Source organism: Lithobates pipiens, unplaced genomic scaffold (genome assembly GCF_037356315.1).
Source record: "Lithobates pipiens isolate NorthernLeopardFrog02 unplaced genomic scaffold, aLitPip1_a1.2 Scaffold_8, whole genome shotgun sequence".
Classification (NCBI taxonomy): domain Eukaryota; kingdom Metazoa; phylum Chordata; class Amphibia; order Anura; family Ranidae; genus Lithobates; species Lithobates pipiens.
The window spans coordinates 458,628,372-458,772,550 of NW_027507903.1; the positions used below are offsets into that span (position 1 = coordinate 458,628,372).

General features: G+C 43.5%; 1 protein-coding gene across 1 annotated transcript; it reads right to left on the reverse strand.

Moving 5' to 3' along the window:
- Positions 1 to 27,684: 27,684 nt before the first annotated feature.
- CRY1 (cryptochrome circadian regulator 1) lies at positions 27,685 to 106,683 on the reverse strand. Its single transcript, XM_077468480.1, has 14 exons — positions 105,827 to 106,683; positions 72,489 to 72,597; positions 72,137 to 72,279; positions 70,057 to 70,241; positions 65,062 to 65,150; positions 63,451 to 63,591; positions 57,103 to 57,414; positions 49,800 to 49,951; positions 47,154 to 47,356; positions 46,915 to 47,016; positions 44,625 to 44,714; positions 37,069 to 37,137; positions 36,530 to 36,637; positions 27,685 to 32,987 (listed from the first exon to the last, which is right to left on the reverse strand). The coding sequence occupies exons 1-13, from the start codon at positions 105,982 to 105,984 to the stop codon at positions 36,534 to 36,536; spliced, it is 1,857 nt and encodes a 618-aa protein (XP_077324606.1). The 5' UTR covers positions 105,985 to 106,683; the 3' UTR covers positions 27,685 to 32,987; positions 36,530 to 36,533.
- Between the last annotated feature and the right edge of the window lie 37,496 nt (positions 106,684 to 144,179).

Below are 144,179 nucleotides of genomic sequence, written 5' to 3' on the forward strand. Positions count from 1 at the left end.
AGGGGGGTGGAGGTGTGTGGGGGATCAGGTGGGTGCTCACAGCGCTTCGGCGTCACATACTGGTCCTTCATGTGATGTCATTGGTGAGCGTGAACCCTCAATCTTAGCCGGTGTTCTGTTAAAAACTGTCCGGCCATAGGATAGTGTCCGCCCCGTACTGCGCAGGCGCATCGCTTGCGCAGTACGGAGGAGATGGAGACTCCAAAAGTCTCAGAAGAAGAATGGTGCCTGCGCACTGGGGCCAGGTGCAAGCCCCACCATCCAAGTGGACATACAGTAGCACATAGTAACAGGGCCTCTCGTGGGCTCGCTTCTCTCAGCTATTTTTTATTCTATTTTTTATTCTAAAGGCCCATACACACGATCAGACTTTTTGACAACAAACATGCAAATTAGCTGTTTTGGAGCAACGTCCGACCGTGTGTACGCTCCATCGGACAAACTTTTTTGGTTTTCATCTGAAGCCTCATACACACGATAGGACTTTGTACAAACTTTCCCTTGGATTTTTGTACAAAGGGCGTCGGCCCTGAACTTGTATTGCATACACACAGCAGGACTTTTTCAGCCAACTTTCACCAAATCATGTGGTTTTTCTGCTCTTTACCGCCACCTTTGGTCAACTTCTATATTGTTGTCTGATCTTTTGCATTGGTTCTGAGCATGCCTGTTTGTACTTTGTACAAAAGTCCTATGATTTTCTGTACACACGATCAGACTTTGCTCCATCGGACTTTTGTTGCCAGAAAGTTTGTCCGTTCGCACAGCCAACAAAAGTCCAATGAAAACCAAAAAAGTTTGTCCGATGGAGCGTACACACAGTCGGATGTTGCTCCAAAACAGCTAATTTGCATGTTTGTTGTCAAAAAGTCTGACCGTGTGTACGGGCCTTATGTCCACTTGGATGGTGTGGCTTGAACCTGGAGCGCAGTACAGGGCAGACACTATCCGATGGGGGACAGTATTTAACACTACACCGGCTCAGCTGGATTGTGTGGCGTCAGTTCTGGGTCTGTATACAGCCCAGGCTGGGGCCCCGCCCCACCCCACCCTTTGCCGGAAAGCGTGACATTGGTGGTGGTCTCCTGCACATGCGGGATGCCTATAAGACGTCTCCCCAGACACGGTGCTTGTTGCCATACATGTGCAGACGCCATAGCTCTGAGAAGCTCTTGCCTTCAAGCACACTATCAAGGTAACACTTTGTGATTTTAGCAATGAGTTTTTCATTACTCTATTCCCATTTCTATTAATTTTGGGTAAATCTTCAATGGACTTACCTATCCATCATAGATGTTCACCTATAACCCTGATCAACCATTTTTGGTTACATTATGGAAATGGCAGCTTGTGTTCTGGGGATGATGCCTGTGGGTGCCTGCCCCGTGCTGGATTCCAAACCCCCTCAGCTCACGGAACGGACACCTTTTTTGGCTCACCTTCCACGCACCCCACAGCTCAGTATATTTTGTAAGTACCCAGAACTGACACATTGTGGTTTATTTACTAAAGGCAAATCCACTTTGCACTGCAAGTGCACTTGCAAGTAAAGTCACTGTAGATCCGAGGGGGATATAAAAGGAAAATAAAAAAACAGCATTTGAGCTTGCACATGATTGGATGATAAAATCAGCAGAGCTTCCACTCATTTCAGATCTACCTCTTAGCCCTTGTCGGAAATTCAGACGGAAACGGTCCGATCGGATTATATTGTCGGAAAATCTGATCGTGTGTGGGCTCTATCGGACTTTTCAAAATTTTCCGACAACAAAATCCGATCAGACTTTTTCCGATAGTTTGTAGAGAATTCCGATTGGACAAAGTGCCACGCATGCTCAGATCAAAGTACGAGAGCAAAGCTATTGGATATTAGACTGAACGTAGTCCCGTCGTAACTAACAAACGTCATCACGTTCCGAATGATCGGATTTTCCGACAACTTTGTCCGACCGTGTGTATGCAACACCAGTTTTGGACAAAATCCGTTGGAAAAAATCCGACGGATTTTGTGGTCGGAATTTCCGACCATGTGTACGAAGGCTTAGATTTAGAGCGACTGCACTTCCAAGTGCACTTTCACTACAAAGTGGATTTACCTTTCGTAAATAACCCCCATTGTCTCTTCTGGCTCCACCCAGTCAAAAATAAATAAATACTTTTTTTTGTTTTGTTTTTTTACTTTATTATATTCCGTTGTTTCAGCCTATACCATCTGCCCCTGAAGAAGTATATTCAAAAAACATGTCGGGTACCAAGGATGTAGCTATATGTCTTAATAGGACTCAATTTTTATGATCCATACAACTTTATACTTATTTTACATCATGCCGTTAATGTGCTGCCCGGCCTATATATGTACTTATCCTATGTCTTTTTTCACTACAACAACCCAGTGCTATTTGTTACCAAGTTGACTACTATGTAAATGTTGGTTATGCTATGTGCGCATGTACATGCTACCTTTTATACATGTGATATATTTTTACCATATATCTATGCATTAAAAATTTGATATTTTTATCCCAACCCCAACCAGTCACCTGCTTCATTTAAAGTCCCAAATGTCCCCTTTTTTTGTTATTTAGAACCGAAGGGTATCTCATAACCCTTAGCCTTTAGGATTCATTTAAATGGGTGCAGACACCCTTCCTGTGTGCTGATCCGCAGTTTTATGTGTCTGCATGTGCCTTGGAGCTGCGCACATGCAGCAGTGTGCGTTCACAACCATGCACGCTTTCATCCTGCATACATGTAAAATTTTGACATCCATCATGTGGGTGGGGCCACTCACCCTATCCATGGGGGTACCTTTCGCCATGTACATGCTCATCAATGCCTGGCACCAGGCGGGGACCGTGGTCATGTGAGAATCAAACATTATGGCGGTTCCTCAGCTTAGAGATGAGCCATAGACGGTGTCCAGCAATAAAATTACAGAGTCCTTCTGTAAGAGTGCTGTCCCATGTCATTACATACCTTCGCTTGATGTACACTTTATTACCAAAAGTATTGGGATGCTTGCCTTTACATGCACATGAACTTTAATGGCATCCCAGTCTTAGTCCGTAGGGTTCAATATTGAGTTGGCCCATCTTTTGCAGCTATAACAGTTTCAACTCTTCTGGGAAGGCTGTCCACAAGGTTTAGGAATGTGTCTATGGGAATGTTTGACCATTCTTCCAGAAGCGCATTTGTGAGGTCAGGCACTGATGTGGACGAGAAGGCCTGGCTTGCGGTCTCCACTCTAATTCATTCTAAAGGTGTTCTATCAGGTTGAGGTCAGGACTGTGTGCAGGCCAGTCAACTTCCTCCACCCCAAAGCCACTCATCCATGTCTTTTATGGACTTTGTTTTGTGCACTTGTCCAAGTCATTTGGTGCAGGGGAGATTATGGTGTGGGGTTGTTTTTCAGGGGTTGAGCTTGGCCCCTTAGTTCCAGTGAAGGAAACTCTTGTGCATCAGCATGCCAAGACATTTTGGACAATTTCATGCTCCCAACTTTGTGGGAACAGTTTGAAGATGGCCCCTTCCTGTTCCAACATGACTGTTCACCAGTGCACAAACAAGGTCCATAAAGACATGAATGAGCGACTTTGAGATGGAGAAAATTGACTGACCTGCACAGAGTCTTGACCTCAAGCCCATAGAACACCTTTGGGATGAATATAAGCAGAGACTATGAGCCAGGCCTTGTCCACATCAGTGCCTGACCTCACAGATGCTCAAACATTCCCACAGACACACTCCTAACTAGGGATGAGCCGAACACCCCCCTGTTCGGTTCGCACCAGAACCTGCGAACAGACCTAAACTTCGTGTGAACTTTAGAACCCTATTAAAGTCTATGGGACTCGAACGTTCACAATCTAAAGTGCTCATTTTAAAGGGTAATATGCAAGTCACTGTCCTAAAAAGTGTTTGGGGACCTGGGTCCTGCCCCAGGGGACATGGATCAATGCAAAAAAGTGTAATATTCCTTTAAATTTCGTAGCTGGGGGGGGTATCTATAGTATGCCTGTGAAGGGGCGCATGTTTCTGGTGCTTAGAACTGTCCCTGCACAAAGTGTCATTTGTGCAGGAAAAAAGTCTTGTAAAATCACTTGCGGCTAAATTGTCGGCTCCCGTAATACAGAGAACACTCAATGAGTGTTCTCTGTATTAGCCGACAATTCATTCATTCATTGATAAAAAAAAAAGCGTGGGGGTTCCCCTAAATTCAATTACCAGGCCCTTCAGGTCTGACATGGATATTAAGGGGAACCCCGTGTCAAATTAAAAAAAAAATTGACGTGGGGGTCCCCCTAAATATCCATACCAGACCCTTCAGGTCTGATATGGATATTAAGGGGAACCCCGCATCAAATTTTTAAAAAAAATTGACGTGGGGGTCCCCCTAAAAATCCATACCAGACCCTTTATCCGAGCACGCAACCTGGCAGGCCGCAGGAAAAGAGGGGGGACGAGAGAGCGCCCCCCTCCCTCCTGAACCGTACCAGGCCACATACCCTCAACATTGGGAGGATGCTTTGGGGGTCTGTGACCCCTCAAAGCACCTTGTCCCCATGTTGATGAGGACAAGGGCCTCATCCTCACAACCCTGGCCGGTGGTTGTGAGGGTCTGCGGGCGGGGGCTTATCAGAATCTGAAAGCCCCCTTTAACAAGGGGACCCCCAGATCCCGCCCCCCCCTGTTTGAAATGGTAAGGGGGTACAAAAGTACCCCTACCATTTCACAAAGAAAGTGTCAAAATGGTTAAATAAGACAAACACACTTTTGAAAAATTCCTTTTATTAAAAAAAAAAAAAAAAAAAAGATTCCAGCAGTGCTAATCCACTCTTGCTATCCAGCAACGAATCTCCGGGGTCCAGCGATGGATGATCATATCCAGCGACGGGGGATCTCTCATTCCAGCGCTGTCCATACATCCTTCTTCTGTCTCCATTGCGGAGACACTGCGGAGATCCCAGCGCTGACATTTCTTATATTAGGAGGGCGGGGCCACTCGTCACCTGACCCCGCCCCCTCTGACGCTGGTGAAGGGAGCCAGGGGTTCCCCAGTGACGTGTGGGTGACCCCGCCCCCTCTGATGTAACGGAAACCTGCGTTACATCAGAGGGGGTGGGGTCACCCACACGTCACTGGGGAACCCCTGGCTTCCCTCTCCAGCGTCAGAGGGGCGGGGTCAGGCGACGGGTGGCCCCGCCCTCCTAATAAAAGAAACGTCAGCGCTGGGATCTCCGCAGTCTCCGCAGTGGAGACAGAAGAAGGATGTATGGACAGCGCTGGACTGAGAGATCCCCCGTCGCTGGATATGATCATCCATCGCTGGACCCCGGAGATCCGTCGCTGGATAGCAAGAGTGGATTAGCACCGCTGGAATCTTTTTTTTATTTTTAATAAAGGAATTTTTCAAAAGTGTGTTTGTCTTATTTAACCATTTTGACACTTTCTTTGTGAAATGGTAGGGGTACTTTTGTACCCCTTACCATTTCAAACAGGGGGGGGCGGGATCTGGGGGTCCCCTTGTTAAAGAGGGCTTCCAGATTCTGATAAGCCCCCCGCCCGCAGACCCTCACAACCACCGGCCAGGGTTGTGAGGATGAGGCCCTTGTCCTCATCAACATGGGGACAAGGTGCTTTGAGGGGTCACAGACCCCCAAAGCATCCTCCCAATGTTGAGGGTATGTGGCCTGGTACGGTTCAGGAGGGAGGGGGGCGCTCTCTCGTCCCCCCCTCTTTTCCTGTGGCCTGCCAGGTTGTGTGCTCGGATAAAGGGTCTGGTATGGATTTTTAGGGGGACCCCCACGTCAATTTTTTTTTCATTTGATGCGGGGTTCCCCTTAATATCCATATCAGACCTGAAGGGTCTGGTATGGATATTTAGGGGGACCCCCACGTCAATTTTTTTTTCATTTGACACAGGGTTCCCCTTAATATCCATGTCAGACCTGAAGGGCCTGGTAATTGAATTTAGGGGAACCCCCACGCTTTTTTTTTTTTTTTTTAATCAATGAATGAATGAATGAATTGTCGGCTAATACAGAGAACACTCATTGAGTGTTCTCTGTATTACGGGGAGCCGACAATTTAGCCGCAAGTGATTTTAAAAGACTTTTTTTCCTGCACAAATGACACTTTGTGCATGGACAGTTCTAAGCACCAGAAACATGCGCCCCTTCACAGGCATACTATAGATACCCCCCACCTACGAAATTTAAAGGAATATTACACTTTTATTGTTTCACTTTAATCATTATTAAAATCACTGCTCCTGAAAAAACGGCCGTTTTTAAAACTTTTTTTTTGCATTGATCCATGTGCCCTGGGGCAGGACCCAGGTCCCCAAACACTTTTTAGGACAGTAACCTGCATATTACCCTTTAAAATGAGCACTTTAGATTTCTCCCATAGACTTGTATAGGGTGTTCCGGCTTTTCGAATTTGCTGCAAACAGCCCAAATTGTTCACTGTTCGCGGAACAGGCGAACAGGCAATGTTCGAGTCGAACATGAGTTCGACTCGAACTCGGAGCTCATCCCTACTCCTAACCCTTGTGGACAGCCTTCCCAGAAGAGATGAAGCTGTCATTTTTTTCGGCCCCGGTCCTTTTTTCAGTCACTTGTGTTTATGTGCTTAAAACAAGATTTTGGTTTTCTTTATTCATACCAGGATAGTTACATACAGAGCGCAGGTGCCACCTGCTGTTCCCTTTCTGGTATAGATTTAACTGTTTGTATTAGTTACATATTGTGATTTCATAGAATCTGCTAATAAAGGAACCAGTGCATTTTTGGGAGCTTTCTCTAGAGTCTAGAGCAAGTGAGTCAGCTGCCATTTTAAGAATCTTCAGCAAGGCAGTAAGGCTGTTTTTTAATCTCTCACCATCACCTCCTAACGAGCTTAAAAAGTATGTTTCTGTTATCTCATCCTGTGTTATAGAGAATTGTTTCTTTATTTTATGTAATACTGTACTGATTGATGTTTGTTTTATCAATTTGTAGTTTCACCTATCTAAGATCAAAGAAATATGGTAACTGAACTTTACGAAGCAAGAATATTTAGCTGACTTCAGAAGACAGCCCAGGGCTACGCAGTGTCCATACAGTCAGGTGCCTTGGATGAAACAGGCCTTCAGCAGGTGAAGCAAGCAGCCAGGCTACACAGAGATGTGCTCTGTCACACAGCATCCCCACCAGTGGTGGCTGGTGAAGTTTTAGGATGGGGGGCGCCAGACCCCACCCTTCCTTTTTGACCCCTCCCCATTTGGTGAAAATGGGCATGGTTTCGGCGAAATAGGGGGCGTGGCTCTAAGGTGGTGTGGTTAGTGTCTGAGATGAATAAGGGACAGAGGGAGAGAGGGATTGAGGGACAGCAGGCCCAGATCCTACACAACAATAGAAATCTGTGTATTCTAGAAAGTTTAACAATCAGCGGATAAAGATATTCCAAACACCTGGTGGTAGCACTTCAATCATCCCGGCACCATGGTTGTTATGGTGTCAGGATGATTGAAGTGCATTATTTCTATTATAACATTGTAATATAAAATGAAATCATTCAACTCACCATAATGCAGAATCAGAGGGAGCCCTGAGTGTATCACTAGCCACGTTGCCTGCCACCAGATGGCATCAGGTTCCCCAGCAGAGTCCATCCTTACATCAGGTGCCCCCAGCGGTGTCCCTCCTTACATGCAGCCTGTGCCACATAAAATGCAGCCTGCATCCCACCAAATTGCAGCAGCCGTTGTCACCATAAATTGCAGCAGCACGTGTCACCACCAAATTGCAGCAGCATGTGTCACCACCAAATTGCAGCAGCATGTGTCCGAAAGTTAAATATAGCTGATAAGTAGGTAAGGGGATTTGTGCTGCCGCCAACCAAGTAAAATTTAAATACGGGAAGGCATGCGAGCTTCTGCTTACCTCTTGATGATCCAGGTTATCTGGCTCCAACCAAAGCTCCTACTCAGCAAGATACTCAGCCTTCATACAAGCAATTAACACCTGCTTTCACTCCAAGGGAGTATAAAACTGGCACAACTTGCCAACCTTATACAATCAGCCCGCCTAAAGAAGTGACTTCTACCAGGTAAGAATATACACCGCACCACGATACACCAGCAGCCTATTCCAATGCTAATCAGGCTACTCCGGACCTTGCCAAGTTCTTTGCAAAACTTAAGTTAGTTACCCAAGGACTTGTCAAATTCAGTGATCGCCCCCAGCATTACAGAGCATGGTGATCTTCTTTTCAGAGTACCATCAAAGGTCTAGATCTATCCTGCAGGGAACAAATAGACCTCCTTGTAAAGTGGCTTGGCAATGATTCTGCTAATCATGACAAGAGAATCAGAGACATTAATATAAACCACCCTGAAATAGGCCTTCCAAACATCTGGAACAGACTGGATAGATGTTATGGCTCACCAGAGGCTACAGAGAGTACACTATTTAAAAGGATAGAGGACTTGCGAAAAATACCTAACAGGGGTTACTAGTGACCTGTGTATGGAGTTACATGTTGCTAAAGCAGAAGGAGACTTAGCTAGAGGTAGGGATGAGAGGTAGGGATGAGCCGAACACCCCCCGGTTTGGTTTGTATCCAGAACATGTGAACAGGCAAGTCGGGGACACAAACATGAATAATCAAAAGTGATAGTTTTAAAGGCTTATATGCAAGTTATTGTCATAAAAAGTGTTTGGGGATTTGATACATGTTCGGGTCCTGCCCCAGGGGACATGTATCAATGCAAAAAAAGTTTTATAAACTGATGTTTTTTTGGGAGCAGTGATTTTAATAATGCTTAAAGTGAAACGATAAAAGTGTAATATTCCTTTAAATTTCGTACCTGGGGGGTGTCTATAGTATGCCTGTAAAGTGGCGCAAGTTTGCCGTGTTTAGAACAGTATTAAAGCAGAATGACATTTCTAAAGGAAAAAAAGTCATTTAAAACTACTCACGGCTATAATGAATTGTCGGTCCCAGCAATACACATAAAAGTCATTGAAAAAAAGGCATGGGATTCCCACACAGCAATGCCCTTCAGGTCTGGTAGGGATAATAAGGGGAACCCTGCACCAAAATGTAAAAAAAAAATGGCATGGGGTCCCCCCAAAAATCCATACCAAACCCTTATCTGAGCACGCAACCTGGCAGGCTGCAGGAAAAGAGGGGGGGACGAGAGAGCGCCCCCCTCCTGAATCATACCAGGCCACATGCCCTCAACATGGGGAGGGTGCTTTGGGGTAGCCCCCCCAAAGCACCTTGTCCCCATGTTGATGAGGATATAGGCCTCATCCCCACAACCCTTGCACAGTGGTGACCCTGCCCCCTCTGACGCACAGGGACTTCCCTATGGCTTTCCCCGTGGTGTCAGAGAGGGATGGGGAAGAAGAAAGACGTTAATAAAGGAACTGTCAAAAAACAGCTATTGTCTTTTTTAATATTTCTGACACTTTTTTTGTGAAATGGTAGGGGTACATTTGTACCATATTACCAATTCACACGGGGGGGGGGCGGGATCTGGGGGTCCCCGTGTTAAAGGGGGCTTTCAGATTCTGATAATTTGGGGGGCTACCCCAAAGCACCCTTCTCATGTTGAGGGCATGTGGTCTGGTACGATTCAGGAGGGGGGAGCTCTCGACCCCCCCTCTTTTCCTGTGGCCTGCCAGGTTGTGTGCTTAAATAAGGGTCTGGTATGGATTTTTGGGGGAGCCCACACCATTTAAAAAAAAAAATTGGTGCGAGGTTCCCCTTAAAATCTATACCAGACCTGAAGGGTCTGGTATGGATTTTGAGGGGGACCCCCACAACATTTTTATTTTTTTACATTTTGGTGCGGGGTTCCCCTTATCATCCATACTAGACCTGAAGGGCCTGGTATGGAATTTGGGGGACCCCCACGCATTTTTTTTTTCTTTTTGGTTCGGGGTTCCCCTGTGGGAGCATCCCATGCCTTTTATGTGTACTGCCGGGATCGACAATTCGTTATAGGCACGAGTAGTTTTAAATGACTTTTTTTCCTTTAGAAATGTCATTTTGCTCTCAGACTGTTCTAAACATGGCAAACATGTCCCACTTTACAGGCATACTATAGACACTCCCCAGGGAAGAAATTTAAAGGAATATTACATTATTAACATAAAAAAAACTGATGTTTTTAAAACTTTTTTTTGCATTGATACCTGTCCCCTGGGGCAGGACCCGGGTCTCCAAACACTTTTTATGACAAAAACTTGCATATTAACCTTTAAAATTAGCACTTTTGATTTCTCCCATAGACTTTTAAAGGATGTTCCGTGGCTTTCCAATTTGCCACGAACAACCCAAATTGGTCGCTATTTAGCCGAACAGCCAATGTTTGACCCGAGCATTAAGCCCATCCCTAGCTAGAGGTATTAACTCCTTAGCACAAAAACTTCCTTATGAGTTGCACGAAAGTTGGATCACTCCTGGCTGTAACTACAAATGAAAACACAATGTACCTATTCCCCCCTATAGAGAGTTTGTGGACTTTGTAGACATAAAAGCAGGAACCAAAGATGATCCCAGCTTCATTTTCCAGTGTCTTATGTCAATTCTTCTGGCTCTAAGCAACACAGGGCTCCATTAGCAGTGCACAAAACTAACATCTCTTTCCATAGGTCTGCAGTCTCAGCCAGAGGATCAAGACCGTGACCTGCTAAGTTCTGCCCCCTGCATTATATACCACATTCTCTTCTGAAATGCAGAACCTTCAGAGCAAAGGCCATGTGGGACCGCAAGACCTTCCTCGAAGCGAACAACATCTGTTACAAGTGCTGCTCTTTATCAATGCACTTTGCCAAGGACTGTTAAGTGTACAGAGTGTGGCAGCACATATCACAACACAGCTCTGCACCCAGGACAAGCTCCACTAACTTTCCCACCTGCCCATAGTGACAATGAGCATGGCGAGGAAGCCAAGGACTCTTGTACAAAAGCAATAGCAATCACTTCACAGTGCACTGGAGTCTGCAAAGGAATTATAAGTGGCAGATCCTGTTACAAAATCTGTCTAGTAAGAGTTTACCCAAAAGGACAAAGAGACAAAGCAGTCAAGCTCTATGTCATCGTGGATGATCAGAGTAAAAAGTCACTAGCTAGATCTGTTTTTTTTTTTACATTCTAAACATTAGGGGCCCCAGCAATCCTTACTCCCTTAGAACCTGTGCAGGTACAGTGGAGATGGCGGGGAGAAGGGCTGACGGCATACAAATAGAATTCATGGATGGTAAGACATGTCTACCCCTACCGACCATAATAGAGTATAATCAGATCCCAGACAACAGATCTGAGATACCCACACCAGATGCAGCAATTTGCCAGACTGAGTCACCCGAGTCACATAGCACATCTCATACCAGAACTAGATGATCAGGCTCAGATAATCTTGCTCCTAGGGAGAGACGTCTTGCAAGCCCACAGCAAGAAAGCAGATCAATGGCCCTCACAATGCCCCATATGACCAAAAACTGGATCTTGGGTTGGTCATTATATTTTTAGCCTGGGAGGAGCACACAAACTGACATCTGTCAATAACTTTCTCACTAGAGAATGGTCATCCTTCTCTTTTCCAGCCCCATCAAAATAACATCCTCATAAAAGAGGCTACAACACAGCAACCCAGTACTTCTTCCTTTCACAAGTTCCCTCTGTGACAGTGACCAAGATGACTTATGCCCCGTACACACGAGCGGACTTTTCGACATCCAAAGTCCGACGGGCTGAGTCCGTCAGACTATCCGATCGTGTGTGGGCTGCAACGGACTTTAGCGAAGCTAAAGTCTGACGGACTTTAGAAATGAAGCATGCTTTAAATTTTCCCGACGGAACTCCGCCGGACCCGGTCCCCTTCGAAAAATCCGCTCGTGTGTGTGCTACTCCGACGGACTAAAACCGACGCTAGGGCAGCTATTGGCTACTGTCTAGGAACTTCCTACGTCGAATCCAGTCGTACGTCATCACGTTCGACTCCGTCTGAGTTTGGTGTGATGGTGTGTGGTCAAGTCCGTTCGGTCGAAAAGTCCGCCAGAACTCCGGCGGAACTCCGCTAGAACTCCATCGGAAGTCTGTCAGACTTAATCCCTCTCGTGTGTACGGGGCATTAGGATGCACACTGTTCAGGAGAACAAAGGAGGACAATCAGGAAGCAATGCCCATTGACGATAGGCTCTTCCTGGAAGTTATGGAAAATAGCATAGTGAAGTATGTGTCTGACAGCTGGGTTGCACCTCTTCCCTTCAGGCCACAAAGACGATGTTTGCCTAACAAAAGGGAGCAAGGATATAAACACTTCACTGCACTAAGACACAATCTTCAAAGAAAGCCAGAGATGAGAAAACTCTTTTCCTTCATGGAGAAAATATTCAAGAATGGTCATGCAGAGACCCAGCCATTTACAAAAGTTCAGATGCAAAGACTGTGTGTTTTCTGATGGTTCTGTTAAGGCAACTGCTGCTGTAGCCTACCTCAAGATGATAGCCACTAAAGGGCAATGCCACATTGGGTTTGTAATGGGTAAAGCAAAACTTGCACCACTCCCTGAACACACCAGATTGGAACTTTGTGCTACAGTATTGGCTGTAGAGCTAGCTGAACTAATTGTAACAGAGACAAACATACAGACATACAGAAGCGGCGTTCTACATGGACAGTAAAAGTAGTTCTAGGTTATATCTATAATAAAACTAGACGTTTCTATGTCTATTTCAATAACAGAGAGTTGAGGATAAGGAGGTCCACCCACACAGAACAATGGCATGGTGTGCCTACAACCTACAATCCTGCAGACCTAGCAACCAGGTACGTTGCAGCTAGTCACCTTGAAAGTACGCCATGGTCCACAGGTCCCACCTTTTTGCACAGTGCAGACTGCAACACTTATAACTTTTGCCACAATTGGATCAGGAAATCCGCCCTCAGGTTTCTACCTCAGTTACAACTTTTCTCAACTAGTTTAAAACACACAGTTTTAGCAGGTTCTCTACCTGAAAATCACTTGTTCAAGCTATCTCTTGCCTAATCCACATAGCTCAGTCCTACAAAAGCGATCCACTAACTCATGACAACTGCAGAGGTTTGCACCACTGTAAAAAGGTCTAGACAGTAGCTGACCTAGAACAGTCTAAAAATAGGATAATCTCAGCTGTACAGAGAGAAGTCTTCACCATGGAAATTAACTGCATTGCCAACCTAAAAGAATGTTTTAAAGAAGCTTGATCCAGTCTGTGATGTAAATGGCCTGTTGAGTGTAGGTGGCCATTTAAAAGAAGGCAAGTTAGAGTTTTTCAGAGAAACATCCTTTAGTGATTCATGTTCATCATCATGTTGCCCACTTACTCATTCAACCCTACCATGACCAAAACGCCAAGGGCCAACTGTTTACTGAAGGAGCTTTATGAGCTGCTGGGCTGTAGATAGTTGGAGCTAGAGATGTGTGAGCAGGTTCCTTTTCAGGTGTGTTAACTGCCGTATACTTCACGGAATGTTACAGACACAAAAGATGGCCGATATATCATCTGACAGACTTAGCATGGATTCGCCTTTCACTAACGTAGGACTTGTTTTTGGTCCCTGGTCTGTCTCCACCCGGTACACCAAAGGGGGACATTCAAACAGTAAATGCTGGGCAGTCATATTCACCTGCATGTCTATCTGAGCTGTCTATTTTGAAGTGTTTAAATTTATATTATATGGTGGGGTTATCGTTTAAAAGATGCTTCTGATATGGTTCTTAATGCTTTGGACTGCCAGTTAAGTTTCATGAGCAATGGTATCCCAGCCACATGTATATTCTCTAATGTCATATACATTCACAAGCCACTTTATTAGGTACACCTGTTCCATTGCTTGATAACACAAATTGCTATTCAGCCAATCACATGGCAGCAACTCAATGCATGTAGGCATCTAGACGTGGTGAAGATGACTTCCTGATGTTCAAACTGAGCATCAGAATGGGGAAGAAAACTGAAAATTGTTTCATACTTGCCGTAACTTTCCTTTCCTGGTGCCTATCCATGGCAGCATACCAGTGATAACTCCGCCCCGGAGTCCTCTCCTCAGGATAGTTACTAACTTATAAAAAGGAAACCCATATCCCCCCCATAGCATTCTCCAATTATATCGAATACCAGGGAGGGTATGTATGCTGCCATGGATAGGCACCAGGAAAGGAAAATTACGATAAGTATGAAACAATTTTCCTGGTGCCTCCATGGCAGCATACCAGTGATTACAATGAATAGCTAAAACCAGGGTGGGTAATGCTTCAAAGGAAAACTTTATTTAAGGCAATGCCAGGGCTGACTCAATAGTCCTTCTACCAAATTCCACCGAAGTTAGTGCCCCTGGGTGAATTCTGTAGTGACGCATGAACGCATTTGGAGACGTCCATGTGGCTGCCTTGCAGATAGTCTCTAAAGATACGCATGCCCTTGCCGCCCATGAGGACGAAATAGCTTGTGGAATGAGCTCTGACCGCCGGCGGATCCAACCCTCTTGCCCTATACACCTTTTGAATTAATTTGCAGATCCAAGAGGCGATAGTCCTAGATGTAGCTTCTTTCCCTTTATTCCTACCCCATGGTATTATGAATAGCCTATTCGAGGCCCTAAAGGGACTCGTGACCTGTAAGTAGCGTGTTAAAACTTTTGAAATGTCCAGTTCTTGTACCGCCCCAGAGTGTGGGTCTGTAAAGGATGGTAGTGCCCAGGCTTCAGAGAGTGTGGCATGGGAAGAAACCTTCGGGACAAAACCATGCACTGTCCCTAGTTCTACCCTGTCTGAAAAAAGGTTATGTGCTCTTTTTCTGCCCCCAACGCTTGCAACTCTGAAGCTCTTCTTCCTGAAGTAATAGCCACCAAGAAAACCGTTTTAAGGGTTAGGTTCCAAAGTGAAGCAGAATCCAATGTGATGAACGGTTGAGCCATTAGACTTTCTAGAACCAGAGGTAGATCCCAGGCTGAAAAGGAACGTTTTAGTGGTGGGCGAATCTTCTTGACTGCCTTAAAGAACTGTACGATGAGTGCATCTTCTGACCATCTTTTCTGGGTACTCGCTGAAATAGCTGCCACTTGAACCTTTAGGGAGCTTAGGCTGAGTCCCAAGTCCAAGCCTGATTGTAAGAATTCTAAGATTACTGAGGTGGACGGCATAGCTGGGTTCAACTGTCTGTCTTCCGCAAACTATTTGAACTTATCCCATATGTAATTAGTAAGAGGGCTTCCTTGCCTTTAATAGGGTTGAAATTACACCCGCCGAACATCCTAGGGATTGGAATCTTTTCCGTTCAAGATCCAGGCATGTAAGTTCAGCTTGTGTGGGGCTGGATGAAAAAAAACTTTCCCTGTGAGAGCAGTTGCAGGAATACTGGGATCTTGACCGGAGGACGTACACTGAGGCTCATTGTCCATGAGAACCATGGCCTCTTCGGCCAATAGGGAAGAACTGTCACAACCCTGACCGGCTCCCTCGATAATCTGAGCAGAAATTTTGCAATCAATGGTCTGAGAGGAAATGCATATGCCGTCTTGCAGTGCCACGGGCTCGATAAGGTATCTACCGCCTCTGCTCCAGGGTAAGGTTGGCAGGACAGGAGCCTTGGCAACTTCGCGTTCGTTGGGGAGGCGAATAGGTCTATTTCTGGAGGTTTCTGTAACTTCGCAATCCACCTGAACATGGCCGGATGGAGCGACCATTCGTTGCTGTCTGGGAAACAGCGAGATAGGAGATCCGCCTGTTGATTCAAACGGCGATAGATTGCCTTCAAATCCACCAGATTTCTCTCTGCCCACAACGTAATAGGCTCTACCTCTCTCAACAGCATGAGGCTGTGAGTTCACCCTTGACGCTCTATATATGCTACTGCTGCTTTGTTGTCCAGACGGACCAGCACCTGTTTCTGACGTACATGTTCCTCCAAATTTATCAGTGCCAAATATACCGCTCGCAGCTCCAGGATATTGGATACTACCGTATTTTTCGGACTATAAGGCGCACGTAAAAGCCTAAATTTTCTCCCAAAAACGACCGTGCGCCTTATAATCCGGTGCGCCTTATATATGACCTGTTGACATCGCTGGAGTTCTTTGTTAACAGTATCTGTCAGATGGGCGCGCATGGAGTCACAGATCAATAGGGATGGAGATTCGTGGAAAAAGCCACCCGGTCTCTTGACGTTAACCTTCGGACTATAAGGCGCACGTAAAAGCCTAAATTTTCTCACAAAATCGACCGTGCGCCTTATAGTCCGATGCGCCTTATATATATGGAAATATCCATTTTATCAGCCGGTCGTTGCTAGTGCGCCTTATAATCCGGTGCGCCTTATAGTCCGATGCGCCTTATATATGGAAATATCCATTTTATCAGCCGGTCGTTGCTAGTGCGCCTTATAATCCGGTGCGCCTTATAGTCCGAAAAATACGGTATTCCCTCCGTGGGGATATCCCATCTCCCTTGTACCTCCAGGTGACCACAGTGTGCCCCCCACCCGTTCGCATCGGTGGTAAGGATGGTCTAAGAGGGGCCCCGTAGAAGGCGAGGCCTCGAGATGTGGTCTTCTTTTGTCCACCATAGCAGACCCCTCTTCATGGATGTTGACATCACTATCCTTTGATACAGTGACTTCCTCTTCCATTGTGTCAAAAAGCCACATTGAAAAGTCCTCAGATGCCAATGGGACCAGGGCACCATCGGTATACAAGCTGACATGGTCCCTATCAGACTTGGGCAATTTGACACCGACAGGTGAGATAGCGTTCTTATGTGGCACATTTTGAGCGATCGCTGTCACTTTCTGAAGGAAGGCGCACTGTGCTTGCCTTGGTGTCGAAGAGGGCACCTAGATAAACCATTGCTTGCGTCAGGATCAGGACCCTCTTCCCTGTGTTTATTAGCCACCCAAACTCTTTCAGAGTGGACAGAAGAATTTGCCTGTGCTCTACCAATTGGTCTGGACTGTACGCTAGCAATAGGATGTCGTCCAGAAAATGGAAAACTCGAAGTCCTAGAACTGCAATCAACACCTTCGAGAATATTCTTGGCGATGTGCACAGACCACTGAAATTGAATGCGAGTTGATCTTACTGCCACCCTCAAAAACCTTTGGAAGGCTGGCAGCACGGGCACATGGAAATACGCATCTTGCAAATCCATCGAGATCACCCAGTCTCCTGGTTAAACTGCCTGTATGATCGTCTGTAATGATTCCATCTTGAAGGATTCCCACTGAATAAATCGATTTAACCTTTTCAGATCCACTACCCGCCTCCACTCTCCACCCCTTTTGGGGGTAAGAAAGAGGATAGTAGAACCCTGTGAATCTTTCGGAGGGAGGGACAGGTATCACCGCTTGTTTCACCAGCAGGAGTTGAAGGTAACTTTGCAGAGCTTCTGCCTTTTGAGGTGAAGTTGGGATCTTTGTTTGAATGAATGAGTCTTGTGGGGGCTGTTCTTGGAACGTCCAAAAATGTCTGAACCTGACCGTAGATACCACCTAAGGGTCCCTGCATCTGTGCAGCCAGGCTTCTGCGAACTCCTTCAATCAGGCCCCTACTGGTGGGGATGGCCTCTTGTCAAAGGGACTTCGCACCCTCCTGGGTGCTGTGGAGACTTCTTTGCTTATTTGTTTTCAAGAAAGTAGCCTGAGTGCTTCTCCAAGTCCTTTTGGAGTCCCTACTTTGCTGGAAGTTGCTGGAATTTCTATTTCTAGAGCACTGATATTTAGACGACACCACTCGACCGCCTAACCCTTGTATCCTGGGGGAGCAACCCTGATTTTCCTCCAGTCACTCTCGAGATTGCCTTTTCCAGCCTCTCTCCAAAGAGGGCCTTCCCATCAAACGGGATTTTGCACCAATTTTTTTGGATGTCGCATCCCATGGCTTTAGCCACAATGCTCTTTTGGCCATGACAGCATGTAACATTGCCCTGGCTGAATATCTCATGGTGTCTATTGCAGCCTCTCCAATAAAATCTGCCGATATTTTAAGCTCATCCAAAGCTTTAATAATATCATCTTTGGGGACATCTTCTCGAATAGCCTCCTCGATATTCTTCGTCCACACTTTGACCGCATTGGAGACTGAAGCCAGGGCCACCGCTGGTCTGCAGGCTCCGCCGGCCAACTGGTAGCCTTCTTCAGGTCCGCATCTATTTGTCTATCCAATGGATCCTTAAAGGAAGCCAAATCTTCCATAGGAAGGGTAATATTCTTTGCTAGCCGCACTACCGCTGCGTCAACTACCGGAGGAGTGTCCAGGAAAGCCGCAGCCGAATCCGCCAGAGGATATAACTTCTGTAGCCTATTCAAGGAAAAACATTTGTCCGTTTTTTTCCCATTCACCCTCCACTAGATCTTTCAATTCCTCCAGGAGGGGAAAAAATAGTTTTTTCTTTAGGAAAGGAAAGAAAGTCTTTTATTTTTTTGAGGCTCTACTGCTTCTTCCCAACCGATGGCTTGTTTAACCGCCAATACAAATGGTTTCGCCAGCGAAAAAATGGAATCCACATGGATCCGATTCATCTATGGAGTCCTCCGAGTCACTTTTGTCTCCAGCTCGGGTAGGTGGGCTTGATGTGGCGCCTGCAGTGGCTGCAAAAGACGGCCCAGGAAGGGATAACTCAGGAGACTGAACCTGGCCGCCAGAGGAACCCTGCGAAGAGGGGTTCGCCTGCATTAGTTAAGGGGTCTTTGACTACTCTTTTAAGGTTGAACATATTTTTTATTTCAAGTTCAATGCAAGTCAGGAATACAAACCCTAGAATGGAGAGCGCTCGAGTAAACTTTGTCAACCCCCAGGACAGTCCCAGGGTAATGACCAGACAGCTAGTATAGATTGTCTCAGAGAAGGGGAGGGGAGGGGAGGAGAGAAAGAACCAGTAAAAAATGGGTATGTGTAGGCAACCAGGAGATCAGACACCTGAACCGTGTGGCCCTCTGGGTGGTTTCCAAAATAAACACTTAAGTTCAGTGCGGATCGCTTCCCGAGCTTAGACCATCCAGAAAGCTCAGACCACAGGGCGGTTAACTTGTCACACCTGTCATCAACCCTCGCCTGTAGTTCCTCCATGACCATCATATCATTAAGAATGTCAACCCAGCCAATTACCGATGGGGTACGATCTTTTTTCCATTAAAGGGTGATGTTATGGCGGGCAGCAGAAAGGAGGAATCTAAGGAGGCAATTTTTGTGCGATTTAATGGAGCCCGGTATGATGGTTGACTACTCTTTTAATAAGGTCTGTGACCTGCTCAACTTCGGTCCCCTGAATCGCATAACCCTGCAAGCAATTTTGGCAGATATGTTAATCTGGTAAAGGCATCGCTCCACATGCCCTACACTCTTTGATCTCTCGTCTGGATGGGCTGCTTGACCGCTGCCGTTTGGAGGATGACCTTTTAGACTGATGAGAGCTAGATGAACGGCTGTGTCTTAAACTTGGACGGGAGCGCCCACTTTGGTGGCCAGAAGTCTGGTTAGACGTGTTCTGGTGTATAGGGCTGAAATGAGAGTAACAGCCCAAGGCACTCTTTTAGTCTAATTCCTTTTATATATATATATATATATATATATATATATATATATATATATATATATATATATGTGTAAAGGCTGACCGCAGGGTAAGCCTGTATTTGTAGGAGGAGTCAGGCTGCATAAAGCCTGCCCTCCTCTGCCTCCTTCTCGTTGGACGTCGGGTCTCGTATGTCTGACATCACTTCCGGCGGCTTGCTAGAGTTTGTTTCTGGGATGGATGGTAACAGTCGGCTCTTTCTGCACCCGCTCCTCCCGGTGTTCATGCCGGGGGGAGGGGGGTGTTCGGCCGCCGATCTGCTCCTCGGACTGATCTGGCTCCATGAGGGGACTGCCCGCCCGCTCCTCCCAGTGTTCATGCCGGGGGGAGGGGGGTGTTCGGCCGCCCATCTGCTCCTCGGACTGATCCGGCTCCATGAGGGGACTGCCCGCCCGCTCCTCCCAGGGTTCATGCCAGGGGGAGGGGGGTGTTCGGCCGCCCATTTGCTCCTCGGGCTGATCCGGCTCCATGAGGGGACTGCCCGCCCGCTCCTCCCGGTGTTCATGCCGGGGGGAGGGGGGTGTTCGGCCGCCCATCTGCTCCTTGGGCTGATCCGGCTCCACGTGGGGGCTGCCCGCCCGCTCCTCCCGGTGTTTCACGCCGGGGGGAGGGGGGGTGTTCGGCCGCTGTTAGAAAGCACGGACTGTCTTGCCCATGTGAGTGCAGCTTTCTCCTGTACTTTGACTGTATATCAGCCGTTTTCTCCTGGAGCTTGATGTGCACGGATAAGCGTAGTCTGTGCTGGTCCCTGCGGAAGATCTATCTGCCGTCTTGCAGCTATTTTGGTCAGAATGGAGCTCTTGTTGGTTATTTTTAGAACATTGATCTCGGTATTATTTACATGGCTCCTCATCCTCCTGGCGCTGAACCCTCTGTAGCTATCGCCCTTTCAGCCTCTTCCTACGCTACAGGCAGGGCTAAGATTTCATCTTTGCCTCTCAGCATGTGCTTGTCGTAGCCCTCCTGTGTATGAACTCTGCCCCCCCCCCCCACATCAAGATTATAGTGCCATCTCCTGTACTCCGCCTGAGCTCCACGTGACGGGCCAACCCCCCCGCCTGAGCTCCACGTGGCGTGCCCCCCCCGCCTGAGCTCCACGTGGCGTTCCCCCCCGCCTGAGCTCCACAGGGCGTGCCCCCCCCACCTGAGCTCCACGTGGCGTGCCCCCCCCCCGCCTGAGCTCCACGTGCCGTGCTCCCCCCCGCCTGAGCTCCACGTGGCGTGCCCCCCCCGCCTGAGCTCCACGTGGCGTGCCCCCCGCCTGAGCTCCACGTGGCGTTCTGGTGCATTAATATTCTCGTGCATTAATATTCTCGTGCCATTCATGTTCTTGTGCTATTCACTGTTTTCTCATGCAGGTTTACGTTCTGGTGCATTTTATGGTTTTCCCATGCGATTCGGTCCCATGCGTTTCCGGTCTCAGGCCATTCACGTTTTCATAGCGGTCACGTTCTCAAAGCAGTTACGTTGTCATGCATTTGCGTTTTCATGCATTTGCATCTTCTTGCAGTTGCGTTTTTCATGCATTTGCGTTTTCATGCATTTGCATCTTCTTGCAGTTGCGTGTCTTGCAGTTGCGTTTTCTCAAGCAGTTGCATTTCTCAGGCAGTTGCGTTTCTCATGCAGTTGCAGCTTCTTGCAGTTGCGTTTCTCAGGCAGTTGCGTTTCTCTTGCAGTTGCGTTTCTCAAGCAGTTGCGTTTCTCAGGCAGTTGCATCTTCTTGCAGTTGCGTTTCTCAGGCAGTTGCATCTTCAGGCATTTGCGTTTCTTGCATTTGCGTTTTCATGCAGTTATGTTTTTGTTTCGTTTTACGTTTTCATGCAGTTATGTTCTCATTCGTTTACATTCTCATGCAGTTATGTTTTCGTTTCATTCTCATTCGATTTGACGTTTTCATGCGTGTTGGTTTCAAGCACGTTGCTTACGGTTCTTACGCAATTTTGTTTTTCATGCGATTTGGGTCTCTCATGTGATTTACTTTTCTTATGAAGTTGTTGTTTCTCATACAATTGATGGTTTCCATGCAATTTTACAGTTTCTTATGCAATTGCGTTTCTCGTGCGTTTTCGCAGGCAGTTGGCGGTTTTAAACGATGTACAGTTCTTACACATTTATGGTTCTCATGAATTTATGGTTCTCAGGCATGTTAAATTTCTCATGCAATTTACGTATCAGATGTAATTTACGTGTCTCTTGTGTTTCCCATGTTTCTGACGTTTCCCCATGTTTTATAGCGTTTTCTGACGTATTCCCGTGGTACAGTTGACGGTTCATGCAACTACGGTTTCTCGTGCATTTTTATGGTTTCCTTCCAGGTTTTCTCTCGCTTTCCAGGTTTTCTCTTGCGTTTCCAGCGTTATGCGTTTCATGCGTTTTGCATTTCATGTTTTGCGTTCTCATGCAGTTATGTCCTCGTTTCATTTTACGTTCTCATGCACTCATGTCCTCGTTTCGTTTTACGTTCTCATGCACTCATGTCCTCGTTTCGTTTTACGTTCTCATGCACTCATGTCCTCGTTTCGTTTTACGTTCTCATGCACTCATGTTCTCGTTTCGTTTTACGTTCTCATGCACTCATGTTCTCGTTTCGTTTTAACGTTCTCATACACTCATGTTCTCGTTTCGTTTACATTGGTGTTTCATGAAGTTACGGTTCTTACGCAATTTTGTTTTTTCATGCGATTTAGGTCTCTCATGTGATTTACATATGAAGTTGGTGTTTCTCATACATTTGATGGTTTTCCATGCAATTTTACGGTTTCTCATACATTGCGTTCTCGTGTGTTTTGCTGGCAGTTGACGGTTTTTAAACAACGTACAGTTCTTACGCTTTTATGGTTTCTCATGAATTTATGGTTATCAGGTTTTTTAAGTTTCTCATGCAATTCACGTATCGAATGTAATGTTCGTGGCTGTTATTTACGTGATGCAACTTCTTGTTTCCCTTGTTTCTGACGTTTCCCCATGTTTTTCTAGCGTTTTCTGACGTATTTCCATGGTTTTTGACGTATTCACATGTTTCCTTACGTGTTGTCCTGTGTTTCCTTCCGTATTTCCCATGTGCCGCACGTTTCATGTCTTATGCCTTTCATGTCATTACCCTTGTGTAATTTCATGATTCTCAGGCTTTTTTTTTACGTTCCTCATGCTTGTTAGTGTCGGATGTATTGTACGTGTCTGATGCTAATTACGTGTCTCATGCATCTTCTTGCGTTTCCCATGTTTCTTTTGTTTCTCGTGTTTTCTGGCCTTTTCTCGTGTTTCTTACATATTCCTATATGCCGCACGTTTCGTGTCTTATGCTTTTCTTTTCTCTTGTGTTTTTCATCGATTTGTGTTTCTTGTGCAACCTGCATTTCCTAGGCAGGTCGTGTTTTCTAGCAGCCGCGGTTCTTAAGCCGCTCACGGTGATCAGTTCACGATACTCATGTTTTCGTTCAGTCACGTTTACTTATCGCAGGTTTCGTTCTTGTCGCAGGTATTTTTTGTCTGATCACGATTCTCTCGCTAGTTGTGTTCCTGATCAGTTGGGTGCCATTCCTCACTATTTATTTTAATTTCCTAGCTGCGTCCGGCCAGGAGTTGCCCTGGGGTATGGAAAGTTTGGTTAGTCAGTTTTCACTGATCCACAGTTTCTACTGGCTTAGGGACTTTCGTGGATCACGGGGCCCGGGCCAGTATCTGTAGGCTCGGGTCTCAGAAGCAGGTTCCAGTTACGCACTTTCTTTTCAGTTCCAGTTGTGGTAGATTGGTTTCCATTTGGTTGGCACTGCAGCCTTGATCATTGGGTTTTGTTCTAAATTCCAGGAAGGCCCATGACACTGCTTGGCATGTTTCCAGGTTAGGTTTCCAGTCCTGATGGTGAAACATCTAATTCCTTTTTGCTTTTCTGTTTTTGTTTTAGTTTTCTTTTTTGCCTCCTCCAGCTTGTATCAGCCTTCAGCACTTTCTGGGCGTATCCAGTTAAGTCCCAGTATTTCATGATGAATGATCTGTCAGGTTGTTTTATTTTCTGCTTTTCCGTTTGAAGCCATCCAGGTCTCCAGCGGTGGGGACTCCCTGCTGTGCTTAGCTGACTTTTCATTGTGGGTTTCATTTTATGACGTTCACGTACTCTCAGGTTTATCTTGCGTTGGTCGCTGGGTTGGGCTCAAGGGGGTGCTATAGCTGGCCTTGTGGTTCCTGAAGCCAGGGGAGGGGCTACTGCCTTTCTTAGCGTTTCCTTCTCTGCGGCAAAGGCATAACTCATTTGCCGCCACTCCAGGTTAGACGTTATTCACTGGGTCATCTGGTTGTTGAGCTTTCTTCCTACTGTGTTATTTTTTGCCCCCTTTTAGGCATACTGACCACGTGACCTTTGGCACACTTCAGGTCTTTGTTTCCTTGTTGCTCTTTGTTCCTTTCCTCACCATCCACAGAGTGACTCTGAGTACAAGTGTAAAGGCTGACCGCAGTGTAAGCCTGTATTTGTAGGAGGAGTCAGGCTGCATAAAGCCTGCCCTCCTCTGCCTCCTTCTCGTTGGACGTCGGGTCTCGTGTCCCACCCACCCATTCCCTTTTTCTTTTAATTTCATTCTTTACATTTCATACTTGGGTATGCCCCCTTTTAGGCATACTGACCACGTGACCTTTGGCACACTTCAGGTCTTTGTTTCCTTGTTGCTCTTTGTTCCTTTCCTCACCATCCACAGAGTGACTCTGAGTACAAATATATAGATATATATATATATATATATATATATGTGACAGTACAGTTCCCTGTCCTAGTAATTGTCGCCCAGGGTTCTCAAATAGGCAGGTTGAGGGGCTCCAGGAGTATTTAATGTGGAGGAATCTGTTTTATCAGTTTCCTCCAAAGTTTGTAAAATCCACTTGGGGACCTGGAGCCCAGAGATTCCATAGCGTTATGGGTGGGATGGAATCTCCAATCCTGGGACCGGGTTTTTGGAACAGCCAGGAGTCTGGCTGGTTGATTGAGCAGGTGGGTCCTGGGCTTATAGCAGAGTCAGGATTAGGGTTCTGGGCTCCACCCAGAGAGACAGGAGGTCTCCAGGAGTCCAGAGAGTGCAGGTGTGCACTAGAGAAAGCTAGAGAAAGCTAGAGACCCAAGTCTGAGAATCAGAGCAGTGAGGGGCTGCTTTCTAGAAAGAAACTGTGTGTGTTAAAGCTGTGCGCATCTGAGACAAATGAGAGCCTGAAGTGGAAGGCCTGAGCAGCAAGGAAGCCGAAAAGAGGTACAGTAGTTGTGCGGGAACCCTGTTATAAGGCCAAGAGGGCTGAATTGTAAAGCCTAGGTGGCAGTGCTGCTGAAGAGAGCCAGATGGCTTGGCATTTTTCATGTATTGTTTTTTTGGCAGAAGAACCCCTGTGTGGGCAACCAAGTGCATGTATGAACTTTATGTTGTTTCTTTTTAATAAAAGTGGGCTACCATGCCCTTAAACAAAAGTTCCTGTTCGCTGTGAACTTACTGAAAAGGCATCTGCCACTGAGTTAAACATCCCCCAATGTTACAATATATATATATATATATATATATATATATATATATATATATATATATATATATATATATATATATATATATATATATATATATATATATATATATATATATATATATATAACGTATGTATGTGCTCTTACATAAGAAAGCGAGGGTCTTGGTCAAACGGCAGCTGGCTCATAATTGTGAAGGCAAGTAAGGGTGGAAAAGACGACTGAAATAGAAGCTAAAAGAATGGACAGGAAAGAAATAAAAAAAAAAGTCTCCTAAAAAAAAAACTAACTGCAAGCAGAAAAAGGAAATATTCCCCAAAGACCCCATATTCCCTAGAATTTTATATATATATATATGTGTATGTACAGTACAGACAAAAAGTTTGGACACACCTTCTCATTCAAAGAGTTTTCTTTATTTTCATGACTATGAAAATTGTAGATTCACACTGAAGGCATCAAAACTATGAATTAACACATGTCCAACTATATACTGAACAAAAAAGTGTGAAACAACTGAAAATTTGTCTTATATTATAAGTTCTTCAAAGTAGCCCCCCTTTGCTTTGATTACTGCTCCGCACACTCTTGGTATTCTGTTGATGAGCTTCAAGAGGTAGTCACCCGAAATGGTTTTCATTTCACAGGTATGCTCTGTCAGGTTTAATAAGTGGGATTTCAAGCCTTATAAATGGGGTTGGGACCATCAGTTGTGTTGTGCAGGAGGTGGATACAGTACACAGCTGATAGTCCTACTGAATAGACTTTGTATTATGGCAATAAAAAAGCAGCTAAGTAAAGAAAAACGAGTGGCCATCATTACTTTAAGAAATGAAGGTCAGTCAGTCCGAACAATTGGGAAAACTTTGAAAGTGTCCCCAAGTGCAGTGGCAAAAACCATCAAGCACTACAAAGAAACTGTCTCACATGACGACCGCCCCAGGAAAGGAAGACCAAGAGTCACCTCTGCTGCGGACGATAAGTTCATCCGAGTCACCAGCCTCAGAAATCGCAGGTTAACAGCAGCTCAGATTAGAGAACAGGTCAATGCCACACAGAGTTCTACTGGGGCTTACTATAACGTTACAGAATTGTGTGTAGAAGGAACAGACCCTAGAGCAGGGATGCAATTAGCGACCCTCCAGCTGTTGCAGAACTACAAGTCCCATGAGGCATAGTAAGACTCTGACAGCCACAAGCATGACACCCAGAGGCAGAAGCATAATGGGACTTGTAGTTTTGCAACAGCTGGTGGAAACTGGCCATGGACTGGTCAACCATTAACATCCACAACCTGCTGCAAAACCCACTGAGTCTGCGGCATCTGAAAAAATTCTGGGGAACACAGCAGTAGGAAGATGGATAAACATGGAGATACCGTTCCAATTGTTAGAAAAACTAGTCCCACGTGAGCAGATCAGCAGATGCACCGGCTTGTAACCTCACAGGCAAATCTGTGTCCTGGCACAGAGGTAGGAGAGCCAATAACCTAGACACAAAATCACCTGCCTTGAGGAATAATCCTCATGGCAAAGTTGAGCATGCCTTGCAGAGACCTAATTGTGCTGAAGTACGTGAAATGGCAACCCAAATGAGGGGCTGAACCGAGGCCACCAGTTTGTGGAACTACAAGACCCATCGGTTTGCCTGAGTGACGCCGGGCTTTCGGTCCCGCGCCTACCTTCTACCTGAACAAAGCGTGCAAAATCCTGTGATACTCCTGCTAGGTACCCACACCATTGGCCGAGACTAATGCTGCAACAAAGGAGAGCCAGAGGGCCCAGAGCGTCCACACTGCCCGCCACAGAATCCAGAAGTGACGTAATTGACCGTGTCACGGAAAGGAAACCACCAGAAAAACGCTAGCCGACGGGAGTGTAGGTAGGAAGGGGGAATTATAAGCCCCAGACTCCTCCTACAAACTCAGGCTAGCCAATGGCCAGCCTTCTAACTTACCTGTAGGTAAAATAAATATATCTCCTAAACCTGTATGGTTTAGGAGATATTCACTGATGGTGCATGCGCTGTGAAGGCCCGGCTGAATGTCTGCACAGGAGTGGCGTTATTGCGGCTCCGGCCACTCACGGCAGAGGGCAAAATGTCAGCTCCCTCAGTGTGGACTGGGATGCAATACGGGGACCTCGTTCTAAGGTGAGTGAGTATTTAATAATGAGCTAGTATGCAGTGCATACTAGCTCATTATGCTTTTGCCTTTTTCTGCATTTTTTTTCCCCCCCCATTTGCGGGTATACAACCGCTTTAAATGCATCAACATTTGCTCTTTTTATGTGTTATGCCATTTGTATTTTTTTTCGTTGGTAAACTTCACAGATCTTAGTGATATCAGTGAGCGGTCAGCCACCTGTTAATTTTCCATTTAATTAATCCATTGTAAGATCTGGACCGGCACCCAATGCATTGGGGTAAGTGGACCAGCCTGGAGTGGTGTAAAAAATATATAAAATGCAGTCACGACATCTGAGAACTGGCATGCCGCAATGTACTATACAAGATTCTGTTTTTGGGCTTAGATACACTTCTAAGGAAACCTGTTCAACAGTGGAAATAAAGAACATAGACAAGCTTTGTGAAACAGATTTTATATTTTTATTAGAAGGGTTTGTTTTTTTCATTTTTTTTAATCAAAAAAGGCAATGGGTGTACAAAGAAAGGACAAAAACAGGAACCTGACAGTAGTACAGCAATTAAGGAATTAGCATGCATGCAATATACACAGCAGTGAATCCGACAAGATAAATAGAAAAAAAAAAAAAAAACACAACAAAAAAAATGGGATGATTTGAGCCAGAATGACCAGAAGCACGCTACTACGTAATACAGGTCACTCTGGCCAAGGAACACAAAACCTGTCTCTACAGCCTTTGTTTCTGAAACTGTGTGTTCACAAGCCTTCCAACGATTGTACCAGAGAGAAGTGTATTCTGGGAGATGTCACTTCAATGTAGAAAGAAACTATGAAGGATATTTTCCAGCAAGTTGCTATGCACTTTTAAGAGACTATACAATAAAATATATCCCCTTCGCTGTGCCGATAAGAACTTTAAAAAAGAAATCACCAAACACAACCAATTAAAAATGTTTACATTTCTACTTTCCTGGCAATAAAACAGTTCTACCTACTGAGGTGGGCAGGGCATGGTAATGGCATTAGTGGGGCTCAACTCCTAAAATGAACATTACGTTTATATAAGATGCAGCCAGGCAGGAGGAAATGTGTTTAGGGTTAGCACTGTACTTCATTATTGTATCATTTTTAATAACGATTATAAAAAGGGACAGGTTCTCTTTAACAAAGTAACCTTTTCTATGCAAATTAATTCCCAGCACATTTTAGTGATCCGGTCTTTGGTATATTGTCTCCAGCAACAGACCCACTAGTGCAAAGAGCAGATTATCACTAGCACACAAAAAATTTGAGTAAGACCCCTTTCATACTGAGGTGCTTTTCAGGCACTCATGCAAAAAAAAAAAAAAGTGCCTGAAAAGCTCACGAAAACCTATTTCCATTAAAATCAATGAATGCTTTCACACTGGGGCAGTGCGGTGAAAAAATGCCCCCCTCCATTGAAATGAATGGAAAGCTCTTCAAAAGCGCCTGAAAAGCTCTTCAAAAGTGCTGGCAGTTTAGAAGCGCCTTAGTGTGAAAGGGGCCTTAAGGTTATTTTCCCACTGGTAACTAGCGGTGGTGTGAATGATATCAGCAGCTGCCGATTCCTGCTGTTGTTTCAGACACCTGGGAGTGGCTAGTCGCCGAGCACTGTACACTTCGATGACAGGACGGCGGTGGTCACAGCTTTTCATGCCTGTCTGCCTAACCAGCAACTACTTGCAGTATTCGCTGCTGTAAGCACATAACGTGCATCCAGCAGTGATCACCATAATTAATTGCTGGCTGGGCAGACAGTAACAGATAGGTATTCTTCAGTGTCTGAAACAGCTGCAGGAATCAGCAGATTCCTGCCATTGCCATTCACACTGGCACTAATCGCCTGTGTGTCTGTAGCTTAAGGCGTGATTTCTGCCTGAGAAAAAGGTCCTCAGTGGCCCTAAAATGTTACTGTTTTAGGTGGCAAATAAAATGTCTTTGCCTTAATGCTTGCTTTTGGTGTGCTGGTGATTATCTGCTGTTCAGACTATGCACTTGACAGCACCACCTTATTTCACCATTGCTCCTACTGATATCAACTGCTGCTTGGAGTGCGCTGGATTACATAAATGTAGGGATTGCTAGTGTGATATGGGCCTAAAAAGTGAAGTGCGCCTATTTTAAATCAACTGCCAGAAAAAGACTTCTCATTGAAAAATGAAGGTGCTCAGGTTATGTACCTATTTTAGCTGCCCAAAAGTGCTTAGCAGAGTTCTCATTTAATGCCTGTTGGAAAAGATCCAGTTGCTTCTCTCTAAATTAGACTAAAATCTGGGGAGGTAAGGGAACAGAGACATTGAAAATACAGTAAATAAACTAAACAAAACATGGCCTCTTCAGTAAAGTCAAGTTGTGAAAACAGCCCAGTTTTGTTATTTTGGTGCTGTGAAAGAGGTTGTATACAACACAGCATCCAGAATCTCTCATTTAACATAGCAGTTCCTCCTGGATCACTCACAGAGTACTACTGCACAAACATCCTGTTTTTTAGAAATATCTCCATTTTGTGTAAACAATAGTAAGCCATAAAACATACATTAGACTTTCACGTTGGGGCCAAGGTGTCTTAACCAATCATAAATGATCAATAAAACTCATCATAAATGATGGAAACACAAATTCTGGTAAACAGCAGTAACAATTTATAATATTAACATAATAAAAACTAAATAAAAGGTATTGTATTCCTTATTTGAATGGCAGATGTCCAGAAATGAAACAACATGTGCTAATAACCATTTCCTCCAATAACGCTGTCACTTTTCCTTTCTGTTACCTTCCAATGGGCCTGTTTGTTAAAATGACGATGCTTTGCTTCTCCAACAGCTGCAGCAGGTCTTCCACACTTCTGGGTGTGTAGAATACCTGCTCCCTTGCTACACACTGTGGTTCCTCCCACTGATTTGTAGATCACTACAGCACTTGCGAGAAGACAAAAGAAACCACAGCTTGCACTGGGGTAACGGGTGTTCAAAAGGTTGAATTCTTCTGGCAGTCAGGGAGAAGCAAAGCAGCAGTGCTTTTAATAAACGGGTACTGGTCCGATAGGCAACTATGGCACCCTAGGGTTTGCAGGGTGTTTAAGTAATAGTGACCCTGTGGTGACTGGGTCATTTTAAACAGCGTTTGTGAAAGGAATGATGCAAGACGTGTGGAAACACAGGCAAAAAAGGTAAAACTGATTAATCACATACCAGTGTTATTCAAATTAAGCAACAAATGTCTAGGCAGAAGCGAATTTCAGTGAAAACAGCATGTGAGAACACCGATTAGATCCTGAGAAGTTCTGTGCAAAGCTTTACTTTTTTTGCAAACGTTTAGGCTGGTCCTGCCTTCTTCATGCAGTTTTTTTTTTTCCTGCACGCTTTATTTATACATGGTACAAAGGCAAGGAAAAAAAAGAAAGGTACAGGGAAGGCTGTGAGAATGGGTAAATCAGGGAAGGCACAACACTCTGTATAGAACCCCCAGACTTTTCGTTTTGGAAATACGTGATTCGAAGCCGAACATAAGTCTGCCCTTCCACTTATTTCTGCAATGTTCTTTGGACTTCATTGTTGCATGAGGTCTTGCAGCCTGTTTTTGTAGATGCTACAAAAACAGGCTGCAACGCCTCATGCAACAATGAAGTCCAAAGAACATTGCAGAAATAAGTGGGAGGGCAGACTTATGTTCGGCTTTAAATCAAGTATTTCCAGAACGAAAAGTCTGGACGTTAGAGCATCCAAAAGTTTGTTTTTTATACAAGTTATTTTTAATGCGATGGGTGGCCTCATAGACCATGAGGAAATAGCAGAAAAAGCTTAACTGAAAAAAAAATGAAAGTTAAAATATGCATGGAACTTCATCTGCCTTATAAAACTGGATCTGCTGACTCCTTGTGACATGCTGTTTTCACTAAAGGAAACCTCATGCTCAATGTGAATAAGCCAGGTTTTTGGCAGGTTCACTTTAATTAAAAATGCAGTATATTACAGCAATGGTGCCAGAAAACAATAAGATTCAGAATAAAAGATCCTGCAATCTTTGTATACAGTACAAAAAGCCTTTTCTATTTGGTATACAAGACAAAAATGGTGTTTAGTTTAAGTAAATAGAGAACTGTGAAAACAAGTTTTTCTTGAGGTCATTTATTCCCCAATAAAAGCTCCAAGTATATTTAATATACATACACAATAGACCAGAGACTAATCTATAAAATGGGGAAATGTTGGGCCGATCTGGGTTATGCAGTGAAATACATTTAGTCCCAATTTTTGGCATTTGTTATAATTGGAAAAATGCATTAAAGTGGGGCATGTGCCCCCGAAAAACTCCATTCACAGATGAAATCCAAATAGCAGAAGTATTGTACCCACCCAAGCATTGTAACTCTGTTCAGCCATTTTTGGAATTCCCATACTCCTGTCAAACAATATAGCTAGAGGGTAAAACCACATTGAGATAAAAGCTGCAGAGGAGCTTGTTTTCGGGTTACTCGTCACTATAGAAGTCTCTACATGGATGCTCCTATGGATAGGAGTCAGACCCTTGCTGTGGATGGCCACTCCCATATCTACCTGTCTTTGCTGTGAAGAGCCACACCCATAATCCCCTGCCATTGCTTTAAATGGCAATGCCCACATCCACTTTTTTTCTATGAATGACTACCCCGCAACCTTCCTTTGCTGCGAAAAATCATTCCCAACTGGTTTTGCTCTGAATATCCAATACCACATCCTCCTGCTCATGCTGTAATTACCCTTCCCCCAACCTTTCCTGTGAATGGCCATTTCCACATCCTCCTGCTCTTTCATGTGAATGGCCACTGCCACATCATCCTGCCCCTTTCCTGTGAATGGCAACTGCCACATCATCCTGCCCCTTTCCTGTGAATGGCAACTGCCACATCATCCTGCCCCTTTCCTGTGAATGGCAACTGCCACATCTTTGTGCCCCTTTCCTGTGAATGGCTACTGCCATATCCTCCTGCCCTTTCCCGTGAATGGCCAATACCACATCCCCCTGCTCTTTCCTGTGAATGGCCACTGCCACAGCATCCTGCCCCTTTCCTGTGAATGGCCACTGCCACATCATCCTGCCCCCTTCCCGTGAATGGCCACTGCCACATCATCCTGCCCCTTTCCCTTGAATGGCCACTGCCACATCCTCCTGCCTTTTCCTGTGACTAGCCACTGCCACATCCAACTGCCCTTGCTGTGGGACTGCTCCTACTTTCACTTCCTGCAACTGGTTCCCTCAACAAAGTGGCTGCTTCAGCCGTGACCAAAAGATGAGATATTTCAAATGACTGGACTATAACCAGAAGGCCTCCCGACCAGAAAACTACTGAAAATAAAAAAAAGGGAAAAAGGAATTATAGTAAATCCAAGGTCAGACTTTTTCTTGCCATACAGAATTTGTTATCAAAAATATATTGAGCCATCTATATCTAGTTCAGATATTCATATTTACACATTGGTAAAGCAAGCATCACCAAATACTTACAGAAATATATACAAAATGGGGAATAAAACAGCTTACTGAAATATTTAAAAAAGTAAAAATAGAAATGCAGCAATAAATTAAGCTTTCACAAACTGATTCGCTTACAACAGTCCACAACAGCTCCAAGAAAAATGCTGCTCTTAAGTTTATTCTTGCTTTTTTTTGGTATTTACACAGTAAAGTCCAATACTGAAAAAGTCATCATATACAGGTTTCTTGGTGAACTCCATAACCTGCACGAGGAAAAGAAAAAAGGAAAAGACTGATGTGATAAATGCCATTAACAGGGAAAAAACCCCAAAAACACATTTTCAAACACTTTTAATGGCTGTGGCTACCAATTGTCCAAGCTGCTAACTGGTTCTTTAGGAGTTATAGAAGTAAATAGCTGAAATTTGACCTGGTGTCAGCCTCTTGCTGATGAGAGAGATGAGCTCATTATTCTGCTGCATCTCCTTCACTGTCCAACAATAAAGTAAAACAGGAGATGAGACCTAGTTTTATTGTCTCACTGCAATAAGGACAATTCAGGGCACCAGGATAGCTATGCTGGGTGGCTCAGTGTAAATATCAGGACTGGATAAGAAGAAATACAAATCATTTGACAGGTAAAACAGGCCTTCCCCTACTCTACTAAAGAAAATCATTTTTGTATTGCTATTGGAGACTGACTTTGTCTCTGGTTGAACCGCTTTGCAGGAGAGGAAGTGAGAGTAAATCTCTCTAAGGGCTCGTTTACACTTGCAAATCGGGAGGCAGTTGAGCCACTTTTTTACTGCCCCTCAAACTGTTCCCCTTTTGCTACAGAGGCAGCAGCCGGGGTTGTACACATCACAATCTGTATCCAGCTTTCTATGCACTACTCTTACAGCCGGAATCTGAAAACTGTAGTCAGCTAGTCATCATAGATAAGGATCAGACTGAGGGAGCATACACAGCAAATGTTTGTATCTTGGAGTGCAACTGTTTTCTGGCTAATAGTGCAGCATTGCCAAGGTAGTGATAGAAACTGTATCCGTCACAAGTATCTGAAGGCAGGAAAATTGATACGACAGCAAAACTTCCTTGATTTTTATCACTGTGGCATTAGGTGGTTGTTTTAGCAACTATAACAATACTGATGCCTAAACTTTAATGCAAGAAATGCATTAAGGTAAAAAATGTTTAGGCTTTAGAACAAATTTAACCACTTCCAGCCCAGGCCAATTCTGGTATTTCTCTCCTACATGTAAAAATCATATATTTTTTTTTTTTTGCTAGAAAATTACAAAGAAATCCCCCAAACATTATATATATAATTTTTTATCCATAATTTTTTTATTTTATCAAAAGAGAACATAACAATTAAGATTGTTGCAAATGGTATTATATATATAATTTTATCAGAGAACCTAGAGAATAAAATGGCAAATGGCGGTCATTGCAATTTATGTCACACAGTATTTGCACAGCAAGTTTTCAAATGCAATTTTTTTGGGAAAAAATAGCAACCGTTTTGAAAAAAAAAAAAACGCAATATGTTTTACTTTTTGCTATAATAAATATCCCCAAAAAATATATAAAAAAAAACTATTTTTTTCCTCAGTTTAGGCCGATGTGTATTCTTCTACCTATTTTTGATAAAAAAATAAAAAATAAAATAAAAATTGCAATAAGCGTATATTGATTGTTTTGCGGAAAAATTATAGCGTCTACAAAATAGGGGATAGTTTTATGGCATTTTTATTATTATTTATTTTTTAACTAGTAATGGCAACGATCTGCGATTTATATCGGGACTGTGACATTATGGCGGACACATCGGACAATTTTGACACATTTTTGGGACCATTGGTATTTATACAACGATCAGTGCTATAAAAATGCATTGATTACTGTAAAAATGTCACTGGCAGGGAAGGGGTTAACACTAGGGGGCGATCAAGGGGTCGTGTTCCCTAGCATGTGTTCTAACTGAAGGAGGGAGGGGACTGTGTAGGGGAGATGACAGATCGCGGCTCATACTCTGTATGAACAGACTATCAGTCTCTTCTCACCTCAGAGAACCAGAAACTGTGTGTTTACACACACTGATCCCGGTTTTCCGTGTGTCATCAGCGAACGTGGGAGCCCGGCGGTGATCGTGACCGCTAGGCACTTGCATTGGCTCCGGGGGAGAGCAGAGGGCACGCGCCCCTAGTGGCCACAGGGCAAAGTGACGTAACATAAAGACGCTTCGCCCAGCCGTGCCATTCTGCCGCAGTACAGCGGCGGCTGGTCAGCAAGAGGTTAATGATTCTTGATGCAAAAAACAAAAAAAAACAATATAACTCATTGTGTTTTCTGGTAAAATATAAAAGATGTTACGCTGAGTAAATAGATACCCAACATGTCATGCTTTAAAATTGTGCACACTCATGGAATGGCGCCACACTTTGATACTTAAAAATATCCATAGGCTACGCTTTAAACAGTTATACAGGTTACCAGTTTAGAGTTAGGCCGCGTACACACGCGGGGACTGTTCGCCCAACTTTGTCCGTCAAACAGTTTCAGCGGACAGTCCGCTCAAAATTAGCATGGATGGACTTGCCCACACATGACGAACGAACAGTCCGCTGAAACCGTGTGCGATGACGTGAACGGCACGTACGACGGGACTAGAAAACGACGTCCTATACACTGCAATGCAAACTTCGGCGTGTAAATCCTTTCTGAGCATGCGCGGAACTTAGTTTGACGAACAAGCCTACACACGAGGAGACTGTTCGCTGAAACAAAACTTTGTTCAGCAGACTGTCCGCTGAAACTGTCCGCTGAAAGCCCACACACGAGCGGACTGTCCGCCGAAACACTGTTCAGCGGACAAAGTTGAGCGAACAGTCCCCGCGTGTGTACGCGGCCTCACAAAGGAGGTCTAGTGCTAGAATTACTGCTCTCGCTATAAGGTTTTCGGCGATACCTTTCTATATGTGGGCATAACCTACTTATGCGTTCACATCTGCACACGAGGCGGTTTACAAAAATGTTTCTATTATTTTTCATTTACATTTTTATACTGTCCCTTTCATTTATTTTTTATTTTGTTCACTTTTTTTCCCTATTACAAGAAATGTAAACATCCCTTTTAATAGAAATAAGTCATGACAGGTCCTCTTTATGGAGACATTTGTGGTATAGGGGGCACACATGTACGTAAATGAATGCATAACACATATACATGCCGGAATTGTAACAATAAGTCTACATCCCTCAATTATAGGGAACTCAAAAATCAGCTGCAACGGTAATGCGTCATCTGTTGTTGATTCCAGTACTGTCATTTTTCAGCTTTTCACATACATAGGCAGTTTTGACACTTGACATATTTGGTATCCATTTACTTGGCACTACCTCATCTTATTTTGTAAAAAAATTGATTGGGTACTAATTGCGTACACTAAAATGCATTTTAGTGTACTAAAAAATAAATATTTGATAAGCAGTTGCTCAAATATCATGTGACATAAAAAATTGCAACTACCATCTTTTTATTCAACAGGCCCTCTTCTGCATTCAGAAAATATACAATATACTGAGGGGTTTTAAGTAAATTTATAGCCTAAAATGCAGATGTGTGCAAAAAATTTAAAAGTTGCTCCAGAGAGGAAGTGATTAAGAGAAAATTATAATGGGTTGGGTGCAGCTTTATTTTTAAAAGTAGAGTACGAATAGTTGATGCTGCTGCAATGTTACCCAGGAAAAACATCCAATACATTCTTTGTGAATAGCAAATAAACAAAGGACAGACACTCACCAGGTTAATGGCTGCTTTGTCTCTGCACCTTTGGTCCAACACTTTGAGTCTCCTCTTCAGGGCTGGGACGTTTGCAAGAAGACACCACAGAGTTCATAGCATTCCTCCCTGAGCAGAGAATAGACAATGGTCATGTGTACCAGTTATGCCGCAAAGGAGGTATAATTTTTCTATGCATGTGTTCACCAACAAATGTATGGAGTTCTACTCTGCCACAATGAATATGTATTACAAATACTATCTCCTGAACTAGAGCAGAGCCTCGTACTTGCCTAATTTTGCAAACCAGGGAGATCCACTAAATAGATACAGCAAAAAAGGCATCTGCTGGACAGCAGAAGGAACTGACACCTCTATGTTAATACTACATGTTGCGTAGAATCATTTTTCAAAAGGGGCCCATAGTGCTTTAACCAGATAACTGTATTTTTTCTTTGATGTAGGATACACTCTAGCAGGGACATCCCTAATGGAATTTCATGCTGTGTTGGACTGATGCTATCCCATGAAAATGATATGTACTTTTAAACATTAAATACCTTGTATTAGGTAAGACTGCTGGCTGTCTCCATGGCTGTAATGTAGGATACTGCTCCCCTGCCAATAACCTTGGAGAAATGACATTCAATTAGGTCCCAATTAAACATTTTGTGTTAATTAGCTCTGCTTCATGATGATAAATATAACAGTATTTATATTGTGCTTTGCTCTCTCAGGACTGAAAGCTCTGTACAGAACATGCATTAAGTAATACATAGAATCAGAGATGAATTCAACAGACTTGAATTGATTGGGGCTTTACTGCATTTCTGAGCCTTTTAGACTGAAATGGCGAGCGAGTATGATAAAAGCATGGCCATGTGTAAGAAGGCCAATACTGTGCAGCCAGTTTTGTGATTCAGGCTTCCGACAACAAATCCCTGACTAATACCGAATACACACAATCGGAATTTTGGTTGGAAAAAGCTCTGATAGTTTTCCCGACGGAATTCCGACTGGATTCCGCACCAGTTGTCTTGCATACACACGGTCACACCAAATTCCGACCGTCAAGAAAGCGGTGACGTACAACACGTACGACGGGACTAGAAAAAGGAAGAAGTTCAATAGCCAGTTGCCAATAGCTTCCATCTTGTAGTTGTATCTGAGCATGCGTGTGTTTTTGCGCATCGGAATTGCACACACACAATCGGAATTTCCGCTAGAAAGTTTTTCCGTCGGAAAAATTGAGAACATGCTCTCAAATTTTTGCTGGCAGGAATTCGGCCAGCTAAACTCTGATGGAGCATACACGCGGTTGTATTTTATGATGAAAGGCGCTCATCGGTCTTTTGCTGGCCGAAATTCTGATCGTGTGTACCCGGCATTACACTGCAGAGGCAGAGAGTTCAGCCTACGCCCCTGCTTATTGGATAAGTGCCCTAATACTACTCTGCTCTCTTCCCCTATCAGCATCTTCCTCATCAACACATGTGCACTGCCACAAAGCCTGGTTTCTAATGTTGGACCACCCTCTCTTTCTGCTAGATGATTGGGGCATTACAGGTTCATATAAAAATAAATTGGGTACTGACATGGTTTCATTAAAACAGTAAAAAGCTTTATTACATAATAACTGCATTAATTGAAGTTTTTATTATCTGCCTGGGATCACATGTCCTTAGTTAATCCTATTACACAGAAAAGCAACTTGGCCTGTTTTTTTTTCTACGCAAAAGTGAAATGTCACTTTTAGGTGGGGAAAGGGGGTCATATGTTTTTTTAATATACCGTATATACTCGAGTATAAGCCGAGATTTTCAGCCTCTTTTTTGAGGCTGAAAGTGCCCCCCTCGGCTTATACTCGAGTCATCGCTGTCTGCCCGCTCGATCAGCGTGTCGAGCAGACAGACAGCGGCCATTCTATTCAAAAGCCGCGCCTCCGGCTCCGCCTTCGCCTGTGATAGGCGGAACACTGAATTTCCCAGCAGCCTGTGTTCCGCCTATCACGGACATCGTATCATCCTCGTACTACGGACGAGGATGATACGACGTCTGTGATAGGCGGAACACAGGCTGCTGGGAAATTCAGTGTTCCGCCTATCACAGGCGAAGGCGGCGGCGCAGCTTTTGAACTTTACAATGGCCGCCGACGAAGAGGGCACGGGACGGAGGCAAGGGAAGGCACGGCACGGGACGGGACGGGACGGCGGCGGCAAGGCACGGCACGACACGGGACGGATGCAAGGAGGCAAGTCACGGCACGGGACGGAGGCAAGGAGGCAAGGCACGGGACGGAGGCTCGGGACAAAGGTAGGCTGGACACACACACACACACACACACACACACACACACACACACGGATGGAGACACACACAGGGATGGATGGATGGATGGATGGAGACACACACACACACAGGGATGGATGGATGGATGGATGGAGACACACACACACACAGGGATGGATGGATGGATGGATGGAGACACACACACACAGGGATGGATGGATGGATGGATGGAGACACACACACACAGGGATGGATGGATGGATGGACACACACACACACAGGGATGGATGGACGGACACACAGGGATGGACGGACACACAGGGATGGACGGACACACAGGGATGGACGGACACACAGGGATGGACGGACACACAGGGATGGACGGACACACACACAGGGATGGACAGGCATGTCTCACCCTCGGCTTATACACGAGTCAATAAGTTTGCCAGTTTTTTTGGGGGTAAATTGGGGGCCTCGGCTTATATTCGGGTCGGCCTATACTCGAGTATATACGGTAGCAAAAAAATAAAAATTAAAATGCCAGCAAATATTGGCAGTAAGCAGTGTGTGAAGAAATCAAGATCAAGGTCAAATATTAAAAGCAAACTAAATCTTTCAAAACAACAAACAAATGTTCTGAGAATGTTCATACAAAAACTTTCCTAAGCGTTCTCATTTGAAATTCTATGGCAAGCTTGTAAGAGGAAGGGACAGAACTAGATGAAAATTAGGCGAGCTGTGTGCAAACATGCCAGCTAGAACATGCTGAAAGGAAGATACAGCAGAGTGAGCAAAGAGTTGGCCTCAGTCTGTTGGTTCTCCTCCGCTATCCAAATCAGCAGACTGGTGGCAGGTAGACGATATGATGTTCCTTACAATGTGCCATCTTCCTGGCTGTGCTGTATAAATCTCAGGATTAAATGACCAAAGAATACGGTCAGGTAAAACAGCACATGTTTTATTTGATCGGTTTATTTTTGGCTTGAGTTCAGCTAGTTATTTGCATCAGTTTCCAGGGGCCTCCATGCTACATACAATTGAATAGGTCCCTGCCTTGTCCCTGGTTGTAAAAAATGTACACTAAAGAAGACACAGTCAGCTACAAGGCATACACATCACTTATTTGCCAATATTTTTTTTTATAAGGACCCTCTCACCCAACAAGGCAAGGGGAATCCAAAAGCAGCTTGAAGTAGGTTAAGGGTCCATGTCAATGGACTTTGGGTTTATGTCCCTCAGTTTTAGCAGCTTTTGAGATCATTCAGGTTTCGTTGCCATGTGCATTTGACCTTATTCACTTGGGTTTTCATTTCCATAGACTAGTATGGGAGTATTATTATGATCTGACATGAGCAAAAGCTTGACAGTCCATAATGCAGTGTAGAGGTTGTCAAATGCTGGCCAAATGCAGATGATCACAGAAGAATCAAACAAATCCAAAATGCAAGTGGAATGCACCCAAAAGCACGCTGCATTTAACTATCAACACAAACACTAAAAGTACTACCTTGTTAGTTTACATGTTTGTATTTACCAATTTATTAATTTTTTATTTATTTAATACCATTTATGGTACTGTAATTTAATGAGGTACCTTTAACAAAGCAGCCAATCATATCTTATTGTCGGTCTAGAATGTGCACCAAAATTAGGATTTTTCATAAAATACTTTTCATAGAGTACGTTACAAGACACAGGATAACTTTTTGTGGAAACAATGGATTCTAGCGGAAACTTCTGGAGAATTGGAACCCCGACAAGCAAAGCTACAAGAAACACCTAGAATAACCCCTTCCTACTCCCAGCATGCCTCAGTTTACTAGCAAGCAATATTAGGAGCGTGCCATAAGAACATAGAAGAAGGGCCAGAGTCCAGTGGTGTACTGAAGGAAAAACCTTGCCCCCTTGTCATATGTCTGATTGAGGAGCTGACCAATTCACCTAGTGATATATGAATGGGAACAAGGCTGTCCCCTACCAACAACAAAATAATAATAAAACAATAATAATAAAAAAAAAAAAAAGTCAGACTTTCACATTCCCATTTTTCATGGCGCATCAACATTACCTGTGCATTTCACCATGAAGGATTCAGCATACAATATCTCACAAAAGGGAGTACACACCTCACATTTTTTGTAAATATTTTATTATGTCTTTTCACGTGACAACACTGAAGAAATAACACTTTGCTAAAATGTAAAGTAGTGAGTGTACAGCGTGTATAACAGTATATATCAAAAAGACAGGTCTCACATAGAGAGAGACCATGTATAACAGTGTCAATTTGACACACATCCTTTAATGTCTAAACTGCTGGTAATAAAAGTGAGTACACCCATAAGTCAAAATGTCCAAATTGGACCCAAAGTGTATTTTGTGTGGCCACCATTATTTTCCAGCACTGCCTTAACCCTCTTGGGCATGAAGTTTACCAGAGTTTCACAGGTTGCCACTGGAGTCCTCTTCCACTCCTCCATGATGACATCCAGGAGCTGGTGGATGTTAGAGACCTTGCGCTCCACCACCTTCCATTTGAGGATGCCCCACAGATGCTCAATAGGGTTTAGGTCTGGAGACATGCTTGACCAATCCATCACCTTTACCCTCAGCTTCTTTAGAAAGGCAGTGGTCCTCTTGGAGGTGTGTTTGGGGTCGTTATGTTGGAATACTGCGCTGCAGCCCAGTCTCTGAAGGGAGGGGATCATGCTCTGCTTCAGTATGTCACAGTACATGTTGGCATTCATGGTTCTCTCAATGAACTGTAGCTCCCCAGTGCCGGCAGCACTTGTCTTTGTACACCTCACCTGGTTTCCGCCACACACGCTTGACACCATCTGAACCAAATACGTTTATCTTGGTCTCATCAGACCACAGGATATCGTTCCAGTAATCCATGTACTTAGTCTGCTTGTCTTCAGCAAACTGTTTGCAAGCTTTCTTGTGCATCATCTTTAGAAGAAGCTTCCTTCTGGGACAACAGCCATGCAGACCAATTTGATGCAGTGTGCAGCGTATGGTCTGAGCACTGACAGGCTGACCACCCCACCCCTTCAACATCTTCAGCAATGCTGGCAGCACTCATACATCTATTTCCCAAAGACAGCCTCTGGATATGACGCAGAGCGTGTGCACTCAACTTCAGACCACAGGATATCGTTCCAGTAATCCATGTACTTAGTCTGCTTGTCTTCAGCAAACTGTTTGCAAGCTTTCTTGTGCATCAGACCACTCAACTTCTTGGTCTCATCAGACCACAGGATATCGTTCCAGTAATCCATGTACTTAGTCTGCTTGTCTTCAGCAAACTGTTTGCAAGCTTTCTTGTGCATCATCTTTAGAAGAAGCTTCCTTCTGGGACAACAGCCATGCAGACCAATTTGATGCAGTGTGCAGCGTATGGTCTGAGCACTGACAGGCTGACCACCCCACTCCTTCAACATCTTCAGCAATGCTGGCAGCACTCATACATCTATTTCCCAAAGACAGCCTCTGGATATGACGCAGAGCGTGTGCACTCAACTTCTTTGCTCGACCATGGTGAAGCCTGTTCTGAGTGGAACCTGTCCTGTTAAACTGCTGTATGGTCTTGGAACCGTGCTGCAGCTCAGTTTCAGGGTCTTAGCAATCTTCTTATAGCCTAGGCCATCCTTATGTAGAGCAACAATTATTTTTTTACAGATCTTTAGAGAGTTCTTTGCCATGAGGTGCCATATTGAACTTCCAGTGACCAGTATGAGAGAGTGATAACACGAAAGTTAACACACCTGCTCCCCATTCACACCTGAGACCTTGTAACACTAACGAGTCACATGACACCGGGGAGGGAAAATTACTAATTGGGCCCAATTTGGACGTTTTCACTTAGGGGTGTACATTAATGGCTGTGTGTTTAGTCATTTTGAGGGGACAGCAAATTTACACTGTTATACAAGCTCTACACTCAGCTTGGAATGTTAAGGAGTCTTGTAATGCATGTGTAATCGATGTATTGTATTTCTATGGACATAGGTTGTTTTTAAATCACGGATAAATAAAACGTTATACTTTTTATAAAATTTCATTGTCATCCCTGGGTACCGAGATAGTCCATTTATCTCTTTTCAGATTACCTGCGCTTTGCTGTGGACATATGACATTACCAATTTGCGGCCTTTCCCTTTGGCCTGTTCACTGCACCTCAGGTCTCCACTAAGGTGCTAGCCGCTGTTCTTGTAGGCCTCATCAGGCTCATGGACCCCTTTAGATCTTCTGCTCCAAGGACCGATCTACCACTCCGCTTCTTCATCATTGGCTTTAATGGCTTGGCTGTTGAAGCTTAGGTACTGAGGAATAGGGGCCTATCTGATCCGGTTATCCATACACTCTTAAAGGCTAGGATATGGACTTCTCGCAAAGTCTACCATCGCAACTGGAAAAGTATTTCTTGTAGTGCAAGCAAGGAAATACATTGCACAAATCCTGTCTTTTTCCAGTCTGGCCTGGATCAACATCTTGTGTTTAGTATAGTCAAAGGTCAAATCTCAGCCCTAGTGATTCTCTTCCAGACACTTTGTATCTCTACTCCTTGTGAAGGCTGTCACTCATGCAAGGTATCACTCACATTTTTCCTTCTCAGCCTTTGAAGATGCCATCACTTCTGAAAAGTGAGTTTGAGGTGGCAGCCTTAATCTGTAAGGAACCCTTCCTCGAACCACAGGAACAAAGTTCTCTTTTGAGGCACAGGGCCTCCTTCCTTCCCAAGGTGGTTTCTTCCTTTCACCAAAACACTGCTACACAATCTCTGTCCTGCTCCTAAACACCCTAAAAGGATTTTACTCCACTGCCTGAATGTAAGCTGTTCAAGTTTCTTTCAGCTATAGCTTCTTTTCATTAGTCCAACTCCCTGCCTTACCTCAAAGTCTCTATAGGGGCCAGAATACTTCTCATTCCACTATCGCTAAGTGGATTAGTCATCTCATCATTCAGGCTTATGACCTCAGGGGATAGGTTCCCCCATGTATGGTCATAACACACTACTAGATTAGTACAAGCTTTATGGACTTTTTTTTAGCATCAGGTATCTGTTGCTCAGATTTTTAAGACTGCCATCTGGTCTTCAGTTCACATGTTTGTTAAGCTTTATCAGGTGAATGTTAAAGCCTCATCTTATTCTGGATTTGGTCCTAGGGATCTTAAGGCAATGTTGTCAGCTCCCTTGAGCAGTCCTTGTTAAACTGTTGGTATGCTCCTTGTGGGCAAGTTAGCCTTTCATTTGCTGTTGCCCATCCCTCTGTTTGACTGCTTTTGGACATCCCATTGGATGAATACCTCATCCTTTATTGTAAAATAGATGTCTGTCTTAAATGTAAAATCCTTTTCTTAAAGTACATTACAGGACAAAGGTCCCTCCCCTCTGTTGTGTTCTTATGATCTGCTCCTATCATTGCTTGCTACTAACAAAGACATGCTGAAAGTGGGAGGGGGTTATACTAGCTGTTCTTACAGCTTTGCTTGCCAGTGTACAATTTTATCCCGTAATAAACCATTAAGAAAAGAGCATTTTGTTATATTTATCTTCACAAACATAGGTGGATTATTTACTGTTTAGACACAGTAGCAAGATTTTCCTGTGGGGAAATGTTCAAGATGCACACAGCTGGTAAAACGGGGGATAGGATTGTCTAGATAGTCAATTTTGATTGGCTGCTATGGATAAAAGCATATTTTTTTCATACTGTTTATTAAAAAAAGCAGGCTGATAAGTTTTTTTTTTTCTTTATTCCTAGATAGTAGTAATTGGTTTAATGTTCTCCCTACTAGTGTAGAGAGATGAGATTAGTACCTTGAATCCCCCCTACTCCAGTATGAGACTCTCCCTGGCCGTTATTGGGATTGCTGGTGGAGGCTCCATCACCGGCTCCCATCTGAGACCCTATGGAGAGAAGCACCAGATTATGTATTGCAACAAAAAAGGCATGACGAATAAAGCAGGCTCTAAATATATAAGAGGCAATGTTCAACAATATGTTCCTCTCAATGGTTTCTAACCTAAATCACTTCTACTGCCCTGTTAAATAACTCAAGCCATTGCTCTTGCTATTCTATCTAACAGTGCCTGTGAGTAGAAGATGTTGTAAGTTCCTGACTGCTCCTTGAAAAGGAGGTTACTGCACCACCTGCTGGCTAGATGTGAACAGTATTTTTTATTTAAATTACCTGAAAAAGTTTTTTGTTTTTTTTTAATCCTGATCATTATAAACATTTTTCAAAATCACAGTGTATTCATTTTTATGTAGTGACATAAGGGAGTTCACTAAACATCTACCTGCATACCATAATCACTTCCTATTCACTATTTGGAGATTAAATGAATGGCCAAAGCTTCTTTGGCCAAACTTCTCTTGTAAGTTACAGGAGCGCACTTGTGCTCTCCTGTGACCCAGAATCAGCTAACAGTGGGCAAAAGCTCCCTGTCGGCTGATGTCACAGAGCCATTCCAAGGATCCTGACAATATCAAGATCCACCCAGATGCCTAAGTGGTAGCTGGCTCATGCTCTGAGCGCACTGCTAAGAGCCTGAGTCAGACACTCCTTTCCTGTGTGCCCTGGCACTCCAGTTGGAGCTGGGGGGCAGAACAGAGAGCAGCGATTAAGAACTGAGTGATCAGTGGTCATATCATCGTTCAGTTCTTCGACTTAGAGCCAGCGGGGGACAGCTGCAGGATCAGACCGATGCTGCAGCAGGGAGTCGAGTATGTGTTTGTTTCTTTTAATAATCTCATACTTTAAAGTTCTCTTGCACAATTCCCCATACTGAGGGAACCTTATTCTAGTTCCCCTCTTTGACATTTTACAGACAACATTGTGGGCACATGCTAGCTATCCGGCAAGGTTGTCCGCGACAGCTCCATTTTCTGCTTATCAATCAATATGCTTCATGATAATACGATCACTAGGTTAGCTAATGCCGCGTACACATGAAAAAACAGAAATTCTCATTGGAAGAAGCTCTGATGGTTTTCCTGATGGAATTCGGCTCAAGCTGCCTTGCCTACACATGGTCACACCAAATTCCGATAGTTTAGAATGCGGTGACGTACAACACGTACAACGGGACTAGAAAAAGGAAGTTCAATAGCCAGTAGCCAATAGCTTCTGTCTCGTAGTTGAATCTGAGCATGAGTGATTTTTGGTGTGTCGGAATTACATACACACAATCGAAATTTTCAAATAGAACGTTTTTCCGTCATGAAAATTGAGAACATGCTATCAATTTTTGGCTGGCGGAAATTCGGACAGCTAAATTCCGATGGAGCATACACGCGGTCGCATTTTCTGATGAAAAGCTCTCATCTGTCTTTTTCTGGCCGGAATTCCGATCGTATGTATGCAGCATAAGACATAGTGATCACATGCAGACTGGATTGGAGGTTCAGTCACAAAACAAGCCTTCAGTTTGCAGGCAACCGTGTGCCAATGCATTTGTGTTTGATTAAAAATGCATAAATTGGGTCTTCTGCAAACATGTGAAATCCAATACATGTGACTGAATGTACACTAAAGTGCATATTGCTTTAGGCTCCATTCCCACAGCTGATTACTGCCATGTGCCATGCAGGGCTGTGTTCTGCTGGCATAGGGATGCACAGGTGTGTCCATAGATGTCTATTTGGACACCCTGCTGCTACGGACACAATGTGAAATGGGTGCGCATCCCCCAACTCAGCATGGGTAGGAAGTAATCACCCGTGTGAATGGAGCCTAGTGTCTTACTACTGTCTATATAAAGTGACATGTTTTTCAAGAACTGAAGAACGTTGGAAACCTTTTTCCCCAGCGGTTTTGAGGCACTGTGAACACATGTTTTAACTAACTTACAGCGCAATAGTGTATACGGACCCGAAGAGTCTAAAAACGATTATCAATTTTGTTTTAGTGTTCGAGGGCCAATACACCAATTAGCTGATCTCCTAAACCAGACAACTAGAAATAGGCATGTGCACCTGTCCTATAAATAATTTGTAAGCAGAAGGGTTGTGGGTTTCTTAAAATTGCAATGAGGTTATGTTATCAGTTGAGATGTAAATAATGCTTGGAAGAGTTATCTTTTAAACTGTTGGGCAATAGATTACCTCCATTGTTGCTGCATCCTGGCATATTGTCGCCTGGAGAGTAACTCATAAGTCCACCATTCCCATTTCCATTTGGATTTGAAGGCACTGATGCAAGAAGTCCTTAAAAAACAAAACAAAAAAAACACATTGTCAAGAGCCTTGATGTGACACGGTTCTGTTCTAGAAAATCTACTAAGCCAATATGGTGCGAGAAGGGTCAGAAATGAATACAAGAAGCAAGTGTCAATGCGACTTACCAAGTCCTCTGTATCTGGAGAGCTGCTGGTAGATCTGTTTCATCCGTTCAATATTCAGCCGACTGGCCTCAGCATGGTTTACCATTGGTTTGGGATAATTTACCCCAATTATACATTTTGCGGCTTTTTGCACTGCCTCAGGAGCATTCCAGGGGTCGTAGATATACTTTGGAGGGAATCCTTTCAGAATCGGCAAGTAACGACTTAAAACAAAAATAAAAAACCTACAATGAATATATTACCAGCTTGGGCAGGGCTTCAAGCATAACTAAAGTGATACTAAAGTCTTGTTTTTTCTTGTTTAAAGAAAACAAACACGGTATACTTACCTGCTCTGTGAAATGGTTTTGCACAGAGCAGCCCGGATCCTCTCCTTCTCGGGTCCCTCTTTGGCCCTCCAGGCCCCTACCTCCTGTTGAGTGCCCACACAGAAAACAGTGTGCTCTTGGAGCACCCGAACCAAGCTGCAGATCCATATATCCATTCAGACATGGAGCTGTGGTTTGATACTGCCTCCTCTCTCTCCTGATTGGCTAACTAACTTTGATTGACAGCAGCCGGAGCCAGTGGCACTGATGCCGTGTTACAGCCAAACAGGAGAAAGAGTCCAGGATGGCCAAGGCACTTGTGCACATCACTGGATTGAGAGAGGGCTCAGGTAAGTATTAGGGGGGCTGAAATGGGCTGCTACACACAGAAGGATTTTAAACTTAGCGCATAGAATGCCTTAAGATAAAAAATAAAAAAAACCTTCTGCCTTTACAACCACTTTAAGTGAAGTACTCAATCTACCAGAAAGTCAGATCAATGAAAGATGAAATATGGTTGCTTAGGTTACTGCAGTATGCCATTTCTCTCTAGTCTAAGTCATGAATCTTTCATACCAGATGCAATTACAACACATATATCCATAATTTTAAATCCAAACTCTAGCCACATTTTGGGCGGTTTTCTGTAAAGGGAAAGTGTTAAAATATCTGTTAAAGGGGTTGTAAAGGTAAATGTTCTTTCACCTTAATGCATTCTATGCATTAAGGTGAAAAAACATCTCACACTGCCTGCGCCCCCAGACCCCCCGTTTTACTCACCTGACCCCTCGAAAATCCCGCGCTTGACCCGACGTCCTCTTCACCGCTCAGCCTGGCCACTGATTGGCTGGAGTGGATGGATGGAAAGCAGCGCAGCCATTGGCTCACACTGCTGTCAACCACATCCACTGACGCGGATCGCTGGGGGTTGGGGCCGTGTGATACAGCGAGTGGCTATAGCCGCCGGCTGTATCACGGGAGTGCGCCCGCAGATGCTTCTCACCATGCGAGGGAGCTCGCATGAACGTGAGAAGTACCTGTGGGAGGAAGCCGAGACAGCCGCCGAGGGACCCCAGAAGAGCAGGTTCAGGGCCACTCTGTGCAAAATGAACTGCACAGTGGAGGTAAGTATAACGTTATTTAAAAAAAATAAAAAATTACTTTACAATCCCTTTAAGGTATTTTTTCTCACTTCCTGTAACAGCAGGAAAAGAAATATGAGGCAGCTGTATTATAACAGGAAAGCACATACAGCAATAAAAATACTTTAGAAGGTTTTAACTATGGCCCACTCTACTAAAAATGCATTTTTGTTTTAATCTGTATCCCTGTTGGAAAAAAATTCCTTGCTGATAGTTGGGCTTTAAAGTGTTACTAAACCCAGGACCCTGCATTCACTACATCCGGCCTCCCACAGTACACAGAGCATGGAAACTTAAATATTTTAGTAAATATAAACTGCTAAATATCCTTTTCATCAGCAGTTAGAGCAGTCTTGTGACTTCTACCAGTGTCCAGCCGAGCACTGGTTAAAGTTAGTTGGAGCTTCCATTCTCCTCTGAGTGGCCTATGATGCTGCATTACCCCTAGCCCTCTGTTTGGCACAAAAAAAATAAAAAATCTCTAGCAATACACACTAAACTGAGCATGTGCAGAGTGCCTCCTAGGGCTCTGCACTATCAGTATCAGCAGATGGGTTGAGGGCAGTAAAAGAAGGTGTGGATCAGAGAAGTCAGAATCACACAGCCTTTTTACACAATGCGATTAACCCCTTAGGTTCCTCAGCGAGTATAACAAGCATGCTTTACTGCATATACAGACTGATTTTACCGTTATGGGTTTAGTAACACTAACACATGTTGCCAGGTGTTTTAGGATATGCTGTGATTTTTAACATTTCTTCTTTCAATTCTACTGACACAGCTGGTGAAGCAGCATTTTAATGCAAATCAAATTGCAGCATGCAGGAGATTAAAAGCCTCTACCTTCAAACTCCTTCCCAATCCATTACATCTACGCAAACCTTTAAGCTGGCCATAGAGGATTCAATTCTCTTATATGCAACCACGGGTTGCAGGAAAGAAAAATTACTTGATTGCCCTATCAACACAGTCTGTGTTGATGGGGGAATCCCTCCGCAGAGCTTTTTTGTTCTCCCGGTGGGTGGGGGACCATCCATGCCAGGAGAACACTGTGATTATTGCTAGTGGCTATCAATCCTCTCAACTTCGGTACAATCAGCCTACCCATACATGTTCGAATCTCAGCTGGTTCAGCAGGGATTTGAACCATCTATGGTTGGCTTTAGCAAATGGCTAAAACATAAAAATGTCCTTACCGGATGTAATCCCCATTAGGGTCAGTTCTTCTTCCAAACCCAACTGGACAGTAACAGTGGAAAAACTGCTGGAAGAAGGAGCTGCAGGACAACCACATCCAGCTTCCGGCATTGACACTCCAATCAGCATCCAGTAAAAGCTCCTCAAAGACCTGTGTAGACAGAAAAAAAAAAGAGAATATGTTGGTCTTCATCACATCATTAGGCATTGTTTTAGAAGCAACACAAACTGTCAAAATATACATATATATCAAATAGATGTAAACTCCAGCTGAGTGTTCTTTTGTTTTTTAATTCACTGTGATTTTAGATGCACTTTCTTCACAGTTTTTCATATCTAGTGCTGCTATTTATTTACTTGCTCCAGCAGCGGCTGCTGCCATTTCTCAGGAAGGCCTTCTTTAATGGACAAGGGAAAAACATGTTGGACAATGAGAGTCAGCGCACTTACAGCCCTGTGTGCTGGAAGCACTAGGAGCACAACCAGGAGACAGGGATAGCGTGCTGTTGGTCTAAAACAGAAAGTGCCTAAAAAAAGCAAACATTTTATTGCAGTTTAACAATTTTTAGATGCGGTGGCTACATTTGTTTTCAATGTTTTCTTTCCTTTGTTTTCACTTGGTGATCTGGCCAGTATGTTTTTATACAGAACAAGCTGTCCTACAGATGTCATAGTTACAGGGTTGAGACAAACCATTTATCACTGGCAGGGATGCTTACAAGGATCAGCTCCTTTATGTAGACCATTTATACCAGGGATATGCAATTAGCGGACCTCCAGCTGTTGCAGAAATACAACTCCCATGAGGCATAACAAGACTCTGACAGCCACAAGCATGGCGCAGAGAGGCAGAGGCATGATGGGACTTGTAGTTTTGCAACAGCTGGAGGTCTGCTAATTGTAGATCCCTGATTTATACCAAAAGAAAGAAAACTGTTGCTGTAACTGCTTTAAAAGTGTGAGCTGAAGTTTGACTTCAATTAGTTAGTGTATGTATATTTTCTAGTGCATCTAACACTCCCCAACCCCTTCCCCCAACTGACAATGCTGCTGTCCAAAAGGGGTCTCTGTTGCTCCTTCATCCATAGTGTATGCCCCTAAGACAAGAAAAAAAGCCTAAAAAATAAAACGAATGCAGCTGCCACATCTAAGGCCGCGTACACACGGGCGGACTGTCCGCCCAACTAGGTTCGTCAAACAGTTTGACAAACAGTCCGTTCAAAATTAGCATGAACGGACTTGACCACACACGACGAACGAACAGTCCGCTGAAAACTTGCGCGATGACGTGAACGGCACGTACAACGGGACGAGAAATTCGAAGTCCAATACACTGCAATGCAACCTTCGCCGTGTAAATTCTTTCTGAGCATGCGCGAGACTTAGTTTATCGAACAAGCCTACACACGAGCGGACTGTCCGCTCAAACCAAGTTTCAGCGGACAGTCTTACGGAAATTCCGAAAAACTTTGTTCGTCAGACTGTCCGCTGAAACTGTCCGCTGAAGCCCACACACGAGCGGACTGTCCGCTGAAACACTGTTCAGCGGACAAAGTTGGGCGAACAGTCCGCCCGTGTGTACGCGGCCTAAGGATTGTTGAGTTGCAATATGTTACATTTTTGGTTTTGGGTTTATTGCTGCTTTAATTTAATCTGTAGCGCTATAGAATAAAGCAGCTTAAAATGACATGTTAAAGATTTTATGAGATTTTAGTGGTTGGGTTTAAAAGTGTTTCTCCAACTAGGGGGGAGCAAATCCACAAGTGAGAAACTGTTCTGGATGCTAGTGCTGTCCCTTCCCTCTCCCAGTCTAAGTGCTACTGACCAAGGACAGGAGATTGACATCAAGCAAGATTCAGGTACTTTTGCTTGTTGTATGTATAAAAATAATTTGATCATCTTCACAAAATTGAGTTTTTTAAATCTACCTGGAGTCTTCAGAACTCATTCCCCTTCCCTCCCAGAAAAAAGTTTGCATTTCCAACAGGTAACCCATTTCCGTTGCCAGCACCTCTTATTCAAAGACCCTGATTCACACAATAGCACCTTCTGCTGCTAGGTGACCTTCAATATATCAACTACCATAAACAAGTCAGGCCGTGGGTTCCTTCAGAACATGTGAGTCACTAAACAATTGATCAGATTTAAGCAGGTCAAAGATATCACTACTCAGAGGACACTGGGTATCCTATTACTTCATGGAGATACGCCACAAATTGCTTTATATGTTAAGCTTGTTCAAAATTCCCTTTATCTGATGTATCACCTATGCATTTTACAGAGAATGGATCTCTGCCAAACAAATGATATATCCAACTCTACAAATTGGATCACTATATCTGCTCCCAATCAGCACGATTCACCTGTGTGGGTCAGTGTAAAGTTTGACATGTAGGAAGCACTGAATCCAACATCAAATCTATCTGACCTCCAACCTACAGCTTCCGGTTACAACGTCAGAATGAGGTAATTTCTTTCAAAGCAGATTTGCCCCCACACACCCAAAAATAGACTACCGATATGTTTATACTTTGGAGATTTTCAGAACCACTCAAAACACTCATCCTGAAAATGTACAACTATATAATGTATACGAAAAATAACTTTACCCATAGCTTAGATGTTTTTTGCCCCTTGTGCAAATACCCCGAAAAGACATGCACCCACTAACATACTTCCCACCTTCTGGAAAGGATGTGTGCACTATTATATTTACATCTGCTCTTAATTGATTAAAAAAAAAATAATAATAATAAAACACACCAAAATTAAATTCACCTGTACTCGATCTGGCAAACTATACATGATTTGTGCAGCGATTCGAGCGGATATTCATCCCACCCCCCTCCTTCCCCTGTAGCCTCTTGACACAAATCACATGTCTCAGGAGACAGTGGGACCATTCACGTGTCACACTTCGGCTTGAGCATGCACAAGGGCATGCACAGTTTGTGAAGCCAGAAGGCTGCCCACAGTTAACATGCCAGCGCCTTGACCCAAAGACCTCCTAAGAGCTGGGTTGGGTGAGAATATCGCTGGATCCTGGGACAGGTTGAGCGCGTGTTTAAAAGTCAGCAGTATTTGTAGCTGCTGACTTAAATGTAGGTTTATAGGGTGAAGATGCTCTTTAACCCCCCTGGCGGTATTCCCGAGTCTGGCTCGGGGTGGAAGTTTTACACCAAAAGCGGTAATCCCGAGCCAGACTCGGGACCGCATCGCTGGATCCAGGAGGACGTTTACTTACCTTGTCCCTTGGATCCAGCGATGTCCCCGCGCTGTACGAGCGGCTCATCCTCCGCTCGATTCATCACGGAGCTGATCTCCGTTCCCTGCGAGCGTTGCGACGCATGGGGACGGAGATCGGCGCCAAATTCAAAAAGTGAAACACACAGTATACATACAGTATAATGTAATCTTACAGATTACATTGCTGTATGGAATAATTTCACATGCCCTTTGTTCCTAGTGTTCTGCCCAGTGTCATGCATGCAGTTTTATATAATAAAAGCTGTTCTTTATGCCTGGAAACTGGAGATTGTGCATAGCAACAAAAACTGTCCCTTTACATCAAAAATGGTTTTAGACCTTCTAGAAAACAGCGATAATAAATTAGAATCACTCGCAGAATTGAGGGATAGCGATTTGTGGGGAGATCCGTCATCAAATATTGAAAAATAATGACAGTGACAATTCTGCAACTGAGCAAATTTCAGTGTTTTTGGTTTGATTACATTATTGAATAATTTTTATTATTGTTATATTATTATGTGGTATAATTATTTATTATATTATAATTTATGATTTCATTTTTCAAACTTTATCATACCCGGGATGTCCGCTAGACTCTGGTTTGGACAGATTTAAGTGAGTTATTCCTAAGAATTACAGGACTACAATATAGAACGCCAAATTTTCATGCAAAATAATTGTACCTCTTTTAGCACCTAAATAATCGTACCGCCAAGGAGGTTAAGCATAAAGAAAATAATTTTCACCAGCATAACTTAGTATAGTTTTAAACTTGTACTTTACTCACATAAAGTAATAGGCATCATGGCTTCTTATTTCCTTAAAGTGACTATAAAGCTAAAAAAAATATATTTTTAAAATAGCAAATATGTCATACTTACCTGCTCTGTACAGCGATATTGCACAGAGCAGCCCTGATCCTCCTCTTCTGGAGTCCTCTGTCTGCACTCCTCCGAGTGCTTCCATAGCAAACCGCTTGCTGTAGGTGCACTTGTGCAAGCTTGATCCTGAGTCAGGCTCTGTATATCTCAAATGAAAAAAAGAAAAAGAACTAAGCAGGACTATTACGGTGCTATGCAGTCAATTCAAAAAGAGAAAAAGATGACCCCCTCAGGGGGGAGTGCAGAGACACAAATACTATATGATACATAATTATTAAAATAAAATCAAGTTACAGAATTACAGATACCAATACGATGGTTGGGGGTAAAATATCCACTGTTATTTTACCCCCAACCATCGTATTGGTATCTGCAATTCTGTAACTTGACTTTATTTTAATAATTATGTATAATAAAGCTTTTGTCTATTTTTACGTCATATAGTATTTGTGTCTCTGCACTCCCCCCTGAGGGGGTCATCTTTTTCTCTTTTTGAATTGACTGCATAGCACCGTAATAGTCCCGCTTCGTTCTTTTTCTTTTCTTTTTTTCATTTGACCTTTATTTGGGATGAGGTGCTTTGATAATTTTTTGCCCGACCTGGTTTCTCCTTTTTTCCAGCTCTGTATATCTATTGACACACAGGGGTGGAAAGTGCAGTTGCTCCAGAGCTTAGTAATTGAGCAGAAGCTCTGCCGACTTCCATCATCCAATCATGTGCAAGCATAAATAAAGTATTTTTCCTTGCGCGTTATTGGGTATTCTTTGCAAAGTGAAGGTTTACCTCATTTACTGAGCTCTAGAGCAACCGTGCAGTCTATTTACCTTTAGTAAATCAAGCCCACATTACCTCCTCACAGGAATTGATTGACAACAGCAGGAGGCAATAATTCCCGCTGCTGCTTCCATGTCCAGTGAGAAGGTAGAGAGGGGAGAGAGATGCTGCTTTTCGGGCACAGTGCTGGAGTTGAACAGAGAAGGCTTGTTTACCTTAATGCAGACAATAATGCATTCAAGTAAAAAACCTTCTGCCTTTACAACCACTTTATGAATGTATGGTGGTACCATTCATTACAGCTCCCTGAATGAACTGAGGGCAAGCCTATAATGAGTGTGAGGGATAAAATACAACTACAGTTTAAAGAAGATAGATTATAATTTTTATTTTACAGTTAACAATGGAACATGCTTCAAAGTGCTTTATAATCCTATTTTTGAGGTCCGATCTGCACCTCCCCTTCCCCTCCTGCCGTAATCATATGGGTTTGATTACAAATCATATCTGCTAGTTTTTGCCGTCATTTTGCCTCATACAGTGAAATGCAGACTGGAGCAATTAAAGTGAAATAAGGTAAATTAAAAGTATATCTAAAAGTAATTTTAAAAAAATGAAACCCACGTTTGAAATGTATTTTTAAGATATGCTTATCCATTTAAACATAATAAGCTGGAAATATAATAAACACTGTATCAGATAAAAGCCTTATACATCCTTAAAATCAATGTCAAACTTATAAGAAAATTTTGAATTTGTCAAGTTAACGAATACAGATACTACTAAATTTGATTTGGGCATTTAGGCTTTAATGACCTTTCATGGAATGGATTAAGGCCCAGACCCAATGTTTGCAGACAGTGAAATCCTGCCCAAATCAGACAGCATAAGCAGTTTACAGATTTACTACCTGTAGCTGTTCTTTAATGCCTTTTGGAAAAGGTAGCTTTGCCTTTAAAAAGAAGTACATAATTTATTTTATTTGGCTTGTCTAACCTACTAAAAATACATTAAATGTGCGATCTGAAGGTTTTTTTTTTACTATTACGGTATCCCAATGTATCCCTGCAATGGGTTGTACAATCAGAAGACCTACTAACATTTCACTTGAACGTAATTTCTTTCATGTGTTATCCTCAATTCTAAACATGCCTGGCAATTTTCTAGGTTGTAGGTGTCCTGCTGTGTACAATAAAAAGCAGCTTTTTTTTTTTAAAGGTCATGGCATACATAAACACCTCATCTTTATTGAAAGCATAACTGGGTTAATCACAAGTCAGCTCATACATACTAATAATGGTCTCAAATCAATGTACATTTGGATGTTTAGGTTTCTGAAATAGGCAAAATCAATGCATCATGAACTTTAGTGTTTAGGGCTCATGCACACTGCTGCTCAGGCATTTGAGCTTTTATTTCAGCTTGAAGCTTATGCTTCTTTGAGATGCAGGGTGCATGAACCCCAAGTCTACAATGTATATCAACAGAAAAACGAAATATATAGTACAGATGTTATGATTGCAACTAGTGTCAAACTAACAATTGTTTCTACTGATGCCCCACATTTACAGTGGCAGAAAAAGTATATGAACCCCTTGGAATTAACCGCTTGGTTTTCTGCAGTAATTTGCCATAAGATGAGATCACAGGACAATGACCCCATGTATCAAAGTAAATGCACCACAGACTGGCTTCAGAAAAAGAGAATGCGCCTTTGGGAGTGGCGTAGTCAGAGACCAGACCTTAACCCCATAGAAATTGCTGTGGAATGACCTCAAAAGAGCCACTCAAACAGACAGGAAGATAATTTTTTTTTATTGAAGACAGAAAATACAGTAATCCACGGATAGGTTAACCCATTTCACACATCTGAGTGCTTAATCATACTGTTTATGATTAAGCACTCAGATGTGTGAAACACATTAACCTATCCGTAGACTACTGTATTTTGTCTTCATGCAATAAAAAAAAAAATGTTACACCAGTATTCAGTTATGGTGTGTGGCCATTCATCCTCCATCTTCCTTTCTGTCACAGTGGTGGGCCGGGCCAGTGCCTGTGGGACCAATTTCCCAGCCTCACCTGGAGCGCTGATTCTTCCTCCTGCATTCACCCCAGACATCCTAACAATGTGTCAGAAGCAATGTTGTAACGAGGAATGGTCAAAAATTCTTCCTGAACGTTGTGCAGGTCTAATCCAGAGGTACCGAAAAGCGCTGGCTTGAAGCTATTGCTGCCCAAGGAGGTTCAACTATCTAGCAGCCCCGTGGGTTCACTTACTTTTTCCTCCAGCACTGTGAGGATGATAGGGGCTAATGTAAACAAACTGGTTTGTTGACCTACACAAGCAAAGCACAGGTCCAAGCAAAAGTAGCCATACAAGTAACAATAGTATACCTTCATTCCTTCTTCCCAGCTTATCCACAGGTCGCCTCTGGTAAGAAAGCATGCCACAGCATGTCTTGCCAGGTGATGAATCCAGCCTTCTTGTCGGAGCTGAGTCATAATGGCATCAATCCATGGGAAACCCGTCCTGCCTTCAGCCCACTTGGCCAGGGCCTCAGGATTCCGATCCCATGGAATCTGGACGCAAATGGGGTTTCCTTCCATCTTATCAAAGCGTGGGTTGTTTGTGGCTGCAGTGTAAAAGAACTCACGCCACAGAAGCTGCCCATAAAGAGAGAGAGGAGGCGAGCTATTTTTCTTCACCTAGCCAGAACATTAGATGAAAAATGAGGGGAGGAAAAAACAAATAGTAAATACATTTTTTGTTCACTAGTTCAAGCTTTACTTTTCAGAATGTAAAATAAACAAAACACGTACAATGACATATAAAGCACTAAAGGTGTGTGTCCTATTTGAAGTTGATCTCCAGGTTTCTTTTAGAGTTAAATATGTTTTTATTAAATTTTAACAAGGTGATATAATACCATGCATATTACATTTGAATATTCAGAACAGTAGGTATATACAAAGCATTCTGTATTATGGTTGTATTTCAAGTAGAAACCAACATGGTTCATGTATACGTTGCGGATTAAAGCAAGTCGAATCATATATGAGATGTTGGAAAATATCTAGTGGGAAGTACAGGTAGAGTCACCTGTTCTGAGACATTATTGTGGGTAACTTAGAGGGGTAGAGAGGAAATATATAGGAAAGGGTAGGGTTGGGCAGAAAAGAAGGGGGGAAGTAAGGGGGAGTTAGGAGGAGTGAGCAAGCCCTGGTGCAGCACGCCAGGGTTAGGAAAGCCAGACTAAGCCAGTTCGGCTTAGGGGTGTTAACAAGGCTTTTAAAGCATCTGAGGTAGAGTAATCAAGCCAGATCGGCCAGAGAGTTGTACATTTGTCAAATGTATCACCGTCTAAGGCCGCGTACACACGGGCGGACTGTTCGCCCAACCTTGTCCGCTGAACAGTGTTTGGGCGGACAGTCCGCTCGTGTGTGGGCTTTCAGCGGACAGTTTCAGCGGACAGTTGGACGGACAAAGTCTTTCGGAAATTCCGAAAAACTGTCCGCTGAAACTGTGTTTGAGCGAACAGTCCGCCCGTGTGTGGGCCTGTCCGCTGTACTTTCGAAATGAGCGGACTGTTCCCGCTCGGAAAGTCCGCCCATTTCGAGCGCGTGTACAGGTAGGCGGGGCCCGCGAAGGAGACGTCGCGGGCTCCGCCGCCTGGAATGGGCTTAAAGGGGAACCCCAACGCCGAAAAAAATCGGCGTGGGGTTCCCCCAAAGTCCACACCAGACCCTTGTCCGAGCACGCTACCCGGCCGGCCAGGAAAGGGGGGCGAGCGAGCGCGCCCCCCCTCCTGAGCCGTACCAGGCCGCGTGCCCTCAACATGGGGGGGTGCCTTGGGGAAGGGGGGGCCGCGCGGCCCCCCCACCCCAAAGCACCTTGTTCCCATGTTGATGAGGACAAGGGCCTCTTCCCGACAACCCTGGCCGTTGGTTGTCGGGGTCTGCGGGCGGGGGGCTTATCGGAATCCGGGAGCCCCCTTTAAGAAGGGGGCCCCCGGATACCGGCCCCCCACCCTATGTGAATGAGTATGGGGTACAATGTACCCTACCCATTCACCTGTGAAATAAAGTACAAAAAAAAACACAACACAGGGAAAAAATATTTTATTGCACAGCTCCGGGGGGTCTTCCGTCTTCGGGGGTCTTCTCGCCGGACTCCTCCGCTATGTGTGTGTAGCTCTTTTACTAGCGGAGGAGTCCGGCTTTCTTCCTCCCCGCCGCCGGCCTCTTCTCCCGACTTCGGGGGTCTTGTCCCCCTCTTCGGTTCTTCTGCCGGGCCACCGCGCCTTCTTGTAGCTCTTTTACAGGCGGTGGCCCGGTCTTCTGTCGCCGCTGCCTTCCGTTCTTCTGTCGCCGCCTTCGGTTCTTCTGCCGGGCCACCGCGCCTTCTTGTAGCTCTTTTACAGGCGGTGGCCCGGTCTTCTGTCGCCGCTGTCGTCGCCGCCGCCGCCTTCCGTTCTTGTTCTTCTTCTTGTTCTTCTTCTTCTTCTCCTGGAGATGTTGACTCGACGAGCTCTCCGGCCGGAATGCCAGGGACACGCTCCGCTGCCACTTATATAGTGACAATGGGGCGGTGTCACATGGTATATGTCACATGGGTTGGTCACATGGTGACCCCGCCCCCTTACGATGTCATAGTCCCCATGTGACATCAACCCATGTGACATATACCATGTGACATATACCATGTGACACCGCCCCATTGTCACTATATAAGTGACCGCACAGCGCGGCTCTGGCATTCCGGCCGGAGAGCTCGTCGAGTCAACATCTCCAGGAGAAGAAGAAGAAGAAGAAGAACGGAAGGCGGCGGCGGCGACGACAGCGGCGACAGAAGACCGGGCCACCGCCTGTAAAAGAGCTACAAGAAGGCGCGGTGGCCCGGCAGAAGAACCGAAGAGGGGGACAAGACCCCCGAAGTCGGGAGAAGAGGCCGGCGGCGGGGAGGAAGAAAGCCGGACTCCTCCGCTAGTAAAAGAGCTACACACACATAGCGGAGGAGTCCGGCGAGAAGACCCCCGAAGACGGAAGACCCCCCGGAGCTGTGCAATAAAATATTTTTTCCCTGTGTTGTGTTTTTTTTTGTACTTTATTTCACAGGTGAATGGGTAGGGGTACATTGTACCCCATACTCATTCACATAGGGTGGGGGGCCGGTATCCGGGGGCCCCCTTCTTAAAGGGGGCTCCCGGATTCCGATAAGCCCCCCGCCCGCAGACCCCGACAACCAACGGCCAGGGTTGTCGGGAAGAGGCCCTTGTCCTCATCAACATGGGGACAAGGTGCTTTGGGGTGGGGGGGCCGCGCGGCCCCCCCTTCCCCAAGGCACCCCCCCATGTTGAGGGCACGCGGCCTGGTACGGCTCAGGAGGGGGGGCGCGCTCGCTCGCCCCCCTTTCCTGGCTGGCCGGGTAGCGTGCTCGGACAAGGGTCTGGTGTGGACTTTGGGGGAACCCCCACGCCGATTTTTTTCGGCGTTGGGGTTCCCCTTTAAGCCCATTCCAGGCGGCGGAGCCCGCGACGTCTCCTTCGCGGGCCCCGCCTACCTGTACACGCGCTCGAAATGGGCGGATTTGCCTCCTCCTTACGTGGGCGAGTCCGTTCATTTCAAAAGTTGAGCGAACTGTTTGCCCAACCTTGTTCGTCAAACAGTCCGCTCGTGTGTGGGCAAGTCCGCTCATGCAAATTTTGAGCGGAATGTTTGCCGAAACTGTTTGACGAACAAGGTTGGGCAAACAGTCCGTGCGTGTGTACGCGGCCTAAAGCTATCATCTCTTCCATTCTCATGAAATCATTGACCACAGAAACCCAGGAAGATAAGGGTGGGGGTGGGGGGTGGTTTTCCAGAAAAGGGGTATAAGTTGCAGCTGATAGGAAAAATCGGAGTAGAGTGCGTTTTTGTGAGGGTATGGAACCCAGAAGCATAGACAGCAAGGCAACCTCCGGCGTGGGTGACGTAGGTTTATCGAAAAAGCTTACGTATATGGTGAAAACCTGCGACCAAAGGGGCTGTATGGACCCCACTCCCACCATATGTGGAGATAGTTTCCATCCGTCCCCACATCTCCAACATGAGGCAGGAGTGGAGGGAAAGATTCTGTGGAGTGATCTGGGGTCCCTGTACCACCTGGATAGGAGTTTAAAGTTATTTTCCTGCGTATAACAGGAGATGGAGGACTTAAGTGTAAAATGGAATGACTTTTGCCAATCACTCAATGGGTCAGTGAATGTTATAGCTTGTATAAGGTGGATAGTAGGTGTTTGGGAGTTTCTGAGAGGGAGCACAGCTGTTCGTAGCTTGTCAAGGGTCTGTGTATTTGATCAGAAGAGAATAGCTTTGAACAAAAGGAGGACATACAGAGAGCTGTAAGCCAGTTGCCTCGTTCTTCTGGCATGATGGTGTACCCAAAGTTGGGTGTATAAAAGTGCTCGCCGTAGGCCAAGTAGTGCGGAGATAGGGGCCTACCAGGTTGGATCTCATGCCCTGGGGGAGGTCAGGGTAGACAAAAAGTGAGGTGAGAGGTGAAGGGACAGAAGATAATAGTAAAGATAGTCCTTTGTTGTACCAGAGGTGTACACCGGGTTTACTAAAGCTTTAACTTTAAATAGTTTGCTTGACCAAGTTGGTTCAAGCAAACTATTTACTTTGCCAACAGTTGTAGAGGCTGTGTGGACTTTAAAAGCTGTATGTTGCCTCAGCTATGTACAGTACTGTGTTCAGGCAGTGGGACGAGAACCTCCCATCCCCCTTCCAAACAAAATCGAGTTGAGTGATGCTCAGCTTTGTATTTTATAAATAAATACAAAGCTTCCTCTCTGTGGCTAAGGTGGAGAGGTGGGCTGATGATGCCACAAACTCTGCTTCTGCCATCTGTTGGTGATGTAAATATTTTATTTGGACCAGCTTGGCCCAAGCAAACAAAGGTAAAAAGTGGTTTTAAAAAGTAGAAACTTTTTTTTAACCTAAAATAATAAACATTATACTTACTTACTCTGTGCAATGGTATTGCAAAGAGCAGGTAATAGGAGATAATGCAGGTAATGTATCAAGGTAAAACATGTTTTGCCTTTAAAATCACTTCAAATCAAAACCTGGAGTTGAGCTTTAACATAAACCTTTACCTAAATATTATAAAGCTATTAAAAGCTACTCTCAAGGTGAGGTAAAAAAGCAATGTAACAGTCTTGTTTAGATTCATTAAGGTTGAATTCACACATAAGGATTGATTTACTAAAGGCAAATAGACTATGGACTTTGCAAATGCAGTTACACTCTTCAAAGTGCAGTTGCTCCAGAACTCAGTAAAAGGCGAAGCTTCACTTTGCAAAGAACACACAATCGCATGCAGGAAAAATTGAAAAGAAAAGACTAAAAACATTTATACTTACCTAGGTGGATACAGTATCAATCCAATGCTGCACCTGTTTCTCGCTGGCTCTACACTGAGAACTGAGTGACCAAAGAGCTGATTGCTCAGTTCTGAGCATTCTACGAGCAGAGAGCCGGGGACAGTTAGTCAGCTCTCTGCTCTGCACTTCCGGCACTCACAGCTGGCTCAGCCTCTCAGTGTTCTCCCGAGAGCCCAAACCAGCCCCTCCTACAGCTCAGTGCGAGCTGTAGGTGGGGCTGGTTTGGGCTCTCGGGAGAACACTGAGAGCCTGAGCCAGGTGTTGGTCCAGGCTTCTGGGCGGGTCCCAAGCATATTGTCAGGATCTTTTCAGAGCCTGGAATGGCCCAGTGATCTCAGCTGACAGTGTTTTCAGCCTGCTGTTGGCGGAAAACGGATCACAGGAGTGCAGAATGAACCACACTCCTGTGATCCATAGAAGCTTTGTCTATATTTCTTTAAAAAAAACAGCATTTTTGCTTGCACAAGTGGATGATAAAAGTCAGCATAGATTCCTCTTATTTACTAAACTCTGGAGCAACTGCACTTGCAAAGTTCACAGTCTATTTGCCTTTAGTATATCAATCTGACACTGTGGTGACTGGCATTTTACTGCACTTGCTGCATTTTATCGCAGTTCACTGTACAGAATCGCATGTCACTATACAGCAGGGCAGTGCAACAAAAAGGATACAGTGAACCACGCACCACACTGCTCCCTACCAGTCGGAATGGACAGCTGGCGGAGAGGAAACCTTTCCAGCAGCTGTCTGTCCTGAGTGAATTAACCCTAAGTGTAATCGGTGGGCTGAAAACACTTTGCAAACTAAACAAACTAAATTTGTTTACAGGACCGCTTTAAGTGTTTAACTTCATGGATGCTGAAATATAAACTAAAGACCACCCTGCTATTTACTTGGATGAGAATGAAAGAAGTCTACCCATAGACACACCTACCTAATAACATTAGAATTACCTATAAAGAAAACTTTAAAAATATTTAATAACGTGTAGAGGTTTTTTCTAACAATTCTAATAAATAGCGTTATTATCTCATCTCGGTTTCAAAACATCTCTATTGTGTTTCATATATTCATCGGTGATCAGTTTTGAAATAAGAAAGTGCTCAATTTAAAAGCTAATACCTGATTGACCACTGTAGGCAGCTGTTAGAATATTATTCCAAATTCATAATTCGGCACTTATAGGTATTATAATATATTTATGGCAAGCTTGCAAAACATATTTGGTTTTATGATTAATCATAATAAATAGTATTTTATTTTTAATACTCTTGTGCTTTTTTTAATGGTTTCCAGAACAGTGCTTAATAACTATACCTTTTTGTAAAGATCTGTTAATTTGAAGTAAAACAGACGACAAGAGAGGCATCCAAACCGCAGATAAGGGCTAAGTCCTGTAGTGCTTGCAAGAAGGGAGTTGGCATTCATGCGAGGCCTTTCAAAATTTGCCACCCAAGCCTTTAATGCAAGAAAAAAATACATATATAAATATGCCAAAAAACTTCAACATGTACAATTAAGATTCATTTTATCAGAAACGACATCACTACTGGTGAAAATAAAGTGCTCTTTGACAGACCGATTAACCTATTAGGTAGGGCATCTCAGGTAAAAGCTGTATGGTCAGACAAGGTGAAGTTTACCAAAACACTATCTGGCCATGGAATGGTTTGTATTTAAAGTTGAGTACAGTTCACAGGCAGTGGGCAGGTGGGCAGTGGGAAGGTGCTCAAAAGCTTTCCAGTGTTCAATCACCTGAAAATACAAACTTATAACCCAGGGTCTATGAATACTTTGCCTGTGTCCTGTACTGTACAATTAGGATACATATGCTAAAGAAATACACAGTTCTTTTGGGTCTGTAGGCCAGTTGCATTAGCAAAATTACCAATGACTCTTAAGGGAGACAATGAGCTTCAGGGCTAGTTCACATCACATGCAGTCCAGTGTGTTTTTTTTCTGCATCAAAAATGCATGAAAAGCAGGTTATATGGTTTCCAATGGCATAGTTCACAACAGTGCTTGCAGTAAGTGTGTTCCAGAAAAAAAGAAAATAGAACATGCTGCATTTTTTTAAGAAATACACTGAAACGCACATGTCCTTATTTAAGGTCATGTTTTGCACTGCAGCAAAAACACATCAAAAATATGCATGCAGAAAAGCATCTGGAACGCATCCGGAATGCGTTCTTATGTTGTGAACTGGCCCTCAGTCTCCTATAAAAAAAAATTAAAAAAAATCAGTTCTTAGCCCCTTTCACTGCTATTCAGCCCACACATTTTTGTAACTTTTCACACCAAAAGCAATGATGCGGTGTTAGTTATTTTAGTGCACCCCAATGCATAGACATAGCAAAATGCATGCAGTACATTTTTTCAGTGCAGCGGGTTGCGACACAAACCACTGCATCATAATACCACAGCGGTGGGTAAAATGATTTTGTCACTAAAGCTCTGTGGAAAGGTAGTAAACTGTGCAATGCACCCACGCACAGCGCGTCTCTGGTGTGAATGGGCCTTAAAGGAGGGGTAAAGAACAGGTTGGCCAGGGTGGGGGGAAATTATCACTGGTGTATTTTTGGGTTTCAGATATGTGGCTGTTCTTTTTCTAAATCTTTAAGGCTGGGTTCACACTAACTGCAGCCACGGCTCGCAGCAGGGGGTTCGGCGCGTCCCTGTTCTCCATTTCAAGCCTCATTTTTGCCTGAATTCGGACCTGAAACAAAGCCAAAGACACTCAGGACCATTTTCCAGTGTGGATGGCGGCCGCCCCGGAGGTGTGTGAACCGGCTCCATTGAGAGCCAGTCACACTCTCCCGTTGTGCGAATTAGATGCGAGGAAACTCACATCCAATTCGCATAAGTGTGAACCCAGTCTAAAGGAGAGCTGTTTTTATGGGTCGCAAGTCAGACAGACATTCTACCTACCTTTCTCTCCAGGTGCCTTTCTAACCGCGTCAGTGCTTCGGTCTCTCCTCCAGGCCACACAGCGGACGGCAATCCTTCTACATCAAACCCTAATGAACGATCATAAACATAACTTTAGATTCTTTTTCTCTCCCATTTGTAATCTACACAACATAAAACATGAAAATGTGGTGCATTCCTTTTGCCAAGCATAAGAAACAGTCCATAAACTGAATTAGATTCTTGATAATGGTCAATACGTTAACTCCTTGGAGCTAGCAGTCCAGGTAAATCCCATTTCCGGCAAAGGGACACGCACCGACAAAATCTGACTCCTGGCACGAAAGGATCAGAATTTAGAGCAAGTTGGCTTTTAATTGGTCTGTCTGTATAATTTATATTTAGTAGATATTTTTGTTTAAGAAATGTAATAATATAAAAAAAAAAAAAAAAAAAAAAACAAACACCCATAAAACTAGGACAGACAAAACACATGCTAAAACACCAAATATAACGCTATTCAGGACTTTTGACACATTGTATCCCTTCCACCCAACACTGGGAATATACAAACTTCTTTGCTTAAAGGGGTTGACCACCTTCAGATGACTAACTTATTCCTCTGAAAAGTGTTGCACAAGTGCACAGCTTTATCTTTTAGGATTCGTTTCGTGTTTTGCTGCCACACTCTTATGTCATCAGAAGAGCTGCTTCTCTCCATTCCCAATGGTCATGATATAGCTCCACGTAATTGGATATGGCCGTCTCTAAAGGGCCAAAGCTGTACCATCTCCACAAAGGACAAAAGAAGCAGCTGTGCCTGATGACAAACACATGGTTGGAAAGCACAGAAAGAGACCGGAAAGACAACGTCATGCATTCAAGAGCAGTTGCTGCAGGGTCGATATAAGCCAATAAGTTGAAGCTGACTGCAGATATGAAACCCTTGTAATTGTAGTCAATGCAAAAGAGGAAAAATATATATATTCTGTTCTAAAGCAGAATGCTTGAAATTTATAGTTCTAGACTAGGACACCGATCTGCCCCAATCTTCAGTACACACCATCAGTCCTGAATAGGGTTAAAGTGTATATCGACCCAATATTGTTTCCAGTTTTGGATAGAGTGGGGTAGGATGAAAACTCCTGTTGCGTTTTTACTGCTATCTGGGCTCCATTAGTAATATTTCCCCTTCCAGTCCTGCTGACAATGGTTTTCCCAGAAAGATCTGAAACAGGGACATAGAAGGAAATACAAATCTGATAGGGGATGTAGCTTTCCCCTACTCATTTGTGTTTCTGCTTCTGAAGCATTCCCCTCACTTCCTGTGTGGTAAAATGTTGTCACCGAGCCAGGAAATGAGGATAAACCTAACAGAGCCCCAAACAACAATACAAATCTGACAGGTGGGTTAGCCCTTCCCCACTTCATCAAAAACAAAAGGAAAAAAAACATTTTGGATGGACATACACTTTAAGAGGAGATTGTATCTCCCTCTTAGATAATTTAGAAATCCAGGATTTATATTTTGGTAGGAAACATTAACACAAGTTAAATAACAAATGCTATTGAAGTCTTAACTGCTCTATGGGCTTAACCCATAGGTCCACGCTGCTGCACAATATTCACTGTGCCCTGTAGACATACAGGCTAGGCCCAGCCACACTGTGGCTCTCTTTACAAACATGAACGACCCCACCTGTGCCGCCTTGTCACTGGGTTTTTCGCACACGGAGAGCTTCCTTGCCACGAATCCGGCCAGAGCTGGAGCAGTTGGCATCACCCGAACGCTGAAGTCAGCGGGAAAGTGATGCCACCACCCTTTTGTGTCCGTTTGTGATGTCTTGCAGCTGGAAAGTTACCCCACTAGTTGTCAGCCTAATGGCACCATGGCACCCTGTCTAATTGAGATCCTGGCAAAAAAAGCTTGGTGAGAATAGAAAAAATAAAACGCTCAATGCTTTTAGTGTGCAGGGACTGAGTTTTTGTTGTTGGTTTCCTGGAGAACTTACAAAGAGCCATTATTTCTGTTATGTGCAAAACGGTGGAAAAAAATAAATAAAAGGTTTTTATGAATTTCACAAATGATTAACGTTCCAGACATTGTGCTGTTGCTCAGTTGGGGGATGAAACCAAAAGGAACTGAAATTTTCTCTGCACATTTATTAAGTGTAAAAGTCCAAGATGGAGCTGAGGATATGCCTCCATAGGTCAGTATATTAGCACAGTTTTTTTTATTCTTTTGCAACTTTTAAATCACTCCAAACAAATTGTATAAAGTTCAGTTAAAAAATAAGCTACTTTGATATTAAACAAAATGCTTTTATTATCTGCAATATGGGAGTGAGATTTTTTCGGACATGCATCCCATTGCTGGTAAATGTGGCACCAAAGAGTTAAAGTTTTTTTCTAAAACAAAAATCAGAATTAGACATTTGCAAGACTTCCCTAAATGTCATAATAAGTATATTTCATATTCACATAGGGCCTATTATTTTGCATACAGCTATTGATAATATAGTGTCCCATGTTTACGTATTAAAAAAAATAATAAAAAATGGTACCCATAGCATATATTCTAGGGAGTACAGCAGCAATAGGGGGTGCAAAAAAGCTGGGGAATTTGCAGAGATTAAAAAAAAAAAAATGTAAAAAGCCATAGATAAGCAGTCATGGTATTATGTGCTCTGTGATTGCATTACCTTAGTTAAATTTTACTCTGCAAATACAAACCCAACAAGTTTTACACTTGTGGACTTAAATTTTAAAATGTGCCACCAAACATGGCTATAAAAAATAAAAATAAAAAAATAGACTCCTATGATGCTTGCACTTAGGGATGTGAAAGCCAGGGGACGCTAGGGAGCTGGATCTAATTTACAATTACTAAGTGTGCACATCTATGTGAACCTTTAATTTTACTGTATTAAATCAAGATGTGAGATGAGGAAAAAAAAGGTCTTTCAAAGTAAAAATAAATGAAACATAAATGTACATGAATAAACACATCAGTCCTTAATCAGCAGTTGAGAAAATAGCCCGTGGTTCATAAGGAATGTGGATGCAAGCTCAGGAATGCAGAAAACCATTATTTTTAGTTTGGAATGGTCCTTTCGTTCCATAAAGTGAACAAAGTCCTGTGACCCTGTGTTTTCCACCACCAACAGATCAGAAACCAACTACCACCACATAAGGGGGTAAGAGAAGTTGAAGATAGGAGTGGCTTATTTAGAAACCTGCACTTTCACATTGTAGACCCTTGCTCAAATACGATTGGTGTTAGTAACTTGATACCAGCAATATGGCAATAAGCAAGCAGCCATAAAGATACAAAATGCTTAAAATGGAATAGAGCACCTCACACAATTATTTTTTTCTAGTTTTAAATGGCGCAAGGAAGGGATAGAATCCGTAAGGCTTTTATTGTCCATTATGGCAAATCCAAAATCTTAGAGTTGTCGTCAGAACAGGAAAAAAAAGGGGGACATATGTTCTGGTGACAACAAAGATGGGATTTCCCCTCACTTTGGATAGATTTCCTGTCCTTTCCTGAAGGGACACCAGAACGGGTGGTGGAATGGATATCCAAAAGGGACACAAACTGAATTAAAAAAAAAAAACTAATAGAATTTTGTGCTAGTTTAGCTTACATTGGGTGAAAAGAATGCTATGTCAAGACTTAAAACAGATTTACTAAGCAAAGCTTGGTCCGATATGATCAAGTAGGTTAGCCAGAAATTACCCGCCAGTAACCCCTCTTAGGAGAGACACTGCCCACCAGAACACCAAATTAACTGGGGCTCTTGTGATTCTGCCATTCGGCCTGAATCAGAATAATCCAAAAGGTAAAGCTGCACACTGATGATGAATGTCCTCACAAGCACAACATCCATCCGACAAGCTTTAGCCCCAGAAACACTCCTAAAACACGTTTCACCAGATGGGCTTCATCATAGGATTCAAATCAAAGTTTTGCCTGTGAAGACATCTGTGTGCAGATTCTCTTTTGGATTACACTGAGCTATGTGTGGAGGAGTGAGGTGATGGACTGCAACCAGCAACCGCTTTCAGAATATGAGGGGAGGTTGATTTTTCTTTGACTCTACAAACTGAATCAGAAATGATTGAAAACCGATGGTCACTATGGTCTGTGGCGGAATAAAGTCCAATTGCTGGGTTGGCAAAGTAACATGAATAGCCAGCTTCAACAAAAGCAAAAAAGGCAAACAGATTTTAGATGAAAAAAGCCATTCTACAAAACCCTCAACAGGGTGTATTTGTATTTTAGAGAGATGATGGGTTGGAGAGATGCCACAAGCCAAGGAAGAAATGCACTTGCTTCCCAGCTGCAGAGAGAAAAAGCAAAACCATGCCAAAAGGCCTCTTCAGTTTTGCAGAGATTAGCCTTCAACAGAAGCTACTGAATTTGCAGGTTTCAAAATGATCAGGCTACAAAAGGTAGCTTCAGCTTCTTACACCAAACAGGGGGTCCCCCATGAGTGCTGCTTTTTGAAAGGTTATACAGCACCAGCATTATCTGAATGGGTAGGCTGTAGCACCACATTTATCCAGCAGAGGCAGTGCAGGAAGACTTGCTACTACTAATCCTAGGTGCAGCCCCTTGAAAAGAAAAAGTCCAGCAGGGGTTCAGTTTGTATGTGGTCTACAAACAAAACTCTTTCTAAGTCAAAAAGAAGAGCATATCAAATAATGGTAAACTGCACTCATAAAACTAGAACTTGTCCAAATCAAGAAGCATTAAAGTAGATACTGTCAGATCACATTAAAGTGAAGTTATGAGGATATTATGTTTTTTCTCATAAAATGTTTTTTTTGTTACACATTCCAAAAAATGGACTGCATTACAGGTTAACACACAAAACTAACTAATAGTCAATAAATAACTACAGACCCCATATTCCCCTATGATATGGATATTTTAGTCAACAATGCTGAATATTTAACCCATATAGTCAAACATTTATTCAGGTTACCAATAAGTATACGATAATATACCTAATTCTTCCAGAGAAGGGACGCCGTACTTCTCGTCATGATCATCGGACACTGGTGTGGTGCACTTATCCATTACTTCGGTTGTAATGGTCTCAGTTGGCATCTCCAGTGGCTCCATTTTGCTAATAAGTGTTTGGAACCTCTTGTAAGTCAAAGGTGGTTGCCCACCATTCAACTCAATAATCCTATTAAAAGATAAATACTTCTATAGTAAGAAGATTCTTAATACAGCTTGGTGTGCAACAAGCATACATTGTAATCCAGACATACATCTGACATATATTTAGCAAATTTGCTAAATAAATACATTTAAAAAGACAGCCTGCTCAAACAAGTGCACTATGTGGCCATAAAACTGTGGACCCCTGACCATCACACCTACTATATAGACAAAAGTATGTGGACCACCCTCTAAATTATTGCATTTAGGTGATGCAAGTGAAAGGTACTGTTGATGCTACAGCATACAAAGGACTTTTAAACAATTGGGTGTTTCCAACCTTGAATTATTTAGTATGGGGAAGGCTCTTTTCTATTCCAGGATGACTATGTCCCTGTGCACAAAGTCAGCTCCATAAAGTCGGTTTAAGGAGTTTTGTATGGAGAACTACAGTGGCCTGCAGAGAATCCTGACCTCTACACTACTAAACAAGGTTGGGTTGAACTGGAATGCCAATTGTAAGCCAGGTTTTTGTGTTCAAAATCAATACCTGCCTCTAACAATGTTCTATTGACAGAAAGGACACAAATTCCCAAAGACACGCTCCAAAAAATTATGAAAAGTCCTTAGGATAGTGGAAGCTGTTACAGTTGCAAAGAGGAGAAATTAGGGGGATCCATATTAAAGAGGAAGTAAACCCTGATGAGTTTACTTCCTCTTTTTTTCCCTGCAAAGGTAAAGCATAATGGACTACTATGCATCGCATAGTAGCCCATTATGTGTCACCTACCTGACACAGGAGCCAGCGAAGTCGCCGCTGTCCCCTGTAGTCCGCCGCATCCATCTTGCTGGTGGCGTCTCGCAGCTCCGCCGCTGTCATTCGGCGAAGCCGCGATGACGTCACTCCCGCGCATGCACACGGGAGTCGACAAATGCGGCAGCTCCATTCTTGGAACTGCCGCGCTCAGTGCGCCTGCCCGCCGCTGTCTACGGCGCATGCGCCGTAGACAGCGGTGCCCGTTTTCGGGCAAATATCTCCTAAACCATATAGGTTTAGGAGATATTGCTTGGACCTACAGGTAAGCCTTAATCTAGGCTTACCTGTAGGTCAAAGTGGTTTGTAAGGGTTTACAACCACTTTAATGCCATGGTTTTAGAATAGAAAGTCCCACAAGCTCATACAGGTGTAATGGTCAGAAGTCCTGCAATCCTATTCAGAAGCTCAAGTACCATGTTCAAATCTCTCAGCCTCCGTTGATCCTCTGGTGTTGATGTGGAACATGCCTGAATCTAAAGGACTGTGTAGTGGGTATCTTTGAGGTGTATGCTATGAATGACAGCCTGGCCTGTTAGCTGGCAGCACCCATTGGGGAAATAACTTAAGATTAGCAAAGGCAGCTTTAGGCCTCTTCCACACAAAAGTAATTCAGTTACTGATGTTTACACACAAGATCTTGCTGACAGAGGCTGGCGGAAAAATCTTGAGTAAAAACGCAAGTTATGTTTCGAAAAGACCTTGTGTATACACGCGTGAACATGTGTATGTGTAAACACGTATACAATGCTTCACCCTCTTTTAGCTGCCAGTGCTTCATTTACTTCACTCAACCACACTTAATTTTTTTTGTACGAATCAAGGAGCCGATGAGACAGCCGCTCCACAGCTCAGCGCTCCAGTGAGCGTGGAGGAGCAGAGAGGAGAGCTGCTGACAGTCAGCAGCTCTCCTCTCGAGGAGGAGTGAGAACCGAGCCATCGGCGATGTTCGGCAGCTCGGTTCTCGGTGGAGAGACACTGGGGGACAGCTGCAGCATTGGTCTGATGCTGGATCCATCTAGATAAGTATGAATAGGGACAAAAAAGGTAATTCAAGTAGCATTTACTACATAAAAATGCTATCTGGGACTTTTTAGAATACTCACTTATCCAAATCATAGAGAGTGTGTGAAATTCGTACGATGACCTCCACGCCAGCTTCACTTGCCAATTTCTTGATTGCAGCATCTCGCTCTTTTCCAAATGGTTCAGAGTCATACTCAATAGACAGTTTGCTGATCTTCCATTCCTGGAAAAGGACAGAATATACATTGATGCATTTACATTGCTTGTTGTATATACACTGTTGTCTTATAAAAGACACAGATTCAATTAACTTGAGTAGATCTATTAATGTTTTAGCAAGGATGGAATGACAGCAGTGCATGGTACAGGAAGTAGGACAGAAGAAGGCAGTTGGTAAACAAAACAATAGGAATGATGATGGGAAACACATACTTTGAAGAGCCGAGGAAAGACATCAGCAGGTTGTCCACGGATCACAAACAAGCGGGAGTTTAATTTACGCAGATTAGCATCCAGGTCTTCTAGACATTGCAGCAGGAATCTAAATATAGCAAAATAGATAAACATGTTAGCAACATCATGGACAAAACATAACCAAATAAAACGCTTTTAGGCTGCATTCACACCTGAGCGATTTCAGCTCATAAAACGCTTGTAAAATTCCTTTAAAAAAACGCCCAACAAGCAAAATCCCATTTGTTTCAATGGAATCTATTCAAATCTGAGCGTTTTCTCACCAGAAGCAAAACGCCAGAAAAACGCCTAAGGCTCTGTTCAAACCTAGGAGTTTTTCTGCTGTAAGCCTCATCTCTAAAAACGCCCAACAAGACAAATGGCCCCTCACATCTGAGCGTTTTGTCATCTGAAGCCGCCTGAAACTCAAAAAAGTACAGGGGCTTCTTTTTTGGCAGATTACAGGTGTTTTCTGCTTTTTACATTGGTGACCTTTTGACCTGTACAAAATCGCAGCAAAACTTGCGTGACTTTCTGCCTGAAAACAAAACGCCTAGGTGTGAACAGAGCCTTAGGCTCGGTTCACACAGGGGGCGATGCGAGGCGACACGACTTGCCTCGCCGCGACCTCAGCGGTGACTTGCAAATGACTTCTGTATAGAAGTCAATGCAAGTCGCCCCGAGGTCGCCCAAAAGTAGTACAGGAACCTTTTTTCTGAGTCGGAGCGACTCGAGTCGCTCCTCTTAGAACGGTTCCAATGTACAGAACGGGGGCGACTTGTCAGGTCGCGGCACGGCAAGTCGTGTCGCCCCCTGTGTGAACCGGCCCTTAAGCTTAAAAAAGAACATGAGCTTCTTTGGGGCAGACTACAGGCGTTTTTCTGCTTTTTACATTGGTGACCTGTACAAAATAGGGGCAAAACGCGGTACAAACACATGACCTTGAAACTCTCAGGTGTGAATGTAGCTTTAAGGTAGAAAAATTGAAACTGCCACTAATGAAATCACTGCCGTAATGATTGTTTGCTATTAGTACTTAGATCAATCCTCCATTAGTGCTACCATATAACAAACTCCCAGCTGGAATTGGGCACCCCAGGAACCTCAAACTACAGGGTGTACCAGTATGCAAAATGTTCTCCCTTCTGTTACCAATTGCATGCCCCCCCCCCCCCCTCCCCCACAATGATGGGCCAATTGTAAGATGCAGAATCTAGAGCAGGGGTAGACAAGCTTAAGCCTGGTGCACACTAATTTTTTTCTTTTCATTTAACTCAGTGGGCTGAACGAAAACACTGACAGATTGCTGTACTAAATTCAGATGTGTTAGTACAGAAATCTCCCCTGCTGTGCTATTGTGTTCTGATATAGGGACCCCCTCCCCCTCTCCAGAACACACTGGTCAGGCTGTGTGTACCCAGCATTAGGCCCCATTCACACTGCGGCGTCATCGACGATAAAGAGACGATATTTTTAGCGGTGCTTTACCGCCATTTTTGTGGGGGTTTTCAGGTGCACTTGTAGTGCAAAGTGGATTTCGCCTTTCGTAAATAACCCCCTATATCTCTTCTGTTATTCTCAGAATGGATTCGATATTTTGCTCCCTAACCATATAGTTGGTTATTTATATTTACTACTGCGTAGAGATATTTAAGAATAAATTGCCTTTTTTTTAAACTTTACATATTAACTAAATTATACACCAGACTTTTTTTTTTTTTTTTTTAAAGGTTATTAACCAATTAATTGAAACAATAAATTGGTCAACTAATCGATTATGAAAATAGTCATTAGTTGCAGCCCTATATTCCATATCCTTAGTGTACCAAGACAACTTGCATCCTTTAAGCATGTTACACCCTATGCTTAAAAGGCTGGAAGGGTGTATGTACATTTTCAGATCATTTCAAATAATGTATTTAGGATTTCTACACAACATTTAATCAAGGACAGTCAAAAGCCTGGACAAGGTTGGAGACTACAGACAGAACAATCTGAAATGATCCAATAGAACAAACTGTCTGACCTATAAACCCACTTCCATTCACTGTGTGTCTGCGGGATCAAGATCTGCTCCCTGGTATGTACAGCTGATTAGCTAGACGACTGTACATTCTGTCTGATAGGTGGATTAGAACTGTATTTGGACAGGCTTCTGACCTGTAACCTTATCTGCGGGCTTTACAATAAAGCTATTTCAGTTACGAGCAGAACAAATGTTGAGCACGTGTAAATGAGTGTAAATGAGCTACTGTTATCTGCATGATCCCAAATGTCTCAGCATGTATCATGATTGGTCAGTTTACTGCCTAATGAAAGAAAAAAAAAAAAAACGGCAGGAGAGAAGTGGTTAAAAAAAAAAAAAAAAAAAAAACACAAAAAAGCATTTTGTTCCATGTGTAGCCCCTGCAGTTGATCAGAAGTGTACCTACTAATCGACATCTGTTCAACTGCCCTGTTGGAAAAAATGCAGTTTGATCAGCAGCTGTGCACTGATCTGTGTATTTTGAGGGGGGAGTCTCCCCGCCATCAGAATACAAAAGCACACCTCAGATGTGTGGATGGGTTAAATCGCCTCAGTGTTTTGCTTTGTTTTGTTTGTTTTTTTTCTTAAATCAGCCTGCTGGCTAAATGGAAAAAAAAAAAAAAAAAAAAAAAAAAAAAAAAAAAACAGTGTAGGGCCAGCTTTACTCCCCTAACAGTGGTAGCAATTCTACCCTGTTTTGGGGAAAACACCGTTTTCAGTGGGAATGCCAAAATGGACACCATCGCCCACAGTGGCAGCCACTTTCTGTTCTAGAATTGTGGAACTTTTAAAACCACATTGGTGTTGCATACCAGGCTTTTGAAAATAAGTATTCATCTGCTGATAATGAGAAAGAAACTCATCCCCATACCACACAAGAGAACAGACGTGATTGCGTCTGCCGCTACCGGTGGCTCTGGTAAGCGGCGGAGGGCACCGGAGCGCTGTGGGAGATGGGGTGCCTCTCCCACCACCGCCGATAAAAGTGATCTCGAGGAGAACCTGCCGCAGAAACCACTTTTATCTGAAAGTGGACCACCCACTGGAGAAAAGGATACCGGGGTTATGGCAGCTAGCTGCTGCCATAACAGCGATGTTCCTCTTCAAAGTAGCACCGTATAACAACGGTGGGCAGTCCATAAGTGGTTAAAAAATCAAAAAATAAAATAAACATGTTTTGAGGTTAAAAAAAAAAAAAAACTCACACCCCCCCAGGAGCCTGCACAGCATTGCACCCACAATAAGCGGATCAAAGGCAAAAAGTCAGGCTCCTACAGTGTCTTCCTACAGCTCTGTGCCCCTACCTCTGTACGGGCCTGTCAGCTTCTGAGCTGCAGAAAGACTGAATGGACTAAAAGGTCACTTATCAGTACCCTCGCAGTCCACTGAAACTACAAGTTCGTCCTCTGCAGTGGAAGATGGGATGTGTGGGAAGAGCCCCATGCAGTGGAGCCAGTTCTAAAAATTGTGACTGTGGGTGCAGGGAGAAGGACCCCCGTTCCCTGTCACAGTGGGGGATCAGAGGGTGCTGCATTGTAACTGGTTACAACCTAAATACAGGTTACTAAAGGTGAACTTAGCTTTTAAGCCAGTAAGAGCAACACCATCAGAGCAATTGAATGGTCTCTTACGGTAGAAATCTTGTGTTAGGCTATTTACCACCAGGGACATGAGTTCTAGTTACTTTACAGCATTCCTCTTCACATTCTGAAAATAAATGTTTCCGGTCTTTTAGGCTGCATTCACACCTGAGCATTTTTAGCTCATAAAACGCTTGTAAAATGCCTGAAAAACGTCCGAAAAGCAAAATCCCATTCATTTTAATAGCACCTGATCACATCTGAGCATTTTGTCACCTGAACAAAACGCCTGAAAAACTCCCTAAGCTCAAAAAAGAAAATGAGCTTCTTTGGGGCAGATTACAAGCATTTTTCCTGCCTTTTATATCGGCGACCTGAACAAAATCGCAACAAAAACGCTACAAAATCATGGTAAAAAAGGGAATAATATAAATAAATGTGATTTTGAAACACTCAGGTGTGAATGCAGCCTGAAAGAGAGCATACTTAACTAAGATTTTTCAAGCTACAGTACATGAATGACAAAAATAGTAGACAGTATTTACAGTGCATTTAACAACACTATGGGATTCAAAGCCACCTAATCGAGATTAATGCAGCAGTATTTGCTACTAAGACGGTCACCTGAGTGACACAATTAGACACTCCAGCCTCTTGTGGGGATAAGGCAATGTGTATTTGGAAACAGACAGTCTAGGACAAATCAGCACTAGATGGTGATTAAATATAGAGTGGATTGAGACAGATTTAGATGTACAGCTCTTTCCTGACCTAGAACAGGGTGCTGAATCCATTCCTAGACCGAGGAACCATAAATCGTCCTATAACTCCAGTGGGAATAAAGCAAGACTACTTCATTTAGCTTGCTTAAATTTAAAAGGGTCCATTCCCCTTTTACTAAAATTCACATCAGCATGCATCTCTGCAAAGGAATACCGGTAGTTTGTTTCCTCTCTCTCTCCTTACACGGATCCCTGAAATGGAACTAGTGGAATTATGGGCAATATTGAAAAGTACATGTGATGCGCTCTACCAACAAAGTTTACTTTTTGAATAAAATGGACTATGCAATCTAGTTGCCACAGTAGGTTAAAAAAACTGGGCAGCTTAGAAAAAAATGTTGTGCCAGGAAATTCAAAGCCTGTCCCCACAAAACCTAGTAACAATGGGGCTTGTGCCAGAAAATGTATTTAAAAAAGGACAGAACATGACAGCTAACAAGTTTCTCCACTAAAAAGGTTTACCCAACTATTTCAATGCAACAGCGGGAAACCTGAACACAAATGTCAATCTACACCCAAAAGAGGGCACATGAACACGTCCATGAGCAACCAATATGTCCCTCATGGTGGTGTTTAGGTGTTGTGGTGTTTGAAGAAGAGCTGCTTGCTTCTTGATAGCCAGCTAGCACACTGACCACCCTGGATGACGACCCAGCCAAAGTGACTGATTTATAACCAACTAACTAGGGTTCCCCAAAGCTGGCATGAAGCATAGGGGCATGCTAAAGGACAGTCCAACCAACATATGAGCAGCTCACTCAGTCTGCGACAAAAGTGATGAAGGCATGGTGGGGTGGTCATCAAAACTCTGGGCTGGATTTTGCATTAGATACACGGCCTCCTGTGTATCCAAAGGGGATGCAGAAGGAGCCACAATGTCTAACATTTTGTCCACACTCTAGCTGCAAATGTCCTATGGGATTCTGCACTGTTGTGGGGAGGGCAAAACCAAGACATTTTCCACAAAATGTACTTCAGACAGCCTCTGCTGCCTGTACCACTTGCTAGTTAGACATTAAAGAGCAGAAGACCCATAGCTCATAAGTTTAACCAATACCATATTAAAACTTATATGAGATTTTAGCGATTGGGTTTAGATCTACTTTAAATGAATCGGTTGCCAGGGGGAAAAAAAAAAAACCTACAAAAGCAGCTTTATAAAAGGATGAGCTTTCTTTTTTAACCTGTGGGTAGCATGTGCCTGGCACTCTCCAAAAGAGCACATCTCTCAACACACCAACCACCGGTTATCCTAGTACAGTGATGGCGAACCTTGGCACCCCCCCCCCCCCAGACATTTTAGAACTACATTTCCCACGATGCTCAAATACACTGCAGAGTGCATGAGCATCATGGGAAATGTAGTTCCAAAACATCTGGGGTGCCAAGGTTCGCCATCACTGTCCTAGTACAAGGGCTCATTCACATGGGCTTATAAATATATTGATATTTACTCTGGATTTTACTGACAGAAAGATCCTGTGTTTAAAAAAAAAAAAAAAAACAACTTAGCTCGAGTTTATATGCATTCAGTTGCATAAACATCCATAAAATTCTTCTTCAATTCCAGTAGTAGTTTTCAATCCCAGCATGCATGCATGCACAAGCATTTACATACGTACAAGCATAAATTGAGAAGAATCACTGATTCCAAAATCAGAATATTCTACTTTTATGCAGCTGAACGCAACGCAAGATTGCGCAGCTGTGTGCGTTGGTCCATAATATACAAAACTTCTGGTTCCGATCCACAATTTTACACTTTACAAATCACAATCAAGTTTGTTTTTTACATGCCGGTGTGCATGAGCCCTAAAGCTGGGGTTGCCAGCCTACGTTTTTCCCGCTGGTGACAGGGTCCCTTCGATGCTTATTTTCATAAATCAAGCTGCTTAAGAGATTCCAAAACTTAACACCAAAATAGGCACTTCACAGTCAAAGGTTTATTTTATGACCATACAAGGTAAAACGTTCTGAGATGTTTTTCAAATATTAGATAGAAATGTAATGACACAAATAGAATGCTTTGTCCCATTTGTCCTTTATAGTGCAGAAAAATAGCCTTAGCTTTTCCAATAATAGGCCAACAATTTAATGCAACAGGAAAAAGTGTGCTATTTTAAATCAATTTTAGTACAAAAATAACTTCTGCAAGTCCAGATTTAGAGAGGCCCAGGCTTCACCTAAATCCATGTGTCGCCTTTTATTGTGTATCTTTCCTTTTAAACTACCGTATTTCAACATGAGACAACAATCTGAGAAAATAGGTCATCTCTCATAGCACCCGCCAGGGGGAGTGAGCTGCTCCTGTATGCTGACCTACTTTGCAGTTTACATGAGAACTACGTGTAACCATTCGCAGCCATTTCCCTTTTTCATGCTTAAATCAAAATGGCCAAGGCAGTAAAGACAAAATGTTCTTAGAGTCTATGACCGTCATGAATACAATGAAGTGTACAAAGATTAGAATTTACAAACTAGAAGGACATGATCCCATAAAGAGTCAATTTTGTGCTTTGCCCCAAATATATGGAAAAACAGTCAGGCATTCTATAACCTTATTGCACATAAAGGGGCAGCACATACAAAATTCTAATTGGATTATACCAGGCCAGGGAGCAGAGCATTAAAGCAAAAATGAATCCCTGTACTACACTCCCTGAAAAGATCATAACAGTTCACCACTTGATGTGTAAACCCTACATTTATTCATATGTCGTCTGTTTTTTCTGCTTTTAGATATTTTTACCCCACTCCTGAACAGGCTGGCACCAACTTTAAATACTTCCCGAACCTTGCTTCTGCCCTTCACAGATGTCATAGCATCAATTTTTCCCATGCGCAAACTAGACCAGCTAGGAGGGAGGTTTCATGAAGCTCATGAGATCAAGCACCTATGGCAGTGATGGCGAACCTTGGCACCCCAGATGTTTTGGAACTACATTTCCTATGATGCTCAATTACATTGCAGAGTGCATGAGCATGAGCAGGACGAAGGCAGGCAGCTATGTGACACCACTGTGTTAGACATGCCCTAGGAGAGAAAGAGGTCACTCTGTGGACTCTGCTCTCTGGTGGATGTGAATGAATTGTTATAGGGCCGCTGGACAGAATTACAAAATTCTTACCAGTGGTTGTAAACTGTTAGCCCTTGTACACACGGTCGGATATTCCGACGGAAAATGTCCGATCGGACCGTGTTGTTGGATAATCCGACTGTGTGTGGGCTCCATCGGACTGTTTCCGTCGGAATATCCTGACCGACAATGTTTTAGAGCTGGGCTATAAAATTTTCTCACAACATGATCCGATTGGACTTTATCCGATTGTTTGTAGAGAATTCCGATCGGACAAAGTGCCACGCATGCTCAGATCAAATTCCTAGACCAAATCTATTGGCTACTAGCCTAAACGTCGCATCGCAACGAAATAACATCATCACGTTCTGAATGATCGGATTTTCCGACAACTTTGTCCGACCGTGTGTATGCAACATCAGTTATGGACAAAATCCGATGGATTTTGTTGACGGAATGTCCGGCCCTGAGTACAAGGGCTAACATATACCCAGTGAAGTGAAGGACTCCAGGTAACACACAGAGATGAAACCAGTCCTTCTGTTTAAGTTGTACCTGTTTATTATCAGTTTTCTCTTCATTTGTTCAAAGTGATAAATTTAACAAGCTTGTCTGAAAGTTCAGAAAAAGGGTGGCGGAGAGCTAAAGCTAAAGTTACTCTGCGGAGCTCAATGAGGAGAGCTCTGAGAGCTGGTTGGAAAGGACAACCCCCCCCCTTCACACAGCATACAGGAACAGAGCTGAGGCTGCCAATCCTTTCTCGCCATTTTTCTCTTGGTGTCAGGAAAACTTGTCAGAAGTGATGATAGCAGAGGAAGGAAGCAGCAGACAAAAGTGACACTTTTGGGGGTTATTTACGAAAAGCAAATGCACTTGGAAGTGCAGTCGCTGGAAATCTGAAGGGTAGATCTGAAATGAGTGGAAGCTCTGCTGATTTTATCATCCAATCATATGCAAGCTAAAATTCTGTTTTTTTATTTTCCTTGCATGTCCCCCTCGGATCTAGAGTGACTGCACATCCCAAGTTCACTTGTAGTGCAAAGTGGATTTGCCTTTCGTAAATTACACACTTAGTTGAGAAAAGTACACACTATAGAGGGACATGATTTGTTCATATTTCATGTCTGAGGTTTACAACCACTTTAACAGCGAAATGTTGTTTGCCTGGGAGTTCAACAACTTTATGGGCATATGCACATGGCCATATGAAAATTACAGCAAGCAGGATCTTGCTGGCAGAAGCTGGAAACAAGATTCTGTGTAGAAAGTGCTCTGTACCCTGTAGGCACGTGATGTTTGAGCAACTTTTACATGTGTACAGCATTAATAGCCTACGGGTTTCCAAGACACAATATGCTGCCGAGCAGCCTACGTTGTTGAGATGCAGGCAGCTCTTGTACTCCTAAGTACATTTGTGCTGTACACTGTATTCTCGCAAACATTACCACTGCGTACAGTGTAAAATCTGGTCCACACACCGGACCTCATACACAGATTTTTCTATCTTGTTTTCTACAGATCTAAATGCAGTGCAACTTTACCAATAGGGTTTCAAAACAATTTTAGAAATTAGTTAAAATTCGACTTCACAGAAATAAGGCAATATACAGCAATGGCACCACATAAGTTACAGGTCATACACTTCTTCATGCAGAAGAGGGCGCTATTTATTCACAAGGCACTTTGTCGGCTGCTGGCTCCTGGATTACACAGACTATACAGTTTCCTAACCCTTCGCTTGTGTGTTATAATGAGCTTTCCAGGATTAATGCAGTTTTTCCAGACCCAACACACATTCAGCAACTTCAAAAAAATGTTCATTTGGAGGGTGGCTGTGTGTACGATAATCATTTTAGGCTGGGCAGGGATCACTGCAATATACTTCAGAGGACTACTGTACAGGAAAGTCAGCAAAGCCTCCCCCCACAATCACAACCTTATCTGTTTTCAGTTTCAAAATAGACGCATCATTCGCAGATGTTTACATCTTAGTTTTAGGGTAGATTTAGATCTGCGCTCCCCTTTTCCTCTGAAACCCAATCCAAATTCAGATTGTGCTTCAGGGGCTACTTACAGATAGTGGGGAAACAATGCAATGCCTCCTTACTGACTGTTTAGCCCCATTTTTGCCAACAAATGCGTTGTAACTGCGTGCATTGCAGGGAATTTGCGGTGCTTCTTCATTTAATTGAAATGTGTAGCAATCAGCGGGCGGCAAAAAACATATTTTTGATGCCCTCCATCGCACGCCTAGACTTAGCCTTTCTGATCCTTTAAAGAAATAAAAAGTGTACAGAAGTAGAACACCAGCTCAACGTCATACTAAAGCAGAAAAACAAAAATGACTTTGCCGTGGGAGAATGACAGAGCAGAATGGTAAGTGGAAAGAGAAATATTAATTTGGTTTGTTTAAATGTGCTTTACATAAGAACTTCTGTACTCCTGTAGAATATTTACACCTAAGCAACCCACATTTGGCTAAGGACAAGAGGTGCAAGTACATTATTAAAAAATAACGTGTAAGAGGACTTGACCTACATTGGATGTGTGGGCAGTGCATCTCAAGTACTGGCTGCAGAAAAAACAGTTCTGCAATTTGTTGAATAAATTGCAGCAAAAAGACCTCCCATGCTTCTCCCAACAAGGCTGTCAATTGAGCAACGCCACCACATCGCATCTTCAGGGCTTTTTCTTTTCCTAATCTTTTATTTTTATTTAGCAGCCTCCCTCTGCTCCGAAGAAGTACTAAAGGAGCTTGTGCACCAAATTCTGGATATGAGCCGATCGTGTTTCGCACAGCGCATCTGTTACCCACGGGCTGAAATCAGCTGGTACAGTAGAAACCGCACATTGTTCGGCTCGTGTGTACAGCTGCCTTTCCCGACAGAAGCTGATCTCACAACCGGCTACTGAGCTGGCATGCTGGAAAACAGGCATCCAATCAGCCAATAGCACAGCAGGGGGAGATCACTGCACTAACATTGCTTGTATTAGTACAGCTGTCAGTTTGTTTGTTTTTCCACAGTTTCAACATTGGATTTCAATCATTTCTATCCTACTCATATTCATTTCAAGTATCTTGAAAGTGTTTTTTTTATTATTATTAAAATAACAAAGATACTTCTACAAACATGTCATACGTACCTGCTCTGTGCAATGGCTTTACACACAGCATTTTCGGAACCCCATCTTCTTGGGTCCCCTGCTCGCACTCTTGGCTGCTCCTCTTTATGTGCCCCAGTTGCAAGCTTGCAATATACGGGCACACCTGCATGCTTGATGCTAAACCGGGCAGTATCCATCTATTGACACACACAGCATGGCTCAGCCCTGCCTCCCGCTCTCACAGGATTTGATTGACAGCAATAGTGCAGGATTTTGACATAGATTCTGCTTTATTTTAGGATCCTATTAAGGACCAATTATAACCCTTTTTGTTTGCATTGGGGGTCTGTTGCCGATTTAGTCACTCTTGCTTTGGAGCCTTGATTTAAGTGAAGGGGGGGAAGCAATCACGGGTAGGCCCCTTTTAATGGTGACCCAAAGGGGCCATATTTTTACAAGTGACTTGTAGCACTATATGCATGGCCAACAGTGGGGCATTGTGTATCATTATCCTCTAAAGGGCGTTTTCTCAGAAGAGGGGACAAACACCACACTGACCATGATTATCTTCATTATGATTTGGACTCCATTTGTGTGGTTGGGCTTATCTTGGTTTTTATGAGAACAGGTTCATCGAAACGTTGACAATTTTTTTTTTTTGCTGCTTGTTCCACGGATGGTTTACATGCACCATGCATCTCATCTTTCTTCTTTGGCAGAACATACACCCCATTTCCCTGAAGCGGCCAATCAGGGGAAAACAAGTTGGAATTTTGCTTTACACATTGTATACTAATATATAGCCCTAGTTCATTTCTTACTGGCCATCACTTTGGTAGTGTGTGATATGACTCTACATATATTTATCTAGGAACATACATAATGGGGATAATGTTCTATAACACGGTTGCTGTCGTTTTATAAACTTTTTAAAAAGGGGCTGATATATTCCCCAAGTTTTCAGAAATGTATGGAATAAAGATGATTTATATAATCAAAAAAAAAAAAACAGTGCTCTTCTGTTCTTCTGGGAGACCATCCTTTTAAATCCTGTTTTGTGTTAGGCGTTTTTCCGCGAATAAATGGTTATTATTACGTTAAGTAGATAGTGGATAGAGATGGTTCTGGACTCAAAAAGTATATTTGCTTTTGCTGAATTCCAGGCAAAACACACTGTTTATATGGACGTCATTCATGTACGTAGAAACTGTTTTTCCATATACGACTCATATCTAGTGTAGCGTGATCATGTATAATAAACAGGACCCCTGTCTGTACTGAAAAACATACTGATATGCAGAATACAATTTGTACCGGGAATCTGTGACAAGGGAGCTCATAATGTAGGGACACATACATAACTGAATGCATTACGAAACACATCTTACACATACAAGATTAACAAACTTGCTTTGCTCTCTTCTTTTGCCTGAAATTGCTCTTAAAGTAATTGTAAAAGGTCCAATAAAAAAAAAAAAAAGAAAAGAAAAAAAAAAAAACATGTTATAGATATCTCTTCTGTACAAGGGTTTTGTACACACCAGACCCGACCGTCCACTTCTGGGGTGCCCACCAGCACTCCTGGCTCCGTTCCCTGGGGGGCACCCATGCGGGCTCACTCCCGAGGCCTTCTGCTGCATCCATTGACACAGACAGCGGGACTCTGCCCCGCCACCAGCTCCCACGTAATTGGATTTGATTGACAGCAGCATGAGCCAATGGCTATTAAGCTGCCCAATGAGGGGAGACAACAGCTGGCGCTGCTGGGCTCATGCACATCACTGGATCAGATCGGGCTCTGGTATGGGGTGGGGGGTAGCTGCAGCAAAGAAGGTTTTTCACCTTAACGCATAGAATGTATTAAGGTGAAAAACCTTAAGACTTTACAACCACTTTAAAAGTTACACACAGGCAGATTAATTTATCCAGGTAGGCTGGGTTCACACTTTTGGGAATTTGATGTGGATTTCTCTCCATCCAATTTGCATGTCAGGGAATTGTGACCAGTTTCCTATGAAGCCGGTTCACACATCTCCGTAGCGGCTCTGGTACAAATTGCATAGGGGTCCTGTGCATCTCCTGGTCCATTTCAGGTCTGAATTCAGCCAAAAAAAAAATTGGGCTGTAAACTGACCTTAAATAGTGAAGAGGGATGCACCGGACCCCTGCTGTGAGTCGCTGTGCTGCGGTGTGAACCCAGCCTTATGCTATTTCCGTTTCATAACAAAAAGTGCTGAACACACACACACACACACACACCTCTATTGCTCTCAGCCTCCTTCAAATTTCAGTTTTTTGATGCTGTGATCTGACTTCCTACTAGAGGGTGGCTACATTCGTTCTCACTTTATGTAGGAAGATAACCTCATTCTCTTGTTCACTCCTGAGATAGACTAGGGACTATGGGATGTGTAGTGTGCATTAAGCAGCATACACGACCACAACTAACGCGCACTGCTTGTTCCAAGCCAATGCAAGCGAAGGGGGGAGGGGAGATGTTCAGGATCTCATGGAGGACATTACAAAGGAGGCAGAAAAATTGATTACTGGGCCATTAAGTAGTGGATGTGTAGAGATTTTATCTGGAGAATAAAGATATTGTTAGTATCATCAGTGGCTCGCACATGCAATCTCTGGCACTGCACACACTGCCTAGAGCTCTCTGTTGGTACCTCTGTACAGCCAAACACTTCCTGAGCTGTAGGCAGTGTCAATAACTAGGAGTGTGTGGATCAGCATGCTCTCAGCTCATTAATACAAGTCTGCCGCTGTGGAAGATGGGACTTGCAGTTCATTCAGATTCCCATAAATGACACAGCTTTGGAGTGCTCTGCCTACACAGCCGCCCTATTTTCAAACTGACAGTGGGTGCAGAGAGAGGAACACCCATCCACTATCCTGGAGAGAGCAGCTAGGGTGGTGGGAGCATAGATGCACGTCACACCTTTGCTAAAGAATTCTCTTTTTTTTATGCTGCAGTTTATTTAAAATGTAAACAAGGACATTAAAGTGGTAGTATGGTCAATTTTTTAACTTTTACCTACAGGAAAGCCTATAATAAGGCTTACCTGTAGGTAAAAAAAAATATCTCCTAAACCTGTACGGTTTAGGAGATATTCCCCTCGGTATGCGCCGCTGACTGCAGCGGCGCATGCGCACAAGGGGGTTCTCTCCGTGAAAATCCGGCAGCGCTCGTGCGGCCGGACTGAAATCTCCCGCCCGCATGCGCGGGAGTGACGATATCGCGGCTCCGGCCACTCACAGCGCCGGAGCCGCGATACCCGGAAGAGACGCCGAGGGAGCATGTCGGCTCCCTCGGCGTGGATCGGGCCAGATGTCGGGGCCTCGTTCTAAGGTAAGTATTTCATAATGAGCTAGTATGCGGTGCATACTAGCTCATTATGCCTTTTGCTTTGCAGGTTTAAAAAAAAAAAAAAAAAATTGCGGGTTTACTACCGCTTTAATCAACTCCCCAGGAAAGGTCAAAACAATATTTAATTGAGTAAATAAGCTCATGTCTGTATATGTGACTGAGGATTTTGGCAGCTGGTTCTATACAATAGCACTAGGAGTTTCCCAGAAAACACACATTACCAGAGAAAGTAAAATAGGTTCATGGGTCATTTATCACAAAGTGCACTCTACTTTAAATAATAAAAACACATTTAATTGCTACATAGGTCATGTTCAGCCAGTTCTGTACACATAGGGGTTGATTTACTAAAACTGGAGAATAAGCAATGCAGCTGTGCATGGTAGCCAATCAGCAAATAACTTCAGCTTGTTTAATTAAGCTTTGACCAAACAAAAACAAAAAACAAAAACAAAAACACCATGGAGGCCGATTCTATGCAAAGCTACACCAGATTTTTCACTCTCCAGTTTTAGGCCCCTTTCACCAAGGGTGTTTTGCAGGCGCTATAGCATTAGAAATAGCGCCTGCAATCTGCCCTCAAACTGCTGCACCATTTTCTCCAGTGTGAAAGCTCAAGGGCTTTCACACCGGAGCGGTGCGCTGGCAGGACACCAGGAAAAGTCCTGCCAGCAGCTTCTTAGGAGCGGTGTGTTTACCACTCCTCCACCACTGCTCCCCATTGAAATCAATGGGGCAGCACTGCAATACCACCGGCAAAACGCTGCTGTCAGTGTGTATATGCAGATGATGTTGGCAAATGCAAATACAGGAGGTATCTCCTTAACCGTGAAGGTTTAGGAGATATTATAGGCTCACCTGTAGCACAAAGTGGTCAGTAATGGTTTACAACCACTTTAAAAAAGTGTGGGATATACTCAAAAAGAACTATAAAAGATTGGGAGGCAGGAAGTAACCAGATGCACTTTCAGTGGAGGCCTACCTACAAAGTACTGCTGTTCAAACCTCTGGGGAGGTGTATACATTTTGTCTAGTCTCTGCCGAGCTTCATATAGCATACTGTGTACAAGTGGGTGAACTGGAGGGGGGGGTGAAAAAAAAAAAAAAACCACATTCACAACTGAGCTTGAAGCCTGAAGCTACAAAACGCTAGAGGGGGTAAAAAAATCTATTATTCTCAATGGAGATGGTTCACATCTCCACTCCATGTCGCCTGAAGCCGAACGCCTGAAGCTCAACCAAGTTCCCGGACCCTTTTTTGTCATTCGAAATCGGGCAGATTTGGGCATTTTTCTTCTTTTAACATTGGTGACCTTTTACCCTGCACAAAATCACGGTAAAAAAAATGCAGCGGTAAAATCGTGCGATTTTCTGCTTGAAAACGCTACGCTCAGGTGTGAATGCAGCCTTAGTGAAGGGGAAAAAAAAATGTAATATTTTGCAGCCTACCAATCCTTAAACTCCCCTTTTAACTCTAAAAGCACTTGCCCAAGCCGGTCAGAGATCCAGATGTAAAAAGGATGCAGCTGCAAGGTTGTGTTTGCTTTTTATAGTTCGATGATGGAATCAGCCATTGGGAACCAGCAGCTTTACTACAGCAGTGCGATGCGATACACTACTACTACTACTACTACTACTACACCCAAAGGGGAAAAGGTAAAAACACATACTTGTATTATGTACACGGCCATAAAAATCTAACATGTCCATGAATCAGTGGTGAACAGTCATCAAGTCACACACAAAAGGACTAGAGCTTCCCTTTACAAGGGGTTCACCTTGTTTTAGAACTTTTTTTTTTTTTCCTCTTTCTTAATAAAAGACAAACAAAATGTTGTTTCCATTTTATTATCATTCACCAGTGGACCTATAACATACAATACAATGAAAAGAATATAATCTTGAGTCCCCCTATATACCTACAATATTCAGAAACATGAGCATGGCTTAGAACTTTTCAAATATTTACTTGTTGTTGATAAGCAGTAAGAAAGGAAGTCCTTTAAACTAAACAAGAAAAAAAAAAATTGTTTTATATATATTATTTTATTTATTTACCGTAGGCCCCTTTCACAAGGGGCAGGTCTGCACAGCGAGCTCCGTTGATCTTCACTGAGCCAGCGAATGACAGGTCCATCTCTGCTCACTGAGCGCAGAGGGGCCTGTCAGAGCCCTGCTGATTTCTATGGGGAAAGCAGACAAAAACAGACAGCGCGTATCACCGTGCGTCTGTCTTGAACGGATCAGATGGCAGACGGGTGTCAGCGAACACATTGCCGCTGACATCCGCCTGCCCATAGGAGTCAAAGGGTGGCCGCTAGGATCCGCTTAAAAAAAAAAATAAGAAAAAAAAAAATACGAGCGGGATTATCGTGTGAAAGGGGCCTAAATGACCAAGTACCATTACCAGTGTTAAATGATTTGTCGAAACCTTCTGCTACTTTTGCTGGACTGGTTTTTAAAAGTAAAAAAATAAAATAAAAAAATAGTAAGTCTTTAATTTAGCCTATAGTTGCACAACATTCATCTTCAAACAGCAAATCCAGCGACCCTGCTAGTCATCTTCCATTCCTAGAGCATTTTGACCACACTAAGCATAGAAGTAGATCCATACTGGCATGAGCAGTTTGCATTTCTCAGCCTCTAATCCGAGTAATAGGACACCATGCCTACACATGGCATGCTTGTAGGCCGACACCAACATGCCCTAAACTGCTTAATTGACAAGAGCTTCTGGTAGGAGTCCAACCATCAATACACCAGCTTTGGAACATAGAATAGGAGAATTTAAGATGAGGAATGTACTGTATTGACAAAATGTGCATTAATGCTTGTTGTGTCAAGAGTTAACATGTGCTGCTCTGAGAACGCACATACGTTGTATGAGTTGCGGACATATGTTCAATTTGCATTGCTAGGGTTTGTAGTAGACCTACTTTAAAACCCATGTCAGCTCCCATATTTAGCTTAACCACTTAAAGGGGAGGTCCACCCTAAAGTGGACCTTCCGCTCATCGGAACCCTGCCCCCCTCCGGCGCCACAATTGGCACCTTTCAGGGGGGAGGGGGGTGCAGGTACCTGTACAGTACAGGTATCTGCACCCACTTCCGGGATAGCTCTCTGCGGAAAGGGGCGTAGATTACGCCCCTTTCCGAAAGTCCCCCGCTGCCTGCTGGGAAACACACAGTTCCCAGAGGCAGCGGGTCCATCCTTATTGCGCAGCGCGACTCGCGCATGCACAGTAGGGAACCGGGAAATGAAGCCGAAAGGCTCCACTTCCTGATTCCCATACCCAAGATGGCGGCGGCAGCACCCGTGAGACGATCGAGAGATCGGCTTCGGGTGCCGACATCGCGGGCGCGCTGGACAGGTAAGTGTCACTATTTTAAAAGTCAGCAGCTGCAGTATTTGTAGCTGCTGGCTTTAAAAAAAAAAAAAAAAAAAAAAAAAAAAAAAAACGCGGACTCCCGCTTTAAGGATCGCCTCACGCCAACATACGTCGGCATAATGGCAACGACTGGGCACAAGCACTTACCTGTACGTTGCTTTTTAAGTGCCCAGCCGTGGGTCGGGAGTGCGCTGCTGGCAGAACCCTCCTGACCCGGTCTTGTGCTCCGTGACCACGGGACCAGTGGACCCGATCGCCGCTGGTGTCCCGCGATCGGGTCACAGAGCTGAAGAACGAGGAGAGGTCTAAACGCTGCCATTACTAGTAAAAAAAAATTTAAAAATAAAATATATATTAATAAAAATGCAATAGAACTATCCCCTATTTTGTAAACGCTATAACTTTTGAGCAAACCAATCAATAAATCGCTAATTGTGATTTGTTTTTTACCAAAAATATGTAGAAGAATACGTATCGGCCTAAACAGGAAAAAAAATGAATGTTTTTTTATATATTTTTGGGGATATTTATTATAGCAAAAAAGTAAAAAATATTGCATTTTTTTCAAAATTGTCGCTCTATTTTTGTTTATAGCGCAAAAAATAAAAACCGCAGAGGTAATCAAATAAATCAAAAGGAAGCCAATTTTGTTTGGGAGCCACGTTGCACGACCGCGCAATTGTCAAAGCGACGCAGTGCCGGATCACAAAAAGGGGCCTGGTCCTTTGGCTTAAGTGGTTAACAGGTTAATTTTTAAGATCAAAAAAAAAAAAAAAAAAAAAAAAAAAACAGTTTTACACACATTTATTTAGATTTAAAAATTCTAAATAAGGCAAACATTTTAAAGCAGTTGTATTGCCAGCTTGGTCATTTTTTTACTACAGCTAAGCCTATAAATAAAAACGTACCTTTAGGTAAAATGAATGTCACCCTTCATACAACCGCTGATGTCAGCAGCGCATGTGCGCTGAAAGTCCAGTGGCTCATGACAAAACTGAGGACTCCCACGTGCATGAGGGACGCTATCACAGATCTGGTACATTCCTAATAGCCAAAAAACAACTCTTGTACACATTTGTGGTCATCACTTCAGGTATACATCACACTATGGGCCATGTTTGTAGGTCTGAAAACTCTCATACTGCCAGTGAGTGAAGCCATTATATTGATAGATGAAAAGATGAAAAAATGACTGTATAAAGCCCAGTATGACCAAAAAAGGTCTGCCTGCCGATTGGCTCCTGATCAGTGCTCTTTGCCAATGCCTGAGAGCACTGCCCGAAGTGTTTTGGTGGGGGCTGGGCAGTCCCCCCGTCAAAATAGCAGCTTAGCACGGAAGAGCACTATACTAACATTGCACAGTTAGTACAGCGGCTCCTGAGCAGTCTGTTTTTTTTTTTTTTGTTGGGTTGAAAAAAAATAAAAATAAAAATAAAAAAAAAGTCAACATGCTGACACTATTGCAATGATATTTACAGTATATGTATGTGTAACCTGCCACGCTAGTTTCTCTTTAAATCGACTTCCTCCAAGGTAACAGAATGACCTAGATTACAGTAAAATACATGGGCCAATCAACCATTTAATACAGCCATGAGAATCAAGCTAGTGTAAGGAAACACTGGCCATACTCCAGATGCTTTTTTTTTGTTTCTGAATTTGTATGTTGAAAGGAAATGTTTAGTTGATTTTATATATATATATATATATATATATATATATATATATATATATATATATATATATATATATATATATATATATATATATATATATATATATATTTTTTTTTTATTATGGGTCTTGATCAAGTGCATTGGGTTAAGCCTGTGCTTTTAGGAAGTCAGGATCTTAGTGTGCATTCACACACAAGAATATATTCCTTGGGATTTTTAATCCCCCCCAAATTTTTTATTTTTTTTGCCCATACAAAAAGGTGCATCTATTAAATAACGATACTGATTAAATAACTCACCTTTATTTATATGTATTACAAATGTGATGCTTGTCCCCTTCAATATTCCCAATTTGCACTAAAACATTGCTGCAGTCTTGTGTTCCACTGGTCAAAGGCATGGAGAAAAATCTATTTCTGTCAGCTGTTGCAACACAATTCTTCTTTACAGCATCAACTGACTCAAAACATGTCCCTTTATACACCAATTTAACTTTTGGGAATTCATTAATTCTCATGTCACTCGCTGAATCTTTTGTGCCACTCAAACACATGCGCATGAGACAGGCCGTCATTTGCATAAGCTGTAGTAAGCATTTGAAAACATCCTGTTGGCGTTTTGTGCAATTTTAATAAAAGTTTCAAATTGATACTTTGTTCAACTTTTAAACTTAGAATTTTTTCAGCACACTACAGAAAACACAACCAAACTAAATGGAGACTCACAATCCACTGAATGTCAGAGTGTTGCAGTTTGTCAAGCAGGTTCAAACGTGTTCAAGGTCACCACGCATGCAGTTATAACGGGTTCTGACTGCTTTGTTTACTATGTGGGATCACAGTCTCGTTATTTAATAGACACACCTCGTGCATCCATATTTCTGGGCTGAGGAAGAGAGCAGTTCCATAGGAAGAGCCATTTGCTGATCGGATGATGTTTTTTAAGCATGGTCATTCGACAGAAGCTGGTCGTAAGACTGGCTTCTGAAGGACAAGGAGCTGTATACATGGGCTGAAAGTCAGCCAGGTTCTGCCAAAACCGTCTGTTTCCACCCTATGTGTACCCAGCCTTAGTGTATTCAAACAGAGTATGATCCACGTATTCCAAAATTAGACCACATGAGCAAAAGAAATGGTGGCTTTCCCTACAACATATGCGCCAACTTCTCTATTTTGACTTATTTTTCTATTTGATATATATATTACACAGAAGAAAAAAAAAAAGCCTTTTATAAAATAATTTAATGTCTCTTTAAGCATTTTTTCCCATTCCCTCCATCTTGTGTTTATGCAGAGAAAAAGGCCAAGATCTGAAATCTGACAGGTGATATTTACACAGACAACACACTCTGCTAGGTGTCATTACTAACATTGTGTCTGCGTCCAGCCATGATCACTGCAAGTAATTGCTGGCTGTGCGAAACAGTCAGACTAGCTATGACCACCATAAGCAGGCACTGTGTGGGCTGAGTGTCTGCAGCTATTCACACACGCCTGTCATTTCAGATGCAGAAAATCTGGATTCCTGCCACTGGAAATGGCAGAGTGTGCCATGCAGTCAGCTGCAGGAACAGGATTAGCTAATGCGTAGCCAGTTCTGCCGACTGAAATAGTTTAAGGCTCCATTCACACTTGGGCGTTTGTCCCAGATTCCAAAATTGCAGCAAAACATGGGACACGTTTGCTATGCCATTGCTTCTAGTGGCGCGATCAACTGTGCAGCTGTCGCCCAAAAAAAAAAACCCTGCTCCTTTTTTGACAAGCTTCACGTGTTGCGATTTTGCCACGATTGCAGCGCGATTTATTGTGTGACAAGATTACACAATTGGGGTGGCCGTAGAAGTAGCGCCATGGCAAACGTGCCCCACGTTTTTCCGCGATGACGGAATGCCCAAGTGTGAATGCAGCCTTGGGCAGTTGTGAAAAAAAAAATAGGCTGCAACGTAAACAATGTCTTCAGAATAGATGCGTTTGTTTATTTTTTTTTATTAACAAAATGGACATAAATGAACAGATGAGAAATCCAAATATTTGGTGTGACCCTTTGCCTTCAAAACAGCATCAGTTCTTCTAGGCACAGTTTTTGAAGGAACTCGGCAGGTAGGTTGTTATAAACATCTTGGAGAACTTACCACAGATCTTCTGTGGATGTAGGCTGCCTCAATTCATGTGCTATATTCTCTAACAGACTCCGTCTTGGTCAGGGCTGTGTGGGGCCAAACCATCGCTTCCAGGACTTTTACACTGAATATATTGTAGTTCCTAATGACATTGGCTATACGTTTGTAGTTGTTCTGTTGCAGAATAAATTTGGGGCCAATCACATGCCTCCCGAATGGAATGATGGATAAGTATGTATCTGCCTGTATTTCTCAGCATTGAGGACACCATTGATTCTGACCAAATCTCCAACTCAGTTTGCAGGAATGCAGCCCCAAACTTGCAAGGAACCTCTTGCCAGGCTTCACTGTTGTGTGCAGACACTCATTGTACTGTTCTCAAGCCTGGAGAATAAACTGCCTTCTGCTACAGCTAAATATTTCACATTTTGACTAATCAGTCTAGAGCACCTACTGCCATTTTTCTGCACCCCAGTTCCTATATTTTTGTACATATTTGAGTCGCTTAGCCATGTTTCCACAATCTTTACATGGAGGCCAGATTTCTCCAGACAGTAGATGGGTATACTTGGGTACCACTGGTTTCCACCAGTTCTGGGCTGGTGGCACTGCTGGCTCATCTTTCAATGCCGAAGGGGAAGCAAGCATGTGTCGTCTTTCATCTGCTGCATTAAGTTTCCTTGGCTGACCACTGCATCTACATTCTTCAACGTTGCCCATTTCTTTGTGCTTATACATATACTTGACATCTTTGCCTGGGAAGAGACCTTGCTAATGCCATACAACTACCTTGCATCTTGTTGTTGTGCCCAGTCTTGCCATGGTGTATGACTTATGATATTAAACGGTCTTCCACGACCTCACCTTAGTAGCAGACGTTGGCTGTTCCTTACCCAGTTTTAAGCCTCCTACACAGCTGTTTCAAGTAATGACTCTTTAAACCTACATGAAATTGATGAGCATTAGCACCTGCTTGATATAATTGGTCAATCATACACCTGACACTAATCCTACCAAATTCCTAACTTTGTGCAAGTGTACAAGTGTAGGAACCGATGTTGGTTTGAAGCCAAATGGGCAGTCACACCAAATATTGACTTGATTTAGATTTTTCTAGTGCTCACTCACTTCTCACAATCTTGCTAAATGTGTGTCTTGGCAACAGAAGCACTAGTGTTAGGTGCAATCAAAATACATTTTACATAGTATTTAAAGGATTCAGAGATACAGAGCACTGGCTTAACATTAGAATAAAACATTTCATACAAATGGATTTAAAACAAGAAGTTTAAACAAGCATACAGACTTAGTATACTATGAATTAATGTATCCAGGACTTTTTGAAAAAGAACATGCATAAATCCATAGTACACAACACAAGAGGCCTGACAAAATCAAAACACAAACAGCTGTTCACTGATGACTATGCAGCAGATTTCACTATTCACCAGAGGTCGACTAATATGGGTTTTTCTCTGCCCCATATTAAGACCACTTTCACACTGATGCGCTTTTCAGGCGCTTTCACGCTAAAAACATGGCCTAAAAAGCTCACAAAAATGTATTTCCATTAAAATCAATAAATGCTCTCACACTGGGCCAGTGTGCTGGCAGAGCTGTGAAAAACTCCCCTCTCCATTGAAATGAATAGAAAGTTCTTCAAAAGCGCTCAGTGTTTTTACTGGTAGTTTAGAAGCACCTCCGTGTGAAAGTGGCCTTAGAAATTGGGCCGGCCGATGGCCGATACATGATGCTGATTTTTGTGGCTGATATTTTAAGCCGGTCTCTTTTTTTTTGGCACGTGGCACTGGTTGCCACTGATAGGTTTCACACTGAATGATTTCGGAGGTGGACGGGGCCTTGCAGCTATTAAACACCAGCCAATGATTGGGCTGCTTAAGAAAGTGGGCAGGGCTACATACATGTAGCGGCCGCCCAGATCCCATCCCATTGGTTGGTGATGGATGTCTGGGTCCCGCCCACCCCGACATCACACTGAATTCTGACAGCTCCTCTCTCTCTCTCTGCATTCAGTTGAAAATCAGTTTCACAGACTGAGTACAGAGCTGCTCAATGTGTGAAACCATCAGTGGAGTGTGGGGAAGGAAGGCCGATGCTGATTTCTTCAAAAAAGGCCAAATATCGGCCAGCCTCTACTATTCACAACAAAGGCTTGTCTTCTAAACAGAGGTTAAGTATACAAACCCAACTCTGGGTTGAAATTACCCCTCACAATAGCCAATGAAATGTGCCATTGTGTTTACATGCAAACAATGGACATGCTGATTGAGCAGTGTGACAGATAAGTACACTAGCATGTAGGAAAAAGGAAAGAAAAGAAAAAAAGAAGCCTAAAGAGGAAGGGGTGTGGTTTACAGATGACAGGGCAGGTCCTAAACAGGAAGGGGTGGGCCATATTTAAAATTACGGGGTGCACAAGTTTAGTCAGTGGCGTGACACGCTTCTTTGCCTCAATTGAACCGGTACCGAAAGGGATATCGATTGGAGTTCGCGATCGGCCGACGCTTGCCCATTAGATGATATGCCCTGTGTCCTCTTACGTTTGTAAGTGTATTTCTTTTTATATTTGCTTTTATTAAATGATTTTACACTATTTGGAGTATCTTTTTCTTCCTATGGTGGACCTTTTTGATTTTCCATTGGAACATATTTGAGTCTCGCTCCAAAAAGTGTTTTCCCTGTTTTGGATGGTTCAAGACTGGCGTATTCCCTGACCTGGTTTACGATAGAATGCTCCTCTTGGATGGCTCAAGACTGACCTATTTTCTGACCTGATTTGTGATAAAGCGCTCCTTACTGGGGCATCTGGTAAGGGGCTAGTGCTATCTGTTTGGTTGAGGTGCACCATGTTTTGTTTCACGTCAATAAGAGGTTTCAGATTGGACCAATTCCTTTGGACACGGGGTGTTTTTTCAGCTGAATTCACAAGGACTTCATAATATTGCCATACTCATTTTTATTTTATTATATTTTTGTTGGATTTATTTTCACTTGTTTTTCTGTACACTTGGCACATATAGACCCAGTATTGTATGTCTATATTTCTGGGTTCACACTAAACGGGTGTTAATGCATATGTTTATTTTGTAGGTAATGTCATTTGTTATATTTAGCTATTAGATTTGTTTTTTTGAATCTCAAGTCAGAATAAGCACTCTTTCATTGAGGGGTGGTTTTATATCCTAATAGAAATATTAGGGATCGCGCAGTTCTTTCTTTTTTTCCCTTTTCTACACGTATATAACATTTTTGGTATGTACTAGAATTGCTGCATCAAAAAGTCTTTTTCGGTTATACACTGTAGCGCAGATTTCCTCTCCCTTTTTTCTTTTACAAGTTTAGTCAGGCCTAGAGCAGCACAAAACCTAAATACACAACTGCTGCTGACGTGTGTGTGTGTGTTTTATGAGAAGATCAATAGAGTTCGCTAAAGACCTTAAGCTGGGTATACATGCAGAGGTTTTTTGTTCAGTGGGCTGAACAAAAAAAAAAAAAAATTATATATATATATATATATATATATATATATATATATATATATATATAATAATAAAAATAAAAAAAACAAAAAAATAAAAACACACCAACACACAAACCAAACCTCAGATTCCTATAGCCACACAAGCCATGTGCAGGCATCCCTCATGCTGTGATATAGTAGTCCGACAGCAGGGACAGGGATTCTAGGCCACTCCAAATGGCACATTTTCTGATTAGGGCCATTGTCGGGCTGCATCACCCAACTTCTACTAAACTTCAGCAGGCAGACAGGCACCCTGACGACATTATCCTGTAGGATATTTTGGTAAACTTGGGAATTTATTTTCCCCCAATGATGGCAAGTGGTCCAGGCCCTGAGACAGAGAAGCAAGACCAAATCATGATTTTCCCTCCAGCATACTTCACTGCTGGTATGATGTTTTGATTTTGGTAAGCTGAGCCCTTGTTGTGCTATCATACATAGTGCTAAGTAAGTATTCTTACTGATCAATTCAACTTTTGTTTCATTATTCCATAAATCATTTTCCCATTAGCATTGCGGTTTGCAAAGGTGCTCTCTTGCAAACTTCAGGTGGGCAGAAGCCATGGACACCCTGCCTGTTCAAGGACTTCCATACAGTAAAAACTCATGAACAGGGATGTTGCCAGTTCCAGTGAGGCCGCGTACACACGCGGGGACTGTTCGCTCAACTTTGTCCGCTGAACAGTGTTTCGGCGGACAGTCCGCTCGTGTGTGGGCTTTCAGCGGACAGTTTCAGCGGACAGTCTGCTGAACAAAGTTTTTCGGAAATTCCGAAAAACTGTCCGCTGAAACTTTGTTTCAGCGAACAGTCCCCTCGTGTGTAGGCTTGTTCGTCAAACTAAGTTCCGCGCATGCTCAGAAAGGATTTACACGCCGAAGTTTGCATTGCAGTGTATAGGACGTCGTTTTCTAGTCCCGTCGTACGTGCCGTTCACGTCATCGCGCACGGTTTCAGCGGACTGTTCGTTCGTCGTGTGTGGGCAAGTCCGTCCATGCTAATTTTGAGCGGAATGTCCGCTGAAACTGTTTGACGGACAAAGTTGGGCGAACAGTCCCCGCGTGTGTACGCGGCCTGAGGTCTTCAAGCCTTTAGCTGGTACTAATGAGTTCTTTACCTCACTGAGGATTCTGCGTTGTGCATCCCCTTCTAGAAGAGTAGCCACAGTACTAAAAACTGGTTCAATTTATAGACAATTTGTCTTAACGGTTCACTAACTAAACACTTGGGGATTGCTTTTGTATCCCTTTCCAGCCCTATGCAGATCAACTACTCTTGAGCTTGTGTCTTCAGAGTTCATTTTTGTAAGGTCATGGTTCACATCAGCTGATGCTTCTTATGAACAGCAATCTTAGAATGTTTGAGTGCGTCTTATCAAAACAGCTCTAAACCACACCTTCAAACTAATTTCATCTGTTTGATGTGCAAACTACTAATTATCTTTTAAAGCCGTGGTCATCGACCCTGTCTTCAGGGCCCACTAACAGGCCAGGTTTTACGTATTACCTTGGGGAGATGCAGACTAGAATACTGCAATCACTGAGCAGCAAATTATATCAACTGTGATGTCTTTCATTTATGTTGCAAACCCAGCCTGTTAATGGGCCCTGAGAACAGAGGGTTGATGACCACTGTTTTAAAGGATATAGTCTATAGAGTTTACTTTTTCCTCCAGCACTAAATGTTTAATTAAGAGTTCAATTAAAAACAAGAGAAAATTGTCACTGACTCAGGAGGGGCTGTGTTGTGTCAGTGTCACTGTGAGAGTCAATTTCATGAGTGTGCGCCCATCCATTCTAATTTCTTGCCCACCTGTCCGTGAGCTACTTACTATATGGAAAACATAATAAAAAGATTTGCTTTAATGTCTACCTTAAATCACATTGCTAAATCGCATATTGTACTTGTTTATAGCCCAAATGCTGAAATTTGCCAATTTTTCCAAAAACAAATTTCGTAACTTTTGGAAATGTCAGTCAAAAACTTGGCTGACATTTCCAAAAGTCACTGACAAAAAAATACACAGTAAGCATTAGCACCCATACACCATACTTTCAACCCCCTATGAAATATTTAAGTCATATTCTGTTTGCCATGCAATTAAATTTCAATTTATCTCTATTTTAATAAAGCCAGCAATAAGCAATAAGTTAGTTAGCCTCAGTTATCAGTCTTAAAGGAGAACTGTTTCAGGCAAATCAGATTAAAGTTTGCATTCAACTGTTTAGTGCAGGTATGAAGATGATTCGTTGTTTCATATAATTCTTCACCACATCATTTTATAAATATGCAGCATGTGTTTATTATGGAGTCAATACATACTGTATGTGCCTTAACTGAAGTCAACAGCAAAGGATGTACAAAATGTTGATGGTCAACAGCACTAGCACATAGCATTGCTTACCTGGCCTCCAAATTGTATATGACCTTGGCCAAAAAGCTTCCAAACGAGTTAGAAAAACAGACACTACTAGACGGTTAGCTTTAAAAAAAAAAAAAAAAAAAAAGAAAATTCTGGAGGCCAGGTTTTCAATGCCCAGCTCCACCAGTTTTTGTACTCTCCAGTTTTAGTAAATCGACCCATGTGTGTTCTCCTGGCAGTCCTGGATGGACTTGTGTCTTTTTTCAACCTGACTAACTATGTAACTATGTAACTATGTAGCTGGGCATAGAAACCAATCAGCTGCAGGGAAAAAAAAAATAAACACACACACACAAAACTATACATTAGTGCACTTGATTACAAGAAATAAAACAAATATCACAACTTTTAGAATAGGCCAGTCTGAATTGACTGAACTCTATGAAACTTAAAAAAAAAAAAAAAAAAAAAAAAACCCTGCAAACCTAAGACCTTGACACAAATTCAGTATGCAAGTAGCTCTTGTCGTCTGACAATGTGAGCAAAGATAAGCCTAAAAGGTGGCAAAGTTCACTGGTTAAACACAACATTATACTACAACTTCAAATGGCATTGTCGAAACGGTGGATATTACACAGTGAATAGCCTTGAATCACAGCAAGTTAGCATTTACGTTTATATAATCATGCTTTACATCCAACACTGAAACATTTATATCAGGTCCCCACTACACTGAAACTTACTACCCAATATATCACCAGGTAAGCATTTACCCTGGAAGGTAGCATTAAGTTATCATTTGTTTTCCTGTTATACCCATAAACAATATTAGTGTCAAACTATACAAACCACAGGGAGAAGGGTTACCCCCATGATTGTCCCCTTTAAGTGCATGACTAATATCTCAGATAGCTGAAGCTGCAGTAGTAACTGGCAGATGTACTTGTAACAATTGCTAAAAGATTCTGTTTTCCATTGCACATAGCTTGTTGTATTTTCAGACTTTTTGCATCAAAGAGCAGGCATACAAAACATGTTACACCCTTTTACATAACTTAGAATGGCTCTTCCTACATGTCACATTCTCCAGCTGTAGGGGAGGAGAAAAGTGTTGCTGCAATCCTTCTTGCTTTAATATTTATTCAATGCTAACTGCATCTGCTTACTACTGTGCCAGATATGTAAAATTATGCCCAGGTTTCAGATGCTAAAGATACTTGGCTGCTGCTGTTTTTTCTAGGAGGTGGATCTTTGCCAAGGCTGGTTGCTATAATAAGGGCTATGATCCAGAGCAAGGCATCAGTGCTGGGATGACTAAGCAAACATTTGGAGAATCCATTGGTTTAGTAACAGCAACAGCGCCACAAAGCACACACCTAGATACAACTGGCAAGGAAGAGTTTTTACACCATAAAGTCAGTGCTTCTTACAACATGTAGCCAATTATTTCAATGGACTATATAGGTCAAGTTTTTTTTTCTTAAGCCATCTCTACTGCTTATTATAAACTACAATATATAAATACTAAAATACTTCTAAAATGCAAACATTAATAAAGATGTGGCTTGGTATTAGATGTAACTTTGTTACAGAAACAAAACAGGCCACCTCTCATATAAAAAAGGTAGCAACACCATTTCTTCCAAAAAAGATACTTTGGGGTAGGCAACCTTTGAGCACAGCGTGCCAAAAAATATTTTCAAAGAAATTGAGCGTGCTGTTTTCGTAACAAAAAAAAATGGCAACTTCACACTCTCAATCAATAAAAAGATTTTTTTTTTTATAAAGTAAATGCGGTAAACTACTTTAGTAGTGAGAAATTAACATTCTGCACTCTCACGCCTCAGATCAGCCCCAATTCCTGCAACTCCACACCTCAGATCACTGTAGCCCATTGCTCATCTGCCCCACCACTGAACCACGATCTTCTCATCTGTCCTAACACTGAACTTATCTGTTCATCTGGTCCACAAATGTACCTCCTACACATCTTTCCCACCTCTGTTCCCCCTGCTCATCTGTCCCACCAACGTAGCTCCTTTCTCCTCTGCCCCAACACTGAACCCCCCTGCTCATCTTTCCTACCACTGTAACCCCCTTCTCATCTGGACCAACACTGAACCCCCCCCCCCCCGCTCATCTGCCCCATCACTGTACCGCCCTGTTTTTCTGTCCCACTGGTAACCCCCTTCTCATCCCTCCCACCACTGTACCTCCTGCACATCTGCCCCACCACTGTACCTCCTTGCTCTTATGTCCCCACCACTGCAATCCCCCTGCTCACCTGCCCCATCAATGTACCTCCCTGCACACCTGCTCCACCACCGTATCCCATGCTCTTCTGTCTCAATACCAAATCACCTACTCGTCTGTCACACCACTGTAACCCGTTTTCTCATCTGCCCCACCAATGTACAGTGCCTTGAAAAAGTATTCACCCACCTTGGCTTTTTACCTATTTTGTTAGTTACATTACAGCCTTTAGTTCAATGTTTTTTAATCTGAATTGTATGTGATGGATCAGAACACAATAGCCTAAGTTGGTGAAGTAAAATTAGAATACATACATAAAGCTATTTTTCAGAAATAAAAAAAAATAAAAAATGATAATTGGCATGTGTGTATGTGTTCACCCCCTTTGTTATAAAGCCCATAAAAAGCTCTGGTGCAACCAATTACCTTCAGAAGTCACATACTTAGTTAAATTATGTCCACCTGTGTGCAATCTAAGTGTCACATGATGTCATTACATATATACACACACCTTTTTGAAAGGCCCCAGAGGCTGCAACACCTAAGCAAGAGGCACCGCTAACCAAACACTGTCATGAACACCAAGAAACTCTCCAAACAAGTAAGGGACAATGTTGAGAATTACAAGGCAGGGTTAGGTTCTAAAAAAAATTAAATCTCCAAATCATTGATGATCCCTAGGAGCACCATCAAATCTATCATAACCAAATGGAAAGAAAATGGCACATCAGCAAACCTGCCAAGAGACAGCCGCACACCAAAACTCACAGATCGGGCAAGGAGGGCATTAATCAGAGAGGCAGCACAGAGACCTAAAAGGTACCCCTGGAGGGGCTGCAGAGTTCCACAGCGGAGACTGGAGTATCTGTACATAGGCTGACAATAAGCCATATGCACCATAGAGTTAAGCTTTATAGCAGACTGGCCAGAAGAAAGCCATTACTTTCAGCAAAAAAACAAAACAAAATGGCATGTTTTGAGTTTGCGAAAAAGGAATGTGGGAAACTCCCAAAATGTATGGAGGAAGGTGCTCTGGTCTGATGAGCCTAAAATTGAACTTTTTGGCCATGAAAGAAAATTCTATGTCTGGCGTAAACCCAACACATCACCCAAACACCATCCCCAAAACATGGCGGTGGCAGCATCATGCTGTGGGGGTGTTTTTCACCAGTCAGAACAGGGAAACTGGTCAGAGTTGAGGGAAAGATGGATGGTGCTAAATACAGGGATATTCTTCAGCAAAACCTGTACCACTCTGATTTGAGGCTAGGCCGGAGGTTCACCTTCCAGCAGGACAATGACCCCAAACACACTGCTAAAGCTACACTTGAGTGGTTTAAGGGGAAACATGTAAATGTGTTGGAATGGACTAGTCAAAGCCCAGACCTCAATCCAATACAAAATCTGTGGTCAGACTTAAAGTTTGCTGTTCACAGGAGCACACCATCCAACTTGAAGGCGCTGGACCAGTTTTGCAAGGAGGAATGGGCAAAAATCCCAGTGGTAAGATGCAGCAAGCTCATAGAGACTTATCCAAAGTGACTTGGAGCTGCATAGCTGCAAAAGGTGGCTGTACAAAGTACTGACTTTAGGGGGTTGAATAGTTCTACACATTGACTTTTTCTATTATTTTGTCCTATTTGTTGCTTGCTTCACAATAAAAAAAAAATAATCTTCAAAGTTGTGGGCATGTTCTGTAAATTAAATGATGCAAATCCTCAAACAATCCATTGCAAGGTGCTGTACCTCCTGCACATCTGTGTTACCTCTGTTCCCCCTAACCCACCACTGTAACCCCCTGCTCATCTGCCTCATCAATACACCTTTCACATCTGCCTAACTGCTCTACCCCTGCTTTTCTGCCCAAACAATGAACCTCCCTGCTCATCTGGCTCAACACTGAACCCCCTACCCCTGTTCTATAACCTTCACAGATTATAAAGGCTAACCAAATATTTTTAAAATGTGTGCAATTTATGCATCCCAATCCCAACAATATTCTTGGGATTTGACTGTGCTCTTAACTCTCACATCTGAACATGGAGCTACATCTTTTGAGTTCCAGCACAAGAACAAAACTGACACTTGCAGAATTACCCAACCAATGTGTGTTTACAGTAGTGTATAAATGGTAGCATCCCATAGCAGCCAATCAACTGAGTAAAGTTAGACCCATGAATGATGCTGGGACTGATGTTTGGTTATTGGACACTTGCATTTTACTTTAGTGAACAGACCACAAGTTCTATAACACATCCTAACTTTTTTGTGTTAGTGGCCATTTGGGAACCTCAAAGAAATTGCAAGAACCACCATTATTCAAAGAATCTTTATTTTTTATCATTTTAAATTGCAGTTTTACTAGAGCAGTCTTTTTACCCCAGAGGAGCCCCGAAAATATTTTTAAGACCCCAAGAAAGCCCAAGCTCAAACCAATCATTTTACTAGGGGTCATTGAGGAAAAATGCCCCTTACACTGGTAAATCGGTAGGAGGAATGCAACCCTTGCTGACAACTAAAAATAAATTAGGTCAGGCTGCTGGTTTTGCTAGTATTAGCCCTGAACTATGAATACACAATCAGATGAAAGGTCAATCTTTCACAGCTCAAGGACCAACCTCTGGAGAAACCCTAGCTAGTTTAGAGACAGAAAAGTCATTGTAAGTACATTTAGTAATAGAAAAATAAGCCATTATGAATTCATGACTTTTAATCTGTGCCAAGCCAGGAATCTGAAGACCACCAATGTTCACTGACCTGTGGTTCATGAACAGTCTTCGAAAACTGGCTGCAACTTTAATAGGAAATCTGTTAAGAATGGTAAAGCCCAGCAAGACTTAGGCCTCATGTACACTGCTTCTGTTAAAAACGGACATTTAGGAACAGTTGGGCATTTTTTTCAACTGCTCCTGAACTCTCTCCTCTGTTATCTTACCAGTTACGTACACTGGGTCGTTTACAGTCGTTTCTAGGCAGTTGAGTTTAGAGGCTTTTTTTGGAACGCAAAAAAAATGGGTTCAGGAGCGGAGTTTAGAGGCATTTCAAGCGTCAAGCGCTTCTAAAACACGGTAACGCGTGTTTAGTTTACAGGCGTCTTTAATTTTTGGCTTTTTTTTAACGCTTCAAAAAGCAAAGAGCAGCTAAATGTGCCATGTAAACGCTGGAAATCTGACGTTTTAAACGTGGGTTACCATCTCTCAAGATAATTTGTTCAGGAGAGGCTGTAAAAACATCCCATATACATGAAGCCTTAATTCCCAGCTCTCTGCCAGATTAAAACGGTGCCCTGCCATAAGTGCAAGGACCACCGGAGGCTGACTTGTGGTCGAGCAACACAGTCCTGGAAAACTGGCCCAAACATTAATTAGAAATCTGTGAGCATGGCCAATGTCCAGCAAGTCATAATTACCCCCTCTATCTTCACTGGACTCTAGTTGCTACAAGTTATTGCAGCATGCACTAATTCGTTAGTCTTCATAACTTTCAACCTGTGCTCAGTTGGGAGTCTGGGGACCACCAAAGGTCTGTGACCGGTGGTTAAGAAACCTTGCACTTAAAAAATAAAAAATGGGACGAATAAGTTAAAAATCAGTAAGGACAGTCAGTGTCCAGTAAGCCAGCTCTTTATTTACTGGAGCCTGGTTGCAATGAGTTATTGCAGTATGCGCCTCAAGTCTTTCCCCCGTATTTTATCAGATAACCTTGTCTGCATCGAACCGTCATTGACTACCCCTGTCCTAAAGAGAACCCATGAAGACACAAATATAGGGGCCACAACAGTTGTCACCATCATCTTGGCTAGACCAAAGAAACTCTTGTCCTGGAACAGGCACACAACCAAAGTTTCAGAAGTCTGACCTCCCATTGGACTTACATTTCCCACATTGGTGGCTCAGTACAGCCAAGGTGGCGAGGACAACCCCAAGGGCTACCCTTTTTTGAAAACCAGGTCAACGATGGAAATGCCCGTGGTTCTAGCTGTATGGGTCCTCCTAAAAGTTCATGGGGAAGGGAAGGAGGATGTTCCGCTTACCTCCACCTGTTGATCCCCACATTGGACGATCCAGCAAACCAGGGATCCAAAATATAGACACATCGGACGGTGTCGGATCCTTGGATACACTCCCTCAAGGCTGGGTTGTCATGGAGTCGCAGCCCCTTCCTGAACCAGTGGACAGTATTCACCCCCATTTTTTTTTTTGCTTTTCTTTTTTTAAATGTTGCCCAAAGCAATGGCAGCAAGAAGGGAGCACTAGAATAAAAGAACCCCCCTTGATATATCAGATGATAAAGTCAAGTCCAGAACAAGCTCATAGTGTACAGCCTGAGGAACTTGGGTGGTTTACAGCAATAGCTGGTGATGGAGCTTTATCCTCTGCGGTCCTGTGGAGAGGGGCAGCACGATGGAGGCTCAATGCGGTGTTTAGAGAAAAGCTGTGGTCTCCCTAGCATGGTGTTCACAGAGACAGAGGCGCTCCAGGGCTCAGAGGGTCCACCACTGAAATCACCACCGTCACCAGCTGCCTCAGCCAAGTGCGTACCTCTTGCACCAGCACACCGTGTCACACGTCACCTAAGCCCCACCCTCATCCCACGATTGGCTGTGCAGGCATCACGTGGGACTGCAGCCCTCACGTTTCTCTAGTGTGTTCTCCAGTTCTCCCCCTCCCCTTTGCGGGGGCGACCCAGCGGGCGAGACCTCGGTGACGCCCGTCGCTCACTTTTTAGTACTCCGTCTGCGTCCTAACTACTCTTTCACGGTTCGGTGAATGCAAAAATCACTCTGCTGTTTAATTTCACTCAGTCTGTTCTGGCCGGTGACGTAGGGGCGGCCGAGGGGGGCGGAGCTGGGCGGGCCCTGGGATTGGGCCGTGCTAGGCAGGTTCCCGGATGAGCACGTGGATGAGGGCGGCTGGCGCCGAGCGCGCGCACAGCGGGAAGACTTGCCGGCGGGAGAGGGCGGTTGAATATATAAGGAAAGGAAGGTGGGGGGGGAGCTTGACGGCGGCGTATGGAGGGTGCAGAGGAATAATCTTTGTGCCAGACGGACCGCGGTAATCCAAATCCTCTTCTCCCCCAGCTTGTTGCTATAAGTAGCTGGCAGGCTGCTGGTTATGTAACCCTAATACTGGACACACCTGCCCCAGATCTGCTCTGAATAACATAACCTGGAGGGGGTGACTGGACATCTACCAAAGGGAGCCAATTGGAAGAGAGATCTTGTAGGGGGTAGTCTGGAGGATACAGCCCTATGTGTTGTACTCAGGGCTGGTGCGAGGATTTCTGATACCCTAGGTGAAACCTCATTTTGCCCTGCTTATGTATACCCCATTTTATAGATTGCTACCATTATGGGGGGTGGAGTCAATGAGCCTGGATGTGATGGGGGGACATCGATATGGTGCCCCTGATTGATGTGTGCTCTAGGTTGGTGCCTACCTTGTCTATACGTAGTGCCAACCATGTACAGCAGATATGTACATAGATATCAGTGCCACCTATCAGTGGGAACCCCTCATGATGGGCAAAGTAGGTGTACAGACATTGGAACTCAGCACAGGGATGGTGGGAACCCCTCATAATGGGCACAGCGGGTGTACAGACCTTGGCACAGGCATGGTGGGAACCCCTCATAATGAGCAGAGTGGTTGTACAGAACTCAGCACAGGGATAGTGGGAACCCCTCATAATGGGCACAGTGGGTGTACAGACCCTGGAGCTCAGCATAGGGATGGTGGTAACCCCTCATAATGGGCACAGTGGGTGTACAGACCTGGGGACTCAGCACAGGGATGGTGGGAACCCCTCTTAATGGGCACAGCGGGTGTACAGACACAGGAACTTGGCACAGGGATGGTGGGAACTCCTCTCAATGGGCACAGGGGGGGGCGGCAGCATTTACTAGAACTGATTGGCCGTATTTTCTTCATGCAGCTGCTGATGGAAGGGAGAGGAGAAGCCAGTTTTCATATGCTGCAAGTGGAGGAAAATGCAGCCCAGTTCTACTAAAGGCTGCACTAGTATCAGCAGTAGCTAGGAGAATCCATAGGCACTAGTAGTTGGGCAGCAGCCTGATTGTAGGCAATGTTTTCAATGAGTGGTTACCTGCAGACGAAAGAAACATAATGAGAGCCAACACACTTCCAACCTCCCATGCTGTAACCTGTGCAATGTGACCAGGAGTGGAACATTCCAGGGAGCTCGGGGCTATCGGAGGAAGAGCTGAACTGAATGCTGATATATCATCCTGTCCTGGAAGTTGCAGAAAGCCGAAGGGACAGTTTACTGTACCATGTAATGGATGGGCTGAGCGTGTACAGAGCAGTCAGTGGGGTGGAGGTGCTGCAATGTAAAGGTTTGGGGGGGTCGGTGTGTGATTGGGTGGCATTTACTACAAGCACCAGACCCTGTATTTTCCTCCACTGGTGTCTCCCTTTACACAGGATCCGTGCCCCCCCCCCAGCTAGGACTTTGTGTGTCAGTGCCCAGGAGGCATGTTGGGAGCTGGGCGGAGGACACTCCCAGGCTTGTCTGTGCATTGTTCATTGGAGGGGAGCGCAGATCACTCTGTTTTGCAGAGCAGCTCCACCAAAAATATTCTGCTTTCCCTAGTGACTGAGCCCTGCCGTCTCTGCACTCCCCCCTGTGCTTGTCTGTTCTGTTATACTGACACCCGGCTCTACAAACAAGGTGTGTCATCTCCACACCAGAGAGCTGTGTATGCACAGCAGCCTCAGTTGCGCCCTAGGTGGCTGCCTAGTGGTAGCATTGGCCCTGGCTGTACTCCCATTCATTCTTAGCCAATGTTTACATACAGTGTCTATAAAAAAAAAAAAATCTACACACCCCTGTTAAAATGTCAGGTTTCTGTGTTGTAAAAAAAATTGGACAAAGACAAATCGTTTCAGAACCTTTTCCACCTCTAACCACTTAAAGACCGGAAGATTTGCCCCCTAATGACCAGGCCATTTTTTTGCAATACTTTAACTGACAATTGCGTGGTTGTGTGACGTTGTACCCAAACAAAATTGATGTTGTCCTTTTCCCACAAATAGAGCTTTCTTTTGGTGGTATTTGGTATTGGCATTTTGGTGGTATCACCTCTGCGGTTTTTATTTTTTGTTCTATAAACAAAAAAAGCTGACAAATTTTGAAAAAAAACAATATTTATCTTTTTGCTATAGGAAATATCCCCCCAAAAATGTAAAAAAAAAAATAAACGAATTTCTTCATCAGTTTGGGGCAATATGTTCTCTACATATTTTGGTAAGAAATATTGCAATAAGCGTATATTGATTGCGCAAAAGTTATAGCGTCTACAAAATGGGGGATATGGCATTTTTATTATTTTTTGTTTACCAGTTATGGCAGTGATCAGCTATTTGATTTTTTTTTTTTTTTTTTTGGGACTGCAATATTGTGGCAGACGGATTGGACACTTTTCACAATATTTTGGGACTAGTGACATTTACACAGCGATCGGTGCTAAAAAAAAAAATAGCCACTGATTACTGTGTAAATATCACTGGCAGGGAAGGGGTTAACACTAAGGAGCAATCAAGGGGTTAAGAGCCCTTTCACACAGCCAGCGTGGGGGCATTGGCGGTAAAGCGGCGCCAAAACTCGTTTTTGCAGCGTTTTGTTTGGGCGCTAGCGAAGCGATTTTAAATCCTGCTAGCGGTTGAATAAAGAGTTAAAAGCGCCGCTGCCAAGGTGCTTCGGCGCCATTGCCCATTAATTTCAATGGGCAGGGGCGCTTTAGGAGCGATGTATACATCGCTCCTAAAGCATCTCAAAGAGGCTACTTACAGAACTTATTTTGACGTCCTGCCAGCGCAACACCCCAGTGTGAAAGCACTCGGGCTTTCACACTGGGATTGCAGATGTGGGGGCAGTGTACCAATAGAGAATAGCTAGAGATCGCTGTTCCTGATTACTAGGAACAGCAGATCTCTCTCTAGTTCCCCTACAGAACAAGAATGTCTGTCTGTTTACATTGACAGATCCCAGTTCCGTCTCTTAGGAGTCTTTGCGGGTCTCCAGCGGACATAGCTGCCGCCGGCCACACACATTGACCCCCAACGTCACGTAGTGGGCACGCGTGCCCCCTATTCACCTTTAAAGCGGCCACCATACAGCTACTGCGATTCTTGCAGGCGAGCCAGCCTGCCACCGTAAAACGGCGGCTGGTCGGCAAGTAATAGTGACCTATAAACTATACAGCTCAATTGAAAAACAAACTGAAATCTTTTTTGGGGGGGTGGTAAAAATAATGTGGTTGCAAAAATGTGCACACCCTCTTATAACTAGCTGTAGCAGTGTTCAGAAGTAAGCAATCACATTCAAACTTGTGTTAAGGAGTCTGTACGCACCCGCCATCATTTAAGGTGCCTCTGATTAACCCTAAATAAAGTTCAGCTGTTCTAGTAGGTCTTTCCTGACATTTTCTTAGGCCTACAGCAACAGACGTGGTTTGCAGAGATCTTCCAAAGCATCACAGGGATCTTCTTGTTAAAAGGTATCAATCAGGAGAAGGGTACAAAAGAATTTCCAAGAAATTAGATATACTATGGAAGAAAGTCATCAAGTGGAGAAAATATGGCTCAACAGTTACATTACCAAGAACTGGACATTCCTCCAAAATTGATAAAAAAAAGACAAGAAGAAAACTGGTCAGGGAGGCTGCCAAGAGGTCTGCAGCAACATTAAAGGAGCTGCAGGAATTTCTGGTAAGTACTGGTTGTGTGGTACATGTGACAACAATCTCCTATATTCTTCATATGTCTGGGCTATGGGGTAGAGTGGCAACAGAGAAGCCCTTTCTTACAAGGAAAAATGCCCAAGCCCGGATAAACTTTGAAAAAACACATCTGAAGTCTCTCAAAAGCATGTGGTATGGTCTGATAAAACCAAGGTTGATTTTTTTTTTTTTTGTCCATAATTCCAAAAGATATGTTTGATGCAAAAACACTGCACATCACCTAAAGAACACCATACACACAGTGAAGCCTGGTGGTGGCAGCATCATTCTTTGGGGCTGTTTTTCTTTAGCTGGAACAGGGGCCTTAGTCAAGGCAGAGGGAATTATGAACAGTTCTAAATACCAGTCAATATTGGCACAAAACCTTCAGGCTTCTGCTGTAAAGCTGAACATGAAGAGAAACCTCATCTTCCACCATGACAAGAAACCAAAGCATACATCCAAATCAACAAAGGTATTCACCAGAAGAAAATTTAAGTTTTGCAATGGCCCAGCTATATTCCAACCCTGAATCCGATTGAAAATCTGCAGGGTGATCTGAAGAGGGCTGTGCACAGGATTTCTCCCTTGCAATCTGACAGATATGGAGTGTTTCTGCAAAGAAGAGTGGGCAAATATTGCCAAGTCAAGATGTTAAAGACTCATACCCAAAAAAAACCTGAGTGCTGTAAAAAAAAAAAAAATCAAAAGTATTAAGTTAAGGGTGTGCACACTTATACAGCCATTTTTTTCCCTCTACCTAAAAGCTTTCAGTTTGTTGTTCAACTGAGTTGCATAGTTTATAAGTCACGTTAAAAGGTGGAAAAAGTTCTGAAATTATTTCTTTGTCTCCCTTTCTTTTTCTACATCACAGAAACCTGTTATTTTAACAGGGGTGTGTAGACTTTTTATATCCACTGTATGTATGGTCGGTAACACATGATTATACTGCATGATTCTGTGTTCCCAACTCCCACAGAAACGCACCACTCTTTAGTAGATGCGTGGGGACACCATTAATTCTAAATGGAACCCTCATGTATTGGCACCTGTGTGAAAGGTTCCATGTGGCGCATTTAAAAAGAAAAAAGGCTTTGAAGACTTCTTTTTCCATAGTTATTGGTGGAACACAGCGGCCCATTCACGTCCCACTGGAAAGTTTTTTTTCTTTATTTTGTGTCCTGTGGCCAAAATGGGAAGCGAGAGAAGAGCCACAGAAATGAACCCCTTCCCGCCGAAGTAACATATATGCGGCCACGCTTTACTGGGCTTTTTCTGTGGGGGCACATATATGCATATCTCCCTCCCACAGAGAGCAGGTTCTCACCGTGAGCCTCAGGCCAGAGGTGCTCTTAGTAACACTATGGGTATGGGAACCCACCGTGTGAAAAGAACACACTATACCAAAACATTTTCCCAAGTCATCTTCCAGGATGGCCTTAGAGTGGCCCCTCCCACCTAGCACAGGAAACACAAATCCATGTTAGTATAAAAGGACAGGCACTATACGTGGTTCATCAGGGAATGCTCTAATGTTTTTCTAAGGTTTGCAGTACGAGGCCCAAAACAGACAATCTACTTCCAATTGAACGCTTTACCTTTCGGGCTAGCATCAGCTCCAAGAATATTCACAAAGGTGTTACCAGAAGCGCTACAGACCTTAAGGACAGAAGGGATTCTGATAATACCATATCTAAACGACCTACTCTTATTAGCAAAAACATCAGAGACATTGGAAAGGTCTTTAAACATAACACAAAACCACCTTCAGAACCTGGGGTGGATTTTGAACAGAAAAATTAATTTATTACAGCAAAGAAAGTTATTTTTTCTGGGGTATATAGTGGACACATCACGTGACCTCCCCTGATGAAGTCAAGTGATGTGATGTCACGCGTAGGGAGGGGAAGGAAGCTGACTGTGGATGCACTTGCTGCTGATTACTAGAAAGGCTTTTTTCTATCTATTAATGTGTGAGTACCCTGTGTATGAAATAAAAAAAAAAATGTTAATAAATGCTATTTGTGAAATACTACACTATGGTATTCCCTCTCTATTAATCTATTGGGTCCTCTGGAGCAATAAGAATAAAATTCAAAGGAGAAGGTGACCAAATTTACCAGGAGAGAAGACATATAAAAAAATCTATATACCTCTATGCGAATCCCTCCTTGCTATAGGTAAGGGGCCACTGCCCACTAAAGTGTGATCACAGCGGGATTAAGCACCGGGAGATCCACACCTCAGTTGAATTTGCACAAGTTTGCACAAAGCACTTGCACTTAAAGGAGACTGTTGTTTATTTATGGACTTGAATATTTATATCTTTTTATTTTTGATGGATTTCAATATGTATATTTAATCTATAGAGGCCGGATTCATTCTGATATAACGTATGTTACAGCCGGCTCTGTAGTGCGTTTACTACTATATATATTTTTTTGTTTATTCCCATGTGATCAGGAGAGGGTACCCTCTTTTTGGTCTAGGTATACCCTTTCTTATTTTCTTGTATATCATTTGTTTATTATTAGGGTGGTTCACTTATATCACCTCTGGAGAGTGTTTACTTATTTGCACATTTATAAGACGCACTTGGCACTTTATGATCAATTCACTGTTTTTTGGCTTTGCACTCAATTGAAGCAGTTGTGTTTCCGTGGAGGTTTTCAATTGACTCTGTAGTGCGTTTATTTTTTTTTTTATTTTTTTTTTTGTTTTGCATTTTTTCTGCACTTTATCAAAATAGTAATCTTTTAAGAGACTGTTTTTAGTTACTTACCTTTTGTTCACTTGATTTTCATTTATTTGGATTCTATCACCTCTGTGGTGTGTTTATTTTATTTAATGTAGCACTTTGCACTTTTTGATACTATTCAGTAGACATTTTATAGATATATATTTTTATATTACACTATTGATTTATGTAACTAGGCATTATACTTATCACCCTCGGAGGGTTATTTAATATAGGGACAGCGCAATACCAACATATCTTTAGTTTCATATTAAGTGGATATGGCGTGATCCATTCCGGTAGTAGCAGCAGCCCCTGACATTTGATAGATCGCCAGTGGTAGCGCAGGAATAAAACACTATCATTTATATAGTGGATTCACTTGATTAATTTGAGTACTCGCACTACACAGATACACTATAATATACTGCAATATAATGCACCAAATGTACAGTGATGCACAGAACTATATGGTGTTAAACTGACAATAATGCACACAAAAGTAAATGGTGTTAAACTGGCAGTAATGCACAAAACTATATGGCGTTAAACTGGCAGTAACGCACACAGAACTATATGGCATTAAACTGGCAGTAACGCAATTGAATATTCAACCGTCACTACACTGACGCTATCTAAACTGTCCCTACTCTAGCTATACACTAATGTAAATATTACTGACAAAAGCTGACTACACTACACTGAAACTATCTGAGCTGTCCCTACTCTACACTAATGTATGAATGACACGGCCTCACTACACTACAGTGAAACTATCTGAGCTGTCCCTACTTTAGCTGCACACTATGCAAAGCTGAATGATGGTCCTCTTGACTCCTCACACTATCCCTAGACTGAAAGTAAACTAATATTTTACATTGATAATTAAAGCAAAATAGCACAGTATAGCACACTAACAGCACTGAACAGAGCCCTGGTCTAGCTCACTCCATGCTGAAATCACACTGAAAATGGCTGCCATTGAAAGAATACTTTTGTACTGTGGGGCGGGAATGAGCCATGATTGGATAAAGTCATGATAACAGTGTGCAATCATGACTCTGACAGTGCTCTGTGCCCTGATTGGCTGAAGCTTTTACTGCTTCAGTCAATCAGGGCTTGCAATGCACTGTTACCCATTTGTTCGCCTGTTTGTCGAACATCCGAACAGTTAAAGTTCGGGCCGAACCATTTGCCCATCCCTATTCAGAATTCATGGACCAGCGCAAATCTTAACAATAGAGGAAGGCTTTCAATTCTGAGTATCGTAGAGGATTTCTCAGCTTATAGGAACCGAAAACAAAAATACATTAGGGTTTGGGTTCTGCACAGAATTTCTTTCCACACTCCTCCTTCTGGGTGGCAAATTAAATAAATATTTGGGTGGTTATGGATTCCCTCTATTTATTCCATATATGTATTAACTTGTCTATTCCTATAGTTAACTAATCTGGCAAAGCTCTAATATAGTTAAAGGTGATAGTACAATAATAAGGCTAGCTATTAAAAATAAACACTGCTTGATAAAACGTCTTATTTCCCAAGAAAATAGGAACCCTAACATAAAAACACTAAAGAAATTTTTTATAGAGCATATAAAACAAAAGAACATCAATGATACATTATGTAAGGTCATCCTCAAGATGTTGTCTTGTCAACTGGGCTCACTGGCATGAGAGCCATGAGGCAAGAGGAAGTTTTCCCTGCCGGTCAGCACTTTTAAACTCCATTCAGACACTGCCCACACAACCCCATTGCCAGCCCCTCTCAGAATTCTGACAAATCAATAAGATGCAGTCCTTCTAATATCTGTCCTTCCTCCAGGAAGTATACTGTAGTGTCCACTAGGGGCAATGTTTGTCCATGTATTACCATTAGCTGACCTGGGTCAATCCTCTGGACATCTGGTCTTTGATCTTGGCAGCAGTGGCTTTCTTTGAAGCTTTGTTTGCAGATGTGTTAACCACTTAAGGACCGAGCCTCTTTTTGAGATTTTTGTTTAAAAAAACCCCAAATATTATACATTTTTCCCCCCCCCCCCTAACACCCTAGGGAATAAAATGGCAGTCGTTGCAATAATTTCTGTCACACCGTACTTGCGCAGTGGTCTAACAAGTGCACTTCTTTGAATTAAAAAATAAGGCAACAGTAAGGTTAGCCCAATTTTTTTTATATTGTGAAAGATAATGCTACGCTGAGTAAATTGATACCAAACATGTGACGTTTCAAAATTTCGCCCACTCGTGGAATGGCGACAAACTTTTACCCTTGGACAGTATTGCCTCAAGGGATCATAAACGTACATCGGGGTAGGTACCTTCATCCCGTAATTGTATAGCAGAAACTAGAAGGAGCTCACATAAGGTCTACTCAAAATGATACCCTTGAGCATTAAAGAGGAAGTAAACCCTTTCAAACCACTTTGACCTACAGGTAAGCCTAGATTAAGGCTTACCTGTAGGTCCAAGCAATATCTCCTAAACCTATATGGTTTAGGAGATATTTGCCCGAAAATGGGCACCGCTGTCTACGGCGCATGCGCCGTAGACAGCAGCGCGCAGGCGCACTAAATGCGGCAAGTCCAAGAATGGATTTGCCTAATTTGTCGACTCCCATGCGCGGGAGTGACGTCATCGCGGCTTCGCCGAATGGCAGCGGCGGAGATGCGAGACGCGACTCCCGTGCGCATGCGCGGGAGTGACGTCATCGCGGCTTCGCCGCTGTGATTCGTCGGAGCGGCGAGACGCCACCAGCAAGATGGATGCGGCGGACTACAGGGGACAGCGGCGACTTCGCTGGCTCCTGTGTCAGGTAAGTGACACATAATGAGCTACTATGCGATGCATAGTAGTCCATTATGCTTTACCTTTGCAGGGAAAAAAAGAGGAAGTAAACCCTTTTAATGGTGATTAAAAAATGTGGATAAAAAATTTTGAAAGCATTTATTTAACACATATTTTAGACAATACAAAATATACAACAATACAATAATTGTTAGAGAGATCTTAAATATAAAATACTAGGGTTTACAGATTTACAGTGGGCCCCACAGGTGTGTGGGGTTGGACGTATTCCTCGACCGGTTTCACGGCTTATGCCACTTCCTCAAGAGGCGTCACCCATAACATCTATAAAGAAATATAATCTTTAAAACTTTTTTCCAAATTTTTATTCTATAATAACAAAAACGATTGATAGTGCATCGAGCTTGGAGTATTCATATAAAACCTGTACGACTCACCAAAATAAAACTTTTACCTTTAAAAATCTCCATAGGCGATGTTTAAAAAACACTACAGGTTGCATGTTTTGAGTTACAGAGGGCTAGAATTATTGCTCTCACTCTACCGATCTCAGACATACCTCACATGTGTGGTTTGAACAGTTTTCATATGCGGGTGCTATTCACGTGTGTGTTCACTTCTGCACGCCAGCTAGTTGGGACGGGGCGTGTTTAAAATGTTTTTTTCTCTTACATTCACCAACTGACACAGCTTCTCTCTTTAGACCATTGGGTTGTTATGCCACCTTCAGGAGAGGACTAGGCATTACTTGTTAACATGTGATAATAAAACTAGAACTTTCTAGTTGCGCCCAAGGGGTGGTCCCTTTGGTAACAACCCCTCAGCATGCTACTGCAGCCTCAGTTTTATTTTGCCTAGTGGAGAAGGACCTAGGAACCCTGACGGGCCCATTGGTCCGTGGATTTTTCTGCAGAAGCTTTGCTTTTTACGCAAGGTGAATGATCCTGTGATCTGCTATCAACAGCCAGCTGGGTGACAGGCTGGATACCCTTATCCTTGTAGTCTCCCCAGCCTGGCCAGCAAGCGTGTGCAGGTCGCAGCTATGCGCTAGGCCGGCCTTGACATACCTCAGCTCCAGAGGTGGTCGTGAGCTTTTATGCTTCGGGGCACACATATGACCGGGCTACTGATGTCTGCGTCACAGTGTGCCAAGGCCAACAGCCACCCCGTACTGATCGGAGAGTGGATCTGTGATGGAATGTCTCCCAGCTCTTCAGGACTGCTAAGTACAGCTCTCCCTGCCTCAGTGGGGCTGAGCAGCTGGGCATTCCCTGGGAGGTCGATTCAGGGGTCCCTCACCTCCTCTTCTCTCCCTGACCCTATCTTCCCTTCCCCCTTCCTGTGGGGGATGCTGCATGTGGCTGCTGAGCGGGGTGTGTGTCTGTACAGGAGCTCTCACCTGGGGAGGCAGCACTGGCTGGCTGTGTCCAGTGCTGTGTTTTTTTATTTCACTGGAGTTGCCTGTGAGGCTGTGTCTGTGATCTCTGCAGCGCTGATCACCGCTATTTTCTATCACTGTCCCTCATGGTTTTTCAGTGTCAGCGGCCATCTTAGGTATGGGCTAGGGACAGCATGCTCTCCTGTTTCTTGGCGGACATTTTTCCTGTGTTTTTGTCCTTTATACTGGATGCCCAGCGGCCATTTTCTCGAAGCCTGAGCAAGTTTTTTCAGCATTCACTAGAGACAGCATGTGTCCCTGTAGTCCGGCGGCCATTTTCCCAGCGCTTTTATTTCCTTATGCTGGACGCTTGGCAGACATTTTCTTTGAGCCTGAGCACATTACTGAGCGGTTTCAGCGCCATAAGCAGCAGCTTTGCACCTGGGAGCTGTCGGAGAACATGGGCACTACTTGCTGGACAGCACAGAACCTGTCAGGGTGGTGAAACCTGTGGGAAAGAGCCCCTCAGCCAGCAGCAGTAAGGAGGGTGGGACCATCATTGTCCTAAGTCCCCATCAGGTGGCAGACAGGGTAGGGTCAGCATGGCTTCAGAAACTGGTGTTTCTTCCCCCGAAATCCAGGCAATTGCAACCGGTCCGCCTGCGGAATGCGCAGTGCCCCTGGATGCTTTGTCGGCGGTCCTGGAGGACCGCCAAGATGGAGGCGGTGCGTGGGCACAAGGTGCTATAAAGCGCCCCCTGCCCTCCGGGGAGAGCTCTGATGCAGACTCGGGCCCTGCTGAGGCTGGTGATCCCTGCTCTGTCATTTCAGACAACACTGAATGAAATATTTGTATAGCGCACAACGCAAACTGAATCGCCTCAAGGCGCTGACCAGGACAGTGAGGATGAGTCCCCGTCTGGGTCCGTGCGCGATAAAGCGTTTGGAGTACTTATCACAGCTGTGCGTGATGCCCTGAAAATTCAGGAGCCAGCAGATCCCTCTTCTGATGTAGCGGTCCCTTTTGGGTCCCGTAAGCCAGCCCGTTCACCTAAGGTGTTCCTGTATCTGACTGACTTATTTTGACAAGTTCATTTACAAGGAATGGGGTCGACTGCAACGGACCTTTTTTGGGGACACCTGCATTTAGGGATCCCACGGACAGGAAGGCCAAGGCAGTGGTTCGTTCCTTGTTTACGGTTGTGGGGTCAACCATGCTCCGCAAATTGGGAGAACAGGCTTCTCCTGTCTGCGTGGAACTGGCAGACCAACTAGTGCAGGCCTTAAGTACGTTTATGACGCGGCCCTGGATACCCTCCCTCTGCTATCCAGGGCTTCAGTGTCAGCAGTGGTGCTGAGGCGCCTGATTTGGTTAAAATGCTGGTCGGCTAACCAGGCATCCAAGAAAGCCCTGAGGGATCTACCCTTCCTTGGTGACCGACTCTTTGGAGCCTCTTTGGATGACATTATTAAAAATGCCACAGGTGGTAAGAGTACACTACTCCCACCGGCCAGGAAGGCTAAGGAGCCATGTCGTAGGCAAGGGCCCTCATTTTCCGCTCACAAATGGCCTTTCATCTGCCCAGAGATTTGGGCAAACGTCCCCAGCCTGACAGGACGACTTCTGAAGGACAAAAGTGTCCCTGGAACTGCAAGCAAAAGTGCTACCGCATGAAGGTTTGTCCCCACCCGCGACTCGGGTGGGGGGTCCCCTTTGGGAGTTTGCAGCCCGGTGGACCTCTCCGCTGTCCTTACAATGTGTCTGCGATCTGATTTCCTCCGGCTACAAGATGGAGTTCCTCTCTTGGCCGCAAAACAGATTCTTCCCCCTCCAGCATACCCGTACTCTCGGCTTGCCGGGAGGCCCTCTTGGGGGTGGTAAGGAACCTGCTAAATCGTGGGGTGATAGTACCTGTCTGGAATTGGAATGTTTCCAGGGGTTCTACTCATACTGTTTGTAGTCCCCAAGAAGTAAGGGGTACGTCCAATCTTGGACTTAAAGCCCTCAATTACTTTGTAAAAGTACAGAGGTTCAGAATGGAATCAATTCGCTCAGTAGTCGCTGCACTCCATCAAGGGGACTCCCTGGCGTCTTTGGACATCCAGGATGCGTACCTGCACATACCCATATGCCTTAGGCATCAGGTTTCTGCGATTCTCAGTTGGAGAAGCCCACTACCAGTTTGTGGCTCTCCCCTTTTTGATTTGGCATCAGCCCACTGAGTCTTTACCAAGGTATTGGCTCCTGTTTTGGCGCTGCTGCGACAACGCAGGATTGCAATCGTGGGTTACCCAGGCAATCTCCTCCTGAGAGCATATTCTGCCTCAGAGTTAGAGGAGCATGTGGCGATCACCATGCAGACCCTGCAGGAATTTGGGTGGCCATTGAACCTAGAAAGAAGTCGGTGATTGTACTGACTTAGCGTTTGGAGTACCTAGGCTTACTGCTGGACTCCATGGAAGTGAGTGTTTCTCCCTTCAGACATGCTGCAGACTCTCAGAGCCGCGGTAAAACTGCTCATGAACCGCAGGTGGTCGTCGCTACGCTTCTGCATGCGAATCCAGGGACTCATAGTGGCCTTCTTCGAGAAGTACCGTATGCCCAGTTTCACACGAGAGTTTTGCAGGAGGAGATTTTGACAAAGTGGGACAAATCTCTGTTGTCCCTGGATCGGCAGATTCAGGTGAGCCAGTTAGTCAGGGATTCCCTGATCTGGTGGCTGAGGTCCCTGGTACTTCAGTCCGGGAAGTCATTTCTACCTCCTGAAATGGACAGTGATCACGACGGATGCCAGCCTATCCGGCTGGGGTGGAGTAATGGGAGTTCAGTCGACTCAGGGCCTCTGGTCGACGGAGGAATCCAAGTTGGTGATCAATCTGCTCGATCTGAGAGCGATCAGGCTAGGCCTCTCCACATGGTTGATGGAATTGCGAGGGCGCCCGATCAGGATCCAGTCAGATAACACCACGGCTGTGGCATATGTCAATCACCAAGGAGGAACAAGGAGCTCGGCCGCCACACGGGAGGTCGCTCACATCCTTCGGTGGGCAGAGCGATATGTTCCAGCCCTGTCGGCCATTTACATACCGGGAGTGGAGAGCTGGCAGGCGGACTATCTAAGTCGCCAGAGAATGGGCATTGCATCCGGAGATGTTCAGGCTACTGTACCTGCGGTGGGGCACACCAGACGTGGATCTTCTGGCCTCCCGTCTTAATCGGAAGGTGGCGAGATTCGTGTCCAGGACAAGGGATCCGTGGGCAGACGCGCTGGTGGCTCAGTGGGATCAGTACCAGCTGATCTACGCCTTTCCTCCACTAAAACTGTTACCATGTCTGCTTCGCAGAGTGGAAGCCGAAGGGATCCCAGTAATACTGATTGCCCCAGATTGGCCTCAGCGTCCTTGGTACGGAGACCTGGTGCGTCTGGTGGCAGACATTCCCTGGTGACTGCCATTGCGAGAGGACCTTCTGTCTCAAGGTCCGATTCTCCATCCTGCTTTACCATCGCTGGCTTTAACGGCATGGCTATTGAGAGCCAGGTGTTGAAGAACCGGGGTCTGTCGGACTCGGTGATCCCAACTATGTTGAGAGCACGAAAATCTTCTTCTCGGAAGATATACCACCGTGCCTGGAAGGCCTAAATCTCCATGTGTGAAGAGAAAGCATGGCATTGTGCTCCTTTTCTGTATCCAGGATCCTGCTGTTTCTGCAGCAAGGTATATACCAGAAATTTGATTTTGAGCACCATTAACCACTTCAGCCCCGGACCATTTTGCTGGTCAAAGACCAGACCACTTTTTGCGATTCGGCACTGCGTCGCTTTAACTGACAATTGCGTGGTCATGCGACGTGGCTCCCAAACAAAATTGACGCCCTTTTTTTTTTTTTTCCCCACAAATAGAGCTTTCTTTTGGTGGTATTTGATCACCCCTGCGGTTTTTATTTTTTGCGCTATAAAGAAAAATAGAGCGACAATTTTGAAAAAAATACATTATTTTTTACTTTTTGTTATAATAAATATCCCCCAAAAATATATAAAAAAAAAATTTTTTTTTTCCCTCAGTTTAGGCAGATACGTATTCTACATATTTTTGGTAAAAAAATCGCAATAAGCGATTATTGATTGCTTTGCGCAAAAGTTATAGCGTTTACAAAATAGGGGATAGTTTTATGGCATTTTTATTAATATTTTTTTAACTAGTAATGGCGGCGATTGACGATTTTTTTGTGACTGCGACGTTACGGCGGACACATCGGACATTTTTGACACATTTTTGGGGCCATTGTCATTTTATACAGCAATCACTGCTAAATAAATGCAGTGATTCCTGTGTAAATGACACTGGCAGTGAAGGGGTTAACGAGTGGGTGGCAGTGTAGGGGTTAAGTGTTCCTAGGGGTGTGTTACTAACTGTGGGGGACTGGGCTTTAATTTAGTGAGCACTGATCTCTGCTCCAATCACATGGAGCAGAGATCAGCGTCACTAGTTGCTAGGCAGAACTGGGAAATGCTGTTTACAACGGCATTTCCTCATTCAGCCACCCTGTGAGACGATCGCGGGTATGCCTGTGGCAAACGAGACCCGCGACCGGACTCACAGGGGTCCTGACCAGCATGCGAGTGCGCCATCGGCGGTGCGCTTATGATGGCAGACATTAAAGATTGGACGTACCTGTACGCCAATATGCCTGCCCGTGCCATTCTGCCGACCTACATCGGCGTGCGCTGGTCGGGAACCGGTTAAGGGACAAATATCAGCTTGGCTGTCTTTTTTCAGTGACCCCTGGTGTCTCACTCTCACTTTTGTTCAAGGGGTCCGACACGTGGGATCTGAATCTGGTGTTATCGGCGCTTCAGAAACTGCCATTTGAATATATCGGAGAGATTCCCCTGCTGACTCTTTCCAAGAAAGTGGTCTTTCTAGTGGCCATCACTCGGCCTAGAGGGTTTCGGAACTGGCGGCCTTGTCTTGCAAGTCACCCTATCTGGTTATCCGCAGGATAGTGTGGTGTTGCGTCCGCAACCTTCTTTATTGCCAAGGGTGTTTTTTGTGTTACCATCTCTGTGTCCTAAGCCGACAGATCCCAAGGAGGTGGCCCTCCATTCCCTGGACGTGGTTCGTGCTCTGTGGGGTATTTGTCTGTCACGGGACCCTTCCAGAAGTCAGACTCCTTGTTTGTTTTGGTAGTTGGTCCAAAAAAAAAGGCATGGTGGTCTCGTCGGCCACCATTTCCAGGTGAATTAGACAGATTGTTGTACAGGCCTACGCCTTGAAGGGGCAGGTGCCCCCCTTTCTGGTCATGGCCCACGCTACAAGGACAATCGGAATGTCTTGGGCCTTCTGGCATCAAGCTTCTGTCGCTCAAGTGTGTAAAGCGGTGACTTGGTCGTCTGTTCACACTTTTTTACAAAATTCTACGAGGTAGATGTCAGTGCATCGACTGATGCCTGTTTTGGCTGCAAAGTTTTTCAGGCGGCTGTATAATTGCAATTGCATATACAATTTTTTTCCTGTATTTTTTTTTTTAATTTTTTTTTGTTTGGTAAAAACGCAGTACCTTTTAAGTTTTTGGTGCGGTTTGAGGGTAGGACTTCTCTGTTGAGGAGCACCCTGTTTTTTTTTTTGTGGTGGTTATTCCACACACTGTAGTTTCTTTCTGGGTAAAGTTTGTACTAGCTCCCACATGCCACGGTGGATGAAGTTTTATGCCAAGTTTTCCCACCCCTCGTTTTGGCACTGCTTGGGGACGTCCCAATGGTCTAAAGAGAGAAGCTGTGTCAGTCTGTGAATATAAGAGAAAATAGGATTTTTTGTACTCACCGTAAAATCCTTTTCTCTGTAATTCACCGACTGACACGGCACCCGCCCCTCATATTTTTCTTTGTCATACTGCTTGTTGACGTACTGAGGCTGCAGTAGCATGCTGAGGGGTTGTTACCTAAGGGACCGCCCCTTGGGCGGAACTTGAAAGTTCTAGTTTTATTATCACATGTTAATATGTAATGCCTAGTCCTCTCCTGAAGGTGGCATAACAACCCAATGGTCTAAAGAGAGAAGCTGCGGTAGTCGGTGAATTACAGAGAAAAATGTAATTAAAAAAAAAAAGTTGTCATTTCATTTTTTTTTTTTTTTTTTTTTTTTTTTTAAATGACCCTTTAAGAGCTATGGGCGGAAATTACGTTTTGATGTCGCTTCCGCCCTGCAATGTTATGGAGATCGGTGGGGGCCATCTTCCCCTCACTCGTCTCCATACTCAGCAAGGGGAAACATCTGATTGCCTCCGCCACTGCCGAAGGCTCCGGTAAGTGGCGGGGGGGCCCCTGTCCCGCCGCCGATTATCTTGCGGCAAATCCGCTGCAGAGACCACTCTTATTGGAAAGCGGACCGCCAGCTGAAGAAGAGGATACTGGGTTTATGGCAGCTAGCTGCTGGCACAACAACAATGTTCCTCTTTCAAGTTATGACGTATATTGGCGTGCAGCTGTCCGTAAGTAGTTAATCGGGCACTTCAATCTTTTTTACACCAGGTGGTCTGGAGCCAAGCACTTCTTCCCTCTCAGGGAGCATGAATCAATACCCTGCTGGGTCAACTTCCAACTTATGCCACCTGGCTGTATCAACTAGGAAGTAAAACTCCAGAAATATGATATTAAACCATGTTGCCTTCCAACAGAGGTGCATCCATCAGAATCCCTGAAACATAACGAATGGAATGAAAATTATTTTGGATTCATTCATTATGTTATGGAAATTCTGCTGAATACACCTCTATCCAACCTAAACACACTGTCAGATGTTTATATTGAACTATTAAAACAATTTTATATTTATGGAAATAATTACATCTAAAATTAAGGAGATTGCCATGTGTTTCCACAAATCAACTAAATATTTTTTATCCGCGCTAAGTTGAAGACAAAAATTATATGAACAAATATTGTGTAAAATATATATTTATTTACTAAAAATCAGTGCAGAATAATATCAAAATATACTTGGTGATAACACAGGATATAAACCTACATTTCAATAAGGCAAATAAAACAGAAGGTGAGACTAACTTCAAGCTTTGGTTTCAAAATCTCAATGTAAAAACTTAATAACCATTCAAGAAGCTCTTAACAGCTTTAAAGGTTTAGAAAAATATAAAACAACCAAGTATGAATATTCACACCTACAATCCAAAGCCATGCAGGTAGGTTAATTGGCTTCTGTCCAAAATTGGCCCTAGTATCTGAATGGGGACCTTGGATTGTGGGCTCCTTGAGGGCAGGGACCGGCATGAGTGTGCAATGTACAGGGATAGGGACAATTGTAGACACTCAGGTTGAACTGGATGGACTGGTGTCTTTATTCAACATAACTAACTATGAAACTATGAAAGTTCTCAAACACATCTGCACACCCACATTTTTGTCCCATGCACAGAACTTGGTAATTTGACCAAGACTGTAATTAACCGGTTCCCGACTGGCTCATGCAGATTTACTGCGGCACAATGGTTCTCCTGGGCGAAATCCCATACGTATACAGGTTTCCCTTTAAGAGCCGCCAGAGGACACGTGTCTGCTGCACGGCGGAGTACCCGATGCGTATGACCAGCGGGCACAATCGCCACCGCCCATGCGTGATTGTGTGCACAAGCGCCACCACGGGGATTTGTATGTATAACCACTTCGCTCCTGCGCTATAGCCAAAAGACGGCTACAGCGTGGACGCTACCTGCCGGGAGAGCGTCCCTGGACGTCCTCCTGTTTACTTCCGCAATGCGCGCTCCTGAGAGCGTGCATCAGGGAAGTTCTGTGTTGGCCGTTTCACAGATCACTGTAAATCACCAATCACAGTGGCCGTTTACAGTGCGATCGGCGTGTCCAATGAGAGATGATCTCATATGTAAACACATGAGATCATCTCACAGCGCCGCTCTCCCTCCTCACACAGACAGCGTGTGAGGAGGGAGAGATGAACGGCTGCAGCGGCCGTAAGTTAAAAAAAAACGTAAAACTGCCATCTGTCCCCAGTGCCACCTGTTGTCAGAGCCATATGTCCCCAGTGCCACGTATAAGTGCCATCTGTCATCATTGCCTGTCAGTGTCACGTGCCATCTGTTATCAGTGTCATCAGTGCCACGTGTCATCAGTACCACGTATAAGTGCCATCTGTCATCAGTGCCACATATTAGTGCCATGTGTCTTCAGTGCCCCGTATTAGTGACATCTGTCATCAGTGCCACGTGTGATTGTCCTGGTGCTCCAGGGCCTTCAAAAGTGTAATAGGTAGTCAACAATTTAGATGTGTAATTTATGCTCCTAGAACACAATAGCGCTCCCTGCATGTTGGGCCTCTCTAAGTGGCTAGGCTGTGGAAAAGTCCCACACGTGGTATCGTAATACTCAGGAGGAGTAGCAAAATGTATTTTTGGGTGTCATTTGTGGTATACACATGCCATGTGAGAGAAATAACCTATTACATTGGCAATTTTGTGGAAAAAAATTAAAAATAATATTCATTTTCCAAAGAATTGTGGGAAAAAATGACAACATCAAAAACCTCACCATGCCTCTTACTAAATACCTTGGAATGTCTACTTACAATAAAGGGGTCATTTGGGGGGTATTTGTACTTTCCTGGCTTGTTGGGGTCACAAGAAATGAGATGGGCCACCAGTACATCAGATGTGATCAATTTTGTATGATTTGCACCACAGCTTGTAGACTCTCTAACTTTCACAAAGGCCAAATAATATCCACTAATTTGGGTTATTTGTACCAAAGATATGTAGCAGTATAAATTGTGGCCAAAATTTATGAAGAAATATATTAATAATTTGCATAATTTTATGACAGAAACAAAGAAAATTTTTATTTATTTATTTTCATTTATAGCGCAAAAAATAAAAAACCCAGAGTTGATCAAATACCACCAAAAGAAAGCTCTATTTTTGGAAAAAAAGGACAACAAATTAATTTGGGTACAGTGTTACATGACTGAGTAATTGTCATTCAAAGTGTGAGAGCACCGAAAGCTGAAAATTGGTCTGGGCAGGAGGGGGGTTTAAGTGCCCAGTAGGCAAGTGGATAAACACAAAAATCCCTGTGCTGTCAGGGCAGAGGAGACATGTCATTTGTTCCTACTAAGAACAACGATATGTCTCCTCCCCTAGTAAGTCACATCCCCATACAGTTAGAACACCCTGAGGGAACACACGTTTAACCCCTTGATCACCCCCTAGTGCTAACCCCTTCCCTGCCAGTGACATTTACACAGTAATCAGTGCATTTTTATAGCACTGATCGCTATATAAATGTCAATGGTCCCAAAAATGTGTCAAACATGTCCGATCTGTCCACCGCAATGTTGCAATACCGCTACAAATCGCAGATCACAGCCATTACTAGAAAAATAATAATAATAAAAATGCCATAAATCTTTCCCATAGTTTGTAGACACTATAACTTTTGTGAAAACCAATCAATATACGCTTATTGCGTTTTTTTAATTTTTTTTTACCAAAAATATGTAGAAGAATATATATCTATCTACCTAAACTTATGAAGAAATGTGGTGGTTTTTTTTTTTTTTATTTCTGGTCAGGAAGATGGTGAATTCTTCTGGGGCTTAAGTGGTTAAACATATTCCAGATGGGGCCAAATATTTGCCTTAACCACTTCAGGATTTTGCCCCATTCCTGACTAGAGCACTTTTTACAATTTGGCACTGCATCACTTTAACTGACAATGGTGTGGTCATGCAATGCTGTACCCAAACTAAATTTGCATCCTTTTTTTCCCATAAATAGAGCTTTCTTTTGGTGGTATTTGATCACCTCTGCGGTTTTTTATTTTTTGCGCTATAAACAAAAATAGAGCGACAATTTTGAAAAAAAATGATATTTTTTACTTTTTGCTATAATAAATATCCCCAAAAAATATATAAAAAAACATTTTTCCTCAGTTTAGGCCGATACGTATTCTTCTACATATTTTTGGTAAAAAAATCGCAATTAGTGATTATTGATTGGTTTGCGCAAAAGTTATAGCGTTTACAAAATAGGGGATAATTTTATAGCATATTTATAATTTTTTTTTTTTTTCTTTACTAGTAGTGGCGACGATCAGCAATTTTTATCTCTTTTATCGTCTCAGCATGTAAACAGCGTCTCACCATTCTGCCTAGCAACAAGTGACACTGATCTCTGCTCCATGTGATTGGAGCAGAGATCAGTGTTCACTAAGACATAGCCCAGCCCCCCACAGTTAGTAACACGCCCCTAGAACACACTTAACCCCTACACTGCCACCCCCTGGTTAACCCCTTCACTGCCAGTGTCATTTACACAGGAATCAGTGCATTTGTATAGCACTGATTGCTTTATAAATGACAATGGTCCCAAAAATGTCCAATGTGTCTGCCATAATGTCGAAGTCACAATAAAAATCGCTGATCGCCGACATTACTAGTAAAAAAAAAAAATATTAATAAAACTATCCCCTATTTTGTAAATGCTATAAATTTTGCGCAAACCAATCAATAATTGCTTATTGTGATTTTTTTTTTTTTTTTTTTTACCAAAAATATGTAGAAGATTACGTATAGGCCTAAACTGAGGAAAACTTTTTTTTTATAGATTTTTGGGGGATATTTATTATAGCAAAAAGTAAAAAATAATGCGTTTTTTTTCTTTTTTCAAAATTGTCGCTCTATTTTTGTTTATAGCGCAAAAAAAAATGCAGGGGTGATCAAATACCACCAAAAGAAAGCTCTATTGTGGGAAAAAAAGGACGTCAATTTTGTTTGGGAGCCACGTCGCATGACCGCGCAATTGTCAGTTAAAGGGACTTGTGCCGAATCGCAAAAAGTGGTCTGGTCTTAAGCCAGCAAAATGGTCCAGTCTGAAAGTGGTTAAATACATCCCTTTCCTTATTGTCAAACCATGAACCAGACCGAGACAGAAGTACAATTAAATTACACTTGTTTATTAATAAAAAATAAAAAGGTATATAGAGTAAGTGTAGTCAAAGCATAGCCAGTGTCCAGTAACCAGATCGAGTAGTCAGCCAGGCCAGAGTTCAGTAACCAAATTGGGTAATCAGCCAGGCCAGAAGTCAGGGATCCAAGTAGAGTAACCGCAATCAGGATAAGGCGCCAGAAGGGATGTCAGCAAGCCAGTCTTTAAACAGGAACGTAGGAGATGCTTTCTCATTTATCTCAATGGTGCTGTTTATATCCGGCGAAACCGAAGTCATGAAATGCTTATAGCTTCCGATTTCTTAGGCCATAGAGATGATTGGAGCCATTCTGGTCTTCGATCAGCTCTATGGTCAGCCGGCGGAACCACCGGCTGCATTCTCAGGTTCCCCAGTGGAACAGGAGAGACAGAGAAAGCTATGGAAGATGGCAGGGGGATGTTCCCTCCCACTGCTTGTAAAAGCACTCTAGCAGCAAATTAGCCACTAGGATTGCTTTTACATGAAAGCCTATCGCTGGCTGAAAAGAACGATACTAAGATGATACCTAAACCTGCAGGCATCATTCTGGTGTAACCACTCAAAGTCCAGCAACATACCAGTAGGTCGCTGGTCCTTGATGGGCATATATTGTAATGTTATTTTCTTTCATGCAGCCTGTAGGCTGAACATAAAAAGAGATTAATCGGTGGATATGCCCACCATTAGAATACCACCCTGCATCTACCCATTTCTAATAGTGGGCATACAGGCACCGTTTTTGTTTTTTTTAACTGTGGTGGTGAAATCACCCCCTACAGTGCTGGAGTCGCTGATTTGCATATCGTAAGAGCAAATGCTGTTGCTGTCAAGATAAATAAATCAGTGCTGCAGCTGAATGGCGTACCTGAAAAGCAAACAATGGTAACAGTAAAACATTAACTCAATAAAACAACAGTCTGTGCCAAAAAAAGTTAAAAACATATGCCGAGGCTTGGGGGCAATCCAACCCTAATGTTAGGGTCAAATTGCCCCTCCACCCCTGCCCACATGCTTCGCATATATTCTTCTTCTTTTTTTTTTTTTAACTGTAGCGATGAAATCACCTCCTACAGCGATGGAGTTGCCGATTTACGTATTATGAGAGCAAATGCTGTTTCTGTCAAGATAAATAAATCAGTGCTACAGCTGAATGGCGTACCTGAAAAGAAAATAATGGTTTACAATAAAACACAGTAAACAGTAGAGTATAAAATAATTATATACCTGAAAAGCAAACATGATAAAACATAGTAACAATAAAACATTGCAGGTAAAAAAATACAGTAAAACAGAGCAGTACAATAGAGAGAGAGAATAAAAACGACAAATATTTTTGGCTTTTTTATTTTATATGGGATTTTTTTTACACTTTTTTTTTGTAGCTGTAACTGTAAAGGTTCCATATTTGGGTCTCTCAAAATGCAATGGCATCTGTGGAGACCCTATGAAAGTATGTCCTAGTCTGTGCAGTGCTGTACCCTATGCTAATACTCCACTAGTGTGTGGTAACGTTCTAAACATTCACCAATGTAAAGACCAGGTTTGCCAGGATAGACAATAGTGTTTGTCACACCTATATTCGCGCTTGCTACATACATGACATCTTCTTTAGGTTGATCGATTGTTAGGGGTACCAGGAAAGGCATACGGAAAATGCCTCCCATTCAGCCTTCTCACTGCATTTGGATTGGGAAGTTTGAAAACAGAAGGGCTGTGATGATCTCTTCCTGGAATTTAAGGAAGGATACAGTTCATCCTGACGCTTTGTATAGCACATAAGCGCTCAGCAGAGCCAGTTGGAGTAAGTATACAGACACTTTTTTGTACCAGCGTCTGGCCTTATGAGCAATAAAGTACGACGCCAACAAATGGTTGTTGAGGTCCACCCCTCCCATATTAAGGTTGTATTCGTGGACACAGAGGGGTTTCTCCACAACACCAGTTGCCATAGGAATTTGGACTGTCATGTCTGCGTGAAGGAAGGACAGAACAAAAACATTATGATTATCCCTCCACTTCACTGCGAGCAAATTATTACATTTCAAGCAGGCTCTCTCCCCCAGCCTAAGACGGGAATCTACAAGTCGCTGGGGTAAGCCCCGGCGATTAGATTGCATGGTGCCACATGTACCAATTCCATGATCAAACAAGTGACTACAAAGTGGCACGTTCGTGTAATAATTGTCCACGTACAAGTGGTACCCCTTTCCGAATGTGGGGGGGGGGGATAACAAGTCCCACACAATCTTACCAGCGCTCCCTATGTAGTTTGGGCAGTTCTTTGGCTCCACGTGACTATATTTTCCCTTGTAAACCATAAAACTATATGTATAGCCTAAGAAAAAAAAAAAGTGTGGCTGGAGAATCCTCATAAGATATGTGGCACCTCATCCCAATAAATTTGGTAACAAAATTGTATAATGGGGAAAGGTAAAGGGGATTTTTTTTCCCAAATTAATTTATGTTTTTTTTAGATTTTTTTTTGTGATCACACTTTAGGGAGAATTTGTATATAACCCACTTCCTTATTAAACTACTTCCGACCATTCATACCTTGGGAGCCCCTGTTTATCCATGGATTTTAATATATAATTGTAAGTAATTGAGGCTTTGTTAGCCCTTTAATTTGGGATAATGTTTATCCCTATACTTCTTTCTGTTTTAACATTTATGGACACTATTTTCTTTACATCCTGATTGCTAGGTCTTTATCTGCCCCCTGCATTCATTGATGTGGCGCTAGCACTGTTAGCCCATGTGGGGACCCTCTCCTTTGTCCTGGACCCATTGGGCGCCAGGGGTTAGGTACTGTAGGTGTGGTGATTGGCTGGACCCACCAGTCGTGGGAGATTTTATGGCCATGTCATACATTCCTTATGAATAATGTTTATACTCATTTTTTGATTTACATGTACATCTCATATTTTTCTTTTGCTTTTTTACTTGGAATCTAGAATTTTGACACAGGCATATATCATTCCCTGAGGAAGCCAATGTTTTGGCGAAACATGTCAGAATTGATGACCTGTATTACTTACTGGCCTTTCTAACATCTAGGCCCGTGTGTCTATTTAAATGATTGTGCTATTTGTGTTCACACCCTTGACTGCACATGTACTGATGTCTGTAATTTTCTGTGTTGTTCATGTAATAAAATTAATTGAATTTTAATACATTTCTCTTTCAATATTGGAACTTCTTATATGTATGTTTTATATGCCTGTTGCCATGTCACAGAGCTTATACATCTTGACCCCATATCTTGCACGCTTGCTGAGAATATACTGTCAGACAGAAAACATAATCAAGGACTCATCAATGCAGACAACTTGATCGGGAGTAAACAAGGCTGCGAACTGTTGGTTGAAGTGGGTTACGAGGGGCCAAAATTTGTAGAGCCAAACATATTCAGGGTCACCCCGAGGACGACAGAGTACATTTTCATTAAAATGCATAAACCGCAAGATATACTCATATCATGTCCTGGTCATAGAGGCAGAGAACACTGGCATGTGCTGAATTGGGTCAGTGGACCAATATGACCACAACTCACTCTTTTTAGTTATGCCCATGAGGAGGGATAGGCCGAGGAAGGTCTAAATTAAGAGACCGTATAGGTTTCCAATTTCTGGCAAGGGTCAACTGGGCATTAGCGGCGATGAATCGAACAGCATACAAATTGCTTTGGTCCACAATAATAGATGTAAAATCAACAGTCTGAATGCCAGTTCCCCAGAAGGATAAACGGCACTAGTACTGGCTCTCTGCTCCATACGAGAGCCCTGCGGTTCTTGCACCTCAACAGCAGAAGAACGGTAGTCGGGTATGCCTGACTTAGCTCTGATGACGGAGTAGTGGTCCCTGCTATCTGTCATGTTGCTGTCTACTGGTAAGACAAGCCTGAATCTGACAAATGGGTGACTTCACTCTTATCTGTCATGCTCAGAAATGTGTAGGCCTCTTCACTAGTGTACCTTCAATTGGACATTGTGACCTATAAATTTACTGGTACAACTAGTGAAACTCACAGGAAAAAAGAGCACCTGATTGTCAGCGACTGCTTCAAATGCTACCAAACAAAACAGTTAGTGTTTGCAGGGATCAGGCCTGAATCTGCAAATGCTGCAGTTAACCTAAACCTAACTGATGTCACCTGCCGGGTGATCAGGGGGTTAAACCTTTATTGGGTAATATAGGGCGGGTGCCCTGACCCTATAAAAACGAACCTACCAGCATCACCCGTGACACTAATACGGTGATCACTGGTGACAGAAGGTGATAGGGTTAACTAAGGGGCAATCAGGGGGTTAAATCCTTTATTAGGTAATATATGGGGGCACCCTGACGGTGAAAAAAAACAACTAACTGGCTAACTAGCATCACCGTGGCACTAATACAGCAATCAGAAAAAAGATCTTCTAGTGACACTGGTGACAGGGGGTTAAAGGTTTAACAAGGGGTTAAACCTTTATTAGGGGGGTAACCTAGACCTACCTGGGGCGATTGGGGAGTGATCAGGGGTGACAAGTGTACCTATGTGTACTGGTGTTAGTGTAGTGTTGATGCAACTTGCAGTAAGATGCCCTCTCTCCTCTCACTGGAACAGAAAAGAGTTCCATGAGGGGAGATGACATCACTTCTCCTTTGTGTGTTTACACTTACAGGCAAGGGAAGGATTTTATTCACCAGAACTAATCAGCAGGTCCAGGCCAGAAATCATTGGCCTGGACCTGAGGATTGATTGGTTCTGGAACAAATCTGATCGTCACGAGTGCGGCGGGGTTGTGCCCCCTTCCGGCAAGAGTGCACCCCGTACGGCAGGGGTAGGGAACCTTGGCTCTCCAGCTGTTTTGAAACTACAAATCCCATCATGCCTCTGCCTCTAGCAGTCATGCTAGGGTCTTGCAATGTCTCATGGGAGTTGTAGTTTCAAAACAGCTGGAGAGCCAAGGTTCCCTACCCCTGCCATACGGGGATGGGGTTTTGGGCAGGGGTGCCATTCTGCCCCCGTAAAAAGACGTAAGCCAGTCGGGAACCGGTTAAAGGAATTTTTCATTTTTATTGTGATTTTTCATTTTTATGGTTTTACTTTAAGCATCAGTAAATCACTGCTCATTTAAAAATTATGTTTTTGAAAACTTTTTTCATTGATACATATCCCCCGGGGCAGTACTCAGACTTGCATATAGGCCTTCAAAATGGGCACTTTTGATTTTTTTCAGTTCGGGTCCCATAGACTTCAATGCGGTTCATTATTTGGTTCCGATTGTTTGCGATGTTTGAAAGTTCTGCTGCGATCCCAACAGGAGTTCATTTGGCCCATCTCTTTTGTTGTTCTTGATGCAAGTTGGACATCTGTGAGCTAGCGCGTGCTCAACCTGCATCTTTCCAGTCTCCTGGGACCTGTAGTCCCATCCAGCCTATAGCTTGATAGAAAATGTCTCCTTGGGACTACATTTCCCAAAGTTCCAAGTGGGTCCCAGTAGTCTTCTGTCCACCCACGGTGCACAGCAGCCAGTGTCTTTTAGTGTTCTGGGAAAGTGGGTAGGCTCTTCTCTAGATCACAGGTGCTGCAGCACAGACTTACAGGTGTCCAGTGTGTCCTCTATCTCTCTTCCTCCTCTTCTGTGGCCACTCCTCTAATTGGCAACTGAGGAGAGAGAACAACGGCAGCGCTGGTTGTGTATGACACTGACAGCCCAATCTGTGCAGCAGTGGGCAGAGTACCATAGGAAAAGGCTAAAATAATTATTATTGTAAAAAAATACCAGGAATGTTATGACTCTGGCTAAATACTACAAATATGTAAACAAATATTTACTGGTTTATGCCTGGCTAGGGGATGGCCATGAGGAGCATTTACTTGAAAATATATCACAATGCACATCACCAACAGGGTTTTCTCTAAAGAAAGGTCACAGCTTATCCTCTTCCTATTCCTATACATTTTTAATGACCTTTAGCTTCTTTCTGTATAAAATTCAATTAATGACTACAAAAGTGTAATACATGTAGAGTTTGTTGCTCAGCATCCAGTAAAATGCACCCATCACTTATGCAGTTGTAGTCCTGAAAATAAGAAAGTGCCTGTGCTGTCCATAGCCACCAATCAGCATAATTCATACATTGGTCCTTAAATACTTTTCAGGATTTGAAAACAGAATCTAATTTTGCAAGAATCTTGTAAAGGCAAAAACATAAGTGGAGCAATTGTACTTCAAATGAGGTTCAATTGTGGGAAATAAAACAAAAGTGCATAGCTAAAGCAAAGCTTTGACGGCCAGCATTATTCAACCTATTTTTTCTGAGCCCAGATTGGCCTAGACTCAGGGGCGGACTGACAACCCATGGGGCCCCAGGCAATATAAGATTATGAGGCCCCGGGCTTACAGATGGCCGTGACGCCAGGAGTAAGTAACAAGCAAAACAACATATAGAGTACAGCAGTCAGGATGAGCGCCACATCAGAGTCCTCCCTTACATCAAAGTCCCAACATTCTCCCTATAAATCACAGGCCACAGAGTGCCACCTTATGGCAGAGCCCCCAGTGTCACCTTCCATCAGTGTCCCCTTACACACACCTTTGCACCTTAGTGCTTGGTGTGGCAGGCAGCTGTCTGCAAAAGGCTTTTAATTAGAAAGAATCCACTTGTTGCAGCCTCTATACTGCGCAAGTGAGTCGTAGAGCCAGCAGAATAGTGAACTGCTGTGGTTGGCCTCAGATCTGGCAGTGGGGAATGTGAATAATATATTTTTTAGGCACAGATTGAGATAAAAAAATAAGCTGCTTAATTGAATTAATGTTTTATTGTTACCATTGTTTGCTTTTCAGTTACGCCATTCAGCTGCAGCACTGATTTATTTATCTTGACAGCAACAGCTTTTGCTCTCACGATATGTAAATCAGTGACCATAGCCCTCTAGGAGGTGATTCCACCACCAAAGTTTAAAAAAATGGTGATATATACCCATCATTAGAAGTGGGTGGATGAAGGGCGGTATTCTAATGGTGGGCATACCCACCAATCAATCTCTTTTTTTTTCGTTCAGCCCACAGGTTGCATGGAAAAAAAGAACATTACAATATATGCCCAACAAGGACCAGCAACTTACTGGTATGTTGCTGGACTTTGGGGTGGTTATACCAGAATGATGCCTGCAGGTTTAGGTATCATCTTGGTATCATTCTTTTTAGCCAGTGGTCGGCTTTCATTTAAAAGCAATCATAGCAGCTATTTAACCTCTAGACTGCTTTTACAAGCAGTGGGAGGGAACATCACCCCCGCCGTCTTCCATGGTTTTCTTGGGCTCTCCTGTCCCACCAGGGAACCAGAGAATGCAGCCGGTGGTTCCGCCAGTTGATCATAGAGCTGATCGGAGACCAGAATGGCTCCAATCATCTCTATGGCCTAAGAAACTGGAAGCATTGCATGACTTAGGTCTCGCCGGATATAAAGAGCACCATTGGGAAATGGTGTGGTCAGATGCTTTGAGGGCAGAGGTGAGATCTAGGGTCTAATAGACCCGAATTTTTTTCAAAAAAGAGTACTTGTCACTACCTATTGCTATCATAGGGGATATTTACATTTCCTGAGATAACAATAAAAATTATAAAAAAAAATTAAAAAAATGAAAAGAACAGTTTAAAAATAAAAACGCACAATAAATAATAATAAAAAAAGCACCCATGTCCCCCTGTGCTCACGCAAGCGTCGGTCTTGTGTCATATGTAAGTTTCACCATGCATGTGAGGTATCACCACGAACGTCAGATCAAGGGCAATCATTTTAGCAGTAGACTTCCTCTGTAAATCTAAAGTGGTGACCTTTTAAAAAAAAAAAAAAGGCTTTTAAAAATGTATGTACAGTAGTTTGTCGCTTCTGCACATTTGTGAACAATGTTAAAGCATGTCATGCTTGACATCCATGTACAGGGGGTCCCCTACTTACAAACATCTGACTTACAAAAGACTCCTACTTACAAACAGAGGCAGATAACAGGAAGTAAGAGGAAATCTACCTCTAGGAAGGGAAATTCTCTCCTGTTAGCCCTTGTACACACGTTCGGACATTCCTACGGAAAATGTCCGATCGGACCATGTTGTTGGATAATCTGACTGTGTGTGGGCTCCATCGGACTGTTTCCGTCGGAATATCCGATCGACAAAGTTTTAGAGCTGGGCTGTAAAATTTTCTGACAACTTGATCCGATCGGACTTTGTCCGATCGTTTGTAGAGAATTCCGGTCGGACAAAGTGCCATGCATGCTCAGATCAAATTCTTAGACCAAAGCTATTGGCTACTAGCCTGAACGTAGTCCCGCTGTAACGAAATAACGTCATCACGTTCTGAACGTTCGGATTTTCCGCCAACTTTGTCCGACCATGTGTATGCAACACCAGTTTCGGACAAAATCTGTCTGACAAAATCCAATGGATTTGGTTGTCGGAATGTCCGACCGTGTGTACAAGGGCTAAGAGTTAATATGGGAAAAAGGTGTCTCCACCGATGCTTTATCACCAATGCTTGTTTCCCTAACAGCCCAAAATTTTCTAAATCCAGTTATCATTGGGACAGAAAGTGAGGTGAAATCTTCTGCACAGGGGCACAGACAGCTAAACAAATGTTACAGGGGTGATAACCCTTCCCTATGTTATCCAAAAAGCTTAAAAATAGATTTTTTGGCTGGAGCTACACTTAAAAAAATGTACCTGTTCTGACTTACAAACAGATTCAACTTAAGAACAAACCTACAGTCCCTATCTTGTTTGTAACCCGGGGACCCCCTGTACCCAGCATAAGATCATCTTTTTTACTTCAGCAAACATTTGGGCAATGTACTGCAGTGTGTTTTAGTACATTCAAATTGAAAAAAAGTGTTTGTTTTTTTCCCCCCAAAAAATGTGTTTGAAAAATTGCTGCCCAAATACTGTGTGAAAAAAAAATTGCAACACCCACCATTTTAATCTGTAGGGCCTTTGCTTTAAAAAAAAATATATAACGTTTGGGGGTTCAAAGATTTTTTTTTAGCAAAAAAATATATTTTTTCATGTAAACAAAAAGTGTCAGAAAGGGCTTTGTCTTCAAGTGCTTAGAAGAGTGGGTGATGTGTGACATAAGCCTCTAACATTGTGCACTAACTGCCAGGACAGTTCAAACCCCCCCCCCCAAATGACCCCTTTCTGGAAAGTAGACACCCCAAGCTATTTCAGAAATAAAAAACTGATAATTGGCATGTGCGTATGTAATCACCCCCTTTGTTATGACACCCATAAAAAGCTCACAGAAGTCACATAATTAGTGAAATGATGTCCACCTGTGTGTAAGCTAAGTGTCACATAATCTGTCATTACATAAACACACCTTTTTGAAAGGCCCCAGAGGCTGCAACACCTAAGCAAGAGGCACCACTAGCCAAACACTACCATGAAGACCAAGGAACTCTCCAAACAAATAAGGGACAATGTCGTTGAGAAGTCAGGGTTTGTTTATAAAATAAATCCTAATCTTTGATCCTCAGGAGCACCATCAAATCTATAATAACCAAATGCAAAGAACATGGCACAACAGCAAACCTGCCAAGAGACGGCCACACACCAAAACTCATGGCCCGGACAAGGAGGGCATTAATCAGAGAGGCAGCACAGAGACCTAAGGTAAACCTGGAGGAGCTGCAGAGTTCCACAGCAGAGACTTGAGTATCTGTACATAAGACGACAATAAGCTGTATGCTCCATAGAGTTGGGCTTTATGGCAGAGTGGTCAGAAGAAAGCCATTACTTTCAGCAAAAAACAAAATGGCACATTTGAGTTTGCGAAAAGGCATGTGGGAAACTCCCAAAATGTATGGAGGAAGGTGCTCCGGCCTGATGAGACTAAAAATTTAACTTTTTGGCATCAAAGAAAATGCCATGTCTGGCGTAAACCCAACACATCACATCACCCAAAGAACACCATCCCCACAGTGAAACATGGTGGTGACATCATCATGCTGTGGGGTGTTTTTCAGCAGTTGGGAATGGGAAATTGGTCAGAGTTGAGGGAAAGATGGATGGTGCTAAATACAGGTATATTCTTGAGCAAAACCTTAACCACTCTGTGTGTGATTTGAGGCTAGGACAGAGGTTCACCTTCCAGCAGGACAATGACCCCAAACACACTGCTAAAGCAACACTTGAGTGGTTTAAGGGGAAACATGTAAATGTGTTGGATTGGCCTAGTCAAAGTCCAGACCTCAATCCAATAGAAAATCTGTGGTCAGAATTAAAGATTCTTGTGCACAAGCACAAACCATCCAACTTGAAGGAGCTGGAACAGTTTTGCAAGGAGGAATGAGCGAAAATCCCAGTGGTAAGATATGACAAGCTCATAGAGACATATCCAAAGCGACTTATATAGCTGCATAGCTGCAAAAGGTGGCTCTACAAAGTATTGACTTTAGGGGGGTGAATAGTTATGCACATTGACTTTTTCTGTTATTTTGTCCTATTTGTTGTTTGCTTCACAATACAAAAAAAAAAAAAAAAAACATCTTCATAGTTGTGGGCATGTTCTGTAAATTAAATGATGCAAATTCTTAAACAACCTATGTTAATTCCAGGTTGTGAGGCAACAAAACATGAAAAATACCAAGGGACGTGAATACTTTTGCAAGGCACTGTATGTGAAATTACACCCCAAAATACATTATGCTGCTTCTCCTGAGTACAGGAATACCACATGTATGAGACTTTTTGGAAGCCTAGCCGTGTACAGGACCCAGAAATTCAACCACCACCTTCAGCCTTTCTAAGGGCGTAAAATGGTGATTTCCTCACCATCTATCACATTTTCGGAAGCCATGAAATATCAAGATAGCACAAAACTGCCCCTAATGGCACCATTTTGGAAAGTAGACACTTCAAGCTATTTGCTGAGAGGCATGCTGAGTCCACTGAATATTTTGCCACAAGTTTCTGGAAAATATATATATTTTTTTTTTACACAAAGTTGTCACTAAATGATATATTGTTCAACCATGGCATGGTTAAATGGTGAATTACTCCCACAAATACATTCTGTTGCTTCTCCTGAGTATGGAGATACCACATGTGTGAGACTTTTTGGTAGCCTAGCTGTGTACAGGAACCCAAAATCCAATCACCGCATTCAGCCTTTCTAAGGGCATAACAAAAAAACAGCAGGGAAATAATAGTTGAAGGCAGAAGGAAAATAAGTATTTAATTAGGGATGATACGCCTAAACTAACAGTTAGTACGTTAAACAAAGGAACATTATTTTAAAAAAAAAGAAAAAACTTTTTGTAACTGTCAGGTTACTTTGAATAACTTCATCTGCAGATCTAACTTCATTCCTTTAATCTGCAGAGAAAAGAACAGAATGAGTCAAAACTAACATTAACTTACTTTGCATCTTTCTGATTTTTATTTGCACTGATGAGTTGATCGCATGGTTCACATTACACATGTCCACAATGTGTTTATCTATATTCATTGTAAAAGATGTGACCTTATTGGTCTAGTTTGGGTATGTCTACGTGGTGTGTGAGTTTGGTGTGTGAGTTTCTCACATTCCTTGTAGGTTAGATTTGAACTTTTGTTGTCAAAAATTGCAATGAGTATTCAATATAATTTTGTGCCAATATAAATGCACCGGTGTGGCAACCGGTGTGGTGCTCTTGTAAACACCGTCTAAGGTTTTAAATGCTTTCTGTGTTACTGTTAAAATCCTTTCACTTCTTTTGAGACCCTCCAACTGTATAATTTTGCCCAATAAAACAGAGTTTTTTTACATGCACCATGTACTTTTCTCTACCATGTTTAACCAGCTGTACCATACAAAGAGCTGGAGCCATTGAAAATGAAAGTCAAACCAAGCAGATTACCCCAGGAATACATTTATTCATGTAAATCCCTTATCCCAAAATGAAATAAACTGTTGCTGTAACTGCTTATGTAACTGGAGTGTTAACTGTAGTGTGGGTTCAATTTGTTAGTGTATCTAAATCTGCTAGCACATCTAACACTCCCCTCTCCCCCAACTAGCAATGCTGCTGTCCAAAAGTGCCCCTGTGCTCCCTCATCTAGAGTGTATGCACTCCAATACAGGAGGTGTGTTTTTGGCCAGTGACTCATTCTTGCACGCACAGGGATGGACTCATTGGGGATTCCCAATTGACAAGTAAATGTAAAGAAAGAGGCAGGACAGCGTTTAACAAAAAACAACATGAGGGTTCCCCCACAGTTCATACCAGGCTCTTTGGGTCTGGAAAAAAAAAGCATGAGGTCCCCCCAAAGCCTACCAGACTAGGAAATGAGGGGGGTGAACTACCCCTGTGAACCATACAAGGCCACATTCCCTTAAGGTGGTTGTACACCCTGTACAACCACTTTTACCTACAGGTAAGCCTATATTAAGCCTAATAATGCCGCGTACACACGATCAAACAATCGGGTGGAAAAGTCCGGCAAACTCAAGTCCGCCGGACAATCCCCCCGTGTGTAGCCTCCGGCATACTTTTTTGACCCGAAAGTACGGCGGACTTAGAAAGTAGTTTTGCACTCCAATCTTCCCGCCGGACTCGCATTTCGGCGGACAATCCGGCCGTGCGTGTGCCAGTCCGCCGTACTTTTGAAATGAACAGACTTTTCCCGCCCGGAGAAAAGTCCGCTCATTTCGAGCGGGTCTCTAGGTAGGCGGGGCCCACGAAGGAGACGTCGCTGGCCCCGCCACCTGGTATGGAGTTAAAGGGGAACCCCAACGCCGAAAAAAATTGGCGTGGGGGTCCCCCCAGGTCCACATCAGACCCTTGTCCGAGCACGCTACCCGGCCGGCCAGGAAAGGGGGGACGAGCGAGCGCCCCCCCTCCGAGCCGTACCAGGCCGCGTGCCCTCAACATGGGGGGGCCTTGGGGAAGGGGGGGCCGCGCGGCCCCCCCACCCCAAAGCACCTTGTCCCCATGTTGATGAGGACAAGGGCCTCTTCCTGACAACCCTTGGTTGTCGGGGTCTGCGGGCGGGGGTCTTATCGGAATCCGGGAGCCCCCTTTAATAAGGGGGCCCCCAGATACCGGCCCCCCACCCTATGTGAATGAGTATGGGGTACAATGTACCCCTACCCATTCACCTGTAAAATAAAGTACAAAGAAAACACAACACACAAGATAAAATAGTTTATTGCAAAGCTCCGGGGGTCTTCCGTCTTCGGGGGGTCTTCTCGCCGGACTCCTCCGCTATCTTCTTCTAGCTCTTTTGCTAGCGGAGGAGCCCGGCTTTCTTCCTCGCCGCCGCCCTTCTTCCGACTTCGGGGGTCTTGTCCCCCTCTTCGGTTCTTCTGTCGGTCTTCTGTTGCCGCTGTCATCACCGCCTTCTGTTCTTTTCTTCTCTTCAAACGTTGCCTCGTCGGATCCTCCGCTCACAATGGCTCTGACGCGACGCGCGGCGACTTATATAGGGACATCGCCGGATGATGTCCCCGCCCATTATGGTGTCACAGTCCCAGAGGATACTGGGACTGTGACATCATAATAGGCGGGGACATCATCCAGCGATGTCCCTATATAAGTCGCCGCACGCCCGGTCCCCGTCATTGTGAGCGGAGCGAGCGACGAGGCAACATCTGAAGAGAAGAACAGAAGGCGGCGGCGGCGACAGAAGACCGGGCCACCGCCTGTAAAAGGCGCGGTGGCCCGGCAGAAGAACCGAAGAGGGGGACAAGACCCCCAGAGTCGGAAGAAGAGGCCGCGGCGAGGAAGAAAGCCAGGCTCCTCCGCTAGCAAAAGAGCTAGAAGAAGATAGCGGAGGAGTCCGGCGAGAAGACCCCCCCCGAAGACGGAAGATCCCCGGAGCTGTGCAATAAACTATTTTATACAGATTTATATAGTAATCAGTGGCTATTTTTAGCTTTGATCGCTGCATAAATGTCAATGGTCCCAAAAAAAGTGTCAAAAGTATCCGATCTGTCCGCAGTCGCAGTCCCGCTAAAAATTGCAGATCAAACATTTCAACCGAATTGGAAAACATTTCAATCACATTAGAAAACATCTCAACCACATTAATAAACATTTCAACCGCATTAGAAAACATTTCAACCAAATTGGAAAACATTTCAACCACATTAAACGAGAAGTACAGCCAAAGCTTATTTGTCTCTTCTTCTGCTATGAATCACAGGAGTGCAGTTAGTTTTGTACTCCTGTGACCTGTTTTCAGCAGAGAGCGGACTGAAGTTCATTGTCGCTGAAGTGCATAAACCGCAAAATTTGCTCGTATTTAGTCCTGACCATGTCAGAAGAGAACACTGGCATATGGTGAATTGGGTCAGTGGACCAATATGAGCACAACTCACTGTTTTTAGTAACACCCATGATTAGGGATAAGCCCAGTAAGGTTCTAAATTCGGAAACAGTGATAGGTTTCCTTGCAAATTGTAACAGCTCATAAAAACCAGGGGGAGTTAAACCTGCTGTTTCCACCTGAATTCCAGGTTGGCCAGTGAATGGGGGAAGTATGGGCACTGCAGAAGTGGTTGGCTGCCAATCAGGATTTGCAAGCGCATCAGGAAGGGCACTTTAGGCTCTACGGGCGTGTGTTTAAATTCTTGGTGGCTGCCAGTGGTAATTTGTTTGGGGGGATGGCCAGCTACACCCCCCGCCCCCCCCCCCGATCGGGTCTGGAGCACTTACCCCATCTATGGTCGACAGCTCTTTTCCCAGGCTTCACCGGAGCGGTTTTCTCTGCCCTCCACGGGCATCGCGCCGGCTTTTGTTTTCTCCCTCCTCTTAAACGGCCAAGTGGGACTCGGAAAACGGGTCCTAGACTCGCTTCTGATTGGTCGAACTGAGGATCAGTGTTTCAATAGTGAATATTCATTCGCTGTTGTAACACCTGGGTGGACTCATAACGCAATAGTCTGTGCCAAGCCTATTTTGAAGCCTATTAGAGCCTCTGGCTCTAATCAGGTGCTTAAAAAAAAAAAACACCCAGCCACTGTAATTCATATACCCAGCATCCTGACAGGGGCCTAATGCATGAATAGGGGGTGGCAGCCATGAATAATAGAGCATGGGGGTGGCAGTCATGGAGGTGGCTGCCACTGATTAGGCCGCTGGTGCTTGCCAGTTCACCAGAAGGTAGAGAGGCACTAGTACCGGCTCTCTGCTGCATACGAGAACCATGCGATTGTTGCACCTCAGCAATAGAGGAACGGGGTCGGGTATGCCTGACCTTAGCAGGGACCTCTACGCCTTTGTCAGAGCTATCTGTCAGGGTGCTGCTGCTCTCTACAGGTTCATACACTGAGCCTGAATCTGATTTTTATTCTGACAGTGAGGCTTCCCCTTCGCTCTCATCTGTCATGCTCAGTATCCTGTAGGCCTCTTCACTAGTGTACCTTTCCAATGACATTTTGGAATATATGGCGGGACGCTGACGCTAACTGACGCTGATGCTAACTAGCGTCACCCATGACGCTAATAAAGTGATCAGAAAAAAAAGATCTGCACACTGTACTAATGCGCTGTGACAGGGAGTGAAATGGATAACTGGGGGTGAAAACTTTATTAGGGAATAACAGCATACTAACTAAAGCGACGGCACTAATGTGCCATTGCTTCAGTGCGCATGTGCCGATGACGTCGGCACATGCAGATACAGAGGATATCTCCTAAACCAGGAAGGTTTAGTAGATTTAAAAAAACTGAAAAACAAATGTTCTATAACCTTTTAGGTAATTGAAA

Excerpts from the sequence above, each read along its gene's own strand:
- CRY1 (XM_077468480.1), bottom strand. The coding sequence starts at position 105,984 with ATGGGGGTGAATACTGTCCACTGGTTCAGGAAGGGGCTGCGACTCCAT. Across the intron at positions 44,715-46,914 it reads AGGATGCAGCAACAATGGAG|GGTCTCAGATGGGAGCCGGT; the intron begins GTAATCTATTGC and ends TTCTCTCCATAG. Across the intron at positions 37,138-44,624 it reads TGGAGTAGGGGGGATTCAAG|GTTATTGGCAGGGGAGCAGT; the intron begins GTACTAATCTCA and ends CATTTCTCCAAG.